The sequence below is a fragment of the Rhineura floridana genome, chromosome 3 (assembly GCF_030035675.1).
Source record: "Rhineura floridana isolate rRhiFlo1 chromosome 3, rRhiFlo1.hap2, whole genome shotgun sequence".
Classification (NCBI taxonomy): Eukaryota; Metazoa; Chordata; class Lepidosauria; order Squamata; family Rhineuridae; genus Rhineura; species Rhineura floridana.
Window position 1 is genome coordinate 104,773,625 of NC_084482.1, and position 144,179 is coordinate 104,917,803.

The 144,179-nt window shown below is 43.3% G+C and overlaps 1 protein-coding gene and 2 long non-coding RNA genes across 3 annotated transcripts; all 3 read left to right on the top strand.

The window, feature by feature from the left end:
* The first annotated feature begins 18,429 nt into the window (after nt 1-18,429).
* LOC133382243 (uncharacterized) lies at nt 18,430-19,183 on the top strand. The gene is made up of 2 exons (XR_009761867.1): nt 18,430-18,652; nt 18,793-19,183. It is a non-coding gene; the product is annotated as an uncharacterized LOC133382243 (long non-coding RNA).
* A 30,814-nt stretch (nt 19,184-49,997) lies between these two features.
* Nucleotides 49,998-114,782, top strand: TGFBI (transforming growth factor beta induced). Its single transcript, XM_061617184.1, has 17 exons — nt 49,998-50,237; nt 54,682-54,780; nt 81,091-81,155; nt 82,994-83,151; nt 84,959-85,123; nt 86,865-87,011; nt 87,149-87,290; nt 89,321-89,533; nt 92,885-93,022; nt 94,038-94,174; nt 94,844-94,980; nt 98,196-98,326; nt 104,334-104,458; nt 106,613-106,715; nt 108,969-109,048; nt 110,244-110,268; nt 113,040-114,782. The coding sequence occupies exons 1-17, from the start codon at nt 50,119-50,121 to the stop codon at nt 113,078-113,080; spliced, it is 2,025 nt and encodes a 674-aa protein (XP_061473168.1). The 5' UTR covers nt 49,998-50,118; the 3' UTR covers nt 113,081-114,782.
* LOC133380262 (uncharacterized) lies at nt 68,186-78,121 on the top strand. The gene is made up of 3 exons (XR_009761395.1): nt 68,186-68,206; nt 70,011-70,175; nt 77,993-78,121. It is a non-coding gene; the product is annotated as an uncharacterized LOC133380262 (long non-coding RNA).
* Nucleotides 114,783-144,179: the final 29,397 nt, after the last annotated feature.

Here is a 144,179-nt window from a genome sequence, read left to right on the forward strand (position 1 = left end):
TAGCAAAGCTGGCTACTGCGATGGTCACTGAATTAAAATTATCACATAAAAGCATATTAACCAATTCCCTATCGGAGCAAGGGGCTAAAACATCTAAGAAAGACGATAAAAACTTCCGTCTAGGATCGTCATAGAGTGGGCAGTGGAGTAAATAATGAGCTAACTCCTCTATGGCCTTGCAGCCGTATATACAGTGGCGTTGGGCCACTGGTATGCCACTGTATCGGCCTTCTAAGTAAGCTGTAGGCATGGCCTGAAAACGGAGGGCAGTAAATGCTCTTCTAATATTAGCTCTGTCGAGCGTGCCCAAACAGTTGGACATAGAATGATTGAGTTTGAAATGGGGATACCAGGATGAAAAGGGAGCTGTCACTATGGACATCCGATCCTGGCAAGCATCGCAGTCGAAAAACCAGTTTCGGAGGGCAACTCTGTTTAATTCCAACAATTTGGCTTGGGAGAGTTCATATTTAGAAAGTATTGTCTGGCAGTCTGTTGCCCATCCACCAGACCGCATTTGTTCATACCAGCATTGTTTGACCAAGGCTGAGTCATTCATATTGAAGATTCTAAGCCAATAGCAGATGTGGGCTAAATCGATGGGTGCTGCAATTGAGGGTAAGCCTAACTCCACTCTAAGATGGGGAGACGGGCCTGGCAACCAAGAGGTCTTCTGTATCTTTAAAAGTTGGGCAGGGTGAAGGGAGAATTCCACCTTGTGGTTTTTCCCATTACAGTGTTGCAAGAACACCTGCACTTGGGTGACTTTCTCTTCTCCTAAAGATACGGATCAGTCTCAGGCCCTGAACCTGGCAACCCTGCTGGGTATTCTTGGGCCAATCACTATCTCTCAGCCCAGCCTATCTCACAGGGTTGTTGTGAAGATTAAAACAGAGGTGACCATGTATGCTGCCTTGTACTCCTTGGAAGGATGTAAAGGCAGGATATAAATACAATAAATAAATGCATGCCCTGTGCCACACTGATTTACCAGTGTGAACCATTGTTCAAACTGCCTTTTCACTATAGTATTTTGCAAGGACACTGGCATGCATTGTAGGTGCAGAGACAGTAAAAACTAAATGAAGCCTGTGAGAAATTCATTTGAATATTTTTGCTTTGTTTTCTATGTACTTGCATTGCATTCATTTTCTGATGACTAGCCATACAACCCTGCTGTATGAGCTTAGAGAAGCAGCTGTTACTGATCACTGATCGTGGGAATCTTACAATCTCATCCAATGAGCCGCTATTTTCTTTGGAATAACATCTATAAAGTTCTTTTGAATTCCCCCAAGGGCTCAGGTCTCCATAATCTGGTGTGTGCCAATAAAAATCGAAGGGTACAAATTCAGGGAAAATTAGGTATGTCTAAATTCTAGGGGTAAGCATAGGATCATAGAAAGCTGCCTGATGTTGAGCCAGACCACTAGTCCATCAAACTCAGGATTATCTGCAGATAGAGGCCTCTCCAAGCCTTACCTGGTAAAGCCCAGGATTGAACCTAGGACCTTCTGTATGCAAAACAGATACTCTACCACTGAGCAACTGCTCTTCTAGAATTCAGTAGCAAACCAATAGGATGTTAAGGCTGCAATCCAATACATGTCTACTCAGAAGTAAGTTCTGTTTGGTTCAATGTGACTTACTCCCAGGTAAGTGTGTATTGGATTGCAGCCTAACTATTTGATGTCAATGGAACTTCCTGTTCATGGTGGACTCACTTCTTCCCTCCCAGCCACTAGTTCTAGGGTTGCCAGGCTCAGGGCCTGAGAATGATTCTGTATCTTTAAGAGAAGAGAAAATTCAGCCAAGTGCCAGACCCAGCCTCCAAGAGGTCTTCCGTATATTTAAAAGTTGTGCAGGGGGAAGGGAGATTTCCACCTTGTGGTTTTTCCCATTACGGTGTTGCAAGAACACCTGCACTTGGCTGACTTTCTCTTCTCCTAAAGATACAGGATCAGTCTCAGGCCCTGAGCCTGGCAACCCTAACTTGTTCTGACATAGGAAGCTGACTTATACCAGGTCAGACTATTTGTACATCTAGCTGCAGGCTTTCATCTTTCACGTTATCTGCTACCTGATCTTTTTAAACTGGAGTTACCAGAGACTGAACCTGGGACCTTTCACATGCCAAGCATGGTCTCTGCCGCTGAAATACAGTGCACGGTTCCCAAATATCCAAGAACTCTGCGGGTGTGATCCCATTCGCACTTACTGAAGCATCAGTCCTATTGAGTTCAGTGGGGCTTGCTTCCAAGAAAACTCACATAGGATTGGGCTGTGTTGCTCTTTCCTTTTGTTGTTATCTGACTTTTTTTCCAGTCTGCAAGAGACTGATTGCAGCTTTAATTAAGTGCCAGCTTTGTAGAAGGACAGTGGTGCTGTTGATTTGCTAGATTAGCCAAACTCAATTTATTTCCCAGTAAAAGTCTGTGTTTTAATTTCCTCACTTTCAGCATGAATTAAGAGTCAGCCTGTCACATCCAAGTTGCTCTGCCTCATATCCCTGTGACAGGCTAAGTGCACATTTTTATCCATTTGAAACAATAGTTCTAACGGCCAGTATCTTAAAGCTACACCATGATATGAATAACATGCAGAGTTGGTCACCTACATTAACCATGTATATGATGAGATCATTTCCAGTAAACTCTTGAAATACAGTAATGTGAGAAACATCTGGCTGATGTGCACTTGCACTGCACTACATCTGATTTAAACTTGGAAGCCTTGGACCATGGGGGACGATGGATTTATTCATAAGTTAAGCTCTTTTTACAGGTTTCCATGCAATTGACCCATTGGACATCAAAAGCTGGGAATGTCTCAGACTTCTTGGATCATTTTATTTTACAATTCCCATTTTGCTTTAAAATATTTTCTAAGTGGCCCTATTCCATTGCCTATTGCTTGTACTACAATGAGTCCAAATAATGGACTTCCAAGAGATGAAGCATTGCAAAAACAATGCAAGTGGGAGGCATTTGCCAACCATGTTCATGTGATGGTTAGTTCAAGACAGGGTTTATTGACCTAACTGCTTGAGTCCATAACAGCTGTGGATTTTCTTCAAGAGCCTATGCTAACCTCCCACAGGTTGAACAGGCTGTATGTCTCTGCTGCCTATCACACACTAAACTGAGTACTTCAGGACTGGATCCCAGGCATAGTTTTTTTAGTCATCTTTGCAATAAATTGCTTATCCACACTGGGGTTTACTGTGTGTTTGCAGCAGTTCGTGTTCCCATATCATTTGTGTAGTCCACATGACATTACCCTCAAACACCAATCTCAATGCTTTCCCTCTGCAAATTCAGGTTTATCCAATATGGGAATAATCTGATAAATTGGAGCAAATCAGGCTCCAAACCGCTCCGCTCAGGGTTGCAGACAATTGGTTTTGGGGTGGATGGATCAACTGTCATTTTCTGCTACTGCACTTTCTGTGCCCAGTAGTCCCTCTATGCTTGCATTTCTTTTCTGGCTGTGCTTGTTAGGGCTGTGCACAGCCCTCTTGATCCACCCCATGACCCTGATTTGTGGGCCCCGAGGAGGACCAATCTGCCTTATCCCGACCAGGGGACCACCCGCCCCACTCCCACCCCCAAAGTAATTTGGATGGTGAGGCTGTGGGTTTTTTAAACACTATTTTAACTTAAAATTGGTTTCAAATATGGTCAGGAGTGCAGCCGGGAAGAAGGAAACATGATGTCTCCTCCTCCCCCATTGACAGCAGGCAGGTGGCACAGTGCTGGTCACTGTGCCTTCAAAAGTGGCTTCTCTGCACACAGGGAAGCCGCTCACAAAGGAGAAGCAACCGCCACTCTAGGATGAATCCTCCTGATCACTGGGAGGATTCCATTCTGCAGGGTCCTACTCCTTTGTGAGCAGCTTCTCTGCATGCAGGGAAGCTGCTTGCGAAGGGTACTTGGATGCCACGCGGGGCTTGGGGAGGCCTGCTAGGAAAGGCACCTACCTTCTCCTGTAAGAGGGGTTTCCTTTTGCTGGAGTCTCTTTATTCCCACACATATCTGCCTCTCCTTTCTGCCTGACATCCTGCCCCCTGATAGTCCCAGATGACTCTGGGCCACCCAAGCCAACCCGTAGAGATCTGGAGCTATCTCAGCTCTATTCGGCTGAGGCCCAAATGCCTCCAAATTAGAGTTACCAGATCTCCGGTTTTCGGCCGGAGTCTCCGGTTTTTGGGGGGCCCTCCAGCTCGCACCCCTTAATCTCCAGACTCTCAACTTCAATTTTAAAAAAATTAAGTTTCTAGGTGGTCTGGTTCCCGAGATATACACCAAAACGTCAGCTGCCCCTGCAACTGTTTAATCTGTTTAGCTGATACGACGCTGAAGTTGGTTCCTAGTTCCCAGTTCCTTATTTGCTTGAAAGTTCAAAACACTAAAAAAGAAGTGTTGACAACTACAGCAACTTCAAACCAAACCTAACATGACTCTGAACCCAAAAATATATGTTGGGGTACCCTGTATGATATATCACTGTGATTGGGGGACTCTCCCCATCAAGAAAAACAATACATTTATGCAATCAAAATCATCAGGCTTCTGATATTATCATAAATACATAATGATGTCATAAAATCATAAAAAATAAGTAACTGGGGGTTCCCAACTCAAAATCTGCTCTGGGCCAGGACAAATCATACACCCCATGAAAGGGGAGGGTGTCCTCTATGAGATGCCACTGCGTCCTGCCTGGCCCAGAGCTTCTGCTCAGCGCAGGGGAAGTATGAGGGCATCTATGCAGACAGAAAGGGTAGAGAATCTTCTTACTCTTACTCATTTCTCAGACCTCTTTCTGAAGTGAAGGGTCAAATCTGTAAAGAAGTTTGGAGCAGCCACATTAAAAGACAAAGGCAGGGTATTCCAGGCAGGGGGTTTCCAACCCTGCTTGGATATGGATGTCTTTGCAGAGGATCCCTAGACAAGCTTTACCAACAGCACAATCCAAACTATATGTACTCAGAAGTAAGTCCTGTTGAGTTCTATGGGGGCTTAGTCCATGTGTTTAGAATTGCAGCCTTCAGGAGCATCCATATTTACTCCCAAATGCTCCCATCTAACATCTACACAACACTAGGCTCCTTTCTTCCTACAGTAACCTTCTGGTGACTGGGCTGGCCTGAAGGCACGTAAACCCTTCTTGCCGAAAGCAAGTAGGCTAGATTAAATGTTCCCTACCCAGGCTCCATCTTTTAGCTAAGATGTCTAGCTTAATTTCCAGTCAGATTTTTTTTTAATTGTATGCTCCAAGCAACTGTGATTGATGCTTAATGTATCATGCTTAATGACATCACTTGGGCCCGCCCCGTGACATCACTCAGGCCCACCCCATGACATCACTTGGGCCGGCCCCGTGACATCACTTGGGGCCGCTCCTAAAATTTCAGGTTTTGGGATGTTTCTGACCTGGCAACCCTACTCCAAATAGACCTGATTTGGCTTGGGCCTCGCCAAATCTGGTGCACAGCCCTAGTGCACGAACTTTTCCCCATGCACTGCTGAAAGGAGGATTTTTCCCTCAGATTTGCACAAAACCAGAAAACTGCAGAAGCAAATTTACAACTGCCTGACTGTGCGCTTTTGTGCGCATCTTAGGCAGGGCGCAGCTATCTTTTTGGCATGCACTGTTGGTACTTGATTGACATAATAGCATCAACAAATTAGAAGGCAGGGTCAAATACAAAAAGGAACGCCTACTTTTGGATGAAGACGAGACCATAAAATATGGTTCAGGAAGATTCATAATTTGTAATTCCCATGGGAGATTCATCTCTGAATTTCCACATTTCATATGGAACAAAGACAAAGTGCTGAACAAGGCTTGGCAGATATCTACCAGGAGCAGGGACTTTTCAGTGGTGGTGCCAGCTTCATGGAACACTGTCATCTGGCTGGCTTGCCAGATTCAGACACTATATGCCAAATATAGTACATGGATTCAGATAACTGGCTAAATCTTATTGGCTTGTATCCAATGCTAGTCCTACTCAGAGTAGACCCAATGAATGGGGCATGATTACCTTAAGTCCATTACTTTCAATGGGTCTTCTCTGAGTAGGATTTTGTTGGATACAGTCTGTTGTTTTCCCCCCTTGAATAGTGTTTGGGCTAAGTAAAAGAAACCCCACAAGGTCAAATCCTGACTTGGCTCTTGTTTTCTGCTATCAGTTTTTGATTGTTGTGAGAACAGGGTAAATTATGTTGTCCCATCTCTTCTTGGATATTAGATAGATGTTCTTTATTTTAATGATAAGTTTTAGTTATAGGTTGCCATTTTAATAATAACTTGGGTTGTTTGCTTTTTACAAGGTAAGTGGAGGTATACTTTTTCACAGCTGCTATTTTTTCAAACCACTAACACCCAAACATTTCATGCCATCTGTGAATACAAATGGGGTGATTGGCTCAAGACAACTCAAAGTTTCTTTATGTCTAAGTTTCTTCATGCTGTGCTTTAGCTATATTCATGTTCTCATTATTTATTTTTCTAGTGAAAAGTATACACTCATGGCTTTTGCTGTTTCTTTGGTATTCAGCATGGGCCATACAAGAATAAAGTTGCCCTCCATATTCTAGAAAGAATTGTTCCTAAGAACAGTGAGGCCCGTGTTGTATCGATGTGACTGTTGCCTCCAAACAATAATGTACACAATATATGAGGGGAATAGCAACGCAATCCATCTGTTACCATGGGAATAATGCTGTTCAGCAAACTGTACAATGGAAAGTTCTTATTCAGTGGCCCAAGGCCATATGGCTTACTTTGTAGAGATCTTGGCACTTCCTTTACAAACTTGCCTTCTGATATTTCTTTTCTGAAATGTGGAAAAATCTGAAAGTTATGTCTATGTTTTCTTTGTCTTTTCTTTTCTATTCTTTTACAAAGTAACATACTTACCACTGTGGGAAAACTTATCAAAAAGTACTCCTATATGTATACAATCAAAGGATTTTCATATTTGTAAGATGACAGTGGGACCCATCAGATGTTTGTGGGAGTGATTCTTTTAATTTCCACCAGAAAGGCTGACTTGTGGATAGCTTTAGTTTAATACATGAAGTTGAAGTTTCATGTGTTGTAACAGAAACTGGTAAAAATAGTTGGATGTAGTTTAATACTATTAGTATTATCGTGGGTCTCTTCCACACAAGGTGTTTATTGAGAATTTATTCCTGACTTGTTTATGAAGAGATTAGACATCAGCTATTTAGAGAGCATTCATTCTGATTTTTGGTGGTGGTGGTGGGCTTAGGCAACATTACATCAGAGGTTGGAAAAGTTACTTTTTTAAACTACAAGTCCCATCAGCCCCAGCCACCATGTCCACTGGATTGGACAGATTGGGAGTTATAGTTCAAAAAAGTAACTTTTCCAAGCTCTGCATTACATCAAGCAAACGTTATTCCACACTTTCCAGTGCATTTTCCCATCACTTTCCTTTTGCAAAAATACCCAGGTTTGTTGTGCAAGAACTCCAGATCAACTTATACATAATACAACCACAAGAGTAGCTGTATACTATAGCCAGCATGGATTTTTTGCATTCCACAATGTTAAATTGAAAATATCTTCCATGCCATTCTGCTGCTTTCCATAAGCTGATTTCAAAACAAAACCTTACAAAGCTTATAGTCCTGAACTCAGAAGTGCTTGCTTAATAACCCTCTATGTTTTCATGGCAATACGCAAAACACTCAGAGAGAATCAAGAGTTCAAAGTGTAAAACAGGAGGGGGGGAAATCAGACCCCTGTTGGACTTTTTTCTGTCAGAGTTCTCATAATTTGTTAAATTCATTTTCTTACAAACGCAAACTTAAAAGGTCTTGTGGTACCTTAAAAAGACTAACAGATTTGTTATGGCATAAACATTCATGGATCAGGACCCACTTCCTCAGGTGCATGAAATGTTACCTTTAATTGGCAGCTACAAAAGCAGTACAGTAGGGCCCCACTCATACGGCGGCTTACATACCGTACCCCCACTGTAAAGCAAAAATGACTGTAAAGCTGGACCTATTGAATAGAATGGTGTGCAATGCCTGAAAACTGCCGTAAAAGCGGAACAAGTGCCATATGAGTGGGGCTTTAGTCTAATTGCGTCTAATTGAGACCGCTGTATTAGCAAAGCGCTGTAAAGCGAAGTGCTGTAAAGCAGGGCCCTACTCTAGTGGCCCATGTTGTGGAGCACAGCTGCCCTCCTGACAATGCCATTGCTCCAGGTTACCTGGGCAGGGCTGGGACAGGGTGATGGTGAGGTTGGGGCTGTGCAGGTGCAACAAAGGAGCCAATCTGGCACTTGTTTAAAAATGTATGACTTATTGGTTTTGCCACAACAGGCTAAGTCATACAGCCACTCCAATCTCAACTTAATATATGCAACTCCAGCTTTGCTAGTATAAAAATTGTCATGTTTCTCTTTATTATTGTTCTCTACTGCAAAGAATCTATGTGTTTCACTTCAAGCTGGATAGATCTGGAGAACGGCTGGATTTTACATTTTTCAAAATGAGGAACCAGCCATTGTGTGTTTGTTCAGCCTAGCATCTCTAGGTGTAAACTGAAACCTGCATAACATCTACCAGAGACTAATCTACCACTAGCTCTTCCCATATCTTAAGAGTGAGACCAATGCAGAAGAGTAGCGCAAAGCCAGGTTTTCTCTCTCTCTTTCTCTCTCTCTCTCTCTCTCTCGCTCTCTCTCTCTCTCAGAGGTGCCCTGTGGTAGAAATAGTTTCTTTTTTTTTTTTTTTTTTTTTTCAATAATTTTTATTCAAATTTTCATAAAACATACAAGACGAAATCATAAAACATTCAAAGACAAAAAACAAAATCAAAAATAGTTAAACAAAAAAAAAAAAAAAAATAAAAATAAAAAATAAAGAGTAAAATATTGACTTCCCATTTGTCAAAGATCAGATCAGTTATAAGTCTATAATATATAACAATCCTGTCTCTTAAGTCATATTATAAAATCACTTTCCTCCAATAGTTATCTTACTTAATCATCAAATCTCATAAACATTACTTTATTCTTTCCACAAAAAGTCAAAGAGAGGTTTCAATTCTTTAAGAAATATATCTATCAATTTTTTTTTTCCAGATAAGCATATCGATTAATCCATCTCATTACTAATTATGATAATCTTATTGTCATAACCATAGTCAAAATAAACATTTCAATTAATCCATCACATCAGAATCTGTTAGGTTCAGTAATTTCAGTAGCCATTGTTCTATTATCCCTATTAGTTCCATTTTCCATCTTCCATCTTCAGTAGTCTTGTTAAGTCCAGTAATTTCAGTATCCAATCTTCCATTATCAGTATTCCATAATAATCTTGCTGTCAAAGCCATAGTCATATAGTAAGAGTCTGATGGGAATTACCTCTATCCCAAATATTTTCTTGCCATCCATTCTGAATAGGTTGCTGAAATACTGCTGTAAAATCATATCTCTGTTCTTTTTTTCAAAATACACTGGGTCATCTCTTGAAAGTTTTTCCATTGTCACATGGCTGCAGTTAATTCCATAGATTTTCTCTATATTGGGCTCCATCACGTCATTCCAGTCCAGAAGATTATCCATGCCATTGATAACTTTATCTCTAGAATCTTCATTAATTTCTTCAGAGATAACATTGAGTTCCAAACAATAAATTTTATTTCTAAAGTCCATAGACTCCAAATCTTTTTCCTGTTCCACGTTTGTTCCAATCTCCGGGGTCTCCTCTCTCACAGGGACCCCTGTTCCAGTCTCCAGGGTCTCCTCTCTCACAGGGACCCCTGTTCCAGTCTCCAGGGTCTCCTCTCTCACAAGGACCCCTATGTCTTTAATCTCCTGTGTCTCCAAACAATAGATTTTATTTCTAAAGTCCATAGACTCCAAATCTTTTTCCTGTTCCACGTTTGTTCCAATCTCCGGGGTCTCCTCTCTCACAGGGACCCCTTCCAGGGTCGCCTCTCTCACAGGGACCCCTATATCTTTAATCTCCTGCGTCATTTTACTCAATTCAATTTTCAACTCCTTACAACCCTGTCGCAGGTTTTGTTTCGTTATCTCAATCTCATCCATTATTTTCTGAAACATAGTTATTTCCAGATTCTCAGCCACTTTCTTAATAGCCATTTTAAAAGAAAAATATAGGAAAACCACTTCTTATTTCAGCAACAATTGGGTTAATACTCCAAACTTGGTGACATCACAGTATAAACAGAGCAGACAGCCTTATCTCTCCATAGTTAAGTAAACAAAATGCAGTTCCCAGGATCGAAACAATTAATGGCAGTCGTCAGAAAACAGATTCGTCAAAATAAAATAGACCAAAAAGAGAGTAGTCTCAGACAATATAATATTCTTCAAAATAAAAATCTGGAATAGAAATCCCTCTTCTGTGTATATCTTTAGAATGCAAATCCAGGACAGCTTTTTGCAACAAAAACAGAGATAAGCTATTAATTAGTGCGTAGCAGAGAGAAGTTATGGCTCCCCAGTGAGATGTCAAAAACCGATCAATCTGGCAAATCTCTTTTAAACAGCAACAATTTAAGTCAAGTAAAAGAAAAATATAGAAAGAAGGGTGCTTGCCTGTTAGTGCGTTCTCTCTTAGAAGATAAGGTGAACGTTCGCTTTATCAGATAGAGCTTGCTGTTGAAAATCCGTCCCACCTTCGTCGGCTGGACCTCGTCCCATAAATTAATGAGATCTGGTCGTCCCAACAAAAATAGGCTTTGAGGTTAATCTCTTCGTTTCTCCCTACCCGGGAGAAGTTTAATCAGTCAAAAAAAAAGAAAAAACTGACTGATATATCTGAATAAGCTTCTTTTGAGGCAGGAGCCCGTCTCAAAAGCAGGCACAGGCTAAGTCACCCTTCCCGGAAGTCGGTAGAAATAGTTTCTGGCAGAGATGGACGAATCTGTCCATTTTGATTTCTCTCAGTTCCCATTTTTCCAATCTTAAATTCAGTTCTCCATATTTCTATATCAGTTTGCATTTTTTTAAAAAAATCCTCACAAAAATTCAACATAATTTTAGTGTGAAATTCTCCTAATATACACTTTTTGTATGATTTATTGCATAATATACACATTTTTGCAAAGTATATTTCCCTAATATTTATATTTTCCCTAATGTAATGCATTTTGTATGTCATGTTCATTAATATATGCACTTTTATGCACACATCACCATAGCATGTACATCATAGGAAACGGACCTTAAGTGTGGAGGCACCTACCCTGTGGAATTCCCTCCCCTTAAATATTAGACAGGCGCCATCTCTGTTATCTTTTTGGTGCCTTTTGAAGACTTTCCTCTTTCAACAAGTCTTTTAAGTTGAGACCTTATCTCAGTCGCGTCTGTATTGGAATTGCTTTTAATATATATATATCTAAAAAATATATGTTTTTAACCCTTTTTTAAAGATGTTTTTTAAGCTTTTTAAAAATATATCTTTAACGTTGTTTTGTTTTAATGTATTTTAAGGTCTGTTTTTATGATGTTTTGGTGTGTTTTTAGCAATTTGTTTGCTGCCCTGGGTTCCTGCTGGGAGGAAGGGCGGGATATAAATCAAATAATAAATAAATAAATAGTATGTGCATTTTTGTACAGATTACTTGGCTGGAGAACTGCATTGCAAAATTGAGAGAAATGCAAATTTCGATGGATGGCTATGTTTTGGTATGCACAGTGTTTCAGACAGTGCAAATTCGGTAGATTCACCTTTAAATGCAAACTGAATAGAATTTCTTCCTTGTCCCTGTTTTCTGATCCATGCAGTTGGAGCAAAAAGAATGTTCCTTGCCATTTTTTTATATTTATATAATGTGTACTCCACCAACTACAAAAGACCCTAGACAGCTTCTATCCATAAAAATATACCATATAAAACAAAATTCATGAACTGTAAGCTACACTATCCTGCAGGAGGGTGGTGGCAGTGGAAAATGAGATACAATGTATAACATCAAAAATATCACATAAGGTTTTACAATCAATACATATAATTTATCAGTATACTTTTGTTTGGTTCATTGTGTTATACTGTTTTATTGTATTGCCTGCTTACAGTATTCTGGTACTATCTAGTAACACTTATTTATTTTGTTTTATTTATTTTATTTATATCCCGCCCTTCCTCCCAGTAGGAGGAAGAGTGTGTATATATATATGTGTGTGTATAGATAGATAGATAGATAAGAAAGGGGCAGAGCAATCCTAACTCAGCCCAGGGATGATCAGAGCAGAGGAGCTACTGCCACATCGGGGGGGGGGGAGAGAAGGTTTACAATAGTAGAGCGGCCTGGACCAGATATTCTCCAGGAGCTAGACAGACATAGAATCCATAGCTGGCCCACTTCTGTACCCATCCTACCAGTGTAATGCCCTTTTTCAGGGCTCTACACTGGTGGTAGCCTCCCACCCATTTGATCAGAGGTTGGGCCTCTGCTTCAGCAGAGCCACACTCTCCCCATCAGCAGTGCTCCTCTCCATTGATTGACAGAGGCCAGCCCACTATCCTAAATCCCCAGCCATCAGCATATGTGGGGGGCAGATTGCTCCCTAAGTAAGTATTTTCTGGTGAAACTTCCTAGCATGCCCACTAAATGCACCAAAGGTGGGAACCCGTGGCTAAGTCAGATGCTACAGCACATGTACTGATGAAACGTGTGTTGTTACTTGTTACAAACGTATGTTTCATGCACACACTTTGTTGTTAAATTGTTCTAGTTTAAAACATAATGTGCTGTTCCTCCCAATAACTGCCTTATACTTTTTCTAAAAGTCAACAAGCTTGGGTTCAGGTGGGCTTTCTTGCATAAAGAATTCCAAAGAACAAAGGCCCTGCTTCAAACACACACATATTCCCCACTCTAAGTAGGGCATTGTTTATATTTGAAGAGGTGTATTGGCATAAAGAGAAACACTCTGTCAGGTAGGAGAGATCCGGGCTTAAAGCTAAGCATAAGGACTTTGAAATGGAACCTTATTGCTCATATTGTCCCAGAATTTTATTGTCAGCCAATGCAATTGACAAGGGACTGTTTAAATCAGCACATTGTAAAAAGATGGGCCACCATATTCTCCACCAGATGCAGCTTTACCCCATGAAAAGTGCATAAGTAAGAGCATGCACGTTTTTCCTGTACAGAGAGCAGGAAAATAATCACATTACAAAGCAGCCCCAAGGAACAGAATCTGCATGAACAGGCAAGGTTGAAGAACCACAGATCTCCGACAGAAACCTGGCACAACAAACTTGTAATTATAAAGCTATGAAAAAAACAAGGTACTCTCAGATTAATCATTCTATTTAATCATGTGCTGTCTTTTTTAACAGAAGGATCTGGAACGTATAATTCCATGTATGTGGTGATTTTCAAAGGTTTCATAAGATTAGGGCTGCACGCACAACTTTGGGACAGTTGGCCCAGGTCTCTCTAATCTGATTAATCAAAAGAGATTTGGAACTGCAGCACCTTGGCTTGCTTTGGTTTGACAAACTGAAAAGCGAAATACTTTTAAAGAAATCATTGGTGGGAAATGGCAGGGCACTGGATTTTGAAGAGGAAAGGATGTGGGTAGCAGAGACATGTCTGGGATTGTTTAGTAGTTCTTAATTTTCCTTCACACTGAGAATGTATAAGGAAGGGTTGAAATACTCCATGCTTATTTGCTGTTCAGTTCTTTATATGTAATGCAACAAATCAGAAACATTCCTTACTTTTGATGTGTCAAATTAATGAGTCAACAGCATAACCTCTGAAAGGAGAATAACATGAATAAATATATGGTCTCCTTGGTGCCCATACACACTGCTAGTCCAGATATAGGACTAATAAGGATTTGTGTTCAGTAATGATGATGCTGGGGGCAAGCCCTAGCATTGACCATCAATTGATTTACCCAGGGCCTTTTGTGAATAGAGGGTTTATTTGGGGACTGAGGCTAGGCTTGCTGTGGGTGAATGCGCTAATAATGAGAGGGTAATTTTCTGTGGGTGTTACTACCTATATTCCCTATGCATGGATACTCTGAATTAGGTTCCATTGTCTCCAGTGGACCTTATTTCTGAGTAATCATGCAATACTATACATGTCTACCTAGAAGTAAGCCCCATGGAGTTCAAGGAGATTTCCTCCTAGGTGAGTGTGCGGAACTGCCATCTAAGTCTTTTATTCTACTCTGTCTGTCTGTCTCTCTCTCTCATAAGAACACTGCAACAATTAAACATACCTATTTCATGCTCTTTATTGCTCATAGCTGGCGTTTCAAGTATATCACACACATTTTAATCAAATGTGTTTGTATAGGGAAGCGTAGTGTGTGTGGCCTGTCTTTTTAAGAGACATGCCTGGTCTGTAATGTAAACTCCCTTCCCTGGGTGTGGTTCCTTCCATTGCTCCAGGGGAAGCAAGTGTACCAAGTCCCAGCTGCAATGCTGAGCTGTTGATCTGCTCTTCAGAAATGAATACAGCTATTAAAGTTTTCCTGACTCCTGTAGCTTCCTGCTATTACGGCAGACCCAGTGAAAGGTTTCCTCACACAGTAAGGGCCCTTCTCAAATCCACAGAATACTACATAACATCAGATGTGGGCTCACATCTTGAATAAACCAGAAGTTGTTTAAGCCTGCAATTGTTGCTGGAAGCTGAAAAATGGATGCTTTCAAGCCTCCTTCTAAGCTGTGCATGACTAGAAATTTGGGGGAAAACTGGAGAAGATGGGAGCAGAAATTCTATAGCCATTGCACAAGCTTGTGCATGGTTAAGGACTTGAACTCTACAAATATCTGTTGCTTGAACAAGTGTGAGCTGCAGGCGCTCAAGAAATTTCTCTTTTAATGTGCAATCAGGGATACTAAAAACAATCTTGTCCCTTATCATTATGTACTCTGAGGCTCCAAACTCAGTCAGGCCAGGCATGACTGGGCCCTTGGGCACTAGCCTGCCCTGGGCCCATGGCACCTGCCTGCATGTGCCACCTACCTCTCCTGCTGTGGTGAATGCTGGCCACGCTGCGCATTTATGCCTATCATCAACCAAGATGGCAGCAGGGGCATCAGCCCCTTAAGGAAGCCTTGGCCGCCATGTTGGTTGATGGTAGGCATGCACACACAGAGCAGCCACCATTCACCACAATGGGAGAGGTATGCAGGGAGTGCAGGCGGGCATTGCAGGCCTGTGCAGTTGTAGGGGGTGCTGGGAGCTCCCTCTCTGTGATCCATGGCAGGGTCGGGAGCTGATGCAGACCATGGAACGGGAGCTCTACCTATCCACCCTAAGGAGGGACCCTTCAGGGGCCCTCAGCCAGGGCCTGCCCTGGCCATCCTCTGGTGCCAGCCCTGCTCACAGTCTTGTGCTTTGCATCTCAATTGGTGACACAATTATCAATTCCTTCTCCTTCATTAAAACTGATTTGTCAAAACTGATAACATTCAAATACTGAGTTTTTCCTAAGCTCACAATACTGTTTAAAAGCTTTTAAGGCTTCTGCTGTGGTTTTGTTGATTGGATCTGCATACACATTTTGCATGTGGTTGTAGATCTCTTCCCTTGTCAACAGTGCAATGCAAAAGAATTGCAGTCTTACAGTCCTCTAGTTTGAAGGATGCTATTTGGGTTGAAAATGAATTGCTAATGAGTGGGTTGAGGATTATCATTCTGCACAGTGCAAGAAATGGCATATTAACGCTGTTGCATCAAGGAGTTCAAAGGACCACAACCAGAGCCCAACTCCTCATGAATTGGGCAAACATGAAGGCCCACATTGAGCAATAATAGGTAGCTGCCCACAGTATCAGTCCTTACAGCTCTACAATCAGTAAGATTCCATGCTGCCTAGGGATGGGATCCATTGGCTGGTGCTGGTTCAAAAGCATTCCATCAACCTAATAGGCTGACGTTGATTCAAGTTTGCTCTTCAACCACTAGCTGCTGCTTTTAGTGATCCATTTTTTCACTTGGAAAGAATATTGATATTAATATTTTAAAGGAAATGTTGAAAAATTATTCTTAAAATTGATGTTTTAGAGGTAGATATATTTGTTAAAAATCCAATTTCAAAAATAGCTGCAGAAATTCACTATATTAACATCTGATCCTCAGCGATTCAGGATAAGTGAATTAATGGAAAATTTGGTACCAAATCGGGCAGAATTCTAGCACATCCATAATGCTGCCACATGAGATTCATGACCTCCCCTGATTGAAGGTTGCAGCAGACATTTTTTAATTCAAAGGATACTCATATCTGTTGATAACAGATTACTACTCAAAGTATTTTCAAGTTCTCCATCTTGCTGACAAATCAGCCACCACTGCAGTGGTAAAGCTGAAAGCAGTTTCTGCTCCCCATGGGAGCACTAAGGGGATCGTGTCTGACCATGTTCCATTGCAAGTAACAGTGTATATCCATTTGTTAGTGACTGGGCTTTCAGAATGACTTATTAAAGCACAACCTACCCTCAGTACAATGACCTAGCTGAACGCATAGTCCCAACCATAAAAAAACATGCTAAAATGGTGCTATAAGATGGTACAGATCCCTGTCTGGCCCTGCTAAATCTCAGGAACATACCAGTTATGGGTATTCCCTCCACTCCAGTTCAATTGTTGATGGGACACTTTTTGCATAGTATACTCCCTGTGACTACTGTAACATCTCCTGCAATACCATCAGGGGTACATAGGCAGCTTCGCCAGCTTCAACAGCAACAGAAGTCACATTATGATAGTGCAGCCAACCCCCTCAGCTCCTCTTTGTGTTTGTGATGCGGTCTGAATGCAAACAAGTCAGGGATGAGTTCCAGGCTCCCAGGCTCAGTCACTGTAAAGAGGAATGAACCACAAGCATGTGAAGTGAGAATGCCACAGAGAATGACTTACAAGAGAAATGAGACGTGTTCTGCCCCTGCATCAGGGGGAAACTTCTCAAGACACATCCAGTATTATGGAGGCTTTTCATTAGCTGGGTGTGATCGTCCCCAAAGCCCTAAAGCAACTCTAAAAGTGCAGCTTTGAAGATCTCACAAATCAGATAATAATGGAACTTGCAAGGGTGAAGTCATTTAGGTTTTTCTTGGCTGGCCTGCATAGCAGCAGTGAAAATGAGAATTCTTCCTTTTAAAAAAAATTAATTTCGGGTGCTTCCCATTCCAATTCCAACCTAGTGGTTCCACAAATGGCAATACATGAATGCTTTTGCCACTAAAGGGAAATGCAACAAGCTCAACAAAGGAATGTTATACAGATCTAGGGATAAAGGGGGTGTAAGTTCTCCACATTTGCAGTATTATTTCAAAGCTTTTCAGCTAAAGCAGTTGTTGCATATTAATGGAAACAGCAACAGAGTCCCATGGGTTCAGTTTGAGCTCACCCCTAGGAAGCCTAACCTTTGAGGACTTGCTACACAATATAAATAATTCATGTCTGAGGCTTACCTTGTCAGTGTGGAAACGCTGGTCTAAAATCTTGGGTCTCCCACCATCACCTTTGGTGCCATTCCTTGACCACCCTAAGTTCTATAACATTGACAAATATGAACAGTTCAAAGGATGAATAGCCAAAGGACTATACAGAATATGGAACCTAATAGCTAGAGCAAGGCCCATCTCAAACTCTTGGTATTAAACTGGAAGTGCTGTGATGTAACTGGCTTCAAAGGCTTCAAATTACAATCTTCATTGGCAAGCTCTTCAGACATGGTGTCTACAGTCCACAAACATCTATGCTTTCAAACGGACTTAGAATTTAAAGGGGTGGTATCTATGATATATAAACTACTTGTGGATAAAACTATGGGAACTACAGGTGCTCTTAATGCTGCATAGGAGGCTGATTTAGGGATATGCATAAACAATCACATTTGGGAGAAACGTTGGTTTCACCCCCACCTCACAACAATTTCAGCTAAAACACAAGACAACGTTAAAAGTTATTCTCCAATGGCATTAGACTCCAGTTAAACTCAACTGCATTAAACACAACTATATCACTACTGTGCTGGAGGGCGTGCAGAGGATGAGGACCCCTGTCAGCTCTGCACTGAGACAGCAGTGCAGGTGGGGGCTGGAAATTCCTGGGTATTTACCAGGGCGGGAAAGTCCTTAGCTGGCACCCTGGTCATAAAACTGCCAGGCTAACAAGGATGAAGTGTGGTAAGGGCAAGGCCCTTACCAAGCTTACATGCCAAGCCAAAAGTCCAGAAGCAAGGTCAGTAGAGGTCCGGGTTCAATTGCCAAGGAATCAGTCCAAAATAAGGTTCAGGGAAACTGGAAACACACAAAGCCACACCTGATGTTGTAGTCAGCAACAAGCTGAACCCAAGGTTTGTCTTTTAAGGAGCAGGTTTGTCAGCAGGTGTGAGCCATCAGCATTTTGGCCTTAAGTGGACAGGCCTGCCCCTCTTCTGCCTGACCTTCTGCTGGTGATGGGAGGAGTATCCTGTTCACTGTCTGTGTCTGGCTGAAGGGCTTCAGCTGTGTCTGGGGTGCTCTGCAGCTGAGGGGGAGAAGGAGCTGGGTTCTCAGGAGTTTCCTCCATTTCTCCTTCTGGGTCTGCTGCTGTTACTCCTGAGTCATCCTCATCTGATAAATCCTCTGACGGGGCCATGACAACCCCTTTGGTAAGAGTGCAACATCTTTGGGAGTTTAGGGACTGGCCTTTTCTGCACTCTCTTAATACCTGGTCAGCATCTTAACCTAGATCCAGGGACTAGCTCTTCTATTGCTAGAAAGTGATTGAAATCCCTCTGTTCTGTTCAAGGAGTTGGTGGCTTTACTTCTAACAGCAGCACACTTGGAAATCATGCTACATTGAAAGATTGGGGCTAATTTCACTACAAAAGGGTGCTTGAACCAAAGATGGGCCATCACTGTCTCTGAAGTCTAACCCAGCATAACAAGACTGTTAAAGAAACTTCAAAAAAAGAGCATTTCAAAACTGTATCGTACCAATTCCTATGTTAGGCAAATAAGATTTTACAGCTGACCAGCCACCCTTTATCCCATATTACACTGTGGAGAGGCCTGGGGCACTCTGGGAGGAGTGCTGAATGCTGATCTGGAAAATGAGGAGCATCTTGCCGTATTCGTATGTTGCCAATTTTATCCTTGTATTTTAACAAATATTAAATAAAAATTAACATTTGTATTTATTTATTTGGGTTACACCTTTATTTTTGTCATGTTACAAACTCTTACAATTTAATTCAAAAAATTAATTGCAAAAAAGACAGAAAACAAGAACAGACGGTCTTTCAAGTAATCTGGTCCCAAGTTGTGCAAGGTTTGGTACACCAGTTTCAGAACTTTAAACTTGGCCTGGTAGCATATTGGCCCTTTCATACTATTTGACCCTTTCATACCATTTCTAGTCTGTCACTGAATCTAAATCTGAGCAAAGATCTGCCGTTTCCAAGTGAAAGGGAAGTTTCAGCATTTCATATGGAAAAAAAGTAAAATAATCTCTATAATTGGATGGGAGTGGCTTCAGGGAACAGTTAAAAAAGAGGAGGAGCTGTGAAAAGGTTATACCCAGGGGATATAGACAATTACAAATGGCAACTTACTGGAAAATATTTCTTCAGCCAAACCATCTGAAAATTTAGTCTGACTCATCTGAAACCAGACTAACAAGATGAGTTACCTCTTGTAATAAAAGAGTCTAACACATAAATATTCTTTTCAAGTAGCCACATTACTCTATGCATAAAGCATGTTCAAAGCCTGCTGTGGGTATTTTCCATGAAAGCACAATTTAAGCACAATAATCCCAGCTACTATTGCTATGTAACATCTGCTCTCAATTTTCATGTGATTTATGTTAACATGTTGCAAATTATATATAGGTTAAAATCCTAGCCTCATGTTAAGCAAAACCAAAATTAATAAAATTCTGCTTGTTATTTATTATGCTGCAATCATATACACGGTATACATTTACAGTTGGGAGGATAGCTTTTTCTTTGTGTGCCTTGTGTATACTGTTAGACATTTTCATTGTATATAAAATATAAAGGGGGCATATTTTGACATTATGTTGCAGTGCTACTGCTGAGGCTGCTGTTTATTTAGTGTAATGGTATGTTAAGTTCCTAACAGAAGACTAATGTACAGTGTTCCTGCAAGTCTATAATCACTCTAAAGTCAAAACATACACATTTATCGCAGAGCTTGGAAAAGTTACTTTTTTGAACTACAACTCCCATCAGCCCAATCCAGTGGCCATGCTGGCTGGGGCTGATGGGAGTTGTAGTTCAAAAAAGTAACTTTTCCAAGCTCTGATTTATCGTGATTTCATACTAGTTTACATGTCATGCCTTCCCCCAAGGAATCCTGGGAAGTGTAGTTTGGTAAGGGCACCAAGAATTGTTTGCAAGAGATCTTAGCTCATAGAACTGGCGGGGGGGGCGATGGTGGAGGAGCTGGTAGAAAGCTCTGCGGCATCCACTCCCCTGGTTGAGATTCAGCTCCATGTTCACAGAAGCCGGATGGGAAGAACTGGCTCCCACGAACAGACCTACCAGAGAGTAAGCAGTCCCCATAGGCAGCCATTGTAAATTTTTATTGCACCAGCCTATTGGTCAGTGGAATTGGGATCGGGACATGGGTGAGTGCTCTGGAGGGGACTTTGATGTTGTATAAATCCTCTCCCCATGGGGGCTTCCACTGGCTCTCCGTCCATGGGCTGGCTATCCTTGGTAGACCTCCAGCGGCACCGGCAGGGTCCTGGCAGCACTGTGCCTCAGCAGTGGCAGCGGGCTTCTGCTGGTGGAGCCTGGCAGTGCTGGGAGCCTGCCAGCTCAGCTGGAAGCCCACTGCATCCAACTTCCCCCAGCCAGGTAGAAGTATTGTATTATTTATTTATTTATTTATTTATTACATTTGTATACCACCCCATAACCAAAGCTGTCTGTATGAGTTGGATTGCATCCTACTTCTGTTAGTGTTAAAGTCAAATAGCTAGGAGAGGAACAGGTAGAGGTGCTGCTTAGCAACGAGGCAGTGGCATGCTTTCAGTGAGGTAGCATGTGGCGCAGAGTGGTAAGTGGAGGTAATGCAGCCGAAGCTCTGCACACGGCCGGAGTTCGATTCCAATGAAAGTCGAATCTCCGGTAAAAGGTGTCAAGGTCCACTCAGCCTTCCATCCATCCATGGTCGGTAAAATGAGTACCCGGCATATGCTGGGGGGTAAAGAAAGGCCGGGGAAGGAACTGGCAAAACCACCCCATATATACAGTCTGCCTAGTAAATGTCGCAAGACATCACCCTAAGAGTCGGAAACAACAACTCGCACTACAAGTGCGGGGACACCTTTACCTTTTTTAGCATGTGTTCTAATTGGCTGTGAAGTTCTAAAGGAGGTTTTCCTCTGTATGTTTGGTTGTACGTTATGTTAAAGATTTGAACTGAAAGGCAAAATCTCTCTATTCCTTTCTCCTTAAATTAAACACAGTTTTTGTTCAGAATTGCAATTCTCAGGGTTCCCAAGGAAGAGGGATTGATCGTTAAACCATTCTGAGAATTGTAGTTCTGTGAGGAAAATAGGGGTCTCCTAACAACTCTCAGCACCGTTAACAAACTACAGCTCCTAGGATTCTTTGGTGGAAGCCGTGTCTGTTTAAAGTGGTATGATACTGCTTTAAATGCATAGTGCAGATGGTGCCTAAGTTTCTCTTAATGTACAGTTATGCCACAAGCAAAATTAGAAGCAGGCTTTGGCCAATTCAGATGACCAACTGATCAATGGCAAAGTTTTCTGTCACAGTTTTTCTTTTCAGAGGAAGGAGACTTCAGGCTTGCGGAATCTACTTTGTGTTTTACTAGGACCCTGAGGTCCATCGACTGAGTGAGGTGCAAAAGACATAAATTTAGAATTTGATAACATGTTTTGAGTAACAGAACTAAAGTGAGCTCACAGTCCTTCTGCTAGTTTGGGGGAGGGGGGAGTCATTTTGGTGTGGCTATTGTTAAACAATTGGGAGTCAGAAATCCTTACCAATCTACTGCCAATCAGAAAGAGATCTACCAGTGGATTGCAATCTACTTTCTGCCCATGCCCAGTCTATATAAATGAAACAGGCTCTGGTGTTTTATTTTTTCCCCTGCCATAAATCACTTGAGCTGGTTGCTATCTCTCATCGTAACCCACCTCACAGGTTTGTTGTGAGGGGAAAAAATGGAGAGAAGGCAAACCATTTACACCACCGTTTGATCCTTGGATGAAAGACAGGATGTAAATGTAATGACAAATAAATTAACTAGTCATCCATATTCACTCTCTGTTAGCAATAATACTGTAAGTGCTGTCAAACATCTCTCTATAAGAGGTGAAAAAGCAAAGACTTATGATCAATAGATAAGATCAGTTCCTGGTTTGGGGGGCCCTACGCAACCTGCCCTTGGTGGCCACTCTCCTGTAAGTTTGTACTGCCACCAGACTGCTGCTGTGAGCAACCCAGTGGCCCTCCTGGCAGCATTTGCAATGGCAGCCTGCCAACAGTAGTCACTGGAATGCCAGGCCCCTACATCTGAGCTTATCAGTACTCCTGTATTTTCTCTGCCAGGTCCACCCCCATTATTTGAAAGGCTAGAAGAATTAAGATGACAGCCCTGATGATTCCACATGTGTGGCTCTGGCAATTTGCCCATAGCAGTAGCTGTAGCAACATCAGCAGCAGGCCAATAGCAGTAAAAGCAGCATTTCAGCAGCTGGAGCCCCAGTGGGCCTGGCACTTACCCAAGGAGGCTGCATGCTGTCACCAGGCCTTTCCATAGGATCAGATTATCATGCATCATGCTGAGATTGGCATGGCTGTCTTCATCTACTCTGTGCGTTTATGAATCATACAAGGCCATTAATTTACTTATTTGAAGTGTATCATACCCTTCATATTCCTGGAAGGAACATAAAAAGAGATTGGGCGGTTTTCAATTAAATTACTGTGGTAGGAGAAGCCAGTACAAGTATTCCCATAGGTGCAACTGGACTTTCCCATCTTTACTTCCCTGTGTGCTGCCTCAATCTTCTCCAGAGGGTCAGGAGAGCCCCCCAGAACAGTGAGGGGGGAGGAGAACAAAATTCATTCCATAGGGCAATCAGAAATGCTTGTGCTGATGGAACAATCTCCTTAGTGCTATGTTGAATTCACTAATAGGCAAAAAACCTTGAGGTTTAAGAACATACCTATAGCCCACAGATATTTCTATCAAACTTTAAAAAGTTGGGAAATTGGGCAGCTATAGTGAATGCACCAGGGGAGCAGGAGACCTGACCTACTCTCTGAGATATTGGACTGCCCTACAAAGTTGTGTCAAAATGCAAACACAGTATGGGTTGGTCTTTCACAGTCCAATCCACTTCCTATGTAGCTTGGAACAATTTGGTAACATGTGCCTCTGAGCATATGGAGAGTGGTGGCAACACCTACCATCTCCAAAGATGGAGAATTATATTTTTGGATGCTTGTTGGTGTTCTTCTTATTTTGCTTCTTTCCTGTGTTACTAATGTTTCTACAGAGAATCTAATCTTAAAAACTTTCTTTCCCTCATTATTCATCATAGAAATCTGTGTCAATTTTATTTTTTATTAATTTCAAAGCCCTTTTATTGGTCAATGTCATATGATGGTGAATACAGCCTTTTGTGTTTCAAATTGGAGGTTCTATTTCTATTTTGGGTGCATTAACAGTTGAATCTGAAACTGCAGTTTAATATAAAATCAGACTGATTACAATATGTTGCTACTTCAGTAATAACTCTAGCTGTTGGAAGAAAGAGGATGCATATTTTCAGCCTGCTATGTTTAAACCACTTCATTTAAGGCAAGGTGGGCACGGTCAATTAAAAACATAGAGCACACCTAGAATTTTTCTAGAATATATTTCACCTCCCACTGTTTTATCTTGTGCAGACTGAGACACTCCTAAGGTCCACTGGAGACTATTCTGCAGAATAGTCAGCGCAATTATTCCACAATTATTTCTGGAGGTCTTTTTAGTGTAAATTTTGCAAAGTGTTGCTGTACTTTACATATTCATAGACATAGAAACAAATTAAATCAGACATATTTAAAGTGACCATCTGAACTATCTCAACTGTCTGAATAACGTTGCTTCCTCCCTGCTAAAACAAGATCAGCACAGCACATATCTTGTTTCTATTATTTGGGCTGATTGCAGGTGTTGCCACCACTCACCAAATGCTCAGAGGCACATGTTACCAAATTCTTCCAAATTGTGTTTGCATTTTGACAAATTTGTAGGGCAGTACAATATCTCAGAGAGGAGGTCAGGTCTCCTGCTCCCGTGGCGCATTCACTATAGCTGCCCAATTTCCCAACTTTTTAAAGTTTGATAGAAATATCTGTGGACTATAGGTATGTTATTGAACCACAAGGTTTTTTGCCTGTTAGTGAATTTAACTGCTTTTTAATCCGGGAGGTAAGAAATGGGATCCTGGCAAGTTTGCTGAGAACGGATTGATCATTTTCATACTTATTGAGTTCAGTGGGATTTACTCCCCTGCAATCATGCTTAGGATAGGTGAAACTGACCACAGGGAATGGGGATGGGAGGAGGAGGGAGGAGAGGAAAGGCAGAGGGGAGAAGGGGGATGGGAGGAGGCAGAAGGGGGAGGGGAGGAGAAGGACAGGTTTGATCATTTGCATGTTTATTGAGTTCAGTGGTATTTACTCCCGTGCAATCATGCTTAGGATAGGTGAAACTGACCACAGGGAATGGGGACGGGAGGAGGAGGGAGGAGAGGAAAGGCAGAGGGAAGAAGGGGGATGGGAGCAGGCAGAAGGGGGAGGGGAGGAGAAGGACAGGTTTGATCATTTGCATGTTTATTGAGTTCAGTGGTATTTACTCCTGTGCAATCATGCTTAGGATAGGTAAAACTGACTGAGGGGAGAGAGAGAGGAGAGGGAGAGAGGGAGGGCTGGAGTGGGCAGGGGAGGAGGAAGAAGGGAGAGGAGAGGGGAAGGAGAGGAAAGGCAGGTCTGATCATTTGCCATGAGGGAGGAGGAGAGGGGGGGAGGGGAAGGAGCGGGTTGGAGGGGGGCAAAGGCTGGCTTGATCATTTGCATGCTTATAGAGTTCAATGATATTTACTCCTGTGCAATCATGCTTAAGATATGTAAAACTGACCATGGGGAGGAGGAAGGGGAGCGGGAGGGACTGGAAGGGGAGGGGGTGGGAAAGGAGGGGCAAAGGAAGGGGGAGGGAAGGGGCAAGAGGGAGAGGATAGGAGGGAAGAGAAGGTGGGTTGGGTTTGATCATTTGCATACTTTTTGAGTTTAATGGGATTTATTTCTGTGCAATCATGTTTGAAAATGGAAATGGACTGCCTTCAAGTCGGTCCCAACTTATGGCGACTGCATGAATAAGGTTTTTATGGTAAATGGTATTCAGAGTTGGTTTTACCATTGCCTTCTTCTGAGACTGAGAGGCAGTGACTGGCCCAAGGTCACTCAGTGAGCTTCATGGCTGTGTGGGGATTCAAATCCTGGGAAGTATAGTTGGTGAAGGGTGCTGAGAGTTCCTAGGAGATACCCTGTTCCCCTCACAGAGCTTCAATCAGAGTGGCTAATTGTTAAACCAGTCTGGCCACTGGAGCTCTCTCAGTGGAATAGGAGTCTCCTCTCAGCACCCTTCACAAACTACACTTCCCAGGATTCTTTGGGGGAAGCCATGACTATCTCAAGTGAAATCAAAGTCTGGTGTGGGTGTGGCCCCCTGATTAGGCAAGCCCAGCAGCTGGGAGTCTGGTTTTTAGAACACTGACAGTTGGTTCTTACTGAGCATGACCAACACTATCATTCAGTTCAATGCAAAATTTCTTAAATTAATTAAAAATCAGCCAGCATTTTTTAAAACTTTTAAACTTCAGAAGATGAAGGTCAGAGTATGGGGCAAGGTCATTAAGAGGATTACAGGTAGTCTATGAACATGGCTGATTTTTAATGAATTTCAACATATTATGAGAACTCTGACAGAAAAAAGCCCCAAAGGGCTCTTTTCTCTCTCTCTTTTTACACTTTGAACTCTCGATTCTCTCTGACTGTTTTGTGTATCGCCATGAAAATTGAGAGGGTTGTTAAGCGTTTCTGAGTTCAGGACTGTAAGTTTTGTAAGGTTTTGTTTTGAAATGAGCTTATGGGCAGCATCAGAATGGCATGGGGGGTATTTTCAATTTAACATTGCGGAATGTGAAAAATCCACACTGACTATAGTATATCGCCACTCTCTTGGCTGTATAATACAACCGAATACATTTGTTATGTCTTCTTCTCTGTTGTCCTGATGTTTTCTACCTCTTTCTTCCATCATATTATCATATTGTTCATATTAAGAAGCCTTTTCTGCTGCCATATCTCATTCTAATACTATGCAAACAAATGCTTTCTAAAAATGGGCACAGGCATTACAATCTCACATTCACCCTCAATGGATCCAGTTTAGGATGGAAATTAAAAGCAGTCCTTCAGAAGCAGACTTCAATAGCACTGAATATTCTATTCTCAGAATGCAAATCTGATTAGATCATAGATTGTATAATAGTATGATCTGCATGTTTTTCATTTCTTGCATAAATGGCATTTATTAGACAGTATTATGGCATGTGTTTGTGCTGAAAAATAAGATGAAGGCATTCATGTGGTCCCATTAGCATTTTTAAAAAAATGGAATTTAATGTTCTGTGTCCGTAAATCAAATGAAAGAAGCACAATAACTGGGGTAATGGTGGTTCTCTTCCACTTTCTGTATTGCATAATAAGTTAGCAAAAGTTTTTGAGGCTGTAAACACACTAGTCACCAGAACAAACCATTAGCCACACCTGGAGGGGGAACGGATTGATCTACCAATCAGATGCAAAGTCTCTTTGAAGCTGAATTTTTTAAAAAATACACTTAAGTTTCCCCCACCAGGTTTTACAGTACAAAGGTGCAAGTGACGAGTGTTGTGTGCCCCCATTTTCAGAAGAGTTAGGTGGTGACACACAGGAAGTGGCAGAACAGTGAGTGTGTTTCTACCGTGTATTGCGGTAAAAGTAGTGCACTGGAATGTAAAGGACCTTAACATCTTAACGTCATTTATGAATGCACTCCTGGTTTGCGTACTGTACTGTGGACTGCCTTCTTGGCTTGCTGTACCAGGAAGTGACTGTGCCTTCAGCTTCAGTTCAGTGTTGCAAACAGCAGGCTGATGAATGGCCGGAGCAGCTTGCCCAGGGGTATGGAGCTACAAGCGGCAGCGCCACTGCCACTTATCATAAGGGGGAGGGAATGAGGTGGCAGTGAGGTCTGAGCTGTGTGGAAGCACTAGATTGGCTCTGTCGATGTACCCATGCAGCACCACCTTTGTCACCACCTCCCCATCTCCTCCTCCTAGGAAGCAGCAGTGATGCTGTTGCCAGGAGACTATTGCTGCAGCTCCACCCCACCAGGCAAAACATACCTACTACTGCCTGTTTTTTTTTCTCCATCAGCATCTTGCATGAAAGTTCTTATTTTCTGGTGCATCCTCTGTGTGACCTCCTCTTCATGATACTTTTGACACTCTCTTGAACATGCACACAAAGGAGAGATATCTTCTCCCCAGTCAGTGTCATCTTTACTTGGGTCTTTGGTAACATATTTGATGGCAGAATCATACTGCAATGGAATAGGAAGAAGTTATGTCACTCTCTGTTTTTATTTAGAGAACATAAACTTTGCGTGATTATGGTACAAATGCACCAGCTTCTGGAAATGATCACTCATTCTATGCCTTGCACAATTTTATTTTGAGCCACCATATCATCTTCCATAACTAAATCAAGGCAAGACAGGGCCCAATTTATAATAAACTGTGGAAAAAGATTAAGAAACCTCCTATTCCTGTAATTCAGAAGAAATTTGTATGGATAATTTATATTCACGCTAATGGAAATTATGCATGTAGAAGCCACAGGACTAAGTCAAGGAATTTACGTCAAAAAGTCCAGATGGTAAATTTCTAGCAGAATGTGAAGGATTCTATCAGAGCACATTCAAGAAGCCAGTTCTGCCTTTCTTAAAAGCTGCTGCAATGTCTGAGTGTGTGAAGGGCTTTTATCACTAAAAGGGCAAAAGGAGAGACTTTCTGAACTGGAACACGAACTACATAATATTAAGCATGAATAATTCAAAAAATATTTTTCAAAGATCATAGAAGGAAAAGCCTTGGCATTTCAAGCTAATATTATTGCCAGGAGAAAATGAATTATTGCACTGAACATTATTTTCTCATATAAAATATGGGTAGTGTTTACCAGAGGGAATCAAGCAGTTTTTCTTTTTGTCCTTTCACAAAACTCAACTGAGACATAGAGGGTTGTCAAGTCTCAGGGTCTAATCTGACATCTCAGGATTTCTCCAGAATGAGGACTAAAGACCAGAACCAAATGGGGAGCAGGCTATTTTTCCACTCAATATGATGAGAACTTTTGCTTTTCCATGAAGGGTGGTGCCCCCATAGGTGGGGCAGTGCAGTGCCACCAGAAAAGCTATGCTCTGTAGGCCTAGTTCACATATAAGTTTAAGTCATAGTTTTCTAAACAAACCATAAGTTAACCACCAGTTGTCACCCAGATGATCAAACAAACCTTGTCTTGTTTCTCCAAAGTTTGACTTTCTTTTGCCTCATGCCTTCATAGCTTGGTGAGTGGCTGGGGTGGAGTGGTCAAACAAACTATGGTTAAGAAAGGGTGCTGTGTTCACATGTAACACCAAACCATCATTAAAACAAACCAAGGTCCATAAGCCAATAACAAACCATGGCTTCAGATCAGGGCCGGTTCTAAAGGGCAGCCAGGTGGGGCACTGGCCCAATGGCCCCTGGAGCTACAGGGGGCCCCTCAGCTGCCCCTTCACTCCCCTTCTGTGTTCTGCACCCTCCCCACACACCCCAACCTGTCTGCTGTCTTTTACCATTGCCTTTAATGAAGATGGCGGCTGCAGTTTCCCTAAGGTACTGAAGCCCCTGCCACCATCTTAGTTGATGGCAGAGATGCGCGTGCATAGCACGCACACATGCCATCAACAAAGATGGTGGCAGAGGCATCATCCCCTCAGGGAAACCACAGCCGCCATCTTCGTTAAGGGCAATGGTAAAAGACAGCAGACAGTAGGTGGGGGGCGTGGGTGGGCATGTGTGTGCATGTGTGTGTGTGCATGCACACACACACACCGGGGCCCAGGGCAAGCTGATGCCCAAGGGCCCTGGCATTCCTGGAGCTGACCCTGCTTCAGATAATGGTTTGTTGATAGTAAACAAAGCATAGTTAAGCTGCTGAGCAGGGTTCACACATAATGCTGAACCACAGTTTAATAAAATATATTGTAATAAACCATAACTTAGCATTATGTGCAGACCGTGTCTGCATAGATGTTACCTTTCAGGTAGAGTGAGACCAAGCATGCCCTTAACCCAAAGTGAGGAGAGTAGATATATAGGAGAAGTTGCTCCCTAAAGCATTTTGACACTTACTTGAGAATAAGTACATTACAATAGGGTTGCCAGATCAGAAGCATTCCAAACCCTGAGATTTCAGAGGCAGGGCCTAGTGATATCACAGGGGTGGGGCCCTAGTGATGCCATTAAACATGATACATTAAGCATCAACCACAGTTGCTTGGAGCATACCACTCCAACAAAAAAATGATCTGACTGGAAATTAAGATAGAAATTTTAGCTAAATGAGGGTGTTCCCAGGTTCATCTGAAGTGACAAGATTATTCCTTCTGACCTGCTTAGGGAGCCTGGGTGGGGAACATTTAATCTAGTCTACTTGCGTCTGGCAAGAAGGGTTTAAGTGCCCTCAGGCCAGGCCAGTCACCAGAAGGCCATTGTAGGAAAAAGCTAACTTAGTGTTGTAGAGATGTTAGATGGGAGCACTCAGGAGTAAAGATGGATGCCCCTGAAGGTTGCAATTCTAAGCACACTTATTAAGGAACTAAGCCCCATAGAACCCACTTGGACTTACTTCTGAGTAGATATGGTTAGGATTGTGCTGCTGGTAAGGGTTGACTACAGATCCTCTGCAAAGATATCAATATCAAAAAAGGTTGGCAACCCCCTGCCTGGAATGTCCTACCTGCCTTTTAACATGGTTGCTCCAAACTTCTTTACAGACTGGACTCTTCACTGCAGGGAGAGTAAGAAATGAGTAAGAGTTAAGAAGATTCTCTACCCTTTCTGCCTACGCTGTGGGCTGCTATAAACTAACTTTGACAGGCAACCCAATTCCAGGGAGTGATAACTGACAGAGAGAAAATGCACATGGTTTGGTCTATCGTCATAGGCAGTAGCTTGGGAACAACAGCAATTGAAGCCACTCTTCCCAGTATGTCAATTCTCTTTTATCACTATTGGGCAAGAAACAAACCATCATGTAACCAACAAAGTGCATCATCAGTAGGTTTAAGGCAGCCTTTCCCAACCAGTGGGCCACCAGATGTTGTTGGACCATGTGATGTCCCTGTATATAGATATTACTGTAAATATGGTAAGTGCGGATTTTTTAGAGTAAATGAGGTAAGTAGGCGGAGTGAGAGGGGAAGTACATGGGCTAGAATGCTGGAGAATACTGTATGATTATTGGCTGAGCGTCTGAAGGTATAAATGAGAGGATGACAGTTGAGAGGGGGAGTTTGGGAGTTCTGTGGTCAGTAGTTTGTGGCTGTTGTGGGTTGGAGTTGGTTGTGGGTTGGATTGTATTAGGCTGGTATTGAGGCAGATTATATATGACTAGAAACATAAAGAGTAGCACAATATATGAAACCATATGCTTGTTAAATATAACAAAAGTAATCTTGTTATTTCCTGGTGTTTATAAATAAATATTTTCTTGGTTTACCAAAAGCCTGATCCTTGGCTGGGGCTTTCACAGACCAGAAGGGAGGGCAGGGTATTTACCAAGGTGGAGAAATAGTATCAAACGGTGGCAGCGGTGAAGAGATAGTGTATCATCAAGTATCCAGGGCAACCCAGGGCTGTATGCTTTATTGGCACAAAGATACAGGGGGGTTGTGGCCTGCAAGTGCACCCAGACACAAAGTAACAATAAGCCAGAAGGAGACTAAGACAAAGTCTCAAAGCAATATTGTGAAATAGGTAGTGGCTGGTGCTGCTGCCTAGAAACTGGGATCTTGCGAGATCTGTGCTAGAGCCAGTGAGAGAACAAATAAAAACCAGGATCCTGACTGGAGGGACCTGACAGGAGGTGGCAGCAGGAGGGATCCTGACAGACCACAACTCCCATCAGCCTCAGCCAGCATTGCCAATGGTCAGGAAAGATGGGAATTGTGGTCCAACAACATCTGGTGGCCCATTAGTTGGGAAAGGCTGGTTTAAGGGGATTGAGTTGAGCGCATGGAACCACTGTTGTTGCTTCTATGGATGTAAGGGAGTGATGTCAGAGGTAAATGAAATGCAAATGGAAAAAGAAAACAAAAGACAGTGATGAGTTCCTAAATGTAATACCATACTAACCACAACAAGATTCTTATAAGTAAGATAGAAAACTTAGCATCCCACAACCAGTCAGGTTTCCTAACCAAAACTAAAAAAATCCTGTTTAGGATTTGCTACCAGGCCAACATCAAGGTGTGGTTTCCACGTTACGGGTTTCACATAGTACTTGTTCTGCTCTTGTAAGAAATTGATCCTTTAGTGTGGTAGCACATACGCTTTGGAACTCCCTGCCTATTGACATTAGGCGGAGGCCTTCATTATACTCTTTTTAGCACCTGCTAAATACATTTTTATTTATGCAAGCCTACCCATGCATGTTGAAGCAATTATGTTTTTATCTGTTTTTAACTCATTGTTGGTTTTATTATTTTGAATGTTTTTCAATACCTGTCCTTTAACTGTTTTTGCCAATAATTTCATTGTTTTAATTCCTTCTATAAACTGCTTTCAGGTTTTTTACAATAAAGTGGTATATACATGTTGTAAATAAAATACATAAATAAATTTTGGAGTCACTGCGGCCCTTGGGTCTCTTTCCTCTTTTAGAAACAAAGGAATCTGCCTTATACCGACCCAGGTGATTTGGTACCATCTAGCTCAGTACTAGTGTCATGGACTAGCATTGGCTCTCTAGGATTCCAGGCAAGAATCTTTTACAGAGATTGGAGTTTGGACCTTTGAAAGCAAAGCATGTGCCCTTCCACTGAGCTACAGCCCTTTCCCTGTTTAAAAAAGTATCTTTTAAAATTGTTCTTTTCAATTCACTAATGAATACACAGCACACCTAGTGCAGATCCACACCATTCATTTAAAGCACATTCAACACACATTTGAAGCACATGAATCATACCTCAGAATCATGGGCACTGTAGTTTTTTAAGGGTGATGGTGTTAGGAAATATTTTATTTCCTAGGCCCCAAGAGTTGTCAAGAGTTGTCAAGAAATGCTACATTATTGCCAGAGCTAGTGCCGCAATGGATCATGGAACGTAGAGAGGGTGGGGGACATGAGGCTCTAACTTTCGCTTCTTCTCTCGTGAGAGAAGAACACCCAGAGGCACCTGAAAGGCTGTAACATCTTGGAAAAAGAGATAAAGTGTATCCCCTCTGATTTGTTGCTATTTCTCTCTGTCTTGCTTCACTATACACATCCTGCACATTGTAGCTAATTCAGCACAAAGCAAGAAGTATTCTCAAAATAAATTGTATCTATAAGATTTATGTCACACTGCTGAGTGAGTAACTTTCACAGGCATAATAGTAACATCTTTATCTCTTTTGGTGTCAATCTAAATTCTCTTCTCGCCTTTCCTTAGTTCTTATCTCAAAATAAGTTTTGTTAGATTGACAAGTGCATAAACTCTTTATCAAGATAACAGAATAGTTAATTAAATGTAGGACGGAATATAAAAGTTTACTTAAAAATAAGAAAGGGGTATATATAAAAACTCAGTGGCAAGAATTGGAACAAACAGTAAGGGAACACAATGAAGGTAAATTCTGGGAGCTGGTTGCACGAGGATTAAAGGAAATAAGATCTACCTCAGAGGCCGCAGTTCCTGCTTCTTCCTGGATTAAGCACTTTACTAATTCATTTGGTGGTCAGCCTAATGATAGTGCAGAGATTGAGATATCTAAAAACTTTGATAATTTACCTGAGTGGCATCCAGTAACTACACATGAGATAAAGACGCTTATTGCATCCTTGAAAACTAAAAAAGCACCAGGAGAAGATATGCTTCCCCCAGAACTCTTTACAGAAAATGTAGACTGGTGGATACCCATCCTGGTTGGATTATTCACCACAATCAATAGCTCTGGTCAAATGCCGCTCGGATGGAAAACAAGCATAATATTTCCAATCTATAAAAAAGGGGATAGAAATGACCCACAAAATTATCGTCCAATCAGTTTGTTAGACATCCCCTCAAAAATATATGCTCGATATTTACTGCAAAAACTAACTGATTGGCTGCAAGATAATTTGATTATCCAGGAAGAACAAGCAGGGTTTAGAAGAGGTTACAGCACGATTGACCAATGCTTTGTCCTAAATCATATCATAGAGAAATACACCAAGAACAGAAGACATCTGTATGCTGCCTTTATTGACCTCACTGCAGCTTTTGACTCAATTAACAGATCCAGATTATGGGAGAAATTACAAAGCATTGAGATGGATCGTAGACTTTTACAGTTGATTCAAGAGTTGTATAGCAACACAGAACTGAGGATCAGAATTGGCTTAAAGGGTGCATTAACTGAAGCTTTGAAAACCACACGAGGGGTGAAGCAGGGATGCATTTTGGCTCCCACTCTTTTTAATATTTATATCAATGATCTGGTCCCATGGTTAGCTCGAGTAGATTCGCCTGCACCAGCAATTAGCAATAGAAAGATTTTTATTTTAATGTATGCAGATGATTTGGTACTTATTTCTCTTTCTCGTTTGGGCCTTAAAAATCTCCTGGACTCATTCAGCACTTACTGTAAAAATGAGTATTTATTGATAAACTACTCTAAGTCTAAAATTATGGTCTTTGGCAAACGTAATCCAAGGTATAAATGGTGTTTGGATCAACAGGTCTTAGAACAAGTCCGCTCATTCAGATATTTAGGGATAGTTTTCAGCGAGTCCCTTTCGTAGAAATGGCATAGTGAGATGATTAAGCTGAAAGCAGAGAGAACAATTGGAGCCTTAATGAAATTTTATTATAATAAGGGAGGACAATTGATCAAACCTGCCTTAAAGATCTTTGGCAGTAAAGTAGTCACACAAATGCTCTATGGGGTAGAGGTATGGGGAGCAGATACGAATGTGATCACAACCCTGGAAATAGTGCAGAATAAATTCTTTAGAAAACTATACTCCTTACCCCCAGGAACACCTGCAGCTTTCTTGAGAACAGAAACTGGCTGGCCATCTATAAAGATAAAAGCTGTGTGGCTTTGCTTGAATTATTTTAAGCGAATTGCTTCTTTGATAATGGAACGTTTACCAACTTTGTGTTATAAGGAGTTAGAAAATAACTATAACTGGAAGTTAATGTCCCATAACCTCTTAAATAGCTACCACCTTCCTGAGCTAAAATATCTCGTGAACATAGAAAAAAGACACCTAAGGGACTGGCTCCTTTGGATAGACGCCAAAAGAGATTTGTGTCTAATCAAAAAATCCAGATTTTCTACTTATTTTGCATCAGTGAAAACAGAACATTTTAGAGCTTGTTATCTGACTAAATTAAGGCTAGCCCCCTTAAGAATTGCTTTCATGGAACTCCGGTTCCAAGTTATGCCTACAGCGGTACTGGATGGTCGTTATCAGAAAGTGCCATTTGAAAGAAGACTGTGTATTTGTGATCTAGGAGAGGTGGAGGATATTGTGCATTACATGTTAAGATGCCCTCTATACGATCACCCAAGAGAGAGATTTATTAAACCTTTGTTGTCCCAGGGAAATGGGAACTCCCTGGAGGAGACCTTATATCTCCTGAGTGATGTTAACAGCTATGTGACCCACAAGGTGGCTCTTTTTGCCCTTGCGGCAAAAAAGATCAGAAAAAAAGAATTAGACAACATAGCAATTAACTGCCAGGGAGACTCTGCTTGTTAATTTTTATTATGTATATTTTCTATGTCTTTGTTTATATTCAATATTAAAGTTTTTTTTACAGTATTTGTCATGGCCTATGGCTAGCACAATAAACATTTTTGACTTGACTTGAACTCTTTATCAATTCCTCGCTTTTTAAGAATTATGAGAAATGTAACAAGATGTAACTCCATCCTCAACTCCAGGTTCACCAGATGCTGGTCAGCCATGGTCTATATGACAGCAATCAGTTCCACTGCATACAAGGCATTTTATTGGCTAGTCAACATTTAGAATTCCATCAACTAGCAGCTCTTTATTTAAACATAAATCATAGTAGGAAAACACCTGGCTGCTTCTCTGGACTGTATCTGACAGCAGCCTTTGTAAACTCAGTGCCCATTTAGCCAGAAAAGAGCAGCAGATTATGTTTCTTTTGGACTAGGACTTGCCTAAGTCAGTGTGCTATAAGTGAGAAATGCACACAGTTCCCACAAGCCACCACTGCACTTTGCACCAGAAGGAAACATCAGTCTGGAAATGTTGTGATGAAATTGATAGCAGACCAAGGACATAATTTCTTTTTCAACATCTGTGTTTATCAAGAATATGTATAATACAAACACCAGTTTCAGCTTGAGGCCCACACGTGATGCAATGAGCTTTGGGCTTTATATATATGGCCTATGGTTGCCTGGTCTTTACAAATGGCGTGAACATTCCAGAAATTGACGATCAGTCTTATTTAGGGCTGATTATTATCTTATGGCAATTTTTGTGTGTTGCTCAATCCAACATTGAAAAACACACAAAAATTGCTATGAGATAATAATTCATTGTATTTCAGTGCATACCACCAGTCTTCTAATTGATTCAACATGCGTCCAGATTGAGACTCAACACCTCTCAAGCAATGTAGACATTTTGCTCAACAAACATGTTGTTGAGTAAGTATTTGGAGCTATGCTGAGCTGTTTGTGAGTCCTTTTCAACATGGGCAAAACCACTGAAAAGTTCAAAAGAAATCAAAGCTGGTTCTGTCTTCTTACCTTTTCTACTCTGTCTAGGAAAGAACTGGCAAAGGAAGCAGGATGACTTCAACCCTTTGTACAGTCTGAAAAATTCAAACCACATGACTTTAAATTCCATGGTCTCTTACTGCATTGTCAGACAAGAAAAGCCAATTCTGTTGTGTGTGTGTGTGTGTGAGACAGAGAGAGGTTCTGTTTATTTTACAATTTAACTGACACCAAAGACCCTCAATTAGCACAACTTGGTGGTATAATGAACTATAGAAGCTACAGAAGGGTTAGTTGGCAGGCTTACCATTCAAAGAGTGATTTTTACTGCAGGTGCCAAAGCCTTCTGACTTGCAGGTTCAGATGAGTAAAAGTGATAAACACGAAATCTGTCTGCCTTGATCATGCAATGATATATAGATGGATCCTACTGGAATTCTATGTAGGTTACATCATGGTATTCATGTATCATATATAACAGCTGATGACTTTTAAAAAATGTAACTGTAGAAATTTATTTTCCCTTGGTAGTAATAATAATAAAAATGCAGCAATCTGCAGTACTGACAATTTCTAGGACTTGGGTTATATACTTTTCAGGATGGAAAAAAATCAGAACAATAATATCTGCAGGTTCTACATGGAAAGAAATGTAGCATCTCACTCTTACTATGCATAATATAGTGTTTTATGGAAGGGAAAGTCACCCAATTGCCAGGAGTGGAAAGAGGATATGGACTGTGAAACCTAATAGGCTAAGTTTGGGAAACATTTTCTATACTACACTGTGAGACTGAAAGCCTTTCTGGCCATGGCAGGTGGCAGGCCCAGTACCAGTGGGTGCCCAGGTCGGGCACTGGCCGAGGACCACTGAGGCCCAGTTTGGAAGGGTGGAGCTCGTGCTCCACGATCTGCACCGGTGTTTGGTTGCAGGGCCCAGTGGTCCACCACTGCTGTGGATTGGAGTGCAGGAGCTCCACCCTCATAGGAAACACCCCCACTGCAAATGACATGGGTATAAATAGGCCCGCCCGCCCCACCTACCACCCACATTGCTGTATCAGCACACTAGCACACTGTGTGCACATGCCTGCCATCACCCAAGATTGCAGAGGGGGCGTCCCTAAGGGGTTGATGCCTTCACCACCATCTTAGGTAATGGCAGGTGTGCGCACATACTACACACAGTTAGTGTGCTGACTCAGTGACGTGGGAGGTAGGTGGAGCCACACAGCCTGCATTGGGAGGGGGTTTGGGGACCATGACAACGTGGACCCAGCACAGTTTGGTGCTCAAGAGCCCAATCATGCCTGGTGCTGGCCCCAGCAGGTGAGTCTCCAGGATAAAGGGAGACTACTGAGTAGGTGCAACTTCCTGATGAACAAACCAAGGACACTATACCTTCAAAGCACACACTTCTGGTTTATCCCATAGAGTTACAGTTCCCAGGAGGAAAAAATGTGCTTTGAATGTGATTTAAAGGTATGGTGTGTATTAGGGTTGCCAGGTTCATGGCCTGAGACTAATCCTGTATCTTTAGGAGAAGAGAAAGTCAGCCAAGTGCAGGTGTTCTTGCAACACTGTAATGAGAAAAACCACAGGGTGGAATTCTCCCTTCCCCCTGCACAACTTTTAAAGATACAGAAAACCTCTTGGTTGCCAGGCTTGGCAACCAAGGTAGCAAAGGGTCTAAAATTGCCCTAGTTATATACACAAAGTCGGAGATTAATGCTACTAGATTATACCACCTCCCCTGCTATGTTGGCCTGGTTAGAAATAGATTTTATAATTTAATGAGACCATTGGGGACATTGAAATGGTCTGCCTTCAAGTTGATTCCGACTTATGGCTACCCGATGAATAGGGTTTTCATAGTGATATTCAGAGGGGATTTACTATTGCCTCTCTCTGAGGCTAGTCCTCCCCAGCTGGCTAGGGCCTGCTCAGCTTGCCACAGCTGAACAAGCCAGCCCCTTCCTTGTCTGCAACTATCAGCTGGGGGGCAGCTGGGCTCCTTGGGACTATGCAGCTTGCCCATGGCCGCACAGGTGGCAGGGCACGTAACCCCTGAGCCACTCACTGTGGGAGTGATCTTTAGCTGGCCCTTGACACCCAGGAGACACGAGTGGGGATTTGAACTCACAGACTCTGGACTCCCAGCCAGGCTCTCCTATGGTTAGTAAAAGCCCATTACATGGTTTGGGGTGGGGGGAATACTGTCTGTGCAGTCCAGTGGCTGGGCCCCCTTGTTTCAATCAAAATCAATGGACCCTTGGCTTAAACTGAATGTATATAGTATCTGTGCATGTATACGTAAGAGGCAATGCCCAATTAAATTGGAATGGATTTTGACAGGAAAGCCTATGAAAGGCAAGTCTGGAGCCTGAAGGAATATCTGCTCATAGATACCTGAAGGCTAAACTGCATGTGATGTTCTGTTATCTCTAGTTTTTTACCTCCCACTTTTATTTTTACAAAATGCAACCACATGGGCTGCAATTTGCAGAAGAACTGTGGAGGGGCCCTTCTTAACCTTTCCCTCTCTGGTGTATCCACAGCCATACACGCACACTGAAGTGTAGTCCCTGTCCAAACTGTTTCCCCCTCATATGGGAAAAGATACGGGTGCAATTCCCCCTCCCCTCTGTGGGGAAAAAAAGCACCACTCACTATTGCAGTGTTTTGTTCTGGCAAAAATAGAATACACATGACTGAGCATCTCCTTTGGCCCTCAGATATCACAATAATGGTGTGAAATCAGGACCAGTCGCCCCAGCAGTAGATGCTGAGGTGTGTGTGACAATGGTGGCAGCTCTCAGGCATTCTCTTCATTTGAAGGTCATGCAGCCCTAAAGTAGCCTGCTACCTTCAGGTGGAGTGAAGGATGCTATCTCATCACCAGGGTGGAAATAAGATTAAACTGCCAGTCTAGTCGGGCAGCAGGACACCATCTTGCCCTTTGCTTCAGCCCTGTTGAAGCCCTTGAAAGCATATATTATGTAAAGAAAACTTTGAGACAGACTCAGTATTGACGTAATTACTACCTGGTTAACCATTTAACTGTTTTATGTATAACAGAATTTATTAAAACACAGCTGATTAAGAAAGCAGTAAAGGAATAGATCTAATATTCTTTATCTTCCCAATTCTTTATCAAGGAACTTTGAAAAATCTCCTGAATTGGCTGTCTTTTATTTCTCTTCCTATAAACAGCATCTTTTCCCAATTATCTGCTTAACCATAATCTACAAAATCACTCTTGTTAAATTAAACCATATGTTTTTCAAATACAAATATAGGACTTACACACACACGGTTCCTATGGCTAGTTAAAGTGTTCTCAGGGTAAGACCCAAGAGTGAAGAGAAGGAGATGGCTGCCTGCCATTTTTCCACTCTCTGAGCTTGGACCAACCTTAGAAAGTCTAACATGATGATGTAATGGAGCAAAAGAAAGAACTCTGTATTAAACATCTTAGTGTCCAAAATAATAAATAAATAAATAGCCACTTGGCACCCCAAAGCTCAAACACATTGAGGTTAAAAAAGATTTAGACATACTATAAACGTATCCTGAATGAAGGTTATTTGGAATGCAGAAGAATTTCTGCCTAACACATAGCTGCCAGAATGGAGCTTGAGTCAGTGTGGGTGGGCCTCCAAAATCTAAATGAATCCCCCTTTATTCAGAACAGGGCAGGTATCATCCCAAGGTTTGCTGACATCCTTAGGTTGCTGACAGGGCCCAATACTGATGCCTGCCCTCGGTCCCCACTGGATTTTTTTTTTATGGCGCAACACTTTAAGCAGTGCTGAATGGACAGCTGGGTCTGGCCATTTTAATTTTCCACAGTGCCCCTAGCGTAGCATCACTCTGAAGCATTGTGGAAAATTTAAATGGTGGCCGCTCAGCACTACTCAGAACATTGCCACTGCCACCAGGTAATCCTGCCAAAGGCCTGCTGGTGGAGGAGGTAAAACCATAAAGCACTTTGCCCAGGCCGTTTGCAATCTAGATCCAGGCATGGCTCAGAGACAAGATGAGTGCTTCCAGACAATCATGATTTTGCAGGAGGGGTTCAAGTGCATATCAGAACTTTAAAGTGGTTAAAATAAAGTGATTGAAACATTCTATTGCCCTAGCACAATAGATAGCATACACACATATATACACACACCACAGTCTCTCTTTTTTTGCAGTTGGGAAAGTGACAGAGAAATGCAGTTTGGAAAGTGAAGGCAAATGCATTGAAAAAGTGTGGGTTTAATGAAGGACTAACAAGATGTATAGACAACCCATAAGCAAATCTGGATGAATGTTCATTGTCATATAACTGCTCTGTAAACAAATGAGAACAAACGCTCAATAAAGACTGGACAAGTACCACAAGCAGATCAGGATGGCTGCTGAAAAAACAGCCCATTTAAAGGACTCCTATGCCTTTCATTACCAGATGATGGAAACAAACATGCCCAACATCCAGGCAGACATCCAGGGTCCCACTCAGCAAAAAGAGCAAGGGTGGGAAGAGGGAACACAGCAGGGCTTGCTTACCACATGCTGAAGTAAGTGAAGTAATACATATTACCAGTGCTTTCTCGGTAAAAAAAAATGAGGTACCAGTACTCATACCTTGATAAAAATGCTGTGGGTGCCAACATGTGCTGTGGGTGCTATAGGCACCCAAAAAAGATGTGCCAGTATTCTATACCAATAAATTGTTGTTGTTATCGGCCTTCGAGTCGATTACGACTTATAGCGACCCTATGAATCAGCAACCTCTAATAGCATCTGTTATAAACCACCCTGCTCAGATCTTGCAAGTTCAGGTCTGTGGCTTCCTTTATGGAATCAATCCATCTTTTGTTTGGACTTCCTCTTTTTTTACTCCCTTCTGTTTTTCCCAGCATTATTGTCTTTTCTAGTGCATCATGTCTTCTTATTATGTGTCCAAAGTATGATAACCTCAGTTTCATCATTTTAGCTTCTAGTGATAGTTGTGGTTTAATTTGTTCTAACACCCAATTATTTGTCTTTTTCACAGTCCATGGTATGCGCAAAGCTCTCCTCCAACACCACATTTCACATTTCTCTTATCTGCTTTTTTTACTTTCCATCTTTCACATCCACACATAGAGATCAGGAATCCTGTGGTCTGAATGATCCTGACTTTAGTGTTCAGTAATACATCTTTGCATTTGAGGACCTTTTCTAGTTCTCTCACAGCTGCACTCCCCAGTCCTAGCCTTCCTCTGATTTCTTGACTATTGTCTCCATTTTGTTTAATGACTGTGCCAAGGTATTGATAATCCTTGACAAATTCAATGTCCTCGTTGTCAACTTTAAAGTTACCTAAATCTTCTGTTGTCATTACTTTCTTGACGTTCAGCTGTAGTCCTGCTTTTGTGCTTTCCTCTTTAACTTTCATCAGCATTCATTTCAAATCATTACTGGTTTCTGCTAGCAGGATGGTATCATCTGCATATCTTAAATTACTGATATTTCTCCCTCCAGTTTTCACACCTCCTTCATCTTGGTCTGATCCTGCTTTCCGTATGAGTACCAATAAATACCATTACCAGAAAATCCCTGCACATTTCCATCTACTTTCCTCTGCTGTAGCTTATAAAGGATGCTGGGAATTGTAGCTCTGAGAGGGGGTAACCTCAGTTCCCAGGATTCTATGGGGGAAGCCATGTGCTTTAAATTTATGGTGTGCATGTGATCATTAAGTCCATTATTAAACCATTAAGTCTAGAATCTCAAATTTACCTCACTGCACCGCTGCAAGTCCAATGATGGAACAGTATAAATAATAGTTTAAAATGCATTAGGGATGGGCAAGAAATTCAATTCAGTTTGCATTTAAAGCCAAATCTATCAAATTTGCAGTTTCCAAAATAATATAAGAACAAAAACACAGCCATCCCTTGAAATTTGTACTTTTTCAAATTTTGTAATGTAGTTCGCCAGCCAAACAACGTTACAAAATGCATGTTAGGGGAAAGTTTGCATAAAAATGAATATATTCATAACATACAAGAATGCATTATATGGGTGAAAATAACATACAAAAATGTTCTATATGATGAGAAATTGCTTGCAAAAATGTGTACGCTAGTCAAAACTCCCTACAAAAATGTATTTATTAGGAGAAATTCACCCTAAAATGCTGGAGCATTTTCATGGGATTTTTTTTTTGTTTAAAAAAAGCAAATTGCTGCAGAAATGTGGACAAATGGAATTAAGGTTGGAAAAAATGAGAAGCTGAGAGAACCAAAACTGACAGATCTTTCCATCCCTAAAATGCATTAAGCATCTCTAAAAGTTATGTGGGAGACAGGTATCTCTGCAGTTCTACTCTTCTGTAACATCTAGTTTCAGCCCAAAACCTGTACAGTCTCTGTAGCGACGCCAGGATGCTTGAATATGTGAACAACTCCCTAGTAAGTCTCTGCTCCAGTGCAATGTTGTTCACACAGTATTCATGTAATCATCCATCATAGCTCAGAAAATGAATTTAGATTTGCAAGTATATCCTCTCCAAATGGCAAATAAATTGGCACAACATTCAGAAATAGCTCTTTTGCTATATTGCAAAATGGCCAGCAGCCAACCATGGCAGCAGATTATTGCGCAAATGTTAGGCACCCATAAAACATTGACATATGTGGAAACAAAGCAGAAACATGCTATCTGTTTCAGACTTAGGCCGATCAGCTCCAGATATGGCTTCTTTCCAGTGGTGACATAGAATGTTCCATAACTAGTGCCGGAGTTGAATATCATCTGGCGACAGCTAAAAGTATACATATTGCCTTTCTCCTGCCTCGTTACAATTTAGTTTATTGAGAAGGAAAGGTATATTTAAAAATAGAAAAGAAAAGAGAAGAAAGCCATTGTTACTCTCCATTTACCATATTTATGGTGATTACAGTAAGCTAACCGCCATACCGAACTCAGATATTGTTCGGTATTATAAAAATACACACAAAAATAGGAACTAATTTGGTTGGTCCTATTTCTTAGCAGAGTTGTAAAAATACGAGCAGCAGAATGAGAATATAAACCAGCCCCACCTTTCTCTATATAAATAACAACAGACACAATCCTTTAGGTAAAAGAAAAGAATGTTTACTCACAACCTCTTCACATGTTCAGAAGAAGATAGGCTCTAGCTTAGAAGAAAGAAAAATATAGAAGTCTCAGTCCATCTTGGTGGTTTAGTATGGATGCTCTTAGAGAGAGGATCTGTGCCATGAGGCCTCTCTCAATGGTAGGAAGATCAGCACTGGAGAATATTCAAAAATCCCCCAGGACAAAGGAGGAGGAAGTCAGGTAACTAAACCCCACCCATTAGGAAGTTACATCATGGTAAACAGGTACATGGGATATTCCCCAAATATCCCTTAAAGTGACCATGCAATATTTGTTTACTCCAACAGATATGTCCATGCCTGTACAAAGCAAAAGGACAGGCATTACAAATGAGTAGTGACTTAGCATTCATATAGGAATTTACGGTGTTGAAAGCACTACACTGCCTCAGTAATCCTCACAACAACCCTATAAGGCAGGGATGGGGAGCTTGTGGCCCTCCAAAGGTTGTTGGACTCTAGATCCCATCACCCCTGATTGCTGGCTAGGGATGGGGGAGAAATTCAGTTCAGTTCACATTTAAATATGAATTTATCAAAATCGCACTGTATGAAACAAGATGAGTACCAAAACACAGCCGTCCTTCAAAATTCGCACTTATCTGAATTTTGCAGTGCAATTCTCCAACCAATGTTTTCAAAAAGCATAAATTAGGAGAAAGTGTGCTCCGAATGAATACATCGGTGAAAGTAACATACAAAAATGTATTATATTAGCATAAATTGCTTGCAAAAATGTGTACATTAGTCAAAACTGCATACAAAAATGTATTTATGAGGAGAAATCCACACTAAAATGCTGATCATTTTCATGAGAAATTTTTTAAAAAACTGCAAATTGCCGCAGAAATGTGGCAAACTGAATGTAAGATTAGAAAAATGAGAAATGGAGAGAATCAAAACTGACAGATCCTTCCATCCCTACTGCTGGATGGGGCCACAGGTTTCCTGTCTCTGCTGGAAGAGAAGTCATACTGGAGATAGGAGGCTGAAACTGGGAGACAATGAGTTGTATTCAACACTGCTTCTGCTCGCGCTGCACACTTCAGCTTGTGCAATGGAACTTCCCCCTCCTCTGCTCTTCCCTGTAACCCCCCCGTGCATCCTCAAAATCTGCTCCAGGGAGTTGGTGTGACTTCCATAGCAGATTATGGGGGCACACAGGGAAAAGAAGGGAAGGGAAAGTCCCATTGCACGAGCAGAACTCTGTTCATGCAGCGTGATTACCAGATGATTCTCTACAGCCATCTACTGAGCTCATGGCAGAGGCAAGCTTTGCAAGAGAGATGGTGAAATATAGCTTTAGGAGAGGATGTTAAGGAATGAACTGAAGGAAAAGATGGAAGTGGCTTTGGAGAGGAGTTGTAGCTGGATGGCAGAGCACCAGAGCTTGGAAAAGTTACTTTTCCAAGCTCTGCAGAGCACATAGTTTGCATGCACCATTTCCCAGGTTGCTTATCTGGCATATCTGATTAAAGAATCTCATGTTCAACAGGGTTGGGAAACACTCTAACAAAGATCTTGGAGAGATGCTGCTGACCCAAGGCACTGGTGGGCTAAATGGACTTAGTAGAAAGCAACACTGTATACTCTTATAAAAAGAAAAGGTTGAATCTGCATGGTTGAAGGCAGAAAGGGGAGAGAATGACAAAGAAAGAGGGGTGTCAGCGGCCATGTTCACACATCACACTCAGCCAAACCATGGCTTAATGCAAACACACAAATGTGCTGGCTCCTGAGGAGGAGATTGTAGCCACTCTGCTCTTCCCTGGGCTTTTCAGCTCAGCATGGTGTGGCAGCCAAGCCCAGGTTTGGCTTAGCATGTTGTCCAAACCTGGGATTATGGTTAAGGTCTCTCATCCTTAAACACAATCCATAGCCAAGATTTGTTCCTATGGTTACAGGTCATGGTTGTGGAGGAGAGACCTTAACCATGATCCCAGGTTCAGATGACACGCTAAGCCAAACCTTGAGCTAAAAATCCTGGGAGGAGTAAAGTGGGTGCACTCTCCTTGCCAGGAACCAGCACATTTGTATAGTTACAGTAATGCTCTGGCTTACAGTGAGGTGCAAAGCAGTCCAATGAGCAAGAAATGTGAATAACAGAACTTCTATTTCCATCCCCAGGACACCCTGGAGCTGGCTGTGGGGGCCTGCACCTGGTGTTGGGCCAAAGAGATAATAAACTAGTGTTGCTGCTGGTGTACTATCCACCCTGATGCCCAACAGTTTATCTAACTGAGCTCCTGGAGGCAGTGGTGTTAGAGGAACCCAGAACAATAGTGATTTCAGTATCCATGCTGAGGTCCCATCTTGTGTTCCAGCTCAGAACTTCTTGGCCTCCATGACAACCATGGGACTATTGGTCCGATACAAAGGGCAGGGCATACCTTCATCTTGGTCTTTGCTCCAGATGCAGGAAGGAGTGGTCTGGAAATATGGGGAGTATCACTCTGTTGTCATGGTCAAACCACTTCTTGGTGAAGTTTGGATTGATGGTTCTGATCCCCCCCTTGCAGGGATAGTGGACCTATTCAAAGGGTGCACTCCTAGAGACTAATGGAATCCCATGGATTCCTGAAATCTCTGGAGGCTTTTTTGATCCCTGGAGGACAGAGCAGGTGACAGCACTGAAGCTCTTGTGACATTGTGGAATAGTGATACATGTTGCGGTCATGACATGACACTCCTGAATGCCCTTTCTGGCATTGAAGAGCCTATTCTGCACCCTAATATACCAGAGATCTAAGGGAGATGAACGATGCCTGATGACAACTAGAGTGCAAATGGCAAAAGACATGCTGCAAAGCCAACCAAATATGAATGAGAGCACAAAATCCTGCCCACTGCATGGTGGTGGGGGCAGTGACAAAAGCACACTTCTCTGCTTACATTGCATCCTCAAGTAGCCATCCAGAGGAGCTGAATACATCTTACCAGGGCTGTGAAGTCGGTACACCAGACCTTCGACTCAGACTCCTCTATTTTTCTACTGTCCGACTCCGACTCCAGAGAGAGACAGAAAAAGCGCTTATAAAATGCTGAGGATTAACACCACACCGGACCCCCCTTTGGGCTTGTACAGTGAAAGTGACAAGACTTCTCGCTGGGATTCCATCCTCACGCCACCAGGCCCCTGAAAGCATAGCACCTGGCTCTCAACAGAAATCTCTGACTCCGACTCCTTCATAAATGGCAAATGTGTATTAACTAGTAATAACACATTTACTGTAGTAAAATGGTAGCACAAGGCATTTCATCACCGCCACGTGAATCCAGAGCTCGGAAAAGTTACTTTTTTGAACTACAACTCCCACAAGCCCAATCCCTGGGGCTGATGGGAGTTGTAGTTTTAAAAAGTAACTTTTCCAAGCTCTGGATTCACGTGGTGGTGATGAAATGCCTTGTGCTACCATTTTACTACAGTAAATTTGTAATTACTAGTTAATATACAGTTGCCATTTATGCAGGAGTCGGAGTCGGTACATTTCTACCGACTCCGACTCCACCCAAAATTGCTCCCGACTCTGACTGCACGACTCCGACTCCACAGCCCTGCATCTTACCATGAAAACCCTATGAACAATTGCTGTACAATGGGTCTTTATTTTCATCAAGCTATTCACCATGACTCCAAGACTTTTTCCTGTTCAGTCAACACCAATTCATCCTCTATCAATGTGTGTGTGAAGCTGGCCTGTTGTTGGCTTTTGTCCCAATGTGCATCACTTTATGAACATTTACTTATTTTATTTGCCATTTTCTTACCCACTAAGCCAGTTGGGTGAGCTCCTTTTGGAGCTAGTCATAGTCTGCTTGGATTTTCACCATCTGGAATCATTTGGTATCATCAGGCTTGACCACTTCACTGCTTAACTCTACTTCCAGATCATTTATGAACAAACACCTGTCCCTCCACTACACAGATCTTTGAAGGATTCCCCTTGTTGCTTTCCTCCTTTGTGAAAACTCAGTTTATTCCTACTTCCTGCTCTTTAACTAGCTGCTGATCCATAAGATAACCCATCCTCTTATCCCACCAAGCCTTTGGTGGAGGACTTTGTCAAAAACTTTTTAGAAATCCAAGTGTACAGTGTCTACCAGATCTCTGCATGTAGGTGCAATGCCAGGCACAAAGTAAATTCTACAGAAATTATGAATGCTATCATTTGCATTTGCAAACTGCTTTCCTGTCTTTATTGTGCAGACAGCCTCACAACAAGAACCTTATGTTATGAAGCAGGGGTGTGTACACACACACATAGACATACACTCCTACCATAGATGGAGAACTTAGATTAAATTGCCTAAAGCCACACCTTGTTCACAGGACACACTAAGCATAGCCTTGGCTTAGCAAGACCATGCTAATGTGTGAGCTCCTGGAGAGGAGGTCACAATCTTGGTTACAGCTTGTGATTAGTGAGAAGAGAGCTTAACCACAAGTCCTGGTTTGTACTTTGGCTTAGCACCTTGGCACTGCAGCCAGCACAAAGGACCAGGCAGGAACCAAATGGCTGCAAGCTCCTCTCTAGGAGCCTGGCTGCATGCTCACGTGGTCTTATTAAGCCAAGGTTTGGTTTAGCATATTGTGTGAATCAGGACAGTGAGCCCCTGGCAGAGGGCAACACTTCACCTCCCAACATGTTGCCACTTGATACACGGCATCCTTAGGGCCCCTCCAGACTGGTATTTTGGTTTTGTGGGTGTATTCTGCAACTTGACATTGATGCTATAATGGTGCATCAGTGGTAGATTTGTACTGGATCACCCACACATCATTCGGCTTTATTAGATGCTTCCCCAAAGTTACCATATTGTTGCCATCTACAGCAGTACTCTTGTGCTATAACACAACAAAAGCGACACACACACACACCAACACCAACAATCCCAGAACATTTGTGGCATGAAAAGTAACACAATTTCAACAGGAAGCTATAGGACCTGCATAGATTGTAAACAAAGCAGCACGTCCATTCCATAACTTTTTCAAGCTCAAACAGCATTGAACGTGGGTCACATATGACCACTCCAATATTATCACCAGCACAAGTCATCATGTATGCACAATAAAAGGAGGGCCCCTGCTCTGCTCTGGCTTTAAAAGCAGAGTACATTAGTGAACTGACTTCTATTTATTTATTTATTTTTATTTAATTTATATCCTACCCTTCCTCCCAGCAGGAGCCCAGGGCAGCAAACAAAAGCACTAAAAACACTTTAAAACATCATAAACAGACTTTAAAATACATTAAAACAAAACATCTTTAAAAACATTTTTTTAAAAGCTTTCAAGACATCTTTCTTAAAAAAGGTTAAAAACCTATTGTTTTTTTTAAAAAAAAGGTTTAAAAACCTATTAAAAAGCAATTCCAACACAGATGCAGATTGGGATAAGGTCTCAACTTAAAAGGTTTGTTGAGAGAGGAAGGTCTTCAATAGATGCCAAAAGATAACAGAGATGGCACCTGCCTAATATTTAAGGGGAGGGAATTCCACAGGGAATTCCACACTAAAGGTCCGTTTCCTATGTTGTGCAAAATGGACCTCCTGATAAGATGGTATCTGCAGGAGGCCCTCACCTGCAGAGTGCAGTGATCGACTGGGTATATAAGAAATAAGACAGTCTTTCAGGTATCCTAGTCCCAAGCTGTATAGGGCTTTGTACACCAAAACTAGAACCTTGAACTTTAAAACACACACACACACACGATTTGTTTATTTAATTTAACGCTGTATATACTGCTTCATTACTATCATCCCCAAGCCACGTACAAAAACACTCACAACGATGAAACTAAAAAGTTTCATCGTTGGCAGATGATGCCAAAGAAATGCCTGATGGAATAAAAAAAATAAGTCTTCAGTAGGCACTGGAAATTCAGCAGGGGAGGGGGGCTGTCTGACCTAAACTATAAGGTTCCATAAAACTGGGCCCACACAGGGCTCGTAGCGAGCAGGAGCCATGCATCTAAACCATGGGGGCCACTCCCTCCCTCAGTGATCAGGCAGAGATATAAGAGATCGGGCAGCCCCTGAGGTATCCAGACCCAAGTTGTTCTGTCATACAAGAACTTTGAACTATGGTAGGGGCGGCCATTTCAATCCCTCGAGCGCCACAGTTATGTGCCGACAATAGTCTGCAAAACCTTACACAAAATGTTAAGAAAGCTTAAGAGTGTAGCTTGTTGCCGTTTGGTTAAACAGGACGTGCCTATTTCCTTGGTCTTTCATTCCTGGAGGGCAAATGAGAGTTGCAGTCTTAATGCCTACTTGCTTTGAGGGCTGCTTTGGAGGGCTTCCCCTAAATCATTCCTCCCAAAGGGGGAAAGAACCCCAAAGGAAAACTAACCCAAACCAAACCAGGGCCCCTACGGTCAGGGGCGACAGTGTTCAAGGGAAGTATTCATAAACCGGAGGTTTCCGCTATACCCGGCAGGCCACCATTCTATCCGACAGAAAGCCCCCGAAGGAGACAGCAGGAAGAGCAGAGGAGCAGGACGCGAGAATCGCGAAAGTCCAACCGCAGCTTCAGGTCGCCCCCTCTCCCTGTCTCCCCGCTGCCCTTCTCCTCCTTGCGCCTCGCCGGCAGCAGCGCCTAGGAGAGGGCTGAGGCTCCCGCCCCCTCCGCAAGCGGCTCCCGTCCCCGCCTCTTTCCAGCCTCCTCCTCGCTCACGCCCTTATTTAACTTCGACTCCCAACTTTCTGAGCGCTTCACTCTGCCTCTCGTTCCCTTGGCTGTCCCGCCGCCTGCCTCCTTGGACCGCGGGAGCCGCCGCCGGCGAGCGCTTCGTTCGGTGTTCCCCATCCATCCCTCAGGATGCGCTCGGGAGGACTGCTCTTCCCTTTGGCCCTGGTTCTGGGGATCACCATCTCCTGGGCTGCCACCCCTTACCAACAGATCTTGCAGCACAGCCGAATCCGGGGCCGGCATCAAGGGTAAGGCCCTGAATTTGGGGAGGGGGGCGCTGGGGATGTGCGATCCAGGCATCCCGATGCCTCTTTCGTTCTGGCGGCGGAGTGTGCTTGCGGGAGCATGTTCCTGAAGTTGTCGTGCTTGGGTCAGCGGCCAGGTGATGAATGTGGCCAGAAGAAACGAAGCGGGCTCCCGAGTTTCGCTTGCACTAGCCCCTAGTTTACATTCTTTTAAAAGATGGGCTACAGAAATGTATTGTGGCCCAAAAGTGCATCGCTGTTTCCAACGTTCTTCGTTTAAGGGGGTGAGGGGAGATGGAAGAGAAGCATCTGTAAAACGAAAGGAAAATCTAATCATAAGAACATAAGAAGAGCCTGCTGGATCAGACCAATGGCCCATCTAGTCCAACTCCAGCATCTTGTTTTCACAGTGGCCAACGAGGTACCTGTGGGAAACCTGCGGGCAGGATCTGAGCGCAAGACCACTCTCCTCTCCTCCGGTTTCCAGCAACTGGTGTTTGGAAGCATACCACCTCCCACTGTGGAGGCAGAGCATAGCCATCGTAACTAGTAGCCTTTGATACCCTTATCCCCCATGAATTTGTCTAATCCTCTTTTAAAGTCCTCTGAGTCGGTGGCCATCACTGTCTCCTCTGGGAGTGAGTTCTATAGTTTAACTGTGCACTGTGTGAAGAAGTACTTTCTTTTGCTGTCGTGAATCTTCCACCATTCAGCTTTGTTAGATGTCCACGAGTTCTAGCGTTATGAGAGAGGGGAAAAGCTTTTCTCTGTCCACTTTCTCCATGCCATGCATCATTGTATACACTCCTAGCATGTCACCTTTGACTTCCCGTTTCTCTGAACTAAAAAGCTCCAAATACTGCAACCTTTCCTCAAAGGGGAATCACTCCATCCCCTTGATCATTTTGGTTGCCCTTTTCTGAACTCTTTCCAGCTCTAAGTATCCTTTTTGAGGAGAGGCGACCAGAACTGTGCACAGTATTCCATAGATTTATATAACAGCATTATGATATTAGCAGTTTTATTTTGGGATATGGATTGAAAGCAATTCTTAAACAGGTGAATGATCCACTGGGATTGTGGTACTGGGGATCAAATGGCTTGTGGAGAAGAGATGTATCATTTAAAAGATCTTTTTCCTGCCAGCTCTTCTCCAATTGATAAGTCTAGAAGGATAAGATCCAAAGTTAATCAGATTGTACCTTTTTATTGGACCACTGTGTAGGTTGGTTAAGGAAGGCAGCTTTAAAGTTAGACAGAACTCTACCTGTGAAGAGAAGAATTCTGCATGAGTTGGACATTGGCTATCTTTGAGACACACTATTTTTAAAGCAAGAAAAGAAATGGTGGAAGAAATACTGGCACTTACCCTACATTGAGGCAGAGCAATAAATGCCACTGCTCTCCCCCCCCAAAAATATGATTCATGGTGCCCAAGCCAGCTATGTTATTTTGGCACCTGAAGCAGAAAACCCTACAAATGACCCTCCCCCTCCCTGGCAGTAAAAATGAATAATAATGATAAATTAAATGACACCCAGAATCAGCTACTTGAGGTGGCCGCTCCACTCTGACTAATGGTAGGGCTGTTCCATATTTCTGTCCTAAACGTTTATGCTTGACATGAACTCGTATAAGCTCTTTAAGCATAGCTGTTAAGATAGCACATTTTAGGCTCAGACCAGTAGTAAATTTAATGAGGCAAATGGCATTAAGGTGAAGTTCCAGGCACATTGAAACCAAACAAAGGTGAATCAAAGCAAGCTGATACACGCAAGAGTTAAAAGGCTTCAAGAAGGCTTTGAATATGATGGAAACAAATCAACTTATAGTCATGTGAGGGGCAAATTCTAAAAAAGACCTATTTGTCTCCTCCTAAGTATTTGTGTAGACATTGCTGGACTACGGATCCCATCATCCATAACTGTTGGCCATGCTAGCTAGGGCTGATGGAGGCTGGGCTTTAGAACTTCTGGAGGGCACCAGGTTGAGGAAGGCTAAACTTCACTATAGGAGCTGATAGGTCAGAGGGATCAGAATGTTGACAGGATGCACTTCTCCAGATGGTTATGTTGTTGGTGTGTAAACGGTTGCAGGAGTGGTCCTTCAGGGCCTTTATAATGGTGAATTCAGTCCAGAAAATCCTGATGCAAACCACGCAGGATGTTGGAGCAGGCAACATATGTGAATGGGCTCCGAGGTTCATTTTCTCAGAGGGCTTTCGGGTAGTTAATGATATCCTGACCCTAGCATCACACACTTACTACAAGAGTCATTGTGATTACTTCCCCCTAAGTATGGGTAGCATCCCAGCCTGAAGAAAAGGAAATCCCATTTCACGTGATCATTTACGAAAGTGTGATGCCCACTAGCATAGTTAAATAAAAAAAAACACCTGGATGAAATTGAATAGCACTGTTTTTCAACCTTAGGTCTCCAGATGTTGTTGGACTACCATCCTCATCATCCTTGGCCATTAGCTGAACTGGTTGAAGTTGATGGGAGTTGTAGTCCGACAACATCTGGAGACTGAAGGCTGAAGAACACTGGAATACAGGACTGTCAGTGGCAAGTAGTCCTGATAGCCAGCAGTGCTGATTCCCAAATCAGGTATTGGGAATTGATGTGGCAATCAGCATTGCTTATTTCCTGCTTCCCCCCCCCAAGGAATTTAGGGTAGCTTTTATCCTCACAACAGTTTGGTGATGTAGGCGAGGTTGAGAGAGAATGATTTGATTGGCCAAAGCCAACAAATGAGCTTCACAGCTAAGTGAAGATTTAAATGTGGGCTTCCCACATCCAAACCCAGTACTCTAGTCACTCTATCACAGTGGCTGTTGACTCTGTATCTTAGTTAGACCCTGTGCTGGCCACTGTTTCACTATTAGCCTCTCCCTGTCCAACAAACACACACACACAGTGTGGTGCTGTCCCATGGTGTTGTTGTGGAGTGTGTGAATATCCCAGACAGATGGGTGGAGCTGGTCACTTGGCATGGTGCCTGTCAGTTTAGTCCACATGGTTGCTTCATTCTTGGTCTCTCACACATCACTGTGGGATCCTATCACAGGGTGAGGGGAAGGAAACCACTCCCCCAGACAAATAGTTCCTCCCCTAATATGTTGGCCCTACATGATTACTTGAAGGAAAGGCACTTTTCACATGACTCCATATTTTTCATCATTATCTTCAGTCAGGTGGTTCACATGCAATTCAAAGCCATAACAATAGCTTGGTGAAAATGTGTGAGCACACAGGCTCCCATAAAGGCAATTTCAGCTGCTTTGATCCTCCTCCAGTCCTTCTGCTGTGAAGTAAGTCATGGTGGTCATCCAAACCAGGCTTGTGGTTTGTCTCATTCCCAATAGTATAGTGGCAAATTCAGAAGTGCAGGGTGCTTTCTTGATAGTCATAGCCACACACCCTTTTTTGCCGCTGGGTTGTGAATATGATTCATATTAATTCCTTCTCTTGCAACAACAGACTTCCCTAGAAGCCAATAAGCATGTTAGTTGGGAGAGTGTTAGATACTGAGAAGAGTCTTCTCAGTGTCCTCATGTCCTTTCCCTCTGACTAGCTCCAATCAGCAGGAAAGGACAAGGACTCTTTTGTCTGTGGCTAACACATTCCCCTTTCATGTTGATTGGCTCATAGGATTTTGAAGACATTGGGACCCTGATCCCAAAAACGTAAGGGGTCTTAGACACCCCCTGGGACCCTGGACGACTACACTCCTGCTCATTCCAGACAAACCATGAGCTGTAACCAAGGCTTGTTCTTGGGTTTACAGCTTGTGGGAGGAGCACAGCAGCCACTATTTTCTCTCTGGGAACTCTCACACTTGCACATTCATGCTAAGCCACACAGGACCATCTCTCTCTCTCTCTCTCTCTCTCTTTCTCTCTCTCTCTCTGTGTGTGTGTGTGTGTAAACCGTTCTCAGTGGGCTTCCTTCTGTCGGTGACAGGACTGTGTGGGGAGCTTGGATCCCTTCCAAGAACTTGATGTTGAGCTCTCCTTCATATCCTCTTCCCCCTCCTCAAAATCGAAATAGGGTCAACTGCGGGGGGGGGAATGACGATTTAATTAGGAGATATATCTATAAATATAGATGATGGTTTAATTAATTTCTTCCCGAGACATAACTCTCATTGACTTGTTGTCCTAATGGAAACACACAAAGTTCAAGTCTTCATATTCAAAGAAAGCGGGGAGAGGGGGAGCAGGAAACCAACGCCTGGCTCAGTGAAGAGGAAGCTCTTTCACTCTTCTCGGCTTTATTAATAATAGTGATTTTACATTCTGATCTTCTGGAAGTTCAGACTACAGGAATGATGATTCCTTCTTTATCAAGACAATGCTTCTTTTTGGATCTATTATTAAAACATCTTTGAACACCAGGTATGAACAGGGAACTCAAAATATCTTTTCCCTCCTTTTGTCTGTAGTCCCAATGTGTGTGCTGTGCTGAAACTGATTGGAACAAACAGGAAATACTTGCCAAACTGCAAACTGTGGTACCAGAAGAAAATCTGCGGCAAGTCAACGTAAGTACTGGAGGGTTTTCAGGAAAATACAATGCTGTGAAGTGGATAGATATTGGATGGCTTTGGGGTGCTGTTGAGCTGATGGGCTGTGCTTTTTGTTACCTGCCCATTCAAAAGCAACCTACCAGCTATGTTTTGTAACCTCTCATGTGCTTCACAATCACTCTGTTTCCATAGTACCAAGCAAGCAGCAAAAACAAGCAGTTTATCAAGCTCCTGGTGCACACAGGTCTGGGGTTTCCTTCCTCTGATCAAAATGTACAGCAAACCATCGTTTGCTGTTTCTGCCTCCAGAGCTGCAGGTTACAGTTTGTGTTCACCCTTCAAAATGAGGTTTTGATTCTGGTTTGCTATTCTACTTGCAGGATAAATGTGTACAAGGATGAGAGGTAGGGAATCGCATTGCATGAAAGGAAGAGTAGTATCCTGAGGTTCTCCACAGTTTGTTCATATAATACCTTAGGGAAAGCCCATAGCTCAGTAGCAGAGCACATGCTTTGCATGCAAAAGGTCCCAGGTTCAAATCCCATCATCGACAGCCCCTGGTCTGAAATCCTAGGGATCTGCTGCCAGTCAGTGTATACAGTACTGAATTAGAGTGACCAATGCTCTGAATAAGGCATCTTCCTAACGGTGATGTGACATTAATTCTGGACCACTCCTCAATTACTGCTTTGCGAGTTTTAGGGACCTTATACCTGAAACCCTTTTTGTGGCTACTAAATGCTGCTTTGAATTCAGCTGTAACCTGCAAACCCAATTCTTGTGTTTCCCTGGAAGATGATGAATAGGTGGCTCCTTCTGGCAGAAGAATATAATTCCAAACTTGCAAGTCAACTTGTACGCCAGGTTGTTCATCTTCCAAAATAAACAGGCTTGAGAGAATGTTTTCGGAGTAATGTTCTGTTATGTAAAAATATTCCCTGGTAATAACTGCAGCTGCATTTGAGGAGCATTTGTCAGAGTGCAAACAGCTGCTATGTTGGATGTGCAAAGTATCCATTTTAATGCCTGTGGTGCTTCTAGTATCTTAAGCTACTGGAGAGCAAGAATGGAGAACTGACAGGGCTGTTGTCAGAGGCAGGTAGACTGGAGGGATGACTGGGTGACCCAGTCTATTTGTTCTTAACTAATTGTGAGTTTCCTTGCAATTCACAGTTACCTGCATGTAAATCAGACTCGAGATTTATCATTATCCTGGGATATTATATTACATAACACAGAGGTCACTTTTCTTTATTTTGAATTTATTGATAATACACCAAGGGCCATTTTCTGGAGAGATCATTGCTATGTAGGGAAAACTATTCACGCTGTCATGTATGGAAGACTTTTGTCATGATTACATGGGTTTGTGTAGATAAAGTATATGCAAAACTATCTGACTGTTTTTTACGGTTCCTTCAGTCACACCAGAGAGACTTGCAAATCAGTCTGAATCCTGTCCCTGCAGATGTTAGCATTCAACAGACATTGAATAAAGCATCCTATGAAAAGTAGCCTAAACATGTATTCTTGGAAAGGGCAGTCTACACCTAATTAAGAATGTGTACAGTGCTGGTTGTCTTCCAGGCTGAGCTGAAGCCTGCTAGTCTTCCAGGAAAGGTGCAACCTCCATGAGGTCACACAAGCTCCAGGAAAAAAAGGGATTTGGGGGATGAAACAATATTGTTATGAGCATGGGGGTGATTCCTGTGGGTCCCCTTTCCACCCTCTGATTTGGAATCCTGTGCCTTGGGGCTGGCTCTGCTGGCCAGATGAATTTCTTTTGTTAAACAAATAGAGTGGCCAGGTAGGATAATGGGTCTATCAGTTGCCCAGCAACTGGTGAAATGGGCCAGGAAGATCCTTTTGTCACTGAAACTCTTCAGGAGAGCCTTCCCCCCCTTCCTGGCCACTAGCAGAAGTTTGTGCTTAGAGTGTGTGTAGAGTGTGTTCTAGAGAAACGCTGGTAACTGGAGGCAGGCAGAGAGACTGGCTCTCTGCACCATGGCATTTGGGGTGCCTGCAGTAATACAGATGGAAAAGCTGGATATTGGACTGCTGATGCCTTGAACCCTTCCATCTTACGCTGAGGTTGGAATGTGTGTAAATAAACAAACCATATTTCATAAAGACACTGCAGTCTCTGCTGACCTTCTTCCCAAAGAAAACCAAACCCTGGATGAACGCAAGGACCCTGGAAATCTCACCACTCGGAGATTGGGGAGGCGCACAACAATATTATAAAGGTTCATGGAAGACTCCAGGCAGCTACTTTCATCTGAGTGACTGCTATGTATGTCAGCGGTAACAGTAAATAAAAACTTCTATGTATGCTGATACAAACGCAGGAATTACAGCAACATTTTGGGGGAAAACAGATGTGGGTAAATGTGACTTGTGAGCAAATATCTCCTTAAATGAGGGGAATGACATTCTTTCACACCTTTGACCCTAACATCTTAAAAACTCAGTGTGGTATAGTGAAAAGAATGTTGGACATGTATTGTAGTCAAGAAAAGGGTGAAAACCCTATCCCTCAACCTCTTTTTCCTTTTGGGGAGGGGATTAACAGGTTCTTTTTCCAATGCAGACTTAGGACCAGTTTGAATGTTACCATAGCAGCGGGCTTGCTGCTGAAAATTGCTTCTGCATGGTTGGAAGCAAGGCCAACTTAAAATGGAGCAGTAAATATGCTTCCCACCTCTTCTACCAGTCAAGGCACAGTACCCGTACCCAAGGCTGTTCAAATTATGTTGACACCTGAAGCAGAAAAATCCCACAAGCTTCTCTCCCCTTCTGTGGCAGTAAAAAATACAATTGCAGTACATTAAATAACAATACATTCTACTTGAGGTGATTGCTACATCCTGTCGCATGGTTGGGCCAGCCCAGATGTTCAGCACTAGTGTGTATATTTAACTTTCAATATGGCTAACCAACCATTGTGAAAACAGAATCCAGACATTATTGTAGCTGTGCAGCAAGTCAGTCACACAGAAGTGTTTTTAGACAGCAACCACACCAATGTGGGAATGTTTGTCCATTAATTTCTTAAATATTTCAAACTTTATTCAGGATCTCATGGATTGCTCACTGAGGGAGTAGAAGAGAACAACTCAGAAAAAAGGGAGGAAATTCTTTGCCCCCTGCACTCAGATAAATAATGGAATATGTTTTTCTGAAAACTGGCAGGGCTGTAACTAGACTTAACAAGAAAACACACCCCCTGACAGGAAGTTGGAAGATTATACTTTCAGACAATGGCATTTAAATGGGGGGGGGGAACCACCCAGTTTAAAAACAACACAACTACCCACCTGGTTTTGGGCGGAGGAAAAGAAGTGTACAGTTGAAGAGTATGAGGAGAGATATAGGGCTAAATCCAACACAGAGTTAAGTGTGCTTAAGCCCATCATTTTCGATGGGCTTAAGCACATGTAACTTTGTGTTGTATTTAGGCTGTAGGAAATCATTTTTGCAAGATTGTCCAGTTGCACAAGCAACCAGATATTTATGGTGCTCAAATAGCCCATGAACGTGAATTATACACTGTTCACAAAATGCAAGTTAGGTGACAAGTCCATGTTTGCGCCTTTTAAAATAATAGGGTGAGACATAACAGCTTCCCCTCCTGTTCTGCCCCCTGCCCTATTATCCATATCTTCCCCACTTCTTGTAATAATCAGGACTCCAGGTTTGCAAAAGAGCAATTTGTTGGAAGTGGGGCAAGAGCAGCACCTGTTTGGGTTCTTTTGTTTGTATTTCAGAAGAAAGGGTCCTCCAGCTAGCTAGGCTTGCCTACCTTTACTTGCGCTCTTCTCTACCTCCTTCCATTGTAAAGTGATGCGCTCAGGGAAACCGACCTGCCCCTCCTTCCTTTGTCTTCTTCTTTGACTGTCCGAGGAGAGAGGAGACATCTTTGTCTTTGCTCTCTTTCCTGAGCCACGAGGACAATACCCAAGTCTGGACATTGCACCTCCAACTTAGAACTAGGTATGCCTTTCCTATCTACTATGTATTTCTATAAATAACATAGCTTTTTATTATTTTACTAAGTCTTAAGTGTCAGTGATCTAAATGCAGGGTAACAGCCTGCTTCTAGGGGAAATACACATGCTGGCACACTCCACGCTCAGACGCTGAGTTACCCTGCATATTTCCATAACACAATTGCTGGAGGAGGTTGGGTGACAGGCAGGGCCGGCTCCAGGAATGCGGGGGCTCTTGGGCATTAGCCTGCCCCAGGCCCCTCTGCTTCCCTTCCACGATCCCATGGATCACAAGACGAGCTTCCGAACTGCCCACCATCCCCCGTCATCCCCAGCACTTCACCTACCTTTGTCTGCGCATGCAGCGCGCGCATTGCTGCCATCAACCAAGATGGCGGCAGAGGCTTCAGTCCCTTGCGGAAACCTCGGCCGCCATCTTTATTGATGGCAACCCTGCGCGAACAGCAGAGAAAGGTAGGTGAAGCGTGGGGGATGGTGGGCGGCTCGGAAGCTCGTCTTGCGATCCACGGGATCACAGAAGGGGAGCGGAGGGCCCCTCAGGGCCCCCCCAGGGCCTCCTAGAGCTGTGGGGCCCTTGGGCCAGTGCCCAACCTGGCCGCCCTTTGGTTCCAGCCCTGGTGAGAGGACTGATTAAGCTGGGTGATGTGGTCTAAAATGGCTCCATCTTCCATTGTACTGGAGAATGTAGAGACACATGCACAATCCTAGGGCAATGCTTTTCATAGGCCACTACAGTATTCTTATGTAGCTGGGAGTGATAACAGTCCTATTATTGTTGGCATGACCTCTTATCTCATAATGATGAACATGTGAGTCATCTACCCTTTATCTTGCCAGGGACTGATTTGCTTCTCATTCAATCCTCAAATATATAAACAAATCAGAGATTGGAGCCAGTTTGCGGCCTTGCTTATTAAGATCCTGTCTGAGTTTTCCTTTGACTATTGAGCTGGAAATCCAAAAGGCAATATTTTATGCTCAACAGGATTTCAGTAATATTTCCTGCAGATGCCCTTTAAAATATTAATTCTTTTACTAAGTGCACCTTAGGAAGTAGCACTTAAATTGTTAATAAAAAAGGATTATTGAGCACAACAGGAAGATATATATGTAACCACTTGACAAAATAAATCTGCTTTTGGAACTACTGCATGTCTTTAGATTCTTTCTTTCCTTCCTTCCTTCCTCTCAAGATTTGCCTTCCTCAAGTTCCCTGCACTGTCAGTTTATCTGGTGTTTTCAGTATGTTCTCAATCCTGTAGTCATCACAGTTTGTGGTTTCTCAGTTCCCCTAATAAGCCAGACTGGAGATGGAACCACATGTCCATTTACTTCATGGGGGTGGGGGTGAGGGTGAGGGTGGAAGGGTAAAAGCTCTAACCTTATGGATGGTCTTTCTTCTGTAGCCATATGTTAGTCCAGGCATTGCTGTGACTCTCAACTCCCAAGTCTTTATCCATTGTACCATACACTGGCTTCTTAAACTTTTGTGAAAACAATAAGCTTCCACTCATGACTGTTCTTGTCACATGACTTTCTGTTAGGGAACAGAAGTGTAATGTCCTTACTTTGAGACTTTCCTGGCATATGAGTGTGTTCTATGTGATGTTATATAATTTGCAGACCATTTACCCAGGCAAGTCTTTACTGGGACATGAAATTCCCAAGTGTTGAATGTGCATGTGAGAATCTGCCCCTGTATGACACTACATGATTTTACCAAAATGTCTGTTTGGCCACGATCAATTGTTGCCATTCAGTTTTGCTGGAGCAATATCTTATAGACACATAACTTGCCTGCTTAGCTAAGTAAGTAAGTATATGAGTAGCTGCCTTATACTTGGCCATTTGTCCATCTAGCTCTGTACACTGCTACACTGCTCTACCATGGAGGTACATCTCTTCCCCGCATTTAAATAAAGTCAGATCACTTTATTGGCTTCCTGTTCTCTTCCATTACTAATGTGGGTGAATTGACATGTGCCTGTTCTTCACTCAGTGTCTGTTTGTGACCATTCAGGGATACTGAATTGCGGTGGCAAGTTCAGCCCTTCTTACATTCATTGCTAAAGAGGCGTAAAGGCTACACAGAAACCCTCTGTACACACATAGGCCCTCTCTACAAGTGGGGTTCCTACATCTTGTAAGCTCATAGAAGTGTCAGTGAATGTGGAGGTTGTTGTAACTGCCCTCCCTTATATGTTGAGTATGCCTTGTTTGGTCATGAAAACAAGGCTAATGGTTTGTGTATATGAAATACCTACCAGCATGCAAATGATCAAAAAAGGATTACTCTTACCTCCGCCCAGGGCCGGTTTAAGCTGAGGAGGGCCCCTAGGCTGATTGGTGTTTGGGCTTCACCTACCTTTCCGTTGTTTTTTGTGGCGTGTGCAGGTTTGCCATCAATCAAGATGGTGGTCGAGGTTTCCCTAAGGAGCTGAAGCCTCTGCCGCCATCTTTGTTGATGGCAGCAACGCGCACGTGTAGCATGCATGCATGCCATCAGCCAAGATGGTGGCAGAGGCTTCAGCCCCTTAAGGAAACCTCAGCTGCCATCTTTATTGATGGCAAATCTGCATGCTGCAAAAAACAACAGATAGGTAGGTAAAGCGGGGGGATAGCAGGGGGATAGCGGGGGGATGGCGGTCCACAGATGCTTCCACAGATCACGGAAGGAGAGCGGAGGACCCCCTGTAGCTCCAGGGGCCCTCAAGCCAGTGCCCCACGGGCCCCCAAGAGCTCCGGGCCCCTAGGCTTCAGCCTACTAAGCCTAATGGATAATCCGGCCCTGCCTCTGCCCTTTGCTTCCATTCAGACCATTAATGCAATTACTCTTTGATCCAGGAGGAATGTGGCTGCCCGTACTGAGCAGCAGGAGAGTGCGCCTCCCATCTTGTACATATTTTCCTTTAGTGCAGATTTGCCCAATGCATTTGTGATGAACCATTGGGCTAAAAGGGAATTGTATGATAATTGAGCAAAACTTTGATGCTAGAATCAGGCTAGCAATGGTCTGTTGAGCATGGACTTGTCTATGCTGTTCACCGCCCAGAGAGCCGTTGGCTGTGGGTGGTATAAAAATTGAATATAATAATAATAATAATAATAAGCCTTGATTAAATTGTATGTTTAGATGAGAGTAGCAACTAAGATGATTTTAGGGGACATTGAGCTGGTTGTAATTTAGGGGATCAGGCACCCTGATTGGGCATTTCTTTCCTCCACAGTATCGATGTGCAGGATGCTACAGTGCATGCTAGTCCTCCACTCATCAGGACCAAATTAGTCTGCGCATCCCACATAAAGTGGTTTCCTGTGTCTATACAATTCTCTTTATTCACCTCTGTCTACCAGAGTTTTGCGCAGCCTTCAGTAATAAAGACAATAAAACCACATGAAATTAATACAAATCATTGTGTTAAGTTAAGGCACTGAAAGCCAGAGTAACATCCAGAAGTTCCAATCCCTTTTAAAGCATGCCTGAACAGGAATGACTTAACAGCACCTGCAACATGCCAGCAGGCTCAGGCTGAGGCAAATCTCTCGGGGTAGCCTTCCATACTATACTTTGTTCTCTGGTACAGGTACTCGACTACACACCGCATGTGCTGAGAGGAGCACACATATATAAAGGTTGTTGCTTTCTCTTTACAATAGACGGAAGGAGCGACTAGGAAAAGAGTGGCCATAGCTACTATTATGTCATTAGATACACTAATTCTTCCACATCATCCTGAAACTACTGTTCTGTGGAAAGGGACAAGCACATCGGACTGCCTTATTTTATATCTGTGTGGCAGATACTCCCTAACACTGTAAAAGGGTGTGTGATTATTGCTGATAGCAAGTTGTGGGATATAATGTGCACCTCCATTTACTGATTTTTTTTTTTTTTAAATAGCATCTCATTCTCAGTTATTTGTGCGATCAAGTCGAGGAGAGAAATATATTAACTCCAGACTTTTAGACGCCTACTAAACTGAGAATCTGCACAGCTTCCACTTCCTTTCCACTTTTTCATTGATGGAGTAGATTATATCATCTCAATTTATGCAGATCTCCAGATAGACATGCACAAATGGGCATTGCATATGCAGTCCCTCTTACCAATCCAAAAGCTAGGACTGCACATGTGGAGCCCTAAAAAAAACCCCTCTGCTCAGCTGGTTGGAATGGTGAGTGGAGAGCCATTTCCCATACCCCGTTGCCTTGTAAATTCCTGATTGGCAGAATTTAAATATCTTTTGAAAGGGCTCTGTGTGCATACATAGCTCCAGTTACACCATACACGCTGCTCTGGATCAGTAAATTGTTTTTGCAAGTGAGAGACATCCAAACTGCACAGGCAAAGGGAGGTGCATCTCTGGCTGTGCAATCTTACCATAAATATATGAATCAAACTGTCTGATATAACAGTGGTTCTCAACCTGGGGGCCGTGAACAGTAAAGAAATGAATTATTGATTAAATTTTTAAAAAAGTCTTCACTCCCTGAACACTGTCTGCTGCCCACTGCCGCTGCAGACGACACCTCCCCCTCGCTCCAAACATAAGGGAGGACTTTTGCTGAAGCGGCATGCCGAGGGCAGGCATCTGCCTATAAAACACATGGCAGACACTGAAGTAAACTGAGGGTGGAGCTATGAGGAGGAAGAGGGGATTTCTATTGCTGACTCCCGTCTCCTTGCACTGCTGCTGCTGACAACGCCCTTGCTCAGAACAAGAGGAGAGGCTTTTTGTGAAGCAAAAAGAAGCAAGGCTGCAAAGAAAGGCTGCTTTCCCCCTTCCTTCCTTCCTGGCAGCCAGTGTGCCTGCCTTTCTTGGCTCCTGCTTCGCTGCCACCTCCTTTTAAAAAATATTCTTATTTGCGAGGCCACCCAGATCTCGCCTTTGGCCCAAACAGAGCCAAGGAACAGTGAGAAAGCCCAGGACTTGCTTGCCCCCCATCTCTGGGGCTAAGTGTGTGTACCAGCATCCCCTCTTTCTTCCACCTACACTCTACCCCCCAATCTCTCCAAGATGCTGTGGCAGTTGAGGGCTTCTCCCTCCCATATGCCAAAATGCATGCACGCCTGCAGATGCTTGCAGGAGGGGCAGGTTTGTGTGTGTGTGTGTGTGTGCTGATCTGTCTTCTGCTCCGCTCCCATTCTCCAAATGCATGCTAACCAAGCCATCAGTTCTGATGATCATCCCAAGGCCTAAAAGCACTAACCACCCAGCTTAATCCATCCACCCTGTTGTCTGCAGTGCACAATCTAGCATCCCCACCACCACCCCATTGCTGCTTTTTTTTAAAAAAAAGCTCAGCAGCTCAACACAGTCACCCACTGGTGTTGGGAGACAGGACTGTACATCTTCAAACTGTGGGGTGGGGGATACCAATTTATTTGGACCCTTGCATTAAAAAAAGAAAGCAACACCTCCCTGCAGATGGAAGATTAGCACATCAGTGAGTTTCTAATGCAATTCATGATTCTGGGTTTTTGTCTGCAGGGAGATTTTAATAAAAAGGGACGTTTGGAGATGTGATTTTGCCACACACCATCTGAAGTTGTACATGTTTCCACCACTTCAGAACTGAACATAAGAACAAAATCACAATAGAAAACGTAAGAAAGACTAAAGAAGGAGACTCAGTGAGTGTCGGATGACTCAGGAAGAGGCAAAACTGAAAATCAGAAGTGCTAGGAAGTCATAAAGAGGGAAGATGGTCAGGTACAGAGGTGAAAGCACTGACCCCCCCTCCTCAATCTATCCACCCTTTTGTCTTCACAATCTAGCATCCCCACCACTACCACATTGCTTTATTGTTGTTGTTGTTGTTATTAAACTGAGCAGGTTGGCTGAGGCTGGGGTCCACATACTGCAGCAGAAATGTATTTATTTAATTATTATTGCATTTATGTCCCACCTTTCCTCCAAGTTGCTCAAGGCGGTGCACATGTTCCCCCCTTTCCATTTTATTCTTACACCAACCCTGTGTCAGAGGTCAGGCTGAGAGACTGTGTCTGGCCCAAGGTCACCCAGTGGACTTCATGGCTGGGTGGAGATTTGAACCTGGATCTTAGTCCAACACTGTAACCCACTGGTGTTGGGAGACAGGACTGTACATCTTCAGACTGTCGGGGTGGGGAATCCCAATTTGATTGTACCTTTGCGTTAAGAAAAGAAAGCAACACCTCCCTGACTGCAGGGAGCTTTTTATGGAAAGGTTCATTTGGAGATGTGATTTTGCCACGCACCATGTTTTCAATTAATAGGGGCTAAAATTACAATTAGTGTGGTGGGTGTCACAATTTTCTTTGAGGTTACAAAGGGGGTCCCGTAATCATAAAGGTTGGGAACCACTGTGATATAAGACAGAGTTCAATATCATATAGGAATATATAGTATTGTCCACACTGACTGGCTCTCCAGGGTTTTAGACTGGAGGCATTAGCAGCCTTGCATGGGATTGCCAGGGATTGTACCTGGGACATTCTGCATGTAAAGCAGATGTCTGTTGCTGACTTACAGCCCTTTCACAATATTTGCCTCAACTCTAAAGAGTTCTTCCTTCCTTCCTTCCTTCCTTCCTTCCTTCCTTCCTTCCTTCCTTCCTTCCTTATCTGTCTTCCATCGTTCACTTCTATTTTCAAACAAGAAGCTCGTTTCAACACTCAGTGATTAATACATCTTGTCTACTGTGGAGTCTCAACAGAGTCTAGTGGTTATGAATCACTGGCACAGGCACAACGAAAGTAATTAGAAACATTTGTCTCCACAATGTTCCCTCCTCTGTGCATCCCTCTAGATGTCCTATTGCAGAATGCTTATGTGGGAGATGTTTAAAATATCTGCAAAGGAGAGCTGATGTCTTGTAGGCTTGCCCTTGAGTAGGCCCATAGTTTAGGTATATGCAATGTAGCTTCACATCCCTGCTCAGCTACAAAGCTCCTTGGTTAAGCTATTGCTATTGCTTGGCCTATCTTGCAGAGTTGCCAAGATTACAAAATAAAGTAGCACATTATGACCTATTATGTGTAAGATAGCACATGATCAATTCTCACCCTTATCACCTGGTGCTGTGGTAAGGATTAAACCCGTAGCCCTGCAGATCAGGGCTCTATGTGCCACTGGAGCTGTTGGTTCGAACTGTAGACAGTTTCAGCTGGGACATTCACAGAATAGAATCTTCCTGACCCAGAAAATTGGGTGGCACAAAAGGGCAGTCTCATGCCAGTGTCTGGTTTATGTATTTTCCCCAGTCTTCTTCAGTGTGGGGAATTTATCATTGAGAGAGGCTACCATGCTAGTCTTTGGTCTCCTTTCACCTGCTTGCCCGGCCCCAAAGTATTTGCCCTCACCCTATCTGCAACCTGGACATCTGCTACTTATAAAGCTCATTCTCCGTCCCTGTGAGCAAACAAGGGGTGTCAGTTTCACAAATGTTCCTGCCAGTTTCCTGCTTCCATTTTCAACCATCATCTGTCTTTATCTGATCAACACTACTGGTCTCTTTATTCTTGTGCACATCTAAAAACTCACTGCAGTCATAAAATAAGTCTGCAGTTAGCACATGTTCCTTCTTCTCTCTTGTGTGAATTCCCCTACCCCACTACTCAATTTTGTGTCCTTCATGATGGTTGCCAAAGCATCATAACCATATCCATTGCACCAACCTTCTTGGTTGTTAAGATCAGCAGAGGCAACTCTCTTGGTCTTTCTGCCATCCTCAGAAGTATAGGGAATAGACTTCCAGGGGAAGACTTTCTCTGTGGCAACCTGTAAATTGTTGAACTCCCTCCAGGCAGAGGTGCATCTAGCATCTTCAGTGCACAGCGTTCATCATACGCTGAAAATACACCTCTTTGACGTTGCCTTTGACGGTTACAGTATTTTGTCTTGTTGGACTCAACTTTTCTCCTGAATTTGTACTGTTCTGTTCCATTTGGAATGGTTTTATTTGTTTTATAATTGTCATGGTTTTACGTGTTTTTATAATTGTATATTCGATTGTAGTAACCTTCCCTGGGGTCTTATGGTAAGCAATTTTATAAATAAATAAATAAAAACTTGACATTACTTTTGTAACTGTGAAATGGTAAGAAATTGCATCTTATGATCTTATTCACCTGCTTTAAATCCATCCCATTTTCACATCAAACTGTGATTTTTTTAAAAAAAGAGTCACAATAAGAGTCACAATTTTTGTACATTTTTCCAAGTCTGCATTTCATCCTAAAACATGTAGTTTTGTATGAATTTTTGTACTTTTTTTTTGAGCCAAGAACTGTCTCATATTTGGAGAACTGCAAAACCTAGAGAATAACTGTGTTCTGATCACCATATTAGTCCAGGGAGTGTGAATCAGGTGGGCTTGCTTAAAAATGTGGGCCAAAAAATTAAAATCCTTAAGCTAAAATCCTAAATCCAACTATTTCAAAATAGGTAGCTGAACTGAAGACTTTATCCTGTTGCCTTCCTAAGGCACAAGACATTCTTTTGGATATTTAACGTTTAGAATGTGTTCTTAGGTTAGAAGTAGATTTAATGGAGGAGAAGGTTTGTATAATTGTCAGCATATATTTTTATAAGTTGTGGATAAATTGGCCTTAGAGTAATGGCAGCTAATATGACATTGTGGTATTTTATTAACTGTACAGTGGAAGCAGAGCTCTGTTTGCTTAATTATGTAACTTTCCAGAGCTGGATACTGCAGGAGAAAGGAAGATACTGTTTTCCCTAATAGCGTTATACTTGCTTCATGTTATGTTTCACCCATTCCACAGACAACCTGGAATTACTTGAGAGCCTGTCCTACAAGAGTGCAAACAAGAATAGTTTTATTTCTAGATAATTTGAAATGAAAGGCTGATTCACACTGAGGTTTAATGCAAATCTGGTGCTACTTACACCCCTGTTTAATTTGCATGGTTCACATGATGCTGCAGGCAATCAGCAGGTAGAACTCAGTTTTCCCGTTTAAATCTGTAGTAACTCAATGCTCGTTTAATCCAAATGGAAAGGTAAAAATGTCTCCAGTTCGTATCTCTACTGCTTACAGACGCTTTACTCCGATGCTTTTAGGTGGGTGTGTCAGTTGTTCCCCTCTCCACGACCACTCCCTCCTCCTCCCTTTGTTCATGTCATTTCTTGCTGGCTCCCATTCTGCAAGCCTGCTTCAAACAGTGCTTATTTTTTCTTTTCCCCCTAACTTGTGCAAAAAAGCATAACACTTCAGACAAATATTTGTATTTCAGCTGGATTGTAGCAGTGAAAATACAAATAACTGCACTTCAGGGCTTGTTTGTTTTTATGAAACTTACTCTGGAACAAACTGAGCATACATGGTTGCCAAGGTAACCAGAGGAAGTGGTATTTTGACCTTAATTAGGAAGCTGTGTGATTGATTCTTTCCCTTCAGTGTGAATAGAAAACAGCAATTGGAAGGTAGGAAGTGGAAGATGGCAAAAGCTTCGTCTTTAACACAAAGTTCAGCTCCCATGTGAATGAACCCGAAGTTTCATAAAATTAATGGGTTGGTGGTGTAGAAGAGTGTGGTCAACCTCTTTTATCCTTGGAGCTAGTTCACACAAAGAACATTGACTTTTCCCTTCTTTAGAATCATGTGTTTTGGTTCTCGAACATGTCAAAACAATCTGCTTTATTGTAGTAGGGATATTTATACTGCTGCGGTTCCCTGAAGCTCCTAGAGCCACCATTGTGCTCACAGGAAAGCTGAGCTCATGGGGAAGTACCACCATTTGAGGAGAATAAGAGTGGCTGCCCCATGTGCTCCCAAGGCATTTGCCTGGCAACTAATGTCAAATGTGAACCAGCTGTCCAGCTGCTGCAGTCACAGAAATTGCAGCTATTGTTCCTTTAGTCATCAGCAAGGGTTCTTCTTGGGATCATGGCTTCCGGTGCATGACCCTATGAAGAAAATCATGGGTGCTTGTTTGTGGGAAATAGCCATTGGAGCTTTATGTTAGATTCTTTGCAAAACAAAAACAAAAACATGCCTGTGTGCTTCTAAATGCTTTTCTCCTGTCGCTTTTAACTTTACATGCTTTCTTAGCCACATGAGAGGATTGCCTCAGTTTTGGGGTAGGGGCGGAGTGAATCTCTGATACCATTTGTAAAATTAAAATATATGACTTTTATTACAACAGACTATTACTCATGGATCTTGACAGCTGATATGTTTAGGCTTCTTTTTATTACCTCAAAAATGCACTGAACATTAGGATGCTAAGACCAAGAGAGGGGGAACAAAGAGCAATACAGGCAGGGATTTTCCTCACGTGTTTTATGGCTGTTTTACATTTAGAAATCAATTTACTAATGAAAAAAATATCTCCCTTAAAACCACTCTCCAAAGAAGGCAGGAAACTGGGGTTAAAAGCCATGTGAGTATGTAGCACACACACTCTTGGTATAAGCATGTACTGATAGGGGAGTTGTTGATTTAATTTGAATGTTTGGCTCTAAGAGCTTGAGATGTAACTACCTGTAGCTGCTAATCAGACACCATAAGCACAGAATGTAAATACTGTTACATAGGATATACTGGTATTTTGTACAGCTTGTTGATTGTAAACAGCTGGTCCAAATTGCCCTCTAGGAACGGAATTTGGTGCTTTCATTGGTGAAAAAATATATTTCTGTGATTTTAAGAATCAAATTGAGCTTTTTTAGCAACTGTAAGTCTGCATGGTAGCAGAAGACAGCAAAATCTGTTTATTAAATCTCACAACATTTAGCCACTTAAAACATAGCAATGTTTTTATAGCTCGAACATGAAGAAAGCAGGCAAATAGTGTGTAGATAGTTATGGGCAATGACCACGCCTGCATGTAGTTTGCTGTGTGAACACATAGAACAATATGTCTCTGACTGTGAGAGACAGTTTATATACTCTTCCTACACAGAAAGATTATTTGAAGTGTTCATTTGGGAATGCACTAAAATGATCTACTCACTTTTGTATAGTCTGATACCTTTTTATTTTTAACATTTCAGTTCCTGCTGTCACCACCCTGCTTTGGCCCAGCATTTAAAGCTGCAGTCTTATGACTAATATTTAGTTACAAGAAAGGTTTTTAATTGAAGAGAAGAATAATCTCTCTTTTGCTCTGGATAGTCTCTTCAGTCAGCTTATTTAACTGATTTGCTCAGATTTGTTATTTAATGATTGGTACTTTAAATTGCCTGCTGGGCGACTGATAATTTTATACCCCTTACTGTGTTGCAGTAGCTCATGGGTGAGGAACCTGTTGCTGTTATTGTGAGGAAGAGGAATCTCCAGACGTTGTTGAACTTTATCTCCCATCAGCCCCAGCCAATATGGCCAATGGTGTAGTCCAACAACATCTAGAAGACCACAGGTTCCTCATTCCTTATACACCTTATAGGATTTGTGAGTACCTGTGTATTAGCTACTATTGAAATAATCAGCATGTGAGTTTGTCATAGTTCATTATGCTGACTGTGTTTTTCCTTGGCTGTTTTATTGCTGGTTATCTCTTTTCTGGAAAAGCACTGCTGTCTGGGCTTTGGAAGAGTGATGGGTGGCAGTCGCAGAATATGACTTTTCTTATGATTGGTTATATTGAGGACATTCCTACAATAGTTTATTACACCCTGCACCTCTTGCAAAAGGTGATTGGTTTTATGAAGGTTTTGGGGGTTCCTGCTGTTTAGCCTATGACTGTCCCCATCTGCATGACACATTAAAAGCAGTATTGTATCACTGTAAGCAGTCATGGCTTTCCCCAAAGAATCCTGGGTGCTGTAGTTTAAGGGTACTGAGAGCTGTTAGGAGACCCCTGTTTTCCCTCACAAAGCTAGAGTTCTCTGAGTGGTTTAACAATCGATACCTCTTCCTAGGGAACTCTGGAAATTGCAGCTCTGTGAGGAGAATAGTGGTCTCCTAACAGCTCTCAGCACCCTTAACCACAGTTCCCCACGTTCTCTGAAAGAAGCCATGGCTGTTAAAGTGACATGATAGTGTTTTTAACGTATAGTGCAAACAAGGACTGAGAGAGAAGAGATCTGACCAATACAAAACAAATAGGATAGATATTAGTAGGGAAGATCGAAAATATTGCTTTGTTTTAGTCAATGGAGCTGGGCCCGCTACATATTGCTGGGAGCAATTCAGAAATCAGAAGGTCAATGCTCAATAACCAGCATATCAGGCTGAAAAAGGAGGCAGGAACTAAGCCAAAGAAGTGAGGTAGGGAGCCAAGGGAGATAAGATTTTGACCTTTGTTGTCTGGGAACCATCACACTATTATTCAAACACAGCCTTGATATGATCCAGGGAACCCGACACAGCAGAAAGTTGGGCTGGGCTGAGAGCACTGTATAATCTACTAGATAGCCTTCTTGGAACCCATACTCCCCACAACTTGAACCAGGAATGTTTGGACAACTGATCCAAGTGCTCGTCTAGAGTATGATGATGTGATAGAGCAATGTGGTAGAGCATACCTCTGTATGCTCATAGGCTGCTCTGTTTCCAGAGAAGTGTCTGGCTGCTGGAAGCATATTTCACTGTGCACGCTGGCCTTACTGTGAGAGTAAGCCTCCTTTTAAAAGAGATGGACTGGAAGGATCGAGGAGGGAAGGGGTATGGCCAGGTGCAGAGAGAGGGAGGGAGGCAGAACAAATGGAAGTCTCTTGTATTAAATCACAACAAAATATTTGCAGCTGGCGGGGAGGGGTGCTGCTGTGGATCTGGTCTCTTGACAGCAGCATTGGTACTGCCTACAGAGGTTGAGTAGGGCATCAGCAATGTCAGGGCACTGCAGTCACACCTGCAGAGCTAATCCAGCACTCCCACACCACTCCAACCTTGCCACCATCCTGACCCACTCCTGCACTATAATGCTAAGCTGTTTATCAATGCAGGGGTGGGTCAGGATATGAAGCACATGTTCACAGACGCACACAAATACGTGCACCTTCATTTCGCATACAGAATCCAAAAGAGGCATGTGACATTACTATTGGTATTTATTACTGCTATGACTTTTGAGCCTCTTGCTAGTTAATATGACACCTTGGTCACTTCTAAAGCTTCCCTTACCCTCTGGAAGGTCTTCCCAGGCAGACTGAACCGTTGCCTGGCCGCGATAATGGACTAGATGAGAGCTAACAAACTGAGGCTCAATCCAGACAAGACTGTGATGCTGTTGGTGGGTGGTTTCTCTGATCAGATGGTGGATATACACCCTGTCCTGGACGGGGTTACACTCCCCCTAAAGGAGCGGGTTCGTAGCCTGGGGGTCTTTTTAGATACTTCCCTGTCACTTGAGGCTCAAGTAGCCTCGGTGGCACGAAATGCATTCTACCAACTTCGGTTGGTGGCCCAGCTACGTCCTTATCTGAGCAGGGAGGACCTTACATTGGTTGTACATGCTCTGGTAACCTCGCGATTTGATTACTGCAATGCGCTCTACGTAGGGCTGCCTTTGAAGACAGTTCGGAAGCTACAGCTCGTGCAAAACGCTGCGGCCAGATTAATAACGAGGACCAAGCGGTCTGAACACATAACACCTGTCCTGGCTCGCTTGCACTGGCTACCAATACGCTTCCGGGCCAGATTCAAAGTGTTGGTCTTAACCTATAAAGCCTTATACGGCGCGGGACCACAATATCTGTTGGAACGCCTCTCCCGATATGAACCTGCCCGTACACTGCGTTCTACATCGAAGGCCCTCCTCCGAGTTCCGACTCATAGTGAAGCTCGGAGGGTGTCAACAAGAACTAGGGCCTTCTCGGTGGTGGCCCCCGAACTGTGGAATAGTCTCCCCGATGAGGTGCGCTTGGCGCCGACATTGCTATCTTTTCGGCGCCAAGTTAAAACCTTCCTCTTTTCCAAGGCATTTTAATCTAATTTTAATTTAGTTCTTAAGTTTGCTGTAATTGATTCTGATTTATTATTTTTATTTATGTTTTTGTTGTATTATATTATGGAATTTTATTGTTATATATTTGTATTCTTGTTGTACACCGCCCAGAGAGCTATGCTAGTGGGGCAGTATAAAAATTAAAAAAAGAAAAAGACTCCACTAGAGAGTTTAGACTGCCATCCTGAGTTTTGTGTACATTCAGTTCCTGGTCTATTAGTCGCAGTTCATTAACCTCCCGTCTCTCTATAAATAAACCTTTGAGAAATGACATCATATCTTGAGAATTCTTTATGTTAAACTTTGGGTGGACTTGTCTTTAATCATCTCTTTGTGTTTATTCTAGTTTTGAACCAAAGTGCTTTCTAGTTTTAGAGAGCATATACAATTAGTTCTTTTGTGGCCAAAAAGAAAAATTAGGGTGTGTGCATTTTCTAAAGATAAAGTAGGGTAGATGAGTTTGAAAAGTGTACCAATGGGGTGTTGAGATCTCCAGAAGTCAAAGAAAGCAATTTAGGCTAACCATTTCCCACATGGAATATCATGTCTAGACAATCAGTCTGGATTTTTCTGTGTAATTTTGCTTGGAAGCTGTGACACAGGATTTATTTGCTTCTATAACTGAAGTATAGGTATTTGCTACATGTTAAGTCTTAATTACCTTGAAGAACTTTCTTTCATCCCAGAATATTCTGCCTGTTGATTTTTGTGACATATGAAATAATCATTTCTCCTCCCTCCTGCTGCCAGTTTATATATATTTTATATAGTTCTTGGATATATGAACTTCCAACCAATTTTATGAGTCAGGTCAGCAGTCAACACACTGTTACTTTTTACAGTTTTGACACTGAAATTATATTGTCTGGTCCTTTCTAAAAGCTGTAAAGCTAGAAATAAAACAACCTTGGGGAAATCATGAGCTTGCTTTATTTATTTATTTAAAATATTTCTATCCTGCCCTTCTACCCCACAATGGGGCACTCAGGGTGGCTTACAATAAAATCACACACACACACACAATAAAATTATACAGAATAAAATCACAAGACAAAACAGTAAGTTAAAATACATAAAATACAATTATTTAAAAGACATAAAATACAATCAAACACAATAAGAATATATATACAAACAAACCAAGAAACCTACATGTATATATATGAGTACAAATATGGGGAGATAACAGTAAAAATGACAAGATAAAAATTAAAAAATATTAGAAAACAAAAAACATAGACAGTGTCAGACTCACCCGTCAGACCCTCCGGAACAGGATAGTTTTCACAAGTTTCTGGAAAACCATCAGGAAGGGAACAGAACAGGCTTCTTGAGGCAGTGAATTCCAAAGCCTGGAAGCCACAACTGAAAAGGTGCTCTCACTCGTGCCTGTCAGTCTGACATCTTTAATTCCAGGCACGCAGAGGAGACCAGAGGTAGATGTAAATGTAAATGTAAATTTAATTTTTAGGTCGCCTATCTGGCCGAAGCCACTCTAGGCGACGTACATATTAAATTTCAATAAAATACAATAAAATACAATAATTACAATAAAATACAATATAATCAGCAGTAACAAAAATAACAACATATGCAGTACACAACAACGGGCATTCAGTATGTAATTAGCCCATCCCGGCGGTGCCAAAGGCCTGTCCAAACAGCCACGTTTTTAAGGCTCGGCGGAAGGTATCCAGGGAAGGGGCATGCCGAAGATCGAACGGGAGGGAATTCCAGAGAGTGGGGGCCGCCACCGAAAAAGCCCTCTCTCTAGTCCCCACCAACCTAGCTGCTTTTGTTGGTGGGATTGAGAGAAGGCCCTGCGTGGCTGATCTTGTCGGGCGGCATAATTGGTGGTGCTGGAGGTGCTCCTTCAGATAAACTGAGCCAAAATCGTATAGGGATTTAAAGGTTAACACCAACACCTTGAATTGGGCCCGGAAAACTACTGGAAGCCAGTGTAGATTGAATAATACTGGTGTAATATGATCACGGCGACGACTGTTTGTAAGTAAACGAGCCGCCGCATTCTGTACCAGTTGAAGTTTCCGGACCGTTTTCAAGGGTAACCCCACACAGAGCGCATTGCAGTAGTCTAATCGAGAGGTGACCAGGGCATGTACTACCAGTGGGAGCTGATGAACAGGGAGGTAGGGTTGCAGCCTACGTATGAGGTGTAATTGGTACCAGGCTGCCCGGCTCACTGCCGAAATCTGAGCCTCCATGGACAGTCTGGAATCAAGAACAACCCCAAGGCTGTGGACCTGGTCCTTCAGGGGTAATTGTACCCCATTAAACCTCAGGTCAACAGGACCCAACCTTCCTCTGTCTCCCACAAGCAGCACCTCGGTCTTGTCAGGATTTAGCTTCAGCCTGTTCCTTCCCATCCATCCACTCACGGATTCCAGGCACTTGGACATGGTCTCCACAGCCAACTCTGGTGAGGACTTAAACGAGAGATAGAGCTCAGTGTCATCTGCATATTGTGACACCGTAGCCCAAATCTCCTGATGATGGATCCCAGCGGCTTCATATAGATGTTGAATAGCATGGGAGAGAGGATAGAACCCTGTGGCACTCCACAAGTGAGAGGCCAAGGGTCTGAAACCTCATCTCCCAATGCTACCTGTTGATGCCTGTCAGAGAGAAAGGAACGGAACCACCATAGAACAGTGCCTCCTATTCCCAGTCCTTCCAGGCGATCCAACAGGATACCGTGGTCAACGGTATCAAAAGCCGCTGAAACCTCCAGGAGGACAAGAAAGGTGAATTCTCCCCTATCTAATGCCCTCCTCATATCATCCACCAGAGCGACCAAGGCTGTTTCAGTTCCATGTCCAGTCCTGAAACCCGATTGGTATGGATCCAGATAATCCGTTTCATCCAAGTGTGCTGACAATTGGTCAGCCACCACTCGCTCAATGATCTTGCCCAAAAATGGCAAATTCGAAACTGTGTGAAAGTTGTTCAAAACTTGGGGATCCAAGGAGGACTTCTTTAAGATAGGCTTTATAATTGCCTCCTTGAGGGCCAGTGGCATTACACCCTCCGCTAAGGATGCGTTTACCACCGCCCTGATCCCTTCGCCCAGTTTCTCCTTGCAATTCACAAGGAGCCATGATGGGGAAGGATCAATCAGACAAGTGGTAGGCTTCACAGATGAAAGCACCTTGTCCACTTCCTCAGAAGGGAGAGGCTGAAACCGATCCCACGGATTGCAAGTGGTCAACTCTGGTTCATTCACTGCATCCACGGCGTACGGAATCGAGCTCCTTAGGTGTTTGATTTTATCAGCAAAGTGCTTTGCCAATTTGTCACAGGAGGTCTTAGAATGCTCCAAGGGTTCCTGAGCAACTGGACCGACCAGGCTTCGGACCACTTGGAACAACCTCCTGGGACAGCACTCTGCGGATGCAATAGAGGCAGCAAAGAACTCCTTCTTTGTCGCCTTTACTGCCACCTGGTAGGCAGCTACTGCTGCTCTAACCTGTGTCTGAGCACCTTCGGAGCGAGATTTCCGCCACCGGCGTTCTAGTCGTCTCACCTCCCGCCTCAGATTACGCAACCGAGTTCTGTTCAGGGAGAGAGGACGTTTCGGGGCAACCCAGTCCAATGCCCTGGTGATCCCCTCATTCCACTCCATCACCAGGGTTTCTTAAATCCAGGGCAGGAGCATATGGATGCAAGCGGTCCCTCAGATACACTGGTCCAAGGCCATTTAGGGCTTTAAAGGTCAAAAACCAGCACTTTGCATTGGACCCGGTAACAAATTGGGAGCCAGTGGAGTCGGTAAAGCACAGGGGTAATATGCTCCCTGTGCCATGCTCTAGTTAACATTCTGGCTGCAGCATTTTGAACCAACTGTAGTTTCTGAACCATTTTCAAAGGTAGCCCTACATAGAGTGCATTACAGTAGTCAAGCCTTGATGTCACCAAGGCATGTGTCACTGTAGCCAAGTCAACTGCTTCTAGGAACAGACGCAGCTGGTAGACCATTTTGAAATGGCCAAAAGCATTCCTAGCCACCGCAGCCACCTGAGATTCAAGCAGCAGGGCAGGATTCAAGAGAACTCCCAAACTGAGAAACTGCTCCTTCAAAGGGGTGCAACCCCATCCAAAATAGATTGCAACCCTATCCCTGGCACAGTTTTCCCCTTGGCCAGCAACACTTCTGTCTTATCTGGATTAAGTTTCAGTTTGTTTGCCCACAGCCAGCCTTTCACAGCCTGTAGGCACCAGTTTAGGATGAGCACTCCTTCCCTGCAGTCAGAAGGAAAGGAGAGATAGAGTTGAGTGTCATCAGCATATTCATGACATTGTACTCCAAATCTCTGGATGACCTCTCCGGTAGTTTCATACAGATGTTGAAAAGCATGGGTGACAGAATGGAACCCTGCGGGACCCCGTAGGCCAAAGGCCAGGAGGAAGAGCAGTAGTCTCCCATCACTACTTTCTGGGTCCTGTCCATCAGGTAGGATTGGAACCACTACAAAACAGTGCCTCCCAAATCCATCCCAGCTAGACGGCCCAGAAGGATACCATGGTTGATGGTATCGAAGGCTGCCGAGAGATCCAGCAGCACCAAGAGGAATGCACTCCCCCTGTCTGATGCCCAGCATAGGTCATCAAACAGGGCAACCAAGGCAGTCTCTGTCCATGACGTTATCTATTAATGATAAAGCACACACTATAGCTGGGTTTTTTTAAAAAAATCCTGATAAAGTAGGAAGCATTTTTCTAATAAAAAAAGTTGGTACATAGATTGTAGTTTAATTAAAGCGTGGTCTCCTAGAGTGACTTCATTTAACAGCATTCAAAGGCAGGCAAAGAACAAGCCAAGGCCTATTAAATCTATCAGACAGTTCATTAGTGTGCACAATTGACTAGCATTTTTCCCCCTATAAATTTTCAGAGCACAACTAATTGGCTTCCAAGCTTGGTTTATATCACAGAGGTATAGTTGCTGCTTCACTTATTTAGCTGTTCATAACAAAGTTGATTTGTCCCCTGTGCCCATTTAAATAGATACAGAGGATAAATAAAGCCATCTACATCAAGGAATAAATTCATTCCTAATGCTGAAGGCTGAGCGCTCTAATTTTATCCACAGAAGCAAATGGTGTATCTCAAGAAGAGAGGTATTATTCCAGTACTGGGGGGCCCACAAGAGAAAACATCAGGTTGCTTTGTTAAGATAATAAACACAATGAAATAGCAGTGTTAGCCAAACAATGATTAAATGTGGTGTACAAGCCCACTGGTTCCCAAAATAGCTTAATCTGCTAACAAAACATTGCATTGCAACTTCATTCCTTTCAAGGACACAAGAGACTGCTTCCAAACACTCTGGTTCTTCTTCAAGAGACTCTGTATGCTACAGCTAAACAAAGGAATTGACAGCACAATCCTATACAGGTTTTCTCATTAAGTAAGCACAATGGAGTTCAGTGGCGCTTACTCGCAGGTAAGCATATATAGGACTGTAGGGTTGCCAGGTTCAGGGCCTGAGACTGCTTCTGTATCTTTACGAGAAGAGAAAGTCAGCCAAGTGCAGGTGTTCTTGCAACACTCTAATGGGAAAAACCACAAGGTAGAATTCTCCCTTCCCCCTGCACAAGTTTTAAAGATACAGAAGACCTCTTGGAGGCTGGGCCTGGCAACCAAGAGGTCCTCTGTATCTTTAAAAGTTGTGCAGGGGAAAGGGAGAATTCCACCTTGTGGTTTTTCCCATTACAGTGTTGCAAGAACACCTGCACTTGGCTGACTTTCTCTTCTCCTAAAGATACAGGATCAATCTCAGGCCTTGAACCTGGCAACCCTAGACTGCAGCCTAAAATGTAAGATTTAGGAAGTTGTAGTGGATTGCTAGACTCCCCAAGGTTTAGAGAACAGCCTAAATCGTATGCATGTTTAAGAGCACCATCTTATGTATGTGTATTCAATGTCGGCCCCATTGTATCCAATAGTGCTTACATCCAGATAATGTGAATGTACATGGGACTGAAATCTAAACCTTCCACTTTGTAACTTTAACACAAACTAGGAATACATGTCAAGTGATTAGGGTGCAATTAATAATTAAGCTGTGCTGTGCTGATGTAGTCACCCATTGCCAACATAGGCAGGTCCCAGCCGTAGCAGGGGTTCAAGATATTATATTAATCAAGTGTCTTTGTGCATTCTGCCAAGAAGACTTCAGTGTCCTGCGTAACTTCTTTGCTCTCGATACATCTTTAATAAACAAAACCTAAAGGATGGGAAATAGGCACAAACAAGTGAGTCCTGCAACAAAATGCTGCAGTGTGGAATGCTCTGTTCAAGGGTCCAGCCACTCCACCCATTCCCACCGCCACCAGGCATCCAGCATTCTCCGCCCACAGTCCTCGTTGGGCCGCTTTGGCATTCCCCCCCTCCATTTGGTGTCCCCCTTTCCTCCACTTGGTGTTCCCCTTTCCTCCACTTGTCTTTTTTGGGGGGTGGGGTGGGCTGGACATACTTGTGCCCAGTCCCAGCTACATGAAATTATTTAATTTCCCCATGGATGTCTATGGGAAGGTTCTCTTCCATTTCTGGGGACATTTAAAAATGGATTCTCGGTGTAAAATGACCTATTCAGATAATGAAATGCTTTGGCCATACACCTATGTGTGTGTGTGGTTCACTATCCTGTTCCAACTTCTCCACTCTATTCCTCCCTCCCACTTGGTCGGCAAGGTTTTTTGCCCTCAGCTGGGGTGGTTGATGCCCATTGGTACTGGTGGGTTGGAAGACAGGGAGCCCAAGCAGTAGGAGGAGCCAGAATCAATAACAGGTAGAGCCAACTAATCCTAGTTTTGCCTTCGTCTTCCTTCCTTTTGAGTTCTACAAGGGCAACACTAAGACTAAGGAGGAGGAAGCTGAGAGTCAGTGCCGTTCCCTGGACTGCATAAGAAGGCAAGGAGGTGAAGGCTGGCTGAGGGCAGAGTGAGGTTGTTGGGGCATCTCTCAACATTCTGTGCCATTGAGTTATTGTGGGGTTGTCTTGGGCTGCGTCTCCCCCTCCTGTCCCTTTAGTTTTTTTTCCCCTTAAGATTTTTTGAGTATCTGTAAACCTGAGGGTTACTCTGAGTCTTCCAATACCTCTCTCGTTTTAGTTACATATGCACGACCATGGGAATTTGCACATTGCAAAATGTATCTTCAAGTGTTCGTGTTAGGACTTTTGCTTATCTTCATGAAAGTTCTGTGTTTCACACCTGCATCCTATGTAATGTTTGGCACGTGGCTCCAGTGTCCTTTGTGTCCACTTGCTCCATCATTATGCCACTGGACTATGCTCTGTGCATGCTTTGTGCAACAGATCAAGTGACTGGGCCGATCCTTTCCACAACTGTTTCAACATGATTTCGCACACTGTGATATAAATGTTGAAAATTAAAGGCCTCCGTTTCTGTGTTCAGGATCAGTGTACCCAGGTGGCAACCCTGCTGAAATTGCTGCCCAGAAATGTCTTCAGAATTGTGCTTGCCTGTTTTTACGGTGAGGAAGTAGTGTGGGTGTGAATTGAAAATGCATGCATGCCTTAGGTGCTGCTGCTGTGATTGGTACGGCCCATTTTTGGTGCTGTCAAGATGATAAGAAACATGGCAATTGCATGTAACCAGGTACTTCCAGTTCACATTACTTCTTCCTTCAGGCAGGTGTGGGCCTGTGTACATCTCCAGGTGGGAAATGTGAAGCACCCTATGATCACAGGCAAGCAGTCAGGCCTCTACATAAACTTCATTATGTGAACATACCCAAAACCTATATATGAACTACTGTCAAATACAGAGAACGGGGTTCCTCTATTACAGTTTAGAATACTACACATTCAGAAGTATGACATAGTACTGTCTGCCTGAACTGTACTGTACTACTTCAGATTGCATATCTGAATACCACCTCATGCTCCAAATGTATTTTATGTGAAAAAGCACGTCAGGGAGGATTCTAACCTAACCTTTCCCATGCAATGCTTTTCTATGTGTAGAGCTTTTGTTTTTAACACAGGAGAGCATTTTAAAGCATTATTTATTATAAAACATCTAAATCAATAAAACAGTAGAAAAACTGATCAAAACACCAAGTAGAGCCAGTGAAACACAGCAGAAAAGGCTAAAAATAGTAATCCATTTAAATCTAAAATGCCTAAGCAAACAGGAATGTCTTCACTTCGCAGTTTCAGCACCTGATGTGCCTGTAAGGGAAGGGCACCCTATAAACGGGTCACAATTCAGGGGGAAAATACAATCTCCCACCTACGGTATAATGTAGTATCATCTTTTACAGCTCTGTGCTATGCGCCATATTGGTGTTCACTACATCCACTGAAATGGGCATAGATTGAATCATGCTTCACCATTTCATTTACTACATTGTGTTTCTTTCTTGTTGCAGAATGGTTACTTATGAATGTTGTCCAGGATATGAAGAAATTCCTGGGGAAAAAGGCTGCCCAGCTGGTAAATCAATTAAAGTAAAAATAAAACCTTGTGCAAATTTGGAACAGGGTGTGTGTGTGTGTGTGTGTGTGTTAGTGCATAGACTAAGTCAGTGACCCTCGTAGGTAGCTTTCAGTGAAAAGGAGAAGAGGCCTTGTCTAGTGCGGTTTCCAGACTCTGTGATAGAAGTGGCAGTTCATTTAATCTCCCAGTCTGCTTTCACTCACTACATTTTGGAAGTACCAACACATACAATAACCAGGGATATTATCCAGTATTAGTCATACTCAGACTAGACCCACTGAAATCAATGGACTTAAGTTATTTCAATGGGTCACCTCTGACTAATGCTGGATATCATCCTATATGTATTTCACTGGGTAATGAATATGTACTATTCTTCTGGACCCAAATTGTATCTTGCCAACATCTTAAAATCAACATGGTGTAGGAGAACACCTCATATTTCAAGCCAAAACTTCTTTCCCCCATACTTTCTGTCACCATTGGAGTGCTGTTGACATCTGCGTGCAATCTATTCCTTGCCTTTTCCTCCCATATTCAAGCAGCAATCCTGCTGTTTTTTTCAAGAGCGCCAACATTTATTCTTCCTCATCTGTTAGGGGCTATAAGTCATGATTGCTATCTGGAATTTAGGGTGACATGATAGCTACCTGGAATCATGGGTAGCATGCTTCAGAACAGGAGTTACTTGGGGAACTAAGAGGGGTTGACTGTTGCCTTCTGTCCCTGCTTGCAAGAAGGGCCTGACCGGACACTCTTGGGAACAGAATGCTGGGCCAGACAGAGCCTTGGTTTGATGCAGAAAGGCAGTTATTATGTTCCTTGTCTTCTGCATAAGCACATTGAATGTTATTTCAGTTGCCTCCTCCTTCAGGTCCCATCTGTTTGCCTTCTGACATGTCTGGAACAGACTCCTTTGTATACCCCTTTTTCTTTAAGTCCCCTTAAAGTACCACTTTTTAAGTACCATCGATCAATCGAGCTTCACCTTACCTACTTATGTAGTACCACCTGATTCCTGTATTTCATCTCCTATTTATTACTTTTTTTGTCTTTTCTATTGTCATACTTATTGCAGATGCCAAGGAACAAACTGCATGTTACACACTAGCACATGTAACAGCAACATGACAGTCTTTTTTCATTCTTGCAAAGCCACTTTGCTGGGGGGGGGTGATTGGAGCTGAGAAAAAGCAGAAGATGGTAGAGGTGTTTAATCCTTTTTTCTCCTGCTGCAAATTGACCTTACTCATGGCTTCTCCACCACCATCACCACTACCACCACCAGGTTTCAAATGTGAATGTGCACTTGAAAAAACTCACAGGGAACAAAAATTACATAGTGTAATTTGGCATAGAAAAATAGTGGGTGGACAAAGGGTAAAATTCCCCGGTCTCCTGCTGCTTCTTGACTCTCAAAGCAGCTTTTTCAGTTTAAAAAGTATGCCATTGGATGAATCTTACAAGCATTTCCATGCAATGTACTGCCTTCAAGTCGATTCCGACTTATGGAGACCCTATGAATAGGGTTTTCATGAGGATGAGAGGCAGTGACTGGCCCAAGGTCACCCAGTAAGCTTCATGGCTATGTGGGAATTAATTTTGTCCTAAGGTTGTTGTCTTATCTGTTCTGTGCAATGCCTGGAACTAAATCTAGACATGAGTTAAGAGCAGTGTGCAAAAAATGTTTGTCTGAACTCACTGTCCTGAATTCATTTTAAAAGCTCTTTGGGCAATCACCCTCTGTCATTTTAATTACAAAGTAGTAAATGTTGTTACATTGATGCTGTTACCTTGTCAAAGCAAAAGGTCATCTGTAATTTTTTTTTTAACAGCTTTGCCTCTTTCCAACCTTTACGAAACACTTGGAATTGTTGGAGCCTCAACCACACAGCTCTACTCTGCCAGTTCTAACTTGAGTGCGGAAATCACAGGCCCTGGGAGCTTCACAATGTTTGCCCCAACCAACGAAGCCTGGGCAAGCTTGCCTGCTGTAAGAATAAGTACCACTTAATTTTCCTTAGCTCAAATGGGTTGAGGAGATAAGGGAAAAAAATAGAAATAGTGTCTCCCCAAAGTGGGAAGTGCACAGTAAGACAAACTGAGTCATCATGCACACAAACACCGTGATCCACTTTGTGCTGTGCCAAGATACACAGTGGAACATCATTATATGGTTTTTGAAGTTATGTTTTATTATATGTTTTGTTTAATTGTTCTGTAAATCACCTTAGTATTTCCTGGAAATGGGAAGGCGGTGTACAACTTACAAATAAAAACTGTATATAAATAAATGGAACCCCATTTGGTTATCTAGCAGTTCTAAATCCCCAAATTCCCACTTTGTCCTCTTAAGCGTCCTTTATCCCATACAACTTTCAAGCGCCCTCCTCCTTATCTTTTATTTCTGGTTCTTGCTTGTTTATGTGCCTCCCATAGTCATTCCTAAGGTGGATGGTAAAATCACAAGCTTTAGCTACAGGAGGGAAATTACTTTTCTTAAAGCAGAAAATACAAAAGGACCACTAAAATGATAATGTCATCTGAATGTCCTTTTAATATAACCTTGCTTTCTCTGTTAGTTGTACAGCTAAGGAACTCACTTAATTGTGCTAATTCCATAATGGATGAATATGGTGAGCAGGGACATTTTCATTGTTCTACATGCTTGCAGTTCCTGGTGTAACAGAGTCCTGATCTTTGGTTATAATAAATTAAAATGAATATTGATAGTAATAAATTTTAAAAGTTGGAGCCAGAGTAAAACCTGTAAAAAGTTACTATCTTGCAATCATAAGAGGTGTCATTATGTACGCATGGAATTTGAAAAAGAACTGATATTATTCTGCAGCTGTGATTATTATCACGTTGTGCAGCAGTAGAAATTTGGCCACAACTGTTCTTTAGATCTACATCAAACCCCAATAAAAACTTAAGAGGAAAATTAGATTGCAAAATGGTTTAGGCTGCAATTCTAAAGAATGCAAAGGCTGGCTGAGGGCCTCGGGAACATGCGTAAGTATTGCTCTGTTGGCAGGAGGTGATCCCCTGGTACAGTCATGATAAGCATAGTTGTACCACCAGTGGTGTTCCAGGGACATTCCGGTGTGGCCTTGTATCTGCAAAATCCAAAGATTCCTTGGCCCATGGACACACCCAAGCAAGAGATTTATATGATGCACAGTATCCCCCTGTAGAAGCTCCACTACTGAAGCTGGCATAGTTTATCTCCCCTCCCATTCCCCACCCTCATTAGTGTCAATGAAGAGGAAAATTAGGGGGGGAAAGGCTGATTAAAAAGTAAAAGGCAGCCCACACCTCCTGCTCTGACTACCATGAGCCAGAAGAGCATGCAATGTAGCATATGCTCCACCATGGATTCTTTCCTCCCACCTCACCCCCTATCTTGGAGTGTTCTGCTAGTAGATGAAAGTAAAATCTATGGTCAAGAAATGTTGTATAACTGTGCTCACAGTGGGTTCAATTCATTGAGTGGGATCTGTGCATTCTGTATAGCACAAGTAGCTCATTTGCCAACTTGGGGGTGCAAAATCCCTTTCATCTAGGGGGCTGTATTTAAGGAATCTTTTAATATAGCAATCAACTGTTGCTTCACTGGCTAAGTTGTCAGTTCTCACTGTAGGGGGACAGCTGCAGTCCAGGCACTAGTTTCCCTCCTCCTCCCAGGCAGAGGCAGGTAGAAATAGTCAAGTACTCTTAGTCAAATGATGGCATATCTATGGATTTGCAAGAATAAGCTCAGTGGAACCGAATCACTGGTTTTATTTGCTTGTTCTTAGGAAATGTTGGATTCTTTGGTGAGCAATGTTAATATTGAGTTGTTAAATGCTCTTCGATACCACATGGTGAATAAAAGAGTCCTCACTGATGATCTGAAACATGGAACAAGTCTCCCTTCAATGTACCAGAATATTGACATCCAGATCCATCATTATCCAAATGGAGTGAGTATTTGGTAAAACTACAAGGACAACTGAAGCTAGTTTGATATATTACCAAACTTATTTAAAACAGTTTGGGATATTGGCTGAAGCTATTTTGTTCCTATTTTAGATGGATTTGTTAATAGAATTCTTCTACCAGACATATGTGGGGTGGATGATGTAATCAATGACTTAGGGCCAGTCTGCATTATAGCCTTCACATGGCGTTCTTGCTATGTTTCAAATAGAAATCAACTGTTTCAAATAGCTTTCATGTGGCAGTTGTAATGTGCAGATGGGTCCACAGCCATTGCAAGATATGATAAATATTTACCCAATATTGATCCTAAGACTGTGAGCAGGAGGAAGCTTGGAAATGGACTTTCTTATCTCTTCCTCCAAAAGCTTTTCTGGCAGCTCCTTCCAAGCATTGTGGAAAGAACATGGGGGGAATTGGCCAACATTAAGTAGAGGTCCCTTGTCTGAGCTTAGCCCTGTTCAGGCAAGGCACCCCTACCTTCCTATTGAAATAGGCTGCTCTGCAGGGATTTGACCCTCAGTATCAAAGCCAACACCGTAGCCACGATGCCATACTAAACTGAATGAGTGGGGTATGTATTGGCAAAGCTTATCTCCTAACATGGCAATGACCATTATTCTTTTTGCTATTCATTTGCCTTCAGACATATTTAATACAAAAGGAAGACTTGATATAAAACAATTGTAACACTTTTGTATACAGCTTACTTGCAAAAGTGGCAAAAAATGTGCAATCAAGGCAACAGTTCTACAAAAATCCTTTTGGCACATGGAAAAGCTTGTACATATGACATGGGGCTTTTGGTTATTTTCTTTGAACAACAGCTTTGCATGCATTTGGAATTCTCCTTGTGTTTCACTGGTGGCTTGTCAGCTAGTGCTCAGAATTCCTTTTGGAGGGGAAAGACTCAAAAAGCCCACTGCCTTCAGAGCTTTGTGCTCACAGACTCTGCATTACCATGCATAACTTAAAACACAGCTTGTACATTTAACATAAATATGCCTAGATAGTATACTGTAGATGTATATGTAATCATGGCCTCTGGTGGGGCGCAACTGCCCCCTCCCCAACACTCACCTTACTGCAGCTGACCTGGATGGGGCTGGGGTGGAACAGGGTCGTGGCAAGATTGGGACTGTGTGGGTGAACCAGTGGAACTGCCAGATTGACTCTGCCAATATACCTGCACAGCCCTGACCTCACTGCTGCCCTGGCCTGTCCCAAACACATCCAGGTAAACTGCAGTGACAATGGTGTCAGATGGCCCCACCACACGGGCCACTACTATGTATATGGACGGATGTAGTATAGATGGTATGAAGGATCAGCAGCGAATAATACATGCACACACCTTCATGGTTGACTCAGTGTGCATGCAGTGTGAACTTGGCTGTTTCCCTGTGTACAAAGGTTTGTGTGAGAAACTATCCTGTAAATCAGCAATACACATTTTAAATGAATAAATTAGTTATTTATTAAAACTGATATTTATTCAAACTGACTTCCAAATCAGTAGGGTCCTTGAAGGTGACTCATACAAATCCAGATAGTCAATATTTAGAATTCATCCTGTCTCTTAGAAGAAGACAGAGGCATAACAATACAGACAATAACATATGTAATTCTTCAAACCAACTACTGGTATAATATTACATGAACATATTAAGTATTAATGATATATTAGCCTTAGTTTTTGATTTTGCTGGTCCCTGTGTTCCCTAGATTGTGACCGTGAACTGTGCTAGGTTACTGAAAGCTGACCATCATGCCACCAATGGAGTGGTCCATCTGATAGACAAAGTCATTTCCACAACAACAAACAGTATCCTGCAAGTTGTTGAGCTTGAAGAAAGTCTTGACACCCTAAGAGTAAGTCTACCTCAAATGGTTCCAATATATCCTTTGATGCTCATTTAGGGTGGGATCACTTTCTTGGAAATCTATTTAATTTGTATCCTTGTTGGATGCATTCTAACATGTTTCATTTCTTTTGCATCTGTATAAAGACTGCTGTGGCAGCTGCTGGTCTCAACAACCTTTTAGAAAATGAAGGTGAATTTACATTGTTAGCTCCAACCAATGAAGCCTTTGAGAAGATCCCAAAAGAAACCCTAAACAGGATCCTTGGAGACCCGGAAGCTCTAAAAGGTAAACAGTCATGAAAATGTCCATTATACATGGATATCACAAGTAGAAGGCATTGGAGGCAGAAGAAATTGTGATTCATACATGTGCTTGGATTATTGCAATGTATTCTATCTGGGGCTTCCCTTGAGGTTGGTCCAGAAGCTGCAGCTAGTGCAAAATGCAGTGGCTCAACTGCTCAGTAAGGCAGGATATCACCAAATGTTATGCCATGTATGAAAGAATTGCACTGGCTGCCAATTAGCTAACATGCTAAGTTCAAGGTGGTGGTTTTGGTGGATTAAGCCCTATACACCTTGGGAACAAGATACCAGAAAGATTGTCTCAGCCCTCATATACCCAACCAATCACTGTGCTGTTCAGGTGAGGGCTTCCTGCAGATCATATCTCACCCGGAGGTCCGTTCCACACAATATAGGAATTGGGCCTTTAGTGTTGTGGCACCTATCCATTGGAATTCACTATTTAAATATTAAATAGGTGCCATCTCTGTTATCCTTGAAGTACCTACTAAAGACCTTCCTCTTCCAAAAGGCCTTTTAAGTCAAGATCTTTCCCAGTCTGTATCGGAATTGTTTAAAGAAGTTTATAGATGTTTTAATTGTTTTATCATTTGCGTTTGCTGCCGGGGCTTCTTTGGGGCGAGGGTGGGATATAAATTTAATATATAAATAAAATAAACTTGGACTACATGTTTTGCTAGAAGTCTCCAATAATGTCCTATAAATAGAGGGCCAGCCCCACTCCCCATAGCCATATGCTCTGTTTACATGATGCACTGCTATGATGGTGGCGTTTCCCAGCTTCCTCTCTGCCTTCTGTGGCAGTAATGCAGAGAGGAAGCCATGAAAAAAGAAGCTGTGTTAGCACTGAGTCATTAGCCAGAAGGCAGACAGGGAGCTCAGATGCAAGGAGAACCAGAGAAGCAATAGCAAGCTTATCAGCACTTTCCACGGGGAACTAGATGAGCAATACTAAGTTGGTCATCACTTTGAATGATGTACTAGATGAGTATTAGCATGGTTCTAGCAACTTGTGCAATAGCAAGCTGGTTGTTTGTTTGTTTTTAGAAAAACATACCCAGAGATCTAGCACAATTAAGCCAGGTCACTGTGCCTTTAAATGGGGAACAGTGCTCCACACTGGCAGGACCTGAACAAATGTGAAAAAAAGAAGTTTGGACATTTATTTATCTATTTATTTATTATCTTTATCTAGCCACCTCGTAGTAATTCTCTGGGCAGCTCAGACAATGCAATAAAATAAACACAACATTAATGGAAATGGACTGCCTTCAAGTCGATTCCGACTTATGGGCGACCCTATGACCCTTTCATGGTAAGCGGTATTCAGAGGTGGTTTTACCATTGCCTCCCTCTGAGGCTGAGAGGCAGTGACTGGCCCAAGGTCACCCAGTGAGCTTCATGGCTGTGTGGGGATTCGAACCCTGGTCTCCCAGGTCGTAGTCCAACACCTTAACCACTACACCACACTGGCTCTCTACACAACATTAAAGTTCAGTACAAAACAGTAAAAATATAATAATTTTTTAAAACTGGAACACAATTAAAACACAATTTGAAAAAAAGTCTTACCTCTGTAAAAAGTATGTGTCTGCTTTGCAGACTAGTGACCTGGACATACTTTTCAGCCAAGTGGAAATATTATTTGAAACTGTAAGAAAGACTTGGTATATATCTAAAGCGTACTGGATTCTCTGGCAACTTTATTACAAGGATACTAAGGGCTTCAGTTATAGCATCACCTCCCCTTCTCTCTAGCCTCTTGCAAGTTGTGTCCATATGTGCGCATGGCGGGCTGCAAACATCTCCCTCTGTGCCGCTGTGTCCTTGTATCGAAACAACTGAGCTGTAAATATGGTATTTTAGCTGAATTGTTTCCCTCATTGAGGGGGAAAAATCAGATTAAGTGTGACACATCTTTTTTTTTCCCATTCCATAGTCTATGATACACCGGAGACAATTTTCAAGCCACTTTTTCAAACCTACTTGCTATATTTTCTTTCCATGTAGCCCTGTTGAGCAATCACATTTTAAAAAAAGCTATGTGTGCGGAAGCTATTATTGCTGGCTTATCCATGGAAACGCTGGAGGGTAACATGCTTGAAGTAGGCTGTAATGGTGATGAACTAACTCTCAATGGAAAGCCCATCATTGCTAACAAGGATGTCATCGCAACCAATGGCGTGATACACTTTGTCAATGAATTACTCATCCCAGACTCAGGTAAGACCTTTTCTTTTTATTATTTTTTCACAAATTAGGCATGCTTTGTGAAACAGTGCTGCTTAATTGCCAGGGGTGGTCTTAAGGGATGACACAAGGATCCTGAGCTCGGAGCCCTTTGTGCTAGGCACTGGATAGCTTGCCTTCTTTTGTAGAACTTTTTTTCTTTGCTTATGGCACTGCTGAGTGCACTGCAAAGCACAGAGCTGGTGAGAACCCAGCCACCCGCCATCTTCATTTGCCCAGAGGCATCGGCACATATAAATCATGCCAATTTCCAGTCCTTTTTAAGTACCTAGCAACACCCCTGTTAATTGCCATGAATTGTATTCCTTTGTTTGAATGTATAGAGAATGGTCTATGACAGGCTGTCCCAGCAAACTAGATGGACTTATTTATTTATTTATTTATGAGATTTGTTAGACGCCCATCTGGTAGAGGTTAATCTGCCACTCTGGGCGACTTACAACCAAACACAAATAAATTCCATATAAACATCCACCACCTGAGTCTTTCATTTGTTAATTTTTTGTCCCACAGTGAGATCTCAGACATTCATCCACACTCTTTCACCCCTCAAAAAGGAAGCAGGCTCTGCAATAAGACTCTGATTCCCAGGTCTTGACTTAGGGCTTTTCTGCTTCACATTCAGGGATATTACATGTTCAGGCATTCAGTATGCAGCAGCTCAAGAGAGCCCTCCAAGCTTGGAACTCTCTCCAGTCTCGGGCATGGTTGGCGCCAAAGCTTTCAGTACAAACAAAAAGATCTCCTTATTCACCCAGACCTTCAGTGGAATCTGCATGGATTCCATCTTTGTAGTCATTTGAATATGTGTATGCTCTCCTGGTTTATTGTTTATTGATAGATTGATGGTATGATTTGATTGTGTTTTGTTGGTATCGGACCCCAGTTTGGGTAACAAAGCAGGTAAAGCATTTTACAAAAAACAAACACATACATCATGTTTGGAGAAGACGTGTGCAATCTTTTCCTGCCCTTGGTTTTTCTTCCTTCTGCCACCAAGTTGTTTTCCCCCTCACATTTACTGTCACAAACATACAACTGGAACCTGTGAAGAGAAAGCAGCTTGGTGGTGGTAGGGTTTTGCAGTGGAAAAAGCAATGAGCGGATCAAGAATTAGGATGCCTCTCCATCTGTTTCTCTGGGCAAAAATGCCCTGTCCTAAATCTGTTTAAAGAAACTCATCCATTGGGGGTTTCTTTACATGCAGTTGTATATACTATAGTGCAGGGGTTCTCTAACTGTGGTCCATGGGCCACCAGTGGTCTGTGAGCTTCACTGAGGTGGTCCGCACCATGTCTGTATTAAATATTTGTATTGATTTTTAATTGTATTTTATTGCTTCTTTTATTGCTTCTATTAGGTATTGTACTACAATTTGAATTCTACAGAACACTACAAAATACGATATATAAGAAATAAAAGAAATGATAAAATGCAATTAAAAATCATACAGCATCCATTACAATTGCTACAATAGGCAGAAAAATCATTAAGTGGTCTGCCAAGACCCTCAGCAATTTTCAGGTGGTCCATGGGGAAAAAAAGTTTGGGAACCGCTGCTATAGGGCATAGTTGTCTTTTAACCACCCACTCCCTGATAGCCCACATAAGTCAGCATGATTTAATGCTAGATGGCCTAGTATTCATGGGCTACCTTAGGGAGAGTCATGTGTAAAAAGTTCATCCAAATATCTTTTTTTGTCCATGATTCCAAACTAAATGCATTATGTATAAATTAGAGTGATACTGTGGTGTTTTTTTTGGCACATAGTTGCCCTGATCCAGGGGTAGCCAACATGGTGTCCTCCAGATGTTGGTGAACTACAACTCCCATCATCCTTGACCTTTGATCAAAGTGGTTGGAGATGATGGGCGTTGTAGTTCAACAACAACTGGAAGGCACTACTTTGGCTGCCCCAGCTCTGATCCATCAAACCTCAAGCTGAGTATTAATAGGAGTAATAGTAATTATTAAATGTATATCCTGCCCTTCCTCCCAAAGGGAGCCCAGCAGGAGTAGAATATTGCCAGCCATTGCTGTAAACCTAGAGTCTACCACCTTCTTCTGAGAGATTATTGGTGTTATTAAAGAGCCAGTACCAACTACTTTTTTTAGGCAAAGAGGACAAAGGGAAGGGGGAAAGCATTATCCAGGCTGAATCTGGGTATTCCCTTCTCTCACTGCCTAACAAGGGGAGAGGCTGTATGACTGGAAAAGCAGTGCTCAAAAATCCATTGGCATATGCAGAAAATGTGGTGTTCGAGGAGAGCTTTGCGCATACCATGGACTTCTAAAAAAGACAAATAATTGGGTGTTAGAACAAATTAAACCAGATCACTAGAAGCTAAAATGATGAAACTAAGGTTATCATACTTTGGACACATCATGAGAAGACATGATTCACTAGAAAAGACAATAATGCTGGGGAAAACAGAAGGGAGTAGAAAAAGAGGAAGGCCATACAAGAGATGGATTGATTCTATAAAGGAAGCCACAGACTATTAAGATGTTAAAACCAATTATATATACTCTTAAAATACTGCAACCCAGTATAGGAGCATACAAGTAAAACAATAACATACAGCATCCTCTTCAGTCACTACCCTTAAAACCTTCCGTTCCAAAGGCCTGCCGGAAGAAAAAAGTCTTTAGCTGTTGGCGGAAAGACTGCACAGAGGAGGCCATTCTTGCCTCCCTAGGGAGGGAGTTCCAGAGCCTAGGGGCAGCCACCGAAAAGGCCCTATCTCGTGTCCCCACCAGTCGCATTTGTGAAGGTGTTGGGATCGTGAGAAGGGTCTCTCCTGAAGATCTCAGGGCCCGGGCAGGTTCATACAGGGAGATACGGTCTGACAAATAGCCTGGACCTAAGCCGTATAGGGCTTTATAGGTCATAACCAGCAACTTGAAGGCATATAACAACAAATGCAGAATTCAAGCGCAGTGATGGGCCTACTTCCATGTGAGAATAGCTGAGACTGGATCTGCGTCACTTCCCTTGCATAGTATGGCTCCAAAAATGAGGTTATATAGGAGTGTATTTAACTGAGATAAAAATATTAAAAGCAAGTTTAATGTTAAAAGTTTAAGAATAGAAATGTCAGATCTTTCTGTGTTTTTTAAATAGAGGAAACTGAGAGTGGTTGATATGAAGATGTAAAATGAACCATAAAACCATAACATGAGTATTGAGTTAAATACACATATTTTGAATATCAAATTTTAGTTAATTAAAAGCTCTGCTCATTCATCAGTCACTCCTTCAAAAGTAAAGAATGATACTGAAACCAATTTTGAAATCTTTTGTTTTCTTTTTTAAAATGAAGCTAAAACTTTGTTGGAGTTGAGCAAGGAATCCGACGTTTCAACAGCTATTGATCTTTTTAGACGAGCTGGTCTCAGTTCACATCTCACTGGAAATGAGCAGCTGACGGTCCTTGCCCCCATCAATTCTTTCTTCACAGGTAGGTGCTGGAACTCATACGCACTTAGTCTGCTTACAATCAGAACTACAAGCTTCAATCAACTCAGGACATGAGTGGGCATTCTCCAGTGGGTACCGTTGCATGTGTGACCGACAGGTAAAAAAGGAGGAGAGAGGGCGATTCCCTTCCCATTCATGGAGCTGCACCCATAGATGTACCCAAAGCTTCATTTGATTGTTGGAAGTCAACTCTTATCATTCCTGACCATTGGTCATGCAGGCTGGAGATGATTAGAGTTGGGAGTCCAACAACGTCTGGAGAGCCACAGGTTCTCCACCACAATTGTACTCAATGTCAAGAGTTCCAGTGGTATCAGTTGCTCTAACAATAACCCTCTACTCAGTTGTTGCCTTTGGATCCTGCTTTTCCTCTGAGGAACTCAGAGGTTCTCATAAAGACTTCAGGCTGTCTCCCACCCAGGGCTATTAAAAACTGAACTTGGTCAACATTTGCTAGAACGTCATGACAAAGTGGCATGAAAGTTTCCCCCTACAATAACATTTGAAGTGCCACAGGTTTCTGTGTTGTTTTTGGCTATTTCTTTGGAATTGCTATTCATTGGCACTAATGTAGAGGAAGACAGGCAATGAAGGAACCATGCCAATTTTACTGTTGGACCATGAGCTGCAAAGGAGATTATGCATATTGCACAGAAAGTGTTGACTAGAGCAGGATTTTCTCTTAGAAATGTAAGCATTTTTATTATTTTTAGTTTTGGGAAATGTCAGAGTGATGCACGAGGATGATACTAGTGTGATTCATAATTTTCCCTCAGCAAAATTTCTTTGTTCATATATTGCCTTTCCCGTGTGGGTTGCAGATACTAATGTTGTTTCTGCAGACACTGCCTACATTTTAAAGCAAAGCAATTGCCAGAACTTTTTTTTCCACAGTTTGAAGCTCGCATTTGCCAACAAAGCTCTAGAGTAAGCAACCACATGATTTAAATGTATTGTTGTAAATAAATGAATCTTGGCTTTATTTTGTTCTGCAGATCAAACTCCTTCAGCAGATAGGAACGTGCTCCGGGATCACATTATTAAAGACCAGTTTTCCTCTAAATACCTTTATCATGGACAGAAACTAAAAACTCTGAGTGGCAAGGAACTGAGAGTATTTGTGTACCGCAATGTATGTTGCTATTGCATTATTGATCCTAATTTAAGATTTTACTCTTAAAATCAGTGTTGTCTAATACACAGCTCTTAAAGTACAGATATATCTCCACTGCATAGAAATAGCATCACAGACTTTTCAATTGTGCTATATCAGTCTATCCCTGAGAACTCTGGGAATTTTAGCCCAAATCCCATCTGTTGTCCAGGCACTCAAGGCAGATTAAATGGAGATGTTCCATGTTAATCCTCACAACAACCCTGTGAGCTAGGCTAGGCTCAAGATCACCCAATGTACTTCATGGTAGAGCACAGATATAGACACAGGCCTACCCATTCCATATCCCACAATCTGCCTACTAAGCAATGCTACCTCTCTTTCTGATTCAGAGAAGATGTACAAACTGATGCCTTCTCTTTCTGTGTTTGAAAGCTCTTTTCAAACAACACTGAACTGATGCTACTGTAATGCAATACTGAGCTAATTTGTGTGAATACCCTGCCTTTTAAATCCCTTGATCAACATGCAATCAAGATACTATTAGCCTTGGGTGACTGTTTGTCAGGTTTACTAGTCAGTTGGTTCTCAGGTACTTTCAGACAACACACAATAGGCCCAGAAGTGCTGTGTCTTCAGTGTGGAAACTTCAGTGACACTTTTGTTAAAATTCAATCATACTTGTAGAATCTCTGCATTGAAAACGCCTGCATTGCTGCCCATGACCAAAGAGGAAGATTTGGCACCTTGTTGAGTGTGGATAAGATGCTGACTCCCCCTGTTGGTACTGTTATGGATGTGCTCAAAGCGGATTATCGTTTCAGGTGACATTTTTATTTTATATTGTTAGCATGAAAACAGTGGAGGAGGAGGAGGAGGAGGAGGAGTTTTGCCTTAGTAAGAACATGTTGCTGGAGGCTACATATTTAATCACATTTCTCTATTTTTCTGTATTTTAAAATCAGTTATCTAAAAGTTGTTGTTTTTAAAAAAGAAAGAAATACGCAAGGCAGACCAGAGCTTGGAAGTAACTAGTTACAAGTAACGAATTACTTGTAATTCATTACATTTTTGAGTAACGAGTGGGTAATTCCTTTACATTTTGATTGTAATAGAACTAGGTGTAATTTTACTACTTTTGTGAAGTAATTGTAACATTCCCAGAATTACTTTTGGGCATTACTTGGGGGGGGAGAGCAGGGGAAGTCTTCTGATCCTCTGATTTGTGGATGAAAATCATGTGCCTCAAACTGGGCTTCTGTGCAGTGCCTCTCTTTCCTCATGCTCGGTGGACGGGTAGAAAGTGACAAGGGAGGAGGCGCAGAGTGAGATGGGGTGGAGTGGAGAAAACAATTATTTTAAAAAAATGGATAGTGGTGGTGAAGAATGGAGTGGAGGGGAAAAGAATCCGGAGGTCAAGAACATGGATAAAGGAGGAGAAGGAGGCAGCAGCAGAATGGAGATAAAGAACTGTGGAGGTGAAAGATGACAGAGAGAGAGAGAGAGAATACTGTGTTTGCACTTGGCACACAAACTGGCCTCCACCACCCTCTCTGGCTACTGTGCTGCATTTGCAGTGTTTTAACTTTTTTGCATCTCAGGGGAAAATGTGTGCTTGGGTGAGTGTTCCTTAGTTGGTGGCAGGGCAGGGTCCGGGAGGTGGTTCAGTGAGAGAGATTATGCTGGCTGGCTGAGTGGGGGGGGTGCACTTGGTTTGGCATGCAAAGATCTGAGTAGTGGCCTCAGCCTCCCTCCCCACCACCCTTATCAGCGGAGAGACCACCATTGCTATCTTATGAATAAAAATAATTATTCTACTACCTCTGTATGTGTTTATTTTTAATGTTGTTTTAGGCTACTTAGATGCGCAGCAGCCAAGGCCAGCACCTTGTAGGCGTTCTTTTCTAAGTAACTGAAATGTAATTGTAGTGATTACTTTGGAGGAAAAGTAAAGTTATCAGTTACTTTCAGAGCAATTGCAATTGTAACGGTAATTACTACTTTTTTGGGCCATGTAACTGTAACTGTAATTTATTACTTTTTAAAAGTAATCTTCTAAGCTCTGAGGCAAACACAGGTCAATGTCTGATACAGAGTCAGACCATTAGTTTATCTAGCTCAGTATTGTCTACACTGACTGGCAGTGGCTCTCCGGAGTTTCAGACAGGATTTTTTTCAGTCCTACCTGCAGATGCCAGGGATTGAACCTGGGACCTTTTGCATGCAACTTAGGTGGTTGCTCTACCCCTGAGCCTCAACAGCACTGTTTTTGACTTATTAATTCATAAATGGAAAGCACTATAATACTAAGGGCATGACCCTTCACTGCCTTTTATTATTATTTTTAAATGAATAAATCAAAAGTGCTACTGGGCACGCCTAGTTAGTTATGTAGTTCTTTATGCTATGGCTCTGTCTGTTACTGAGTTCTGATTGTGTCTCTCTAATTCAACTCTAATGCATAAATAGGCAAAACATTTAAAATGAATTCAAGGCTTTTGCATGAAATCCTTTCTCAGTGGCATTGTACATCTAACTTTTATGGACATATTTAGTCAAAATGTTTTTTATCTTTATTTTTATTTTATTTTAAACAATTAAAGAGGATGGGCAGAGCAATCCACCCCTGATCCACTGTGCTGGAGAGGGTTTGGATGAGATGGAGATGATCTCCTCCCATATCTGCCCAGTTATGCTATTTTACTGGTGGGGAGGCTCTGCTTCCCCAGAGGTTCCTGCTCCACCCGCCAAAAGAGAGGACAGGCAGAAGCTACCATTGGTAGCATCCCTGCTAAAGGTAGCTAGCAAAAAGTCCCAAAACAGGACATTTTGGAGACGGGGAGGGACAGGACTAGTGAAGCCAGAGATGTGCTGGATCCTTAGCTGGCCCAGTGAGCTACAAATTGTGCCAGGGACTCCCATCTAAACCTGTCTGAGGTCTTAGCCTAAGGGCTGGCATAGCAAACCAGCATGCTTTTCCTGGCTGGCATGAGTGGCAGAGCTGCACATGCAGTAGTGGCTCTGCTGCTCTATAAACACCCAGTGCTGAGCCTGGGGTTCAGATGGCATCCTAAGCAAATTAGAACTGAGACTAATATTCACTTAGTAAAATCAGGATCAAGATTGTTAAGCTGATTGACCTGGATACCAATTGGCCAATCAAGTCCCTGGAACACTTTTGCTCTATTTATTTATTTATTACATTTATACCCCGCCTTTCTTTTCATGATAGAAACCCAAGGTGGCTTACATATGGTTCCCAGGCAGTCTCCCATCCAGGCACTGACCAGACTTGACCCTGCTTAGCTTTGGCAGGGAGCTGGCCTCATGTGCCTTCAGACCATAGCCTGGGACTATGCAATGGTGAGGAACATTTTTCAGCCCGAGGGTCACCTTTCCTGTCGGACAGCCTCCCACAAAAGCATGGTGGGCAGGGCCTGATGGAGAAATGGGCAGAGCAATGGTGTGACAATACAGTCAGCCATGCAGAAGTCAGAGGTTTCTGTAAATACTTCCTACCTTTCAGTTCTTCTTCTAAAGCAAGAAGCATTGTCACAGTGCAAACACATATTCCAGCCAGACAAAAACACTCAAAGAGGGTGTTGCCCGTGGGAGGAGTGTGACCTGGGAAAGCATCCTGGGGGCTAAATAGAGAGGCCTGGGAAGCATCTTCTGGGCCTCGGGGTCCTCACCCCTGCTCTAATGGGAGCCATGCTTAAGAATATATGAAATGCCAATGCAAAGGTCCATAGCATCCTGGGGCCAGTAGTGGCCAGGCAGTACCCTCTGGGAAGTCTTTGCTTAATCCTCCTTGCTCCAGTCCAATAATGTCTTGCAGGTACATGAGCTCCGATGCAAAGGGTTGCCTGAGTACAGTGATCTCTCCAGTGAAATGAACACTTGCACAGGAGCTCTATGTACACATCGGGACATACATGATTAGACTGAGGCCCTTGTATTTTAGCAGTGGTACTTTAAACTGCGCTTTGAAAATACTTGATAGTTAAATGTATGTTCTCTCTGTGTGTATTTTTTACAGCACCCTAGTGGCTGCCATCCAATCTGCAGGTCTGACAGAAACACTGAATAGGCCAGGGTCCTTCACAGTGTTTGCACCAACAAATGAAGCATTCCGAGCCATGCCACAAGGGGAGCTGAACAAACTTATGGGTAAATATCCATAGATCTTGTTGTCTGGTATATGATAGTCAGCTTCATATTCAGTTTTTCATTGATCTGCTTATCCATGGGATGGAGCCAGTAGATTTACAAAGTGATTCCTTTAGGAATTAGGAAAAGAGTGCAAAGTAGCATTTTATCACCACTGTCTGACCTTTTATTTTTAAACAGGATATACGCTCTTCAAACCCCTGTATGGCTGTTCACTAGAATGAGCTCATATTTTTAATGAACCTGCTGAAATTTGAATTTTTCTCCTCGTTGCATGTCAAGAGTGGAATGCCAAAGGACACGTTGCTGTTGCTTACAGATTTGAAACATGATTTGCTGCCCTGGGCTCCTGCTGGGAGGAAGGATGGGATATAATAATAATAATAATAATAATAATAATAATAATAATAATAGTATTTTTGTACTGTTCAGTTTTGTTTGTGATACATGGTTGCTTTTGTTTTTATCTCATTTTTATCTAGCCCAAGGCCCATGAGCTGGATCTGGCCCTCCAAATGTTTTTTGTAGACCCCCTAGAGCCCAACAATTTGGTTTTTTTTAAAATGTTCTGCTTAGTGCTCCTCACTGTGGTGGTCTGAACTGTGGGATTTTTGGGGGGGGTGTCAAACACTTTGGGGCTTGCGGCAGCAGCTTTCTCATTTTGGAGTGCTTCCCCAGCACTTAGACAGCTTTCCTTTTGAGTGCTTCCAGGGGTGTTTAGAGCTTTCTGAAGATCCAAAGCTTCCCCCCCGCCCCCGGGCACAGAGATCAGCATCTACAGCCATGACAGAAGCCCGACAGAGCACCTTGAAACAGTGAGGAACATTGTCTGGAAAATTTTGAAACTAGAAAAGTTTCCTATGCAAATTAGAGTAATTTTCAGTTTGCATCAGGACATTTTGAGTTTGTATAGGAAAGATTTCTGTTGCCAAGAGAGTGATCTAACTTAGCATGTTTATTTTACTTGCATTTAGTAAGCAAAGCTAAAAAATTTAAAACTGCCAAGCTTGCCTGATGCTTCCTTGCATTTGGCACCCAATAATTGTTACCAATTAACTTACTACACAGAAAATTTTCTGTGGAAAAATAAAGCAGTGGGAAATTTCCACCTCGCATCACTGCCTTGAAACAAACCATGGAGTAAAGCAAGCTAGTGCCATTGGGAGCTGCTGCCTCAAGACCAGCAGTAGGTGGTATGGAGCCTCCCTCCCAACACGGGTGTTGTTACCTGGATGAGGTTGAGCAAGGCAGCTGCTAAGTTGGAGCTGTGCGGAGGCACCAGGGAGAACTCCAGGTTGGTTCTGCCAGTGTGTCTGTGCAGCTCCAACCTCACCACCACCTTGCCCATCACTGGTGTTGAGAGGGTATGTCTGCGGCTCTGCTCCTGATGCTATGAAGTGGTGTTTCTGAAAGGCTTTCTTTGTGTTCCTCATCGGCCCCTTGTGTTCCTCATCGGAAAAGGTGATGGGCAAGAGAAGCGAACTGTGGTGGGAGCCGCTGCCTCAAGGCAATGCAGATGGAGATCACCCCCTTTCCTTGCTCATCAGATTAGGAGTGTAGCGGGAGAGGATGATTTTGATCCCCACTGTTGTGTCGGATTGGGCAGAGAGGTTGAAGCCACCCCAGCATGCTGATGGAAACAGAGATTGTACCTCTTTTTGTTCACCAGTCAGTCTTTTGAGGAGGAGAAGTCTGCTTTTCTGTATGCTTGTTGGTTTGATTGCAAGTTTGGTTGTGTGTGAGAGAAAGAGGAAAAGTGATTCTGTTCTCTCTCTGTGTGTGATTGTCTCTGTGCCTGAAAGAGTGACTGAGTCTCACTTCTTTGAGTATGTGACAGAGACAGTGTCTATCTACTGTATGTTTGTGTGTGTAGGGAGGTCATGCCCACTTTGCCCATGCATACTTACATTTTGGTCATGCCCACTGCTGACATGTGACCCTCAGAGGGTTGGCCAATAACCTGTGGAATTCTCTCCCTTTGAATATTAGGCAGGCGCCATCTCTGCTATCTTTTCGGCACCTTTTGAAGACTTTCCTCTTTCAACAAGCCTTTTAGGTTGAGACCTATCCCAGTTCGCGTCTGTTAGAATGGCTTAATATGTTTTTAATAATGTTTTTAACCCTTTTTAAAGTTGTTTTTTAAATGTTTTTAATGCTGTTTTGTTCTAATGTATTTTAAGATCTGTTTTTATGATGTTTTAATGTGTTTTTAGCACTTTGTTTGCTGCCCTAGGCTCCTGCTGGGAGGAAGAGCGGGATACAAATTAAATAACAAATAAATAAATAACGACTATGAACCGTTGGGCAAAAAAAAGCTCACCCACTCTTTGTATAGACAGCCCAGACTTCCCACATGCCTCAGCCTTTGAAATTTCCCTGTAGTTTTAAGGGACGTTGCAGGGTAGTGGAAATAAAGCAAAGAAAGAGGAATGCTAGTCAAGATGTCAGAGTTGGTAGGATGGGCCAGCAATAGTAGCGTACTGGGCTGTGGATGGGACATTTATTGCTTTTCTGCACCAGGAGTAAGTACAACTTCATTTCATTTGTGGCATTTATATGCTGCACCCTATGTTAACAGTGACACCCAAACCAGTTAACAAAGACCATCTAGAAAACTGCTTCTAATAACCCAGAATCTATTAGGTTATTACACATTCCTCCATGATGGGGAAAAGTGCTGAAGAGAGAAACCATGCCTTGATTACTAAAGGACTTAAGTAAGAATAATGTCATGTACATGTCTAAAACAGTTATTGAGAATCATAGCAGGGATGAATAAAATCACAGATGGTCATAAATGAATGCTGATGAATGTTAACTGGGCTAATAAGGAGAAAGATCAGATTATCATAGGCATCAGCCCCTGTGGAAAATAATCAGTTTGCAAGCCCTATAAGGAAAGAATATGTGGGGATGTTCAATTATCTTTACTGTAAATATTAAAACATTCTTTGTCCTGAAGTAAAAAATAATCATGGCTTGGAAAGAATATAAGCTGTTCTACGGCAATGTCTTTTCATTGTTCATGCCCGCCTGATTTGTGACATCAACATCTGCTTTATGGGAGCTGGTTCTCCTTTTAAGTTCGTAGAGCAACAGTCTGCACCTTTGGTCTATTGCTTAATGCACAAATATTTCATAACTGATTTGTAGCTACTGTATGTCGCTGTGGAGATGAAACATCCCAGATGTGAACAGTCAAAATGTTCTTGGGCTTTGTAAGCAAAATATTTAGCTTACTGTTCTAAAAGCAGTGAATCACTGTTGTTGGGAAATATATAGCAAAGAGAAGACTGTGTAAAAGGAAAAAGGGGAACAAGAGGAGCTGTGATGTTTTGTTTGATTGGTTTTTATCTCTTGGAAGTAAATGCAAACTTTAGTATATCACACATCATAAAACTGGTGCCAGGTTAGTCCCTGTAAGGTATAAAAAGTATCGTGATGCATGATTGCAATGGAAAATTCTGGTATAATCATTGACAGTGTTTGACAAACAAGGGCTTAGTTGTTGTTTTGATAAATGAAAGTTGGGCTGTATTTTTAGGCTTGGGAATCCAGGATTCATATTAGACTTTCTAATCCTAAACATCTTATGTGGCAAGAATTACCACTGGGTTCACTGGGATTAAGAGTTGTGATCCAATTAAGGTTAAGTTCAGCATGATCCCATTCATCTATGGAAGGCAAAATTCTGCAAATACAAAGCTGGTCCATGGCCAACAGTGAGATGCTTGGCTGTGCTAGTGGTGGTTGCAACTGGACTGGGGCCAATGAGTTTATAACTGACTTGTATGTTTTCTCCAAACAATCCAGTAGTCATGGTAGGGGTGGCAGTATATATTATGTCTAGAGTGGCATAGGTGTTGTAATGCCTCACTGCATATCACCTCTGCATCTTAGGATCTCAGGTTTTACTTTGGAGCTAACAAAACACAAATGATCTGTCCAGAGTTAAGGTTCACATACAAAACCCTCAAATTCCAGCTTCTAGGATTGTACCTTTGCATATGCTTATAGAAAAGTAAAGGGTGGTTCATGACAGATGCTTTTAGAGGTCACTGATTCATAGGGTCTCCATAAGTCGTAATCGACTTGAAGCCACATAACAACAACATAGAAAAGTAGCAAATTCCATACCAAACCACTCCATCGATCCACAAGATAATGAGAATGAATTTTCAGCAGCATAATTACAGTGCTTCCTTTGACATTCTAGTACTGTCTTTAAAAGAAGGAACTAATGATTACTTCCTTTGCCAGAAGCTGTAGGGGTCAAAAGTGTATATATTTATCTCATCCAAGTTGGGATTCCAAGTTCACTGAAGACCTATTGAAAAATGAATTGCATTTTCCTCCATGAAGCCTTAGACCAGGTTTTGATTAAATGGATTCAGCAATGTTATGATAGAGAGCAACTTCATATCAGTACTTTGGGATCATGATATTTTCTATTTTACAAATGTGTCTGTATCTGTGACACCGAGGAATATATAAATCATTCTTAAGTGCTTATCAAAACAGCTTCCAACATTTTGGTTCAATTTCACCTGTTTCCAAAAAATAGCATTGGGGTTTCTTTCTCTCTTTTTTCCAGTACATCTTTGGCCACTTTTGGAATCACTTGCCAGATATCAAATTTATAAGCTACTATGATTCAGTGCCAGTATATGCAGTGCCGGTGCCAGGCTATTTTGCGCCCTAGGCAAGGTTAACTACTTGCACCCCCCCAAAAAAAATGGCTAACTTCAATTTTCAAAAACAGATGTCTTGTAGAAAAAATGAAAAGCACAAAACTTGAAACTGCTAAATTTATTTTAGTTGCATTTTTTCCAAGGGTTAAAAAAACTAATCTGTATAAAACTGTGCCCCTCAAAGGTCAGTACTGTGCCCCTCTGAGGTCTGCGCCCTAGGCGGCTGCCTAGTTGGCCTAATGATAGCACCGGCCCTGAGTATATGATGGCATCTTCTGTTTATGGAAGAAAATGAAAGAGAGAAAGGCATCAGAAGCAACGGAGGTACCAGCTGGGGCAGCACAGCATAGCAGAAGAATATTGTAAGGAAATGATGTTAAATGAGCATTTTTACTACAAACAGAGCATTATGGGAATCATAGCTGCCACTGAGGTATAGAGGTTCCAAGCATTTTAAAATCTCTGTGTTATTCTTTGAAAAATTTCACATCTCTCAAATCACATGTTTTTTTCACTTGAAGAGCTATATCAAAGAAATACAATATGTTCTGTGTAATTTGGGGTTTTTTATGCTGCATCTTTCCTCCTTCTGTACAAAGTGCTTCAGCTGCATTGTAGTTACCTGCTTATTAGCTGGAAGGAATACTTGCAAGCATACAGGAGAATCTGAATATAGAAACTTTAGAGATGCATGATTGTTATTGTTAGTTTTTATTGTTAGTCTCTTAATGTTTTGATGTTTATATGTTTTGCTTTGTACGTCGCTTAGAGTGGCTGACAATTCAGCCAGATAAGCGACGAATAAGTCGAATAAATAAAATAAAATAAAAATTGTAATCTCCCTTTGTGGAACAGATGCATATTTCTAGAACATCTAGGACCGAGGTGAAATTGTTCAAACTCCTTTGTTTTTGCTACTGCCAGAAGATGAAATGTTGCTGCATTTATAGTACTGAAATGTTGTTTTTGGTATGCTGTTACATTTGCTGTCATGTTGCTGTTTTCTTGTTGTTGTTAGGAAATTGTTCTTACAGTTGTTGATTTTGTGAAATACTGCTGTTTTCCTTGTTGTAAGCTTTTTTTGTGGAAAGGTGGCATACAAATAAAGTGGTGATGATGATGATGATAATGGAAGGGAGAGATGCTCTTGGTATTTTCCTCTTGTTTGTTTAAATCACTAAGAAAGATCCCAGGGTGATATTTTCTTTTCTTTCCTAAATATCATGAAACAAGGGAAAGAAGTTGTAACACCTATATTTTTTGTTTCTCTCTCTCTCTCTCTCTCTCTCTCCCCCCCCCCCCCATCCCCTGGCCAGGTAATGCTCAAGAACTTGCCAACATTCTGAAGTACCACATTGGAGATGAAATACTGGTTAGTGGAGCAGTTGGTGCTGTTGTAAGAATAAAGTCCATGCAGGGTGATAAACTGGAAGTCAGCTGTGTAAGTTCAACTTCCCCTGCCTTTTTTTATTTTAAAAAAAATCCTCTTGTTTTTTTTCAAGCTCAGCCACTCTATTCTAACATACTCTTAAGAACAGCTTAAAAGTTGTTCCCTCCACTACAAAGGGGACCACAAGGGCCTAGCATATTGAACATTGCCATATGGAGCTTAAGGAAGTTTTACACATGTGAAACTCTAGTGTTAGGAAAAATCTGTTTTCTGTCCCACATGGCCAGTTTGAGAAATTGCTGACTTGTTTATCTACAAATACCTTGCATTTATGAAAAATGGTCAGCCTTCATTTGATTGTTGTATGTCTCATTTCTGTACTTGTATACTCTCTTGCTGTTATTATTATTCTTGGCCTGCATTTTCGTAAGAAATAGTTGTAAATACACAGAGAGATTCCTCATATTAACTAGTTAACAATATTCAGGGAAAACTGTTCCTCCCTGAGATTCTCTTGTAGGGGGCTGGGAGGGAAAGAAACGATTAGAAGCGAGCCTCAAATTTACATACTCCTCCTCTTCTCACCGTGGGAGAAAGATGGGTTTTCTCTCACAAAGTCAGGGGGATCTCATGTTCAAATCCTTTATCCCTAATTCATTCAGTCACTACTCCTGGAAGTGAAGGGAAGATATGTCAAGGTTTGTCCTGCAAATATATATATATATTTTTTGTAGAGACCAGCAGGGAGGTCAAGGCTCACTCTTTCAGCTCTCTCTTCAGTAGTATCAAAGGGGGAACGTACAATCTAAGTAGGTGCTGGCTTGTCACGGAAAGCTTAGGAAAAAAACTAGACAAGAAAGTTCGTCTCTCTCTTAAACAAGCACACCAGCAACATGAGACTCCAGACTCCACCTGGACACAACTTAGTCCTTTGCCAGTTATGACTAAACTATATTATTATTATTATTATTATTATGGTTTATTTCTATGCCACCTTTTGGCTAAAAGGCCCTCAAAACTAAACACAAATGGCAGTATCCATAGGGGGAGGGAGGCTGGTTGAGAAAGTCCAGTTGTGGATGGTTAGCAAGTACCAACAAAGCACAAACACATCCCTTGCCTGGACACTTGTACAATTACACAAATAATAATATGATCTGGCCTTACTAACTTTCTTTTTACTTGTCATAAACACTTATGCTATTGTTGTTGTTGTTATTATTAGTAGTAGTGGTAGTAGTAATCGTCACTTTTCTTCATAAAAATGAACCCAAAGCGACATAGAATAAAAAGATTAAAACCTATATAAACTAACACAACTAAAAAGTTAAAAAACACAATACATGGATAAGGGAGTAGACCAGCCCACCCCCTAAAAGAGGCTACAATGTCAGAAACCCTCCAAAACTTAAGAGCTGAATGCCTGGAAGAAGAGGGATGTTTTCGCCGGGTGCCTAAAAATAGGTAATGATGGCTCCAGGTGTGCCTCCATGGGGAGAACATTCTATGAGCAGGGGGCCACCACTGAGAAGGCCTCTTCTTGTGTCACCACCCTCCACACTTCCGTCAAAGGGGGCACACAAAGAAGGGCTTCAGATGCTGAAAGCAGGGTCCAGGTTGGTTCATATGGGAAGAGGAGGTCCTTGAGGTACTGGGGTCATGAGCTGTATAAACGTATGCAATACTGTTAACAGTCATGACATGAGCACCTTCATATTGCACTTCTCTTGACATCTAAAGTATGGTAGTTTAAGTCATGGGTGCAGCAGATCCATTCCTTGATTAGGACAGTATTTCAGAATGCCCTGGGTAAAGCACAGCCTAGTCCACTTCAGGGCTTATGGTGGGCTGGCACAGCAAGGGGGAGTTTGCAGGAAAAACAGGAGTCTGCTTCTGTCTGTATGCAAGGAAGGAACCATAAAAAGTAAGCTTACATTTAAATTAGTCTGCATCTAGACTACTCTTACTTGTAAGAATCCCAGGCCTCTGAATACAACAGTTTGCTCAAGGCATTTTGCTCAAGGCATCCTAATTGAGTTTGTTAAAAAAAACACAACTGCTTACTTGAGCATCGCAGCTTTTAATGTCATATGTTACTGGATCATTGGAGAAGACTTTTTAAAATCTTCTGTGTATTTTTTTCTTTTAGCATTTATCTGCCAAGCATTTGTTTCTGATGACTTATCTCTGCCTTCTTCCCCTCAGAAAAACAATGTCATAAACATCAACAAGGAACCTGTTGCTGAGGCTGATATTATGGCCACTAATGGTGTGATTTATGCTGTGAATTCTGTTTTACAGCCACCAGGTATGTCAAGTTAGGTTCAGGCATGAAAAAGATGCCTTGTCTCCCCCCAACCCTAGGTTTGCTTCTCTTTCCTAAGTAGTTATGGGCGCATTATTATTGCGGAACTGCAGTGAAATGCCTGTGTATAAAAGGAAGCTCATTTCCTGTGCAGCAGGAAACAAGCGAGTGATTTTCATCTTCCTGAGAAACATTATATCTTCAATCTCCAAATGCCTCATTCACATCAATAGAGCACACGTGCAACTTTACAAAAACAATATGTGGCATAGACGTTCTTGGAAACATTGGGAGGAAAAAAAGGAAAGTGATTTTGCAATACTGTGAATCATCATTTCCTCTGACAATATTTTTTTATTCTTGCAAGCAAGTCCAGCACACAAGCTTTTTTTGGGGGGGGGGGATCCCAAGCAGGCTGCCCTTGATGCCCAGCTTAATGGGCTCCCTGGCTAAACTGTGAACAAATAGGATGCCTTCCTGGCTACCAGTCCACCCATGGTGATGACAGTGGTGCTGACCAGAGTTCCAGGCCATATTAATTTATATGACGGTGCCGAAGAATTCCGGAGCGCAGTTAGTATCTCTACCAAGCCACCCTCCCAGTTCCCTTCCTTCAAGCACTCTGCTTGCTCACTTGTCAGCAGTGACTTGACAGTGCTCAAACTTGACAGCCCCACCATCTTAAATGATGCTGGCCTTGTCCCAATGCATGTGTGTGGGAGCCCAGGGTAGCAAAAGTAAGATCACAGAGTGATCTTTGACTTTGGACATACAGCCCAAATCAGCACTGCCCCCATCAGTCCCCACCAGCTTCAGCCATGAGTAAGCAAGCAGCCAAGCGACTACAGCAGGGACAGTGAGCAGTGGCAGAGGTGGTGACTGTGGGCCCTGTGGTGGCCTCTAGACCTTGACATTTGCCCAAGTATGCTAGTGCCAGCCCGATTTGTGCAGAGATATTTTGTAGCTTGGCATTTGGTGAAGTCCAGAGACTTGTGTACAGGTGTGCACCAGACTCCATATAGAATAGAACTAACCAAGAATCCATCAGAGTCTAAGATATATAACTGGAATTCCTGCATGTGCACCAGAAGTGTGCATGTAAGGTAAAATAGACAACTCAAGCATAAATCGTTTGGAAATTTCGATCCAAGGCTGGAAGACCCAGTTCATACATGAAGCAGTCATGTGGGCTCCACAAACACTTTGGTTGGAGTGGGGCTGAAGCCACATTGTCCCTCCAAGAGTTTTGCCCATGCAGCTGCACTATGGGTGGTCATGAAGGCTGTAATACTTAGTCCAGGGCATCAAACTCAAATGGGCTGGGTGGCCAAATGCTCAGTACAACAGATGCCCAGTGCCTACACCCTTAATTATGTACCAAAAAGTCTTGATGGGGGTGAATGGGAGCATGGAATAACAGGTCCAGTGATTAGCTCATCTTGTAATCCAATTGCAATATCTTGACTTTCCTGTACAGTAGGGCTCCGCTTCTCGGTGTTCTGCTTTTTGGCATTCCGCTAATACGGCACCAGCAGGGCAATCAGATGGAGTGGGGACTGGAGCTTTCCACGCCCCAGCTGATCGTGCCGGAGGAGGGGAAGATCAGCTGTAGCTCACTACAGCTGATCTTCTCCTCCTCAGGGGGGATCAGACTCCAGTGCTCCAGCTGATCACACTGGAGGAGGGAAAGATCAGCTGTAGCACACTACATCTGATCTCGTCTTCTTGCGCGATCAGACCCCTGTGCTCCAGCTGATTGTGCCGGAGGAGGGGAAGATCAGCTGTAGCGCACTACAGCTGATCTTCTCCTCCGGCGCGTTCAGCGAGTTAGGTTCCAGACCCCCGCGCTACAGCTTTTTGGCGTTTTTCACTTTTTGGCGGGTGTCTGGAACCTAACCTGCCATATGAGTGGGGCCCTACTGTATATGGCAGCTGAATATTTCTCTTAAAGAAGTATCTGGGACAGTATGTGGAGTTTTCTGGGTTTGCACATACAACTGTAATGTTTGATAGTATGGGCAGAATGACAGTCTGTAGCATTGCTGTAGGGTTGTTGCTCTGTACTGCATTTATTTCACTTCATATATTTGTATCCTATCTCTTCTCTATGTTTAGGATAGCTCAAAAAACAAAACAGCAACCCCAAATTACAAACAACCCCATTACAACTTAACAATTCATATTGGTCTGCTAAATTAATGGAAGCAGAAAACATCCACAGGTGTACCTAAATATTGTTTGAATTGTGTCCTTTAGCTTCTAAGCCTAATGAAAGAAGTGATGAGCCTGCAGATCCTGCACTGGAAATCTTCAGGCATGCCTCTGCCTTATCCAAGGTAAACATAATGCTCAACCAGCATGTAGGGACATTTCTAACATTGCATTGCTCCCCTTATTTGAACATGGAATCCAGTAAAGATTCTATCACTGGACCCTGCATTCAAATTAAATGTTATTGTTCGTCTGTTTGTTACATTTTTAAACAGCCCTCATCAATTAAGATCCTGGAGTGGTTTACAAAATATCTAGCTGAAACAATAAATTACATTATTGAAACTATTAAACCCCTAATCATTACTTTAAAAATAATATTCAAGCCCATCAAATCAACAGAGGAGCAGGCACTGTTACAACCCACCTTGAACACATTAGTCTCCTCTTTTAGAGGCTAGGGTAAAGAGATGTGTCTTAAGATGCTGTCATAAACTGAGTAATAAAGGTGACAATTTCACCTCTAGGAGGGAGTTCGGCAAATGTGGTGTCTCCCCAGTCAGTTATATTCATGCACTGTGAAGAGGGGCAGGGGGAGAGCCCATGTGAGGTCAGGACTTGACCCACACTTTACCTTACCACACACAGAGGGCTGAAGCCAGGAGGGATGGTCTGAACAGATCCAAAACGTGTTTGCTTGGAAGCATCTCCCACTGTTTACAATGAAATTTGCCTGCCTTCAGTCCCCACCTAAAATCATGATCTTAAATATGTAAGTGAACTGTACAGAACCAATGGAACTGGAATCCATGGATGTGACTCTAGATGTGAAATATTTTGTATAAATTCCCAGTAATCAATCTAGGCCACTTATTTTAATGGCCTCCAAAATAATGGCTGTGATGCAAAGGGCCTCCCCCATGCATAATCTACTTTCCCAATTTTCTTTCCATTTTACCAGAGCCTGATAGACTAAGTACAGCCCTCTGCCACCTCTTCCTGGATGATTCCCTGACTATCAGAGTAACTTTTTCAAGTTGTTCAGGGGACACAGTACAAAGGGCCCTGCAGGGCACACAGACAATCTCCTGGCACGGGCTTCCTTTGGATCCCAGCCTATAATAGCCCATTGATTTTTTTCCACAACATCCTTCCACTCTAATATGGGCAAAAACCAAGTTTCCCAAGGGAAGTGCATAAGGGAATCTCTTATTTTTTTAGGTTTTCAATCATACATCAGTTTGCTATATAAATCATATGGGTATTCTTGATTTCCTTTATCTGTACAAATCTAAACATTCCCTTTCCCTCCCTTTGCAGATTTCCCATAGGAATGTTCGGTTAGGTAAGTAATTTTTACATGTCCTCTGTGGTATGATAGCTGTCAAAATGACTTTGTGGTTAGCTCCAATGTCTCACCTGAGCAACTGTGTGGATCTCTCAGATCATGGGGATATTTAACCGGATCATGAGGATACCAATGCCATACCTCCATCAGGGCTGCTCATGGTGGTATGGGAAGTACCCATAAAATCCAGGCATCTTCACTTGACGTCTTACAAGTGTATTGTGGGTGCTGACCAAGGGAAGCATTTTCCAGCAACACTGTATATACAGCTTGAATTTGCCTGTTGCCATACCCTCCTGAGTATCAGTGTCGTCCACTCCTTCCTTAGCAAGGCATTCTTCTGTTTCTTGTAGGGTTTTCAAAGGTAGTAACTAGGGCTGAGGTGAATTATCAACAAATGTTTGGGATAAAAAGGAATGTGAAATTTGTTTCCCACTTAAAACTCAAATGCACCTTGTAAGTGGGAGGCAGGTATTCCCAGCCATAGTGTCCCAACCCCCTGCTCCTTCTCATAGGAAACGGCTTTTTACTGAGACCATCTAGGTCAGTATTGTCCACACTGACTGGCAGAGGCTCTCCAAGGTTTCCAACAGGAGATGTTGGGGATTGACTCTGGGACCTTCTGCATGCAAAGCAAATGCTCTACCACTAAGCTACGTGTTTCCTCTCTTCTGGCACTGCCCTGTATTGGTTTCATTTCCTGATCTGAAGTGCTGGAAGATAGGCAATGCCGCCTGGTTTCCTAGGCAATGGGGGGGACATGCTTCCTTTCCCTTGCACAACGAGCAAGCAGTTCACCATCCCTCTCCTTGAAGCATTCCTTCTTATCCTGTGAAGAAGGCTATGAAGCCAGGAGCGTCATTCTGGATTCCTAATAACAAACCAGCTCTGAAAACATTGCTGAGCCGGCAGATAAACACATAGGACTAAATAGTGCCATCAGCATCACTAACTGGCTAAGAAATCTGTGCCAGAATAACAGCACACATTAGTGCTATTGCCTTAGCTAGGACTTCTTCCACCATATGCAGCTCAGTGGCTTCATGCAACAGCTCGATGCAGTTAGAACACACAAGAAACAAGATTCAGGGTTTCTTACTTGTATGCCAGCCTAAAGGCATTCTGGACACTATGGAGCCAGCTGCCTCAATGCTAGTTGCCTAAAGTATTATAGTAAATGGCTCTTAACAGTTTTTAGTTGATGGGCATAACTGAACAGGGCACCCAGAATACTGTTGCCGGTGGAGCAGCATAAATCACTCTGTATGACAGGATCATTGTGTTCACAGAGCTGTTATTGTATTGGACTTCATAGCACACTGTATATATGCAAATACTCCATTAAGTGCAGTATCTGTGCTGTTGTGCACTATAAACAAAATTAAGCAACACAGGGCCTTTTAATTGTATGAAGACCACCAAATCTTTAAACTCTCTTCCTTTCTCTCAAGAACAAGTGGCAAGTAGGTAGACACAATATGGAAAAGGGGAGAAACCTGGGGGCATTGTGTTATTTACCACTGATTTAAGGAACCCAGATGTGGTTCATTCATACTTTGTTGTCATTTCTAACTCGGCAAATGTTGCTGAGGCAAGATGAAGAAAACAGCTGAGTTCTTGGGTCATGATTACATTGCACTGGCATGAATATCAGAGCTAACATCCAAATGGCAAGTCTGGAGATAGAAATAAAACACATTGTCCAGGTTTCAAAATATTTATTTTTCAAAGTTTATGGAAGATGTTGTTTTCTGCTTAGTGTTTCATCTTCTCCAACCCTCCCACTCAACATCTACTTCATTTATCATTGTATCTTTCATCTATTTTTATTATGCTTCTTCAGCCCTGCAAACCCAATGTTTAGTTAAAAGCAAGGCAAAACTAAATTCTCAGAAAAAAATTAATAGCTAAAAATAATCAACACATGGCATTTGCTACTGTAACAAAAAGAACAGCATTGTGGGGGGTGAGGATGGAGTCAAATACCATGCCTCTGAGATGATCACTGATATCCATTGTTTATTGGTCCATTGCCCTGGCATTCAGCTGCATGATGCTCCCTGTCAGGGATCTCTCTCTCTCTTCTGTCTGCCTGGGTTTAAGACTAAGTCAGATCTACAGATGCAACAGAAGGAGGTGGTAGAATCCTGGGATGGCAGAGTGGCCTATGCCATTTCAAGACGGTGGATACCATTTCTGAACACTTCCTTGCATTAAACAGTGTGACCCCTTACCTGCAAGTGGGAGTGTTCAATCTCAGGATGTTACTCACTAATTCCCACCTAAATATGCTGTGGGTGAACTTAATAAATTGATCAGTAGACATCTAGAAGTCTCAGTGCAGTTCGGTAGGGACTGCCCCTATAGTCAAGGGGATAGTATGCCCTACTGTCAATACCATAATATTGGAGCATCGCTTCCCTCAAAATTGTCGTGTGCATGTCAGAGCACTGTGGAGCTTTAGTGTATGCCCATAGGCATCCAATTACATTTAATGAAGCTCAGTGAATCTGGTGGAATTAAGTATGTTGGAATGAGTGCATGATTGCAGAAGATATTCAAAACACTGTAGGCACATTCTAAAGCTTCTTTCAAGCAATTAAGTTTTCATTTATCTGTGAGCAGCTTTAGAGAGGAACAGAATGAGATAGAGGTAGTAAATCATTTACTGGTTTTAATTCAAGAATAACTGTCTGTAGCTTTTTGATACATACAGGGATTATTAATACAGTCGTGCTCATGGCAGTGTCTTTTCTCTCTTCTTTCAGCTCCTGCGTATTCCAGATTGTTAGCCAGGATCAAACAGTAAAGTGACAGCCATTCTATATGTAAAGCACATCCAAGGATTCAGCTAGCTTTTGCCATTGGGTTGTTGAACAGAAGGACTCTTGTTTCCTGCACAAAAACCACGCTACCACTATTAAGGTTATGTTTTTCCAACTGAAATGAAGGAGAGAAAATAAAAGCCATATATATTTAAATCATTGTTTGATAAGACTAATTTTGTTCCAATTGGTAGCTGATAATTTGGGGAGACTCAGGTATGATTGTCTACTAGAAAATGATTTAGGCCCAACCTCCAGATGTGCAAGAGTTAAGAATGACTGTGATTGAAAGACACACTTAAATCTGTCCCTCTCAGGTTAGTTCTTACTAAAAATGTTTTAAGGTTTGCATGTGCTGTCAGGAATTGAACATACTCCTATTAAATATTTGAGGCTTTCGCCTTAGAAAAGGGAGTTATTGAGTATTCTAGCCTGAATTAGACTCAGGTTGGCTTCCAGTTCCTGCTACATTCTGTCTACATGGCTTTGAGTGCCGACATTTAGACTGACCCTCCACTTTTGCACACATTCACTTCTGAAACAAATTGATGAAGCTCATTGGTCTAAATCATATTCTTTGTCCTTGAGGACCAGTGGGATTACTGGTCAATTTTCTACAAGGTGCTAACAGTTGTATTTTTCTATTTCACAGAGTTTTATCATTAAATATTTTAGAGGAGATTCACAGAACCATTTAGTATTCATTTCTCTACGTACAGGGACTGAATAATTAGCTCATACTTGTGGGTCAGGAACCATCTTTAAACCTTATGCTCTTTTTTTTAATCCTAGTAAAAAAGCTTCCCTTCAGAGTAATCGTCCAGCTTTGTGACTCTTTCATGTTTTCTGGTTTGAGGCTTTAAAAAGCCTCACTTTAGAATAATCATCCAACTTTTTGACTCTTTCATGCTTTCTGGTTTGAGGCTTGCAAGCCCCCAGCTAAAACATTCTGATTTGGGGTTAATTAGAGCTTTCAACTACATTTTGAAAATGAAAACCAGGCAACAAGTTTCATAGCAATAACTTAAAATCCTACCTTTTTTCAAAACTCAGGCATAAATTTCCATATGCACATTTTAAGAGAACTAGATTTAAAAAGTACTGCTTGTGCTTTCAATTAAACAGTGGCTCTGCAGGTCATGATCCAGGGCGCTACACAAGTAGCCCCATACATGCAGTGTATTCACCCACACCTCAACAACAGCTCCTGACAGACAGCAAAACCCTTATGAAATTCACGAGATTTTTTTTAAAAGGGGTTTTGCAGTGTAATGTGGGACACTTGTAAAAAGCCACCTGTGTGTGGACAAGCTATCACACATGAGCTCTCTGAATTGTGGCCTATAATCTTAAAGACCTTGCTAGGCACTCTCTGAACAATGCAATTTGTGTACTTCAGCAAGAACATGTGGTTTTTATTTTCTTCCCTCCTGTGCTTTGAAAATGTTCCATGCAATTCTGCATCTTAACTTCTTCTTTTAAAGCGCCTCATTGTTGATATTAGGGAATTTGCATGATATAAGCTATGGTGTGATCAGTGCTGTCAATTAGCTTTTGTTTACACATATGGTTCTAACTTTAATATCTTTTGTTCTTCCTGAATCTGAAAATACACCCTCTCTGTAATGTGGTCATAGAGCAATCCCTCATCAAAACTTCCAAATAAACAATTCGTTTGTAATAAAACCTGGGTTTTCTTTTCAATATTTAAATACATTGTGTAAGCAATATTACAAATGACTTCAATGTGTTTGTTTAGCGACACACTTTTACCTTAGATAGCTTCAAACAACCCCCACAAATAGAGAGAGAATATTGTAAAGTCTTTATCAAGAACTTATACATCGAGACACTTTTTGTTTCAGCCAATTCTATTGCCATTACCTCAGAGTTTTACCTCATGCTATCCTGGCAGTGAGGCAGCTACAAGGGTAACATTGCTTCCTGAGCCATCAGGGCACCATGAGAAGCCTTGAACATGTAGAAGGAATCCACACAGCACCCCTCCCTATTCCAGTGTTAACCCAGGTTTTTGAAGGCACTTCTTTCATAGTTTGGGGCTTCTCACACTTTCACAGCAGCACAAGAAGAAAAGACAAGTGACTGCTGCGGCTCCTGACCAGGTCCAAGTAGTCAAAACAACTGTGTGTGGCCAAATAATGGCTGCCCAATAACAAATGGGGGCTAATAAGTCACTATCTGAAGTGGTCCAGTTCTCTTATAGGACACTATCAGCTCAGTTTGCACAGGGCAACTTTCTTGTTTGACATGATCTCCATGTGAAAATGACATGCACTTCCCATCTTAGAGAGAAGATTGGGAAAGCAGCTTTCTCTGATGTGTCGAGTTTTGACAAAAAGTGGTCATTGTCAAATGTGGGCAATTTCGTGCAAGCAAATTCCCACATGAAAATCAGGATGACGCAGCAGCTTGGCAATAGAACTGGCTGAAATAAAAGGTTTCAAGCTGTGAAAGCTCTGCATAAACACTTTACAATATTCTAATTTTGGGATGTGTTCATGAGATAGCTTTAAGCCACCCTTTACCAACCTAGTGATCTCCAGTTGTTTGGGACGACGATGGGAGTGTAGTCCAAAATAGCTGGAGGGTACCAAGGTGGCAAAGACTGCATAAAAGCAATTATCAGGCAGTCTGTGAACATGAAACAAAATTGAACAGCATTTTGTTCCCAGTGATTAGTTATTTGTGTATCAAATTATTCTGTTCATTGCATAGGTGCCACATTCATAAGAACATAATATGGTAATGGCATCAGTGAGTGTGCGATGTCATTCTTACCATTTAGAGCCCTTTTGCCAGATACCCCAGCAAATGCCTACCTCTCGAAATAACACTTAGAGGCAAAGGACTTTTTGTGCATTAGTAATCCTTGCAACAACCTTACAAAGGAGGGCATTATTAATAATGCCCTTGCTACAGGTTGGAGTAAATCAAAGAGCTGTATTCAACATAGCACTAAGTCACAGTGCCATTAGCACAAGGAATTCTGCTTGCACAACAGGACTTCCTCCCCCTGCATGCACCCCGCACCATCCCCAAATCTGCTCCTCTAGAACAGATTTAGGGGGGATGCGGCAGGGGCATCAGTTGCATACCGCCAATAAACAGTAGGCTTATCTAGGATTACCCAGTCAGTTACAGCTCAGGCATAAGAGCCTGCTGGATCAGGCCAATGGCCCCTCTAGTCCAGCATCCCATTATCACAGTGGCCAACCAGATGCCTATGGGAAGCCCACAAGTAGGACCTGAGTGCAAGAACACTCCCCTCCTGCCATTTCCAGCTACTGGTATTCAGAAGCATACTGCAGCCATGGAGGGAGAGCATAGGAATCATAGCTAGTAGCCTTATCCTCCATTAATTTGTCTAATTCTCTTTTGAAACCATTGAAGTTGGTGGCCATCACTGCCTCCTGTGGGAGTGAATTTCAAAATTTAACTATGCACTGTGTGAAGAATTCTTTTGTCTGTCCTGAATCGTCCAACATTCAGCTTCACTGGATTTCCATGAGTTCTAGTGTTATCAGAGAGGGAGAAAAAAATCTGTTTCCACTTTCTCCATGCCATGCATAATTTTATAGACTTCTATCATGTCACCTCACTCGCTCACCTTTTCTGTAAATTAAAAAGCCCCAGATACTGTAACCTTTCCTCATTGGGGAATCGTTCCATCTCTTGCATAATTTGGGTTGCCCTTTTCTGAACCTTTTCTAATTCTACAAAAAAACAATTTGAGGTTAGGTGACTAGAGCCATACACAGTATTCCAAACGTGGCCACAACATATATTTGCATAACAGCATTATAATATCATTTATTTTCAGTTCTTTTCCTAATGATCCCTCTCATGGAATTTATCTTTTTTCACATCAGTCACACACTGATTTGATGCAAAAGTTTGATGCAGACTCTTCTATGCTCACAGCTTAACCTGTTACTCATCAATCATTAGGGTATAATATCATGCTTTGATTTGCATTCCTGCATTGAGCAGGGGGTTGGACTTGATGGCCTTATAGGTCCCTTCCAACTCTACTATTCTATGATTCTATGATCATCTCTAGATTTCCACATTTAATTAAGATGTTGGATTTCTCAGACATATATGTTTGTTCCTACACAGAATTGTAAGGCAATTTTGTTTTTTACAATCAGGATGGGGAACCTGTGGCCTTTCAGATGCTGTTAGACTCGAACACCCATCCCTGAACATTAGCTATGCTGGCTGGGGCTGACAGGATTTGTAGTCCAGCAACCTCTGAAGGGCCACAGGTTCCCCATCCCTGTTATATACATTCTAGCATGTATGAGAATCAGAAGCAAAGGAGAATGTCCAGATCTGAATCCTATATAGAGCCAAGCACTTCAAATCAGAGCCTGCAATAAATACACATTCCAAACTATGCCTCGTCATTTTTCATGCTAAATCCTGGGAATCCTCTCGTTTTCCATACCCAGTGAAACAATTTCCTATGGCATACTATTTGACTTAATATTACACATCCCTTTCAAGAAACTCCCATGCTATTTTTAAATTCAAGATACTTGCCTGTCCAAGCATTAACAGCAAGATCAAATGGTAATTCTAGAATAGCGGGGGGGGGGGGGGCTTTATGCTGAGATCCTCCTCTGTGGAATAAAAAGACCACCTTTATTTATTTATTTATTTATTTATTTATTTATTTGATTTGATTTGATTTATTAGTCGCTCATCTGGCTGGAAACCCAGCCACTCTGAGCGATGTACAAAATAAAGGCATATAAACATCAGACATAAAAGTATATAAACATCAAAAAAGAAGCAATAAAACTAAACAACATAGTAGAAGCTATCCCCCAACCCACACAGCCCAACCCAAAGATCAGAAAGTCCTCCTAAAGAAGCTCCCTTTTGAAGGCTGGAGGATGGGGCAAGGCAGGTGGAAACAGCCTCCCCTGATGGCAACAGAATTTCTCTCCCCTCATAGTCCTTCTCTTGAGGCAGCTCCCTTTTGAAGGCTGGAGAGTGGGGCAAGGCAGGTGGAAGCAGCCTCCCCTGATGGCAACAGAGTCTCTCTCCCCTCATAGTCCTTCTCTTGAGGCAGCTCCCTTTTGAAGGCTGGAGGGTGGGGCAAGGCAGGTGGAAGCAGCCTCCCCTGATGGCAACAGAGTCTCTCTCCCCTCATAGTCCTTCTCTTGAGGCAGCTCCCTTTTGAAGGCTGGAGAGTGGGGCAAGGCAGGTGGAAGCAGCCTCCCCTGATGGCAACAGAGTCTCTCTCCCCTCATAGTCCTTCTCCTGAGGCAGCTCCCTTTTGAAGGCTGGAGGGTGGGGCAAGGCAGGTGGAAGCAGCCTCCCCTGATGGCAACAGAGTCTCTCTCCCCTCATAGTCCTTCTCTTGAGGCAGCTCCCTTTTGAAGGCTGGAGAGTGGGGCAAGGCAGGTGGAAGCAGCCTCCCCTGATGGCAACAGAGTCTCTCTCCCCTCATAGTCCTTCTCTTGAGGCAGCTCCCTTTTGAAGGCTGGAGGGTGGGGCAAGGCAGGTGGAAGCAGCCTCCCCTGATGGCAACAGAGTCTCTCTCCCCTCATAGTCCTTCTCTTGAGGCAGCTCCCTTTTGAAGGCTGGAGAGTGGGGCAAGGCAGGTGGAAGCAGCCTCCCCTGATGGCAACAGAGTCTCTCTCCCCTCATAGTCCTTCTCCTGAGGCAGCTCCCTTTTGAAGGCTGGAGGGTGGGGCAAGGCAGGTGGAAGCAGCCTCCCCTGATGGCAACAGAGTCTCTCTCCCCTCATAGTCCTTCTCTTGAGGCAGCTCCCTTTTGAAGGCTGGAGGGTGGGGCAAGGCAGGTGGAAGCAGCCTCCCCTGATGGCAACAGAGTCTCTCTCCCCTCATAGTCCTTCTCCTGAGGCAGCTCCCTTTTGAAGGCTGGAGGGTGGGGCAAGGCAGGTGGAAGCAGCCTCCCCTGATGGCAACAGAATCTCTCTCCCCTCATAGTCCTTCTCTTGAGGCAGCTCCCTTTTGAAGGCTGGAGGGTGGGGCAAGGCAGGTGGAAACAGCCTCCCCTGATGGCAACAGAATTTCTCTCCCCTCATAGTCCTTCTCCTGAGGCAGCTCCCTTTTGGAGGCTGGAGGGTGGGGCAAGGTAGGTGGAAACAGCCTCCCCTGATGGCAACAGAATTTCTCTCCCCTCATAGTCCTTCTCCTGAGGCAGCTCCCTTTTGGAGACTGGAGGGTGGGGCAAGGTAGGTGGAAACAGCCTCCCCTGATGGCAACAGAATTTCTCTCCCCTCATAGTCCTTCTCCTGAGGCAGCTCCCTTTTGGAGGCTGGAGGGTGGGGCAAGGTAGGTGGAAACAGCCTCCCCTGATGGCAACAGAGTCTCTCTCCCCTCATAGTCCTTCTCTTGAGGCAGCTCCCTTTTGGAGACTGGAGGGTGGGGCAAGGTAGGTGGAAACAGCCTCCCCTGATGGCAACAGAATTTCTCTCCCCTCATAGTCCTTCTCCTGAGGCAGCTCCCTTTTGAAGGCTGGAGAGTGGGGCAAGGCAGGTGGAAGCAGCCTCCCCTGATGGCAACAGAGTCTCTCTCCCCTCATAGTCCTTCTCTTGAGGCAGCTCCCTTTTGAAGGCTGGAGGGTGGGGCAAGGTAGGTGGAAACAGCCTCCCCTGATGGCAACAGAATCTCTCTCCCCTCATAGTCCTTCTCCTGAGGCAGCTCCCTTTTGGAGGCTGGAGGGTGGGGCAAGGTAGGTGGAAACAGCCTCCCCTGATGGCAACAGAATTTCTCTCCCCTCATAGTCCTTCTCCTGAGGCAGCTCCCTTTTGGAGGCTGGAGGGTGGGGCAAGGCAGGTGGAAGCAGCCTCCCCTGATGGCAACAGAATCTCTCTCCCCTCATAGTCCTTCTCTTGAGGCAGCTCCCTTTTGAAGGCTGGAGGGTGGGGCAAGGCAGGTGGAAGCAGCCTCCCCTGATAGCAACAGAGTCTCTCTCCCCTCATAGTCCTTCTCTTGAGGCAGCTCCCTTTTGGAGGCTGGAGGGTGGGGCAAGGTAGGTGGAAACAGCCTCCCCTGATGGCAACAGAATCTCTCTCCCCTCATAGTCCTTCTCCTGAGGCAGCTCCCTTTTGGAGGCTGGAGGGTGGGGCAAGGTAGGTGGAAACAGCCTCCCCTGATGGCAACAGAGTCTCTCTCCCCTCATAGTCCTTCTCTTGAGGCAGCTCCCTTTTGAAGGCTGGAGGGTGGGGCAAGGTAGGTGGAAACAGCCTTCCCTGATGGCAACAGAATCTCTCTCCCCTCATAGTCCTTCTCCTGAGGCAGCTCCCTTTTGGAGGCTGGAGGGTGGGGCAAGGTAGGTGGAAACAGCCTCCCCTGATGGCAACAGAGTCTCTCTCCCCTCATAGTCCTTCTCTTGAGGCAGCTCCCTTTTGAAGGCTGGAGGGTGGGGCAAGGTAGGTGGAAACAGCCTCCCCTGATGGCAACAGAATTTCTCTCCCCTCATAGTCCTTCTCCTGAGGCAGCTCCCTTTTGGAGGCTGGAGGGTGGGGCAAGGCAGGTGGATGCAGCCTCCCCTGATGGCAACAGAGTCTCTCTCCTATACATGGGAGGAGGGGGGGACAGGGAATGTCAGAGAGAAGGCCAGACTGTTGTTTTTTTCTTTCAAACGGGAGTATTCAAATATAACTGACCTCACTTGAAGCTTGAGTGGTACCACTTAGTTCTGCCCGCTGTATAAACTGGCCTGATGTTTATGCAAAAGAAACTGAAACATTTCCTTCAAGGGAAAATTTCTAATGTTTAGAGCTACTTATTTTCCTCAGATCCCCAAGAATGAGGGTAAAAGCAGATGCAGTACTGTGATTTGAAACAAAAAGAAATGGTGCAATGAAGCACAGAGCTGTTAAGTGGTAGACCAATCCTGATTAACTGGATGCGAAAGAAAATGCTTCAGCAGCTTAAAACAAGAACTGAGCGCTTCCAAGGAAAAGCAAACAAACAGACCCAATTCTCACTGGAGAAATACACATTTAAGAAGATGGCCAGAATAGCATAGTTTGACAAAGAAGGCCGTTCTCCAAAAGCAGAATGGTCAAGGTCTGCCTTGTGCTGTGCTCTGCAGTAGTGGTGAATGGACACAGAATTCATCCAGACTTTGCCAGCAAAAAATGAATAGCACAGCAAAATCGAATTCCCATGTATTCTAGAGGCAAACAGGGAAATGAAAGAGGAACTGCTGAAAAGGAACCATTTTTCATATATTTCACAAGTCATAAATATTTATTCTACCATCAGCTTAGAAGAAAGCAACATTAAACTCTTTGTTAAATATCAGTTCCTATTTTGTTCTAAGCAAATCACAGATAAAGTAATCTTTATTCCTTTCAACAAACTAACAGGACAATCCCATGCATGTCTACTTACTTCTAAGTCTTTCAATACGACTTACTCCAAGATAAATACGTATAGGATTACAGCCTAACCTGTCAGGTGACAGGTCCATTCAGAACAATAATATCTGTGGCTCAATGGCTATTCTAACAAAAAATCCATAAAGAGGCCTGGCAGTTTTGTATCAGCAGCATCAGCTGTCTGATCCATGTCCATTTAGCACACTGGATTAACTTCCAGGCCCTACTGGCAGTACTTTTTAGTTCCCATTTTGTATCTGTGCTTAATGTGTTTCCCTACTCTGCGTGATAGTAGTAGCTATAACCATCTCTACTTTTTATTCATGTTGAATTTGTTACATAAAATTCATACCCGCTTAATAAGTTTAAAATGTCAAAGTACCTCTGGGTCAATACAGATGCCTTTTTACGATACGTTTTACACACATCCAAACCCTGATGCATGGGGATATTCTCCTTACCACTTGGCAGGATAATATTGTGGCCATACTCAGACACATTTCCAGCAACATGCAGGCGGATCCATTCTTTTCTGACTAGGTGATGATTGGATGGACAAGACTCATGTGATTCATTCTACCCATTGATACTTGCTGGAGTGCTTACAGTCTTTGTATGGTAGAAGAGCAGCCGCCAGTGGCGTCACTAGGGTTGGTGTCACCCGGTGCGGTAACTCCTTGGTGAGCCCCCAAATGTCCTGCTGAGCGTGCACACGCGTGCACAAGGCCAGCCACCCATGCCTCTGGGAGGGCGTGCGCCGGAGGGGCACCCAGCCAGAGAAGCAGGCCTGGGAATGCCAGCGTGCCTCCCTCGCCCCGCCGACGCTGCTCCCGGTCTCACCCGCCTGCCTGCCTGCCTCCGAGGAGGAGTTGGCAGTGAAATAAATGTATGATGTGAATGTGGTCACTGTAGTCACAGGGACTCTGAATTCTACAGGCATAGAAACAAGTAATAAATCAATTTTCACCTTTCTTTATGTGATGGACTCTACCAACACCCATTTTAAACCTTCAGATTAAACCAGGAGGAAGCTCCATTTGTTTAAAACATTGACCAACCCGGGGGGGGGATGTAATTTTCTCAGATCAAAACAGCTTCTGCTATTGTGTTCTCTTTGAGAGGATTCCAGAGATTTATTGAGGTTCATTCCCTGCCAAGTTCAGCACTACCTCAGGCTCCATGCCTGTGAAATACTTTGTTCTTGGCGCAGGCACCTCTGACTATAGTCCATCAGAAAAAGTTATCTGGAAACCTTTATGCTCTCAATATGAGCATAAAATTTTAATGATTGCTGAAGTGGGCTTCAGTAAAGCAATCTCCCCCTCCCCCAATAATTGCCCTGACAAGAGGCTAGATTTGTCCAAAGGCAATTGTGAGTCTTGGAACAGAAGGTACTGACTCCAGTCCTAACTACATTTAGACAGGACCGGTCTGAAGGTGTTAGAGTAGTTCCACAGAACCTAACTCTGAAACAGATGAAGAGGAGCCAGTCAAACAAGTAGCACCAGAGGCAGAGTTGCTGGATACCAACCCAGACCCCAACCTATTATTATTATTATAGACCCCAAACATCATGCTTAGCCCTGGGTCTCAGCCTTTTAGCCACTCAGCCAGAGAAAGTAATGCCTTAACCTGCACTCCTGCAGAACTAGCCTTCTCTGCACTAGCGATCACACACATATACACTCTAATACCTAACTATTGATGCAGGCAATGAATGTCACCACCACACCTCTCTCACTCTCTCTCTCTCCCAGTATGCTGTCTGGGAACTAACAGAGAGGAAGTGGAGTGCTAGGCTCCAGGCCAGAGGACTGTCACTTAAAAAACTTCCTCTTCTTGGGAAAGAGGCAGAGCCTGAGAAGATAAGAGGCTTCAGTTAAGCTCAGACCTCATTGAACAAATTGCTCAGTTCTCTGAAGCTCTGCAGCTCTGGGTGCCCTGCTAGATACCCTGTTGTGCCCCTGTGAGCTTCCACTTAAGGGCAGGACAGTGCAGGACAATAGGAATTTTTACACATGATGTGTAAAGTGGTTCTTGCTTCAATGGTCTCTGTAATGCATAGGTAAAATCTACATTGATCAGAACTTGTCTGAATGTGTCAGTGATCTTCAGCCTCATGTCTGATAAACTGAAATGCTATAGAGTTGTTGCACCAGGAAAGCTCAGTGGCCTTTATAAGTGGCTTAGCCTACAGGGTCTGAGCCAGGATGATTTGTCATAGGAAGAGCCTAACGACACAAAGTCTAAAGACCTTATGGGGCCTCCTGATTCCAGTACTAACCAAAGCACCTCCAATATTTCTGGAAAAGTGACTCCAGGCCCAACTTCAGCAGAGGCCCCAGAAAGATCCATGACTCACCTCCTTCAGCTCTCTTATCTGTGGAATCAGAGGGGGAGGTCAAACTACCTTCCAGGTCTAGAGCAATGGTGGCCCAGGCCCATTTCATCAGATGTGTGATGTTGCTGTTTTTATCTGCTATAAAGCTCCCAGATCATTTCTTTGTTCTTCTTGCCAAGAGAGTTTGCCAGGCTATTGCTCCACCAAGCCTCCTCCGGGCATTGGCACCAGATCAGTGAGGTTGTCCTTAGAAACGTTTGTTTTTACCACACTTAACTAACCCCTGTGTATAACTATTGGTCCTGACAACAATATCCAGGGGAGGCCACTTCTCTCCCTCTTCTCCTTTACAAACCCATCCATCCATCCATCCATCCATCCATCCAAATCCACTTTTTTAATGAGATATCAGGGACAGGGAAACTGTGGTCCTTCAGAGGCTGTTGTAGTCCAGCTCCCATCAGACCCAGCCAGCAAGTCATCTGGAGGGCCACAGGTTCCTCTCCGTGATCTAGATGCTCATGAGAACTGGGAATCATTCTAAGGATTCCTCATTCAGGAGGTGCTAGGGGTGCTGCTCATAACATATTTGGTATGATTTAAATTGTCAGCATGGAAACAATCATATTTCAAAGATTTAAATTTTTTTAAAGTTCTGACAACTAAATATTTCAAATCTGGAAGATTAATTTTTTAATCACCAGCATTTGGATCAGCAACTAGAGATGGGGAAATATGTCAATTTCAGGTTTTTTCACTTTCTCATTTTTCCATCAGTTACCCACATTTCCATATCAGTTTGATTTTTTTTAAAAAAAATCCTAATGAAAATTCATAAGTATTTGAGAGTGAATTTCTCAGAATATGCACATTTTATGGTACTTTTGCTTAAACTTTTTCCATCAATTTTTGCAAAGTAATTTCTCCTAATATAATGCATTTTTCTGTGTTACTTTCAGTAAGATAATGCCTTTTTATATACACTTTAGCATCATATACGCATTTTTGTACACATTACTTTGGCTGGAAAACTGCATTGCAAAATTCAGAGCAGGGCAAATTTTGAAGGATAGCTGTGTTTGGATTTGAATATTGTTTCAGAAAATGCAATTAGATATGTTTACCTTTAAATGCAAACAGAATTGAATTGCTCCTCCATCCCTAACAGCACCATTGTGTGCCCACTGATATATCTGATGTATGTGTTTTCAGATGTGATTCCCACTCAGTGAATCAGGATCCACTGGTGGGTCATCAGTTATCAGAATGTTGTTAGCAGAGTTAAGCACAAGGGGATGAAGCCAAGGAGATATATGTAGCTCCTCTGGGCCACCAAATGGGAATGATGAAAGGGCTACCAAAAAGTACAGTTTCTAATAATGTGTTTTCTTAGTAAACACATCTTGAAACAACTATCTTTTAAAACATCATTGAATGAACTCTTTTTATTACAGATGATCTCCTTCCTTAAACTTTTCATTGCTTTTCTGCAAATGAATTTAAATATAAGGCGGAAACTAGCACAGTGCTCTATTCGAAGAGAAATTCCATACATAGTGCTTCAGTTGTAAGGTGTACATTTTCTCAGCCATGTGGGAAAAGTAGAGTATTGTTTTCCTAGTTTACAAAGGGAGCTTGGAGTTGATTTGACCCATGGGCTGTTGTTTGGGTGGTCGGCTGAAGAAAACTTCTTGCACCTCTAGCAGATGCACTATTGACATGTACGTGCATCTCATTAGGAGCTTTCTCAGCACTTTGTTGCTAAACGTGTAACAGTGGGAGCATTCATTTGCATTGAAAGGCCACCCAGGGTAATATAGTCAGCAGCAGGAAAAAGAAAAGGAAGGGCCATGATAGAGGCACAGCTTCTGAGTTCTTTCAACCAACAATGTGAAAGGCAAAGGTGAAACCACCCACGTGCTTTTGCTGAAAGACATTCTCTCTCTATCTCACTCACACACACACACACACGTGTAAATGTTATATATTTATAATTATGTAAGAGTTATAAATGACCAATCATATCATTGCAGAAATTGTGTGTACCTTATAGGTTGATCAGTAAAGTGGAGGTGGGGTTGTGAAGATGGGAGATGGCTAAGGAGCTGATCCTACAGTGTAGCATGTCAAGTAACGTGAACAATGTGTGCTTGTGGGGTTTAGCCATAATAGAGTTGTCAGCTTTGCTGTTCCATTTTTTCCAATGGGAACAGGAAAATGGCTTGCAGGAGAAATTCCTAAACAGAAAACAAGTATGAAGTTACTTCTGTCACTTTCAGGTGAAAGGGAAGATATAAAGATGAACATGAATAGCAGACATTAGTTTGCATTACTGTAGTTGTATATAATTTTGTAAGAAGTTGCATGATCAACTGGTGGGCAGAAGATAGATCTCTGGAGGATTTGCAGTAGATCAGGATGGATTTCTGACTATAAATAGTTTAACAATAGCAGCAACAAAGTGACTACCCACTGCCCTAAATTATACTGTAGAGATGAAGGGATAACCAAGAATGGATTTTTGTGTGGAGGGACTGTGAGTTCTGTTCAGTTCTGGTATTCAAAACAAATCCCTGAGCTCAGAATTATTTAATTCTAGCTGAATATATTTTTCACTAAGTGCTGGTTGGTATATCTCAGGGTTCTAGTAAAAGCAAACTGGAAGTCCACCCGCCCTTGGTGTAAAGAATCCAGAGTCCAAACTACACAGGGCTAGTTAAAGCTGTCCGTGCAGTTAATGTGCACATTTCCACCCCTGCTGTGTTACTGATGAAAATAACTGGCCTGAAGCTGCTATTTACATCAGGAGGAAATCTCCCATTGGCATTATTCAACGTCACACTTAGTTTGTCACAGCAGGAGCACTGTGAAATAAAGTCCGAGGTTTTCTGTAAAATCTGATTGATCATATACTTTGCATACCTTTCATACATTTTCATAACAAGGGGTCACTCCCGGGATCATCTTGCTTAGAGTTGCTGATCTCAGTGGCTAGACACATCTGTACACATCACAGCTACAATCCTAATTTCATTCAGACTGAGATTATGCATTCATCAGAGCTGGAAAGCTTTTCCTGGATTGCATGATTTCAGGCTGCAAGTGATAGTGGTAGTGGTAACTGAGCCCATGTGAATGTTTCTCCATGGGGGGGGAATACAAAAGCCCACCTTCCTGCAAGTAGAAAATCAGCATATCAAAGAGAGGGGTTCAGCTTGTTGCCCTGCTGTTTTTCTATATGCAGAGAGCTTGTGTGTGTGTGTGTGTTCTAGATGTCCACAGCATGTAGTCCAGAAAAAGAGTTAGTGCTTCATTAATGTATAACCTGGAACTGTTCTGAAGTAATTAGTATGAAGGCACACAAGGCAGCCACATTTCTAGGTGGGCCTTTTTGGGGAGTGGGGGATGTCATGTCCTCGTGCCCTCAAGAGCCACGGGGTGCATGCTTCAGACCCAATTCCCCCACCTTGGGCAATTGATCTGGAACCCAATCCCCAATTTCCACTTGCCAAGGCTGTGCAAACCAATACCAACCCTGCAAGGTAGAAGATAGGCTGCCACCACCCCTTCACTGGTTCAACTCTGAGCTAAGGGAACTCAGAGCCCAGAATAGGTAAACCAAGGTTCAAAAAGACAAGAGCCAAACAAACACTCCTTGTCCAGAAACCTCTGGTAAAACCAAAATACACTCCCTCCTTTTGGTAGTTTGTGGTCAGTGGTCAAGGTGCTGGATTCAGAACCAACTTAGTCTCACTCAATGAATACACAAGGTTAATAAGAAGTAGCTTTATTAAAAATATAAGTGCACATTTAAAATATAGCAGCAAAACAATTCCTCAAAACCACACCCAACCAGGGGTTTAGGTATAACACAAGAGAGTTCAACACACAACAGAAAATAATAAACTAACTAGCCTGTTCTACTTACTGAAGAGGTAGTTGTTGGTAAATCTCATCTCTCCTCAGAAAGAATAACATCAGGTTGGTAAGAAGCAGTGGAACCCCACATAGGTAACCACCCATCTAGATGGAACCCAGGGGAACATTCAAAAGGAACGTCCGGGGGGGGGGGGAAAGGCTATGGATCTCAGTCCCTATACTTAAGGAAAAAGGCACACAACGGTTCAAGATGAATCAGCCAATCAGGGGGCTTTCTGATGTAATCATATTCCCGAAGCTTCTTCACTTTTTGGCACCATGCAGGCCCCCCTCCCTTCTCTGATCTCAACCTTCTCAGGCCCGCATGGCCTTCAGTACCAGGCTCCCAGCAGATTAGCAGAGATAAACAGGTGTTTCTGTTCAGGCCTCCCAACTGCTTGCAGCTGGAAATGAAACTTAAAATTTTCCTCTCACAGAGGCCTGTCTCCTTCCAAGATGTAACTCCCACAATTCCCTGTATCTGAGCCATGTTACAAGAAAACCAGGTTAACAAATTTGCAAATTCATGACACTGGAGGTGCATAGTGCCAGCCAATTTCCCATCCCCCGGTGAAGAGGATGTGAGGGCCAGGCCAGGGCAGTGACTTTTCCCCTCACTCCTCCTCCTTGCACAGAGTGAGTTAACATGTTGTTATGTGCCTTCAAGTCGATTACGACTTATGGCGACCCCCAAGAACATCTGTCATGAACCACCCTGTTCAGATCTTGTAAGTTCAGGTCTGTGACTTCCTTTACGGAATCAATCCATCTCTTGTTTGGCCTTCCTCTTTTTCTACTCCCTTTTGTTTTTCCCAGCATTATTGTCTTTTCTAGTGAATCATGTGTCCAAAGTATGATAACCTCAGTTTCATCATTTTAGCTTCTAGTGACAGTTCTGGTTTAATCTAATACCCAATTATTTGTCTTTTTCGCAGTCCATGGTATGCGCAAAGCTCTCCTCCAACACCACATTTCAAATGAATTTATTTTTCTCTTATCCGCTTTTTTCACTGTCCAACTTTCAAATCCATACATAGAAATCGGGAATACCATGGTCTGAATGATCCTGACTTTGGTGTTCAGTGATACATCTTTGCATTTGAGGACCTTTTCTAGTTTTCTCATAACTGCCCTCCCCAGTCCTAGCCTTCTTCTGATTTCTTGACTATTGTCTCCATTTTGGTTAATGACTGTGCCAAGGTATTAATAATCCTTGACAATTTCAGTGTCATCGTCATCTTTAAAGTTACATAAATCTTCTGTTGTCATTACTTTAGTCTTTTTGACGTTGAACTGTAGTCCTGCTTTTGTGCTCTCCTCTTTGACTTTCATCAGCATTCTTTTCAAATCATTACTGGTTTCTGCTAAGAGTATGGTATCATCTGCATATCTTAAATTATTGATATTTCTCCCTCCAATTTTCACACCTCCTTCATCTTGGTCCAATCCCGCTTTCCAAATGATATGTTCTGTGTATAGATTAAACAAATAGGGTGATAAAATACACCCCTGTCTCACACCCTTTCCGATTGGGAACCAATCGGTTTCTCCATATTATGTCAAGATGGGCTTTATTACCGCCTCCTTGAGGGCGGATGGCAATGCACCCTCTTCCAAGGAAGCATTTACCACCGCCATGATCCCTTCACTCAGTCTCTCTTTGCAGCCCACAATGAGCCACGTAGGGCAAGGGTCAAACAAACAAGTGGTCGGTCTCACAGTAGAGAGCACCTTGTCCACTTCCTCAGAGGGAAGAGGCTGAAACCGATCCCACTGGACCGGATCGCAACTGATCGCCTCTGGCCCGCTTCCTGTGTCCACGGCGTGCGGAATTACGCTCTTCAGGCGATCGATTTTATCAGCAAAATGTTTTGCAAATGCATCACAGGAGGCTTTAGAGTGCTCCATGGGTTCCTGGGCAGCTGGACCGACCAGGCTTCGGACCACTTGGAACAACCTCCTGGGACAACATTCTGCGGATGCAATAAAGGCAGCAAAGAAGCCCTTCTTTGCTGCCTTTCTTGCCACTTGGTAGGCTGCTATTGCTGCTCTAACCAGTGTCCGATCGTCCTCGGAGAGAGACTTCCGCCACCGGCGTTCTAGCTGTCTCACCTCCTGCCTCAGACCCCGCAACCGTGGTGTATACCATGGTGCGGTCTGAGTTCTATTCAGGGGGAGAGGACGTTTCGAAGCCACCTGGTCTATTGGCCCGGTGAGCTCCCTATTCCACTCTGTCACCAAGGTTTTGACCGGGCGGCCTTCAGACAGCTCCAAATCTCCCAGCACATTCAGGAATCCAATTGGCTCCATAAAGCGTCTGGGGCGGACCATCCAAATTGGTCCCTGTCCCCTGCGGAGGGTGTGTGGCAATAAGAGGTCCATTTTCACCAGATAGTGATCTGAACATGACACGGGGTTTGAAGAAATAGCCCCCATTTTCAGAGCACTACCACCCCCTCCAGAGACAAATACAAGGTCGAGAGCATGATCAGCTACATGGGTGGGCCCACAATTACTAAGGTGCAGTTCCCAGGAAGTCATGGTTTCCATGAAATCCCGAGGGGCTCCCATGAGATCCGTCTCAGCATGCAGGTTAAAATCCCCCAGAACCAAAAGGTTGGGGGAGAGAACCCGCACAGCCGAGATAACCTCCAGCACCTTGGTCAGGGAGTCAGCTGTGCAGCGGGGTGGGCGGTACACAAGAAGAATCCCTAAACTGCCCTTAGGGCCCAACCTCCAGTACATGCAATCAACAAACTTGGTCTCGTGGAAAGGGGGTCTGGCAAAAATCAAGGACCCCCGATAGATAACTGCCACTCCCACTCTCCGCCTACCAATCATCGGCTGCTGCGCGTACTGGAAACCGGCTGGACACATGGCCCCAAGCACAGGAGCTGAGGCCTCGTCCAGCCATGTCTCCGTAATGCATATCAGGTCTGCGTTCTCATCCATGATCATGTCATGGATGAGAGATGTTTTCTGTACCACAGACCTGGCATTACACAACAGCAGTCGAAGATTGGTTGGAGCTGTACATCCCCCAGTTATCTTCGGGTCATGAGCAGGCCTGGAACAGGGGATGGATATTATGCATCTATCTCTTGTTCCCCGAAACTGGCCTGGGCTGCCCCTAGCACCTTTCCGGCATCTGCCGCCTAGCCTCTGAATGTCGTGGCCTCCCACCCTCCCCACCGGAACTCTCTCTGCTATGCACATGGCCCCCTCCCGTCCAGGCCTCAACAGAATCCCGCAGCCCTAACGGCCCACACAGAATTCTAAAACTGTTATTAACCCCTCCCCTCCCAACTCCGTTCCACCAGGCACTCCAGTCGAGCGCACCGGCGGCTCTCCTTCCCTCAACTTCCCCTCACACAAGCCCCAGAGGGCCGGCAGGCAATAGCAATCCGGCGGCAGATCAACCACTGCTGCTGGGAGGCGCAGGTCCAGTCCCGCCAAGCCAAAATGCCTTCACAAGATCACCCTCAATGGCCCAGGGCCATGCCCACACCTCAACCTCATCCCACAGCACCCCCACTATCACTGGGCCCACTGTCCTGCACCCGGGCGGGGAGGCAGGCCACACCCAAATGCCAGCTGCCCCCCCACAACACCTTCTAACTGCCGCCGGTCTGGCACTTCCCACGGCCTCTCCAGCCCCAGTCGTCATCCACGTTTTCCCGCTGCCGTCGGGCCGTTTCTCCGCGGCGCTCTCTCGTCTTTCTCCTGCTTCATTTCTGTCTCCTAAGCCCCATTTCCCCACAATTCCTAGTTCTTCTCTATTCCCTAATTTTGCATTTCAGTCCCCCATGATTATCATCATATCTTGTTTTGGTGTGTGATCAATTTCCTCCTGTACTTCTGTGTAAAATCTTTCCAATTCTTCTTCTGTGTTTGCCGTTGGAGTGTAGACTTGGATGATGGTTATGTTAATAGGTTTTCCATTTAATCTCATTGATATTACTCGCTCAGACCGTGCGTTGTAGCTCCTAATTGCTTTTGCTACATCACTTCTCACTATTAAAGCAACCCCGTTTCTTCTTGATTTCTCATTTACTGCATAAAATATTTTGTAGTTGCCTGATTGAAAATGTCCCATTCCCGTCCATTGTAATTCACTCACGCCAAGTATTGTAATGTTGATACATTCCATTTCTTGCTTGACAATTTCTAACTTTCCCTGGTTCATGCTTCTCACATTCCATGTTCCTACTGTGTGTGTCGTACAACTCTGGACTCTCCTTTTGCATCTGTGCACATCAGCCTCTGGGCTTCCTTTCGGCTTTGACCCAGCTGCGTCATTAGTCACAGCGCTACTCGTACTTGTCCTTTGTTCTTCCCCAGTAGGTCGGTGAGTGCCTTCTGACCTGGGGGTCTCATCTTCTAGCACTATCTCGAGTTGCATTTTGGATACTCTGTTCATAGGGTTTTTGTGGTAAGAGATATTCAGAGGTGGTTTACCATTGCCTTCATCTGAGTTTGGATGCATCTTAGTCTAGTGTCTCAGCTTTGACCATTCCACCTTGGGTGCCCCTGCTAGGAGTCTAGCCTCGTGGTCTAGACTCCTGACGGCATTGCTCTCAGCTTTTTCAACACTGTCAAACCCCCTCACATACATAATGGGATATGTGAACGTCAAGTTAACAGAAAATTTCATATGAACACCAGGAATATGGTTTCCCCTGGCATATTTTGTATTTCATAAGAAAAAAAAGAATGTTAAGGATATAAGGAACAAGAGGATACCAAAAGGTGTAAAGCAAGCAAAATAGTTTGTGCTATTATTATGAAGTTAAAAACTAGTTTGGACAACCCCAGTATATTTAAAAAAAAAGAGGGTTAGAAACAGAATAAAATCACTTTACAATGGAATCATAGTCAAGCTTTTAGAGAGAGTGGTACTGAAGATATTCATGAGATTGAGTCTTACCCTTTTTTCAGAGAGCTCCAGGAATACCAGACTCAAAAGCCTGACTTTGCTTATGGCTACAGTCCTGTGGTGTGTCCCTGTGTTCTGATTCTTCATGAAATGAACTACTTTAGCAATGATAGTGAACTCCTGAGCTTGGCAATGATGCTGGATTAGGTATCTCAGTTTTAGACTCCACATGAAAAACAATCTTGTCCATACTACAAGTTTAGGGAAGGGCAGAGAAAATAAATAAATAATAAAATAATAATTAATAATTAATAAATAAAAATAAATAATTTAGGGTGTGTTTGTAACTCTTCCTTGAGGGTCCCTCATTCTAGTCTTGTTCCTGACCTTTAGATTATACTTCCTGTTGGAAATCAAGGGAAAACTTTTAAACCGATTGCTACATAAAGGACTAACTAAGCAATTGGAAACTAATAGTAGAAAGCAATTGGAATTTTTTTTCTGGTTGCTGGGTTGATCTTTCTGCCCAGAAACCTTGAAAAGGCTTCATGCTGAGCTGCACACATTGGGAAAATCTGAAGTTAGGCCTGAGTTACAGCTTAGGTGGCTGGCCAGCCCACTGTAGAATGCACAGCAGTGTTTCTATTTCTCTAGAGCTGTTTTCATTCTTTGCCATCAAGCACTCAAAAAGGAGAAGAAAAAATAGGCACTATGATTGCAGGTATAGTGAATGCTTTAAAAAGAGTAAAAGGTAACTTAGGGTAGATATTCTTTTCAGATCACTTTAAGCTACCTGTTACGCTGTTTCATCCTTTAGCACCCAATCCAAAGGGCGCCATAATAATTAGCCCATAATATAAAATTCTAATATTTAACTCTTCAAGGGTCATGTTACTATACAGTGGGGGACACCACCCTGTTGCCTGTGGATGCCATGGCACCTGCGAAGGCCTTCAGTGGCATCCCCACCAGGTAGCCCAGAATCTGAGCTTTCTTGCTTGCTTTTTTTTTTTTAAAGTAAGACTCTAGCTTTACTGAAAAGAAAGTTATGGAACAAAATATGCAGGTACTGTTCCAGGTGATTTCTGTGAAATGAGCCAGCCTAACTCTTCCTGGCTGTCAGTGTTATTAGCCAACAAGTGAAGTCAGAACTGTGACTGATTAGTGAGTTGTTTGGGCACCAGACAATAGGAATCCCTGAGATCCTAAAGAGCTGTTGTTTTGCTCTCCCTTTTAGTGTACTTTTCCTGCTTCTCCCCCACCCCCCACCCCGTCATTGGAATCTCTGTAGTTTGCCCTTCCTTTTTCCCTAGCAACCAGGATGCATCTTTCCTGTGCTGGATTCTCCCGAGATTGGGTAGTATCTAGATGTTATTTTCTGCAAATACTACCGCACAGCAAGATTTGGTGAATGTTAAAGAAGCCCCCTCCCCCAGGCAAATGTGAAAACTTTGCAAAGATACTTAAGCATGTCTCCTGCTGTGCAGGAGATAAATATCGGGGACTCATTAAGAATTTACTGCATAGTTAATTTACAGTACAATGGTATTCAAGTCTATTTATTTATTAGATTTATATCCTGCCCTTTCTCCCAGTAGGAGACCAGGGTGGCAAGTGTACTCAGAAGTAAGTCTCTTTGTGTTTAATGGGGCTTACTTCCAGGTAAGTGGATATAGAATGTCAGCTGAGGCTTTGGCTTAGGATTGGCATTGGGGAAAAAGAGTTCTTATGTCTTTAACAGTTGTATGACAGGCAGATATTCAACAGGTGAAGCCTTTTCTGCTGTGGAAATACAATTATGGGGGAAAAGCTTCACCATGCCAACTCTCAAATGTTGTGTTATGCCATGTCCCCATCGCAGCCATCTTGTGACTGGTGCCCCCAGCACTCTAACAAAAACTGAAATGTGGCTTCTGGTCCAAAAAGGTTGGTGAACCTGTTATACAGGCTGTTTTCTTTAGGATCACCTAAGTAATTTTAGGGTGATTGTAATCATGAAAAATCTACCCTCAGTCAGGAAAAGTCTTGAGTGAGCAGACTTTTGAGGAGTCTTCCAGATGAGGCTTTTGTTGTGCCCTCGCTGTGTCTTATTCAGTAAGGTGCTATTCTTAAATTGCTCCTGCTCTTAAAACAAGCCATCATTCTTTAAATGGAGGTTGTCATTGTCTGTCATGTCACAAATTAAAAAGACAATTTTATTTTTAAAAAATGAGGCGGGGGGGAAAGTACAGCTTGTAGGGGAGGCAGTGCACCCATTTATCCCACCCTGCCTATAGGGCAGGATGCAACCCTACTGCTGAAGTTAAAACAGCCAGGATAAGTGACCACCTGGGAATCATATGCAAGCAAAGGGTAATTTAATGAATAAAAAATCACTTGGAGACCCCATTGGAATGTTTCAACTAACAGAACCTCAAGTGCAGCTGAAAGCTGTATGCATGCTATTTTACTTCCAGGGATCATAATGACTTAATTCAAACAGCCTCAAGGATCAACATAACAATGTAATGCACACAGTCTCACATGTGGTACTCCATTGCTGAAGGCAGTTTCCTTTTTCTCATATAGAACTCATCCTTTTGCATACTCAGACCATCTGATCTGTGTGCAAAAACCCTTTCCTGGGCACAGACAGTTGTCCTACATTGCGGTATAAGTATGTTAGTCATAGTTTTATAGTGAACTATGTCTGCTGTGACCATGGTAAAGAGTGGGAGGAGGTGGACGTGGGCTGTGAGAATCATAGACACTTTATAAGTAAGAACACAGATCTTTTAAAAACAGAATTCTTAGCCAGCTGAGCTACTTCATGGAGTTTTTTCAGTTTGCCCCATGACTGGCACTAGCTTGGTATTCTAAGCTCAAATCAAATGAGTCTTGCCATCAGAGCGAGAGGGAGAGATGGTGAAATGAGGTAGCACTGCCATCACAACAGTGCCATGCAGTTCTACTTTACACGTCCAGCTATGCATTACAACACAGAACTGATAACACAGGCAGAACATGCAGATCAACTCTTACCCTGCAGAATCTGAAGTGGAAGAGTATATCCTTTTCTCTTCCCAGATGTACTCAGGATTATATACACTAGACCAGCCTTTCCCAACCAGTGGGCCTCCAGATGTTGTTGGACCGCAACTCCCATCAGCCTCAGCCAGCATTGCCAATGGTCAGGAAAGATGGGAATTGTGGTCCAACAACATCTGGAGGCACACTGGTTGGGAAAGGCTGCACTAGACTGAGAGAGTACTGAAAGGCAAGAAGTCCAAGCTGACTATAAAGTCCCAGTCAAGAGTGATGGATCATAAAGCAAACCTTTTTAGCACAATACAAAAGGTAAAACTTATACTTGGTGGCCATGGACACAAATTAAGTTCTAATCAAGAGGTTTTCCAGGATCGTGCCTCTCTTTGGTGATTGACAGGAAAGAATAATCTGCTCCCACAAACCCACATGCAGAAATGATGCCCCGCTCGCCGCGCAGCTGACGAGTGGGGCAAGGTTGCAGATGGGGGCGAAGCTGCCGCCTCCATCTTTGTTTGGGGCAACGTCGCGCGTCGCACCTATTGTGTGCGTGCGACATGCAGTGTGGAGGGGCGGGGCTTTGGGGCTTATTTAAGTCCAGCCGCCCCTCCTCCCTTCCTCTTTGCCAGCGTGACGTTGAAGGACGACGAGGGCCGAAGCAGAGCAAGGAGAAGAGCGGCAGCGGCCATTCTGGCTCGGCCGCGTGGTTGGTGCCATTTCGGAGGCGCTTGTTTGCAGCGGCACAGGCCGCATTTACAGGCCAGTTAGGCCACAAGGATATATGCAACAGTGAGATAGGAGGCAAGAGCCCTTCAAAGGGGTAAGTAGAAGCCCCCAGCATTTATTTATTATTTATTTATTTATTTTATTACATTTCTAGACCGCCCTATACCAATAAGCTCCCAGGGCGGTGAACAGCATAATAAAACAGATTAAAATACAAGCGGATGTAAATACAATACAGTACACAATAAAACATAATTAAAATTCCAAATTTAAATTCAATTTAAAAATTTTTAAAATGCCTGGGCAAAGAGGTAGGTCTTTACCTGGCGCCGAAAAGATAACAGAGAAGGCGCCAGGCGTATCTCGTCAGGGAGGGCGTTCCATAGTTCGGGGGCCACCACCGAGAAGGCCCTAGCTCTAGTTGTCGTTCTCCATGCCTCCTTATGTGTTGGGACACGGAGAAGGGCCTTCGACGTCGAGCGCAGTGACCGGGTAGGTACATAGCGGGAGAGGCGTTCCGTCAGGTATTGCGGTCCGATGCCGTTAAGGGCTTTATAGGTAAGAACCAACACTTTGAATCTGGCCCGGAAACATATTGGTAGCCAGTGCAGCTGGGCCAGAACAGGTGTTATATGATCAATTTTTTTAGTCCCAGTAAGGACTCTGGCCGCAGCATTCTGCACCAGCTGAAGTTTCCGAACCGTCTTCAGAGGTAACCCTACGTAGAGTGCATTACAGTAGTCCAATCTAGAGGTTACCAGAGCATGGATAACTGTGGCGAGGTTCTCCCTCTCCAGATAGGGTCGTAGTTGGGCTACCAGCCGAAGCTGGTAGAACGCATTCCGTGCCACCGAGGCTACTTGAGCCTCCAGTGACAGGAGCAGATCTAATAAGACCCCCAAACTACAGACCTGCTCCTTTAGGGGGAGTGTAACCCCATCTAGGGCAGGTCGGACATCATCCATCTGGGCAGAGAGCCCCCCCACCAACAGCATCTCAGTCTTGTCAGGATTGAGTCTCAGTTTGTTAGGTCTCATCCAGTCCATTATCGCGGCCAGGCAGTGATTTAGTACATCAACAGCCTCACCTGAAGAAGATGAAAAGGAGAAGTAGAGCTGCGTATCATCAGCATATTGCTGGAAACGCACTCCAAATCTCCTTATGACCTCACCCAGAGGCTTCATATAGATATTAAAAAGCATGGGGGACAGAACCGAACCCTGCGGGACCCCATATTGGAGTATCCAGGGGTTTGAGTAATGCTCCCCAAGCATCAACTTCTGGAGACGATTCTCAAGGTAGGAGCACAGCCACTGCCAAGCTGTGCCTCCAACTCCTAAGTCCGCAAGACGTCCCAGAAGGATACCATGGTCGATGGTATCAAAAGCCGCTGAGAGATCAAGGAGAACCAACAGAGTTACACTCCCTCTGTCTTTCTCCCGACAGAGGTCATCATACAGGGCGACCAAGGCTGTTTCTGTACCAAACCCCGGCCGAAAGCCCGATTGACATGGATCCAGATAATCAGTTTCATCCAAGAGAGCCTGGAGCTGGCGAGCGACCACACGCTCTAAGACCTTGCCCAAGAACGGAACATTTGCTACCGGTCTATAGTTGTCAAAATTTTCAGGGTCCAAGGAGGGTTTCTTTAGGAGCGGTCTCACCACTGCCTGTTTCAGGCAGGGTGGTACCACTCCCTCTCGTAGGGAGGCATTGATCACCTCCTTGGCCCATCCGGCTGTTCCGTTCCTGCTAGCTTTTATTAGCCACGAGGGGCAAGGATCCAGAGCAGAAGTGGTCGCCCACACCTGTCCAAGCACCTTGTCCACATCCTCGAGCTGTACCAACTGAAACTCATCCAATAAAACAGGACAGGACTGTGCTCCGGACACCTCATTAGGCTCAACTGCTACAATATTGGAGTCAAGGTCTCGGCGGATGTTCGTGATCTTATCTTGGAAGTGTCTCGCAAACTCATTACAGCGGGCTATTGATGGTATTATTGCGTTGAGCATAAGCTGCTCAAGGACATGGGTCCCTCCCCAGTTAGACTCTAGGTACTACGAACTTTGCTTGCTGGCTACCCGGTTTAAGGGAAGGTTTGTCTGTTATGGTGTTTTCCTTTTGGTTTCCTAGTCCCATACTCCAACTCCAACTCCAGGCTGGCCTTCATGGCCTACAATCTTTGATCTGTTTTCGTTATGGCAGTAATTTGCCAGGGACAGAGGGTAAAGATGCAAATTACACCTGATTCACCACCAGTCTTATTGAAGGGGTTCGGCGGTAAGTGGTTCATACCTGATAGTCTAGGTACCATGCGCTACACTTCATTTAACATGGTGCACGCATGTGGCAGAGGTGCCTTATGCATTTATGCGGCCGAACATTGCCTATGGACTGCTATATTTCTTACATGGCGTGCTGCAGATTCTTCTGGGAGGGAACAATCAGGAGACATGTGGGCCCAGAAGTAGTGGGGCACTATCTGTGTGATTCGCTGTTCAGGGGTATGGCAGATTTTGGGATGCATGTTAGCACCTGAGGTCACAGCTCATAGTATGGCTATGTACCTGGGGATTCCCTTGACAGCTGGGAGTAGGGATGATCTACCCCAGTCTGAGATGGCCATAAGCCTATCCATTGTTCTACTGTGATCACCAGCTCTTGGAATGCTGAAAGGGCTGTAGGGGCTGTGCAAACATGGCCTATTCTTGTGAAATGGACTTCCCGTAGATTCCATTGCCCCCAGTACGCTCGCCAGCTACCACAGAGCAGGTAGGGCAATTCAGGAATTCTGGGCCAGCACGGGCTATGGCAGGAGTAGGGGCCTGTTAGTCCAAGCACTTCAAGGTAAGCTGGTGGGACTGTCCCTCATAGCTAGGCTGGTGGTTTTTTCCCTATCCCCGTCGCCCTTTCTCACTGGACATTTTATTGGGTATGGTGAGCCAGTGGGAATACAGTATGCTCCTCCGGCTATGAAGCCAGACTTTCCAGGCTGTTGGACGCTCGTCCTCAGGTTTATAAGGGCTATATTCCCCCCTTTTAGAGGGCTTGGGAATTCGGAAGCCTAACAAGTTATAATTATCTTGACAGGCTGCTGGACGGGGACGGAGCAGACGCTTATCCTAATAGGCGGCCTCAGCATAGTCTTCTGGGCAGCCAGGAGGGCCTTGAAATCAAGCGTGGGCTCATAGCTGGGCCTCAGTCGATGGGCGGCAATACAGGGGCGTGGCCAGAAAGGAATGCGTTTGGATAGCCTTTTACCCACTTTGTTCCAGCATAATTCAGTACAGACGGTTTCACAAGTGGTGGTCCTTCCCCCGGGTGGCAATGACCTCAGTTGCTTGAGGCAAGACCCACAGATCGCTGGCAGGTGACGACATGCAGTTTAAGAGGCTACGACAGCCTCTGTTATTTAAGGGCAAGGCCCTCAGTTGGCTGGCATGTGTGACGTACAGCGGAGAGGCTGCGACGGCCTCAGTTACTTAAAGCCAAATCCCTCAGTCGGCAAGCATGTGTGACATGCAACGGAGAGGCTACAACGGCCTCAGTTACTTAAAGCCAAGTCCCTCAGTGGGCAAGCATGTGTGACATGCAACGGAGAAGCTACGACGGCCTCAATTACTTAAAGCCAAGTCCCTCAGTTGGCAAGCATGTGTGACATGCAGCGGAGAGGCTGCGCCGGCCTCAGTTACTCAGGGCAAGACCCTCAGTTGGCAAGCATGTGTGACATGCAGCGGAGAGGCTACGACGGCCTCGGTTGCGCTGGGCAAGGCCCTCTGTTGGCAAGCATGTGTGACATGCAACGGAGAGGCTACGACGGCCTCAGTTACTTAAAGTCAAGTCCCTCAGTTGGCAAGCATGTGTGACATGCAGCGGAGAGGCTACGATGGCCTCGGTTATGCTGGGCAAGGCCCTCAGTTGGCTGGCATATGTGACATGCAGCGGAGAGGCTACGACGGCCTCAGTTACTTAAAGCCAAGTCCCTCAGTTGGCAAGCATGTGTGACATGCAGCGGAGAGGCTACGACGGCCTTAGTTACTCAGGGCAAGGCCCTCAGTTGGAGAGCATGTGTGACATGCAGCGGAGAGGCTACGACGGCTTCAGTTACTTATGGGCATGCTCCTACGCAGGGTTTGGCGAACGAAGGCTAACTAGCAGATTTGGTTGGCTCTTCTTGGGGCAAGGGGGGTTAGCCATTCCGCATCCCCATTCAGCATTAGAAGGGTGAACGATACAGGGCCGATGGCATTCACCTGTCAGATGCAGGTAATGACATATTTGGGAGACCTGCAGAGGTGTCTGCGAGAGGTGCTTCTCGGCAGTGGGGTAAAGGGGGACTAAATAGAGATTTGTCCCCCTTTTGTGGCGGGAAGGTGCGGGAAGGGAAATAGGTAAGGACAGCTAGGTGGCCCCCTTAGGCACCTTTGGAGGTGATTGGCGGTTCCGGAGGCCTGTCTCTCAGGGCTTTACGGCTCGAGGGCAGGATATGGGCTGCTTCTGGGGCCAACTTATCCTCATCTACCCAGGGGTTATACGCCCCCGGGTGGGGATGAAGTGGGAAGGCCCCCCTACTCACCTACAAGGTGTGGCCGGGGTAAAGGGTAAGCAGATGGGCTTGCCCTTGCCCCAGCAGGGGCTGGTCGCCCAGAGCTGTGTGGCAAGCTACTTGCTTATAGACAGTTCCCGCACCTAGGTTTCCCTCTGCAGGTCACTTTAAATTGGGTTTGGTTTGCTGTAATTTAAAAAAGTGGCCCTTGTTCAACCCAAGCTGATGTCTCTGTGTCTTATTTCGCCCCTCGACTGCAAATGATCCCCCGCTCGCCGCGCAGCTGACGAGTGGGGCAAGGTTGCAGATGGGGGCGAAGCTGCCGCCTCCATCTTTGTTTGGGGCAACGTCGCGCGTCGCATCTATTGTGTGCGTGCGACGTGCAGTGTGGAGGGGCGGGGCTTTGGGGCTTATTTAAGTCCAGCCGCCCCTCCTCCCTTCCTCTTTGCCAGCGTGACGCCCACCCCGCCCTCCCTCTTTTATGGTGTGCCTAGGGGTTGCTTCGGGGCCGAGTAGGAATTTTTATCCTGCTCACCCTCGTTGGCGGGCAGGTTTTTTGCCTGCTCCACACCATGGGAGTGGGATGGAATTGGGTTAGGGGGCGTTGTGTTTAATAGGTGGTTTTGGCTTATTTGGCTAACTTGAATGTATTAGACAGGTTAATGCCCTACCGGGCTATGTATCTTGCACTGGTGCGGGAAGGTGCGGGAAGGGAAATAGGTAAGGACAGCTAGGTTGCCCCCTTAGGCACCTTTGGAGGTGATTGGTGGTTCCGGAGGCCTGTCTGTCAGGGCCTTACGGCTCGAGGGCAGGATATGGGCTGCTTCTGGGGCCAACTTATCCTCATCTACCCAGGGGTTATACGGCCCCGGGTGGGGATGACGTGGGAAGGCCCCCCTACTCACCTACAAGGTGTGGCCGGGGTAAAGGGGTAAGCAGATGGGCTTGCCCTTGCTCCAGCAGGGGCTGGTCGCCCAAGAGCTGTGTGGCAAGCTACTTGCTTATAGACAGTTCCCGCACCTAGGTTTCCCTCTGCAGGTCACTTTAAATTGGGTTTGGTTTGCTGTAATTTAATAAAGTGGCCCTTGTTCAACCCAAGCTGATGTCTCTGTGTCTTATTTCGCCCCTCGACTGCAATCTTTCAGACACCTGCAGATTAATATCTGAGCATAATTCAAGGTGCTGGTTATTATCTAGAAGGCCCTAAACAGTTTGGGACCACAGTATTCTCCTTTATTAACCAGCCTTCCCACTGTGACCTTCCTTAGACGCCTTGATCTGCATCTTCCTGCCTGCAAAAGCTCAGCTAGCTGAGATGCATGAAGGGCCTTTTCATGTTTGCATCCAGATTGTGGAAATACTGCTTACCTGGAGAAACTCTGTCCTTACTGAGTTTTTGGCGTTATTAAAATGTTCTATATCCCAAAGCTTTAGCTTTTTATCTTGTCCCTTTTGCAGAACTGGGGCATGGAATTTTAGCTCTTGCTTTGTTTTGTTATTAATTTATTTATTTATATCCCACCCTTCCTCCCAGTAGGAGCCCAGGGAGGGAAGAGTTTTATTGTTTGATTATATTTTGAACGGATGCTGTAGCCTGTCATGGAGGGTCTCTTGTGGGACAGAAACATGGAATAATCATGATTTAATAAATGATGACTGTACAAACGAATGTACACCACCATTCCTTCCCAGTGTTCTTATATCAGGCTATCATTTGAGGCTTTTGTTGACTTTGGCTAAAGGTGTACTTGGAGACTATAAAGCTGTGTGCAATTCCTGCTGATGTGGTAGGAAGAACGAGGTACAGCAGCAACAGTCTTTGTCACCTTGAAAATAGGAGAAAGACTCCATAGAAAAGTTCATCTCTTCCCCCTCTCCCTGACACTGGGTTGTATTTACTCTTCCTTGTTTGCTCAACAGGCTGCTTAGAGTGGTGGTCCACAGCCCCTCCTCCTCCTCTAGTTGTGCTGGGTTATCATAACAGGCTTGATGGTAGGTAGCAGGTACTCTGGGTCACAGCACTAGGTCACTTTTTCAGGACAAAGGGTGTCACTGTGTCAAATGCAGAACTCCTCTATCCATGAAGGAACTCTTAGTAATATTTATCTTGTGGCATTGTTATAAATTTTCAGGAAGCCATTATAGTGCAAGACCAGTAGTTAGTATGTGAAATACTGAAAACTCAGATTGGTTGTTCAGAACATGGTTGTGGCTGGGGCTGATACAGTTCAAAACATAATGGAGGGCACCAGGTTGATCTCAGTCCCAGACAAACTATGAGCTGTAACTAACAGTTTTAGATTAACAGGTTGCAGTTTGTCTAGAGGATGTCATGCTATGTTAAGTGATGGCTTAGCCACTAGCAATACAGGAACAGCAGACCAGAGGAGGATCAAAGTGGCTATAATCCCCTCTCAGGGAGCCTGCACACTCACACAGAGCCATGGGTTTGCTTAGCAGTATGTGCCAACCGGGTCACTGAGTCAAAACAGTAAGATTTGAGAACTGCCACAGTCCACTTAAAAAGTTACTCTCCACAGGTTCCTAGAACATGTGCAGGGGGTTCATGGAGATGTCCACTACCCCCATCCTCGACACTGCTATCCTCACCCTATCCCAGTTCATTCTCAGGCCTCTGCATGTTGGGTGATATCCTAGCTCCCACCAACAGATTCAGTTTCGAGACTCATATGTTCAGATGATTGAAAGAACACTGCTTCCATACAGTTCCATATTGGTACAGATACCAATAAACACATTTTCCATTGTCTTTAAAGTCTCTTTAGTTGCTTCTAGAGGAGAGCACTTTCACACTATTAAGGCCATTGCTTTCTGCAATAAGCTGGAATTAAAATGGAGGTTTCATACAGCCTCTCTTTTATCCAGCAATGTCCTTTTTCAGAGAGGCAAACTGTTCTTTGCGTACATCTCTAGCAAGCTGAGGGCAGGCCTCAGTCTGCAAAAGCAGGCCTGGTTGCTTTTCCTTGCTCTGCCTGAACAATGGCTTGAATAATGGCCAGGAGTGTGAAGAGGTGTAAAACCTCCCCCATCTCCTCCCCATCCATTAAAGCTATTGCTATGAATAGAGCAAGGGGTCTTCTTTTCAAGGCCCCTTCCCCCAGTGCAAAAATTTCCCCAGTGCAAAAGCTAACTTATGAAATTACACTGGCCTTCAGCAGAGGATATTGAATTATTCATACATGTTGAAAGCACACGTTGAGCTGAACTTGAAGTAAAGGAAACAAATATGGAAAATCAAC

What these genes read in the sequence shown, in the direction of transcription:
- TGFBI (XM_061617184.1), top strand. Translation starts at nt 50,119, where the DNA reads ATGCGCTCGGGAGGACTGCTCTTCCCTTTGGCCCTGGTTCTGGGGATC. An exon ending in ATCCGGGGCCGGCATCAAGG is followed by an intron (nt 50,238 to 54,681) that starts GTAAGGCCCTGA and finishes TTTTGTCTGTAG; the next exon opens with TCCCAATGTGTGTGCTGTGC. An exon ending in GGAAAAAGGCTGCCCAGCTG is followed by an intron (nt 81,156 to 82,993) that starts GTAAATCAATTA and finishes TTTTTTTAACAG; the next exon opens with CTTTGCCTCTTTCCAACCTT.